This window comes from Mobula birostris, chromosome 10 (genome assembly GCF_030028105.1).
Source record: "Mobula birostris isolate sMobBir1 chromosome 10, sMobBir1.hap1, whole genome shotgun sequence".
In the NCBI taxonomy this organism is placed as follows: Eukaryota; Metazoa; Chordata; class Chondrichthyes; order Myliobatiformes; family Myliobatidae; genus Mobula; species Mobula birostris.
In genome coordinates, this window is record NC_092379.1 from 121832004 (window position 1) to 121976182 (window position 144179).

General features: G+C 42.1%; 3 protein-coding genes across 7 annotated transcripts; 2 read left to right on the forward strand and 1 right to left on the reverse strand.

Moving 5' to 3' along the window:
• Positions 1 to 489: 489 nt before the first annotated feature.
• On the reverse strand, positions 490 to 17298 carry nxt2 (nuclear transport factor 2-like export factor 2). Of its 2 annotated transcripts, none has more exons than XM_072271306.1 (4): positions 17193 to 17298; positions 4976 to 5062; positions 3212 to 3356; positions 490 to 952 (listed from the first exon to the last, which is right to left on the reverse strand). In XM_072271306.1, exons 2-4 carry the CDS (start codon positions 4991 to 4993, stop codon positions 786 to 788), a joined length of 330 nt encoding a protein of 109 aa, XP_072127407.1. In that variant the 5' UTR covers positions 4994 to 5062; positions 17193 to 17298; the 3' UTR covers positions 490 to 785. The 2 variants fall into 2 exon arrangements, with proteins under 2 accessions (XP_072127407.1, XP_072127405.1); XM_072271304.1 differs by lacking the exon at positions 17193 to 17298 and adding an exon at positions 8352 to 8469.
• Positions 17299 to 17532: 234 nt separating this feature from the next.
• Positions 17533 to 75425, forward strand: LOC140204296 (retinal guanylyl cyclase 2-like). 4 transcript variants are annotated; one of them, XM_072270894.1, is made up of 20 exons: positions 17533 to 17701; positions 33020 to 33882; positions 37313 to 37614; positions 41070 to 41424; positions 45455 to 45539; positions 47816 to 47912; positions 48050 to 48193; positions 49392 to 49472; positions 52655 to 52831; positions 55124 to 55280; positions 57699 to 57848; positions 59235 to 59383; positions 59547 to 59710; positions 61399 to 61591; positions 63582 to 63756; positions 68144 to 68242; positions 68946 to 69040; positions 69146 to 69231; positions 71666 to 71750; positions 73152 to 75425. In XM_072270894.1, the coding sequence occupies exons 2-20, from the start codon at positions 33093 to 33095 to the stop codon at positions 73152 to 73154; spliced, it is 3387 nt and encodes a 1128-aa protein (XP_072126995.1). In that variant the 5' UTR covers positions 17533 to 17701; positions 33020 to 33092; the 3' UTR covers positions 73155 to 75425. The 4 variants fall into 4 exon arrangements, with proteins under 4 accessions (XP_072126995.1, XP_072126994.1, XP_072126996.1 ...); XM_072270893.1 differs by having other exon boundaries at positions 73478 to 75425; XM_072270895.1 differs by lacking the exons at positions 68946 to 69040; positions 69146 to 69231; positions 71666 to 71750; positions 73152 to 75425 and having other exon boundaries at positions 68118 to 68185.
• A 27382-nt stretch (positions 75426 to 102807) lies between these two features.
• On the forward strand, positions 102808 to 110478 carry LOC140204297 (transforming growth factor beta activator LRRC32-like). Its single transcript, XM_072270899.1, has 2 exons — positions 102808 to 103467; positions 105429 to 110478. The coding sequence occupies exons 1-2, from the start codon at positions 103372 to 103374 to the stop codon at positions 107451 to 107453; spliced, it is 2121 nt and encodes a 706-aa protein (XP_072127000.1). The 5' UTR covers positions 102808 to 103371; the 3' UTR covers positions 107454 to 110478.
• Positions 110479 to 144179: the final 33701 nt, after the last annotated feature.

Genomic DNA, 144179 nt, shown 5'->3' on the forward strand with positions numbered 1-144179 from the left:
AGACTGGTAAAACTACATTGTTACAGAAACACCAATGAAGAATCCTTCTACATTGGAGTGCAATGGTATTCCTGAATCTCTACCTGGAACTTGCATGACTGACAGAAATGAAAACCGACCTACTTACATGATCAAGGAAGCCCAGAACACAGCCAGAGATGGACGACTTTCTTTGCTGCCCTAAACACCAGGGGTAGTAAATGGTACTTTCATAATAAATGCACTTTGAACTTCGAAGGTTTGAAGTTTAACTTTGAACTTTAATTCTGTGCTTTGAATTCAAGGGGTATCAACACTCCCTTTCTAAGCCGGCACACACACACAAAATGTCCATTGAGATTAGGAGATTGAATCATATGAAAACAAGGTTCAAGATGCTGAATGTTTTGTTCCTATCCTTCTGTCAGAGGAGATGGGGTGGGGGGAGGGGCAAGAGTGGAAATTGCTCTAACTATAAGAAAATGCAATACAGAAACCACACAAAAATGGTTTAACTAAACTGTTTATTGAAATCCATTTATAAAGCACAATATGCAATTGAAAACATGAATACAAAATGACAGATTTCAAATTAAAACCAGACCATACAGACTTCAAAGTGTCTATTATAAACCAAACTCAAACCCTGAATATCAGTATAGATGTGGAGGCATTTTACTTTCCCAAATAAAGGATCTTTGTTTCCCCTCCTATGTTGTTTACTCTTTCAACTTTTCCACTATTTGTTTCCAGAATTAAATCCAAAATAGTGAAATGCAACAGTCTCCTTCCGTTAAAGCAGCGAGTTAATTGGCCCAGTCCTGAAAGCGGAAGCAATCACTTGCGATTTTCCACACTGTATCTTGTGCAGTAAGTAAGAAGTTTTGATTGAAGTATCGCTGTTTGTTTCCATCAAATTTCACTGTGCCACAGGTGACTACAAGTACGGTGGTCTGCCCCTGAGTAGCAAGCTCTATTTGGGAATAAGAAGATCAACAACTTCATGAGAAAATGAATAAATCCCAAAATACTTTCAGTAACATATCTAATAATGGAGCAAGCAGAAGCTAACAAGACATAGTGCCCTAACATACAATTTCCCAATACTGTATATGGATGGAATATAAAGTACCAGGTAGAATTCAAAATAACGCATAATATAAATAGTGACTAGAGTTGCTACACTTTCCATTTATAGAACATTACAGCACAGTACAGGCTCTTCAGCCCATGATGTTATACCGACCTTAACCTGCTCTAACCCTTCCCTCATATATGGCTATTTTTCTATCATCCACGTGTCTATCTAAGAGTTTCTTAAATTACCCTAATTTACTTCCCAGTAAGAAATGTATCTTCTATTTTAATGTGGCATGAACATGATACGAGCAGGAGATCATTTTAGCTTGCTCTGCCACTCAGTATAATCTTGGCTGACCGGAGCCGGGGCCTATCACCCCTTTGGCACTGGATCCCATAGTCTTCAATCCCCTGACTTCTCAAAACTCTAACTACTTTCCCTATAAATATCCCCCAATGCTCCAGCCTTCCTCATTCTCAGGGGCAGAGAATTCCTGAGAACCTCCCTTTGAAAACTAGTCAATAAACTCAAGACATCAAGATAGACATGTGAACTTGAACAGAAATGGCTTCAAAACAAGTGTGATCATTTCTGTAGCATTAGACAAGCACAGTGCAAAACAAGATGAACAAAATCCACCCGCCATTCCACGCCTTACACAGCTCACACCCACTGCTGACCTATGAAAAGGGTTTGGACATTCTGGTGGGAAACTGCTGAGGCCAAGAAAATAGTTGGGGTGGGGGGGGGGGGTGTACAAGTAAGGTTAAACTCACCTCAACATTTCTTTTACAGTTAGGGTTGCCAACTTTCTCACTCCCAAATAAGGGACAAAAGTGGCAGTCAAATCCCAGGCACTTGTGTTTACCCCAGGAAAGACTACCATGACCATGAAGCCTTGCGCAGATACCTGTGTGTGCATGTGTGACGTGCGCATGCACGTACGTGCTGATTTTTTCCCCCACAAGTCGGTTTTGGCTTAATCTTCCTGACTATACGGTACATACATTATTTCTACTTTACACGGGCTGTGTATGTATCATATCATTCCTGCTTTTACTATATGTTAGTGTTATTTTAGGTTTTATGTGTTATTTGGTATGATTTGGTAGGTTATTTTTTGGGTCTGGGAACGCTTAAAACTTTTTCGCATATAAATTAATGGTAATTGCTTCTTCGCTTTATGCCATTTCGGCATGAAAAGTTTCATAGAAACGCTCTACCTTAGCGGGGGAAATATGGGACAAGGGCGGTCCCGTATGGGACAAACCAATTTAGCCCAATATACGGGATGTCAACACGGGACAGTTGGCAACCCTATGTTCAAGTTCAACAGTGCGTGACAGGGAATGAGGAAAGATGCAGCTGACTCATATCGTTTCCTTGCGGCCCGGTAGCACATGCTTTGCGGCCCGGTGGTTGGGGACCACTGCTCTAGATTCCTGGGGGTGTCCAGCATCTAGGTGTATTTGACACATGTCCAGCTTAACACAACTTGAGGCTTTCATGTTCATACCGAAATCTTGAAGTTGCTATTATTTGTTTAGGTAAATGCTGGCAGTTTTGCAAGTATGGAGAAGAAAAATTCAGATAAAGCAGAGCAGGGGTAAATATTCTTTCATTCTTTGTCACCAGCTTAAAATTTAACAAAAAATAATGTTTTGTCATTTGTAAAATTATAAAAATGAAGGTCCCAGCGAGGACAACTATTGCTCCCTTGCACAAAACATGATAGAATGACTCAGACATTTTAAATTGATTGCAATATTTCTTTAACCAAGTCCATATTTTGCCAACAATATTTTGGAAGACTGCTGCAGTCTGTAGTAGTCCTGGTATAGCAAGCAGATGTTTATAAAAGGTAAATCGTAAGCAAGCCTGAAAATAAATTAAGTAATAACAAGATTATTGATAAAATTATTTGTGCCAATGACTTGTTCGATTAAAGGGAGAAATGTTTAACAAGTGGAAACCATCTCGTTTCATAGACAATTCATGGAATCACTTTGATTTGCTGAGATTGTTCTATTTCATCAAGTTCAGATTCCTAACAAACAAGTAATCGAAGTTAGTAAAGTACTCAGACCCACTGAAAGACAAGAAACACACAGACAATTAGAAATATAAAATACAAGTATGAATGAAGCCTACCGTGAACTGGCTGACAGTCCAGCATGTTTACTTGGAAGTCACTAGAGGGCAACATTTCAAAAAATTCAGTAAGTGCTTGATGGCCTGAAATTGTGTTGCCATTCCACACTAAGGTTGCAGTATCCAGATACAATTTGGTTAACCCCTATGTAAAAGAATAAAATGAGTTTAAAATAACAAAATGGAAGAGCTGAAAACATAATGCATAGCCATTTTGCTCAATAATAATACATTCAGGTCAGACACAAGAGGGACTGCAGACACTGGAAATCTAGAGAAATACACACAACGTGCTAAAGAAGCTCAGCAGATCAGGCAGCATCTGTAGATAGGGATAAACAGTCACGGTTTGGGCCGAAGCCCTTCGAGGATCCTGATGGAGGGTCTCAGTCTGCAACACGATTGTTTATTCCCATCCAAAGATGCTGCCTGGCCTGCTGAGCTCCTCCAGCACATTGTGTGCATTGCACATTATTAAAGTGTTGCACTTCAGACTTTTATCTTAAGCGACCCCAGTTTCTCAAACTTTATTAGCAACTGAGAGCTAGTGCAAATGAATTAAAATTAAACTGAACATTTCAGTGATAGGACTCGAAAAGTGTGCAGTGTACCAAATAATAAAAAATGTCCTTTGAAGCCCATTTTCAGCCATTAAAGTATTTGATTTTAATGTACAATATGAACGATGAACACCCTGACCTGGAAGTTCTTTTGCACAATTTAGAACATATAGTTGAAAGCAGGCTTAATCTATAGCAAAGCATTCTAGCACCCACTTGTCTTTTAGTACTCTGAATAAAGTGGGGTGGAAATATACAACTACAACAGGAATTTTGTTTGTGCTAGAAACTTTATACTGGCATATATTCCCCAAAATTGCTCAATGTTGAAAATTTGCCTGAGCTAGTAAAATTATTTAATAACAAAGCAAACAGTTTTATTGACAAGTTCCCTTTTAAATGGAAAGGACTACACTCAAAATGTCTTCTTTGCCCTGGCATTGCTGCCCTCCTATAATCAGAGATGCAGTCTCACTTATCTCCCGAACTTCCTTGCCTCATGATAATTTCAGACTTCTGCCGCAATTTGGTTTGCTGGCCTTTGCTGCCTTCAAGAGGTCACCCAAGGACCATACTTGAAAGAGAAAAAGGTTTTGTAACACACACAAAATGCTGGAGGAACTCAAGTCAACAGCATCTACGGAGGGGAATAAACATTGTCGTTTCGGGCCAAGAGCCCTCACCAGGACAGAAAAGGCTTAATTGTTTTTACAGGTGAATCTCAGGGATTTGCTAATATATTTTATAATCCCAACAACATGTTTTGCTTAAGCATGTTGCTTTGACAAGGTACATATTGTGTATAGACTACTGTCCAAAGGTACATAATGGAATACATTGCTGGTGACTTGACTGGGTAACTCAGTGCAAAAGGTTCAGAATATTAAAGTAGCTGACAGCAAAGTACGTCTTTGAAATACAGACTAATATTACAGTCCTTACCAATTTAGATCAAATTTGTTATGGAAACTAGAAATTAAAATAATGGAAAATAGCTCATGATGCCAATAATAACTGGGAAAATATTAAAACTACTTATTCAACATAAATGAAGAATTCAAGCATTGGAGCCATTTGTACCCTTCACATCTATCTTTTTCCACAGGTTTTTTGGTCTCTCCCCCCTTGATCTGGGAGAATTCAACATTGCATAATCAAGAAGTGATAGTGAAGAAAACTATGTGCAGCTATGAATGACACTTACTCTTCTTCTTTTGTCCATTGTTTCATAATAAATGTTGACAAATTTGTCTGCTGCTCTGCATGCCTGGTCTGCAAGAGTCTTGAAATCCTTAAAATTAGAAATTACTGCTTAATATAATTTATAAGAAAGCAGTTGCACATTGATATAAGACTTGTAGAAGTCTCAAATTCACAACTTTACCAGTAAATTCAGTTCTGACAGCGTCTTCAACCTGATATATTGTTATCCCCCCCCCCCCCCCCGCCCGCAGATGTGGTCTGACCTGGTGTGAATTTCCAAAATATTCTGTTTCTATTTTAGCTTGGCAGCATCTGGGAGATTTCCAGTATTTAGTTTTCAATAAGTTCAATTTGTTTTTTCGATAAAGCTTTGCCCTCGAGTACCCTTTGGAGACTTAAACACAAAATCTAGGTGAAAATATCAATGTAAAACTGAGGCAGGGCTGCACTATCAGAGATGATACATTAAATTAATACCTAGGGACCCAAGGAATACTGATGCTGGAACTTGGAGCAAGAACAATCTGCTAGAAAAACTGGTGGCATGCTGGCCTTCATAGGTCAAGGTATTGAGCACAGAAGTGGGTGCGCATGGTGTGGTTGCACAGGATGTGGGTGAGGATAAACAGATGCCCCGTATTTTGCTTGCCCTGCTTACAGGAAAGATGTTATTAAACCAGAGGGAGCATAGGAAAGACTTACAAGGATGTTGCCAGGATTGGAGGGACTAGGTTAAGTGGGAGGCTGGACAGGTCAGCACTTTATTCCTTAGAGCATAGGAGGCTGGAGGTGATCTTATAGAGGTGTATAAAATCATGAGGGACATAGACAGGATGAATGTATTGAGTCTGGCCATGGTATGCATTATCTCCAGCATCCCAGACCGCCTCAACTCACTGCATTTCCTCTACTCCAAAATCAGATACCATTTCCCTGGCTCAACACTCGTCTCTAAAGCGTCTACTACCCAGGGGCTCCCAACCTGGGATCCACGTCAGTTAATGGTAGAAATCCATGGCATAAAGAAAAGTTGGGAACCCCTGATCTAGACAGTAAAGCAACTGGACACCTACGCTGAGACTGTTGCCTGTCGGCTACGATCCTGCTTTCAATACCATAATTCAAAGCAAACCATCACTAAATTCTGAGACCTGCGAGTCCACACCTTCCTCTGCAACTAGAATGTTAACTTCCTGACCACAATCAGTAAGGATAGGCAGCAACCACCATGATCATTGTAAACATTGATGCATCATCAGCCCTCTACTCCACAAATTCTGCTCTAACTCCAACAACAGGTTTGCAGATGACACCACTGCGACGTAGTGAGCCGCATCTCAAATAACGATGAATCAGAATACGCCAAGGAAGGAGGTTGAGAGCCTACCAACATGGTGTCATGACAACTCTTTCCTGAAGCTCAGCAAAGCAGGTTGGTCATTGACTTAAGTTATGGGGCAGTGCACGTGGCTCCTGTCTTCATCACTGGTGCTGTGATCGAAAGCTTCAAGTTCCTAGGAGTGAACATCACTAATATCTGTCCTGGTGAAACCACATACACCTTGGCCAAGAAAGCTCACCAACGCCGCTACTTCCTCAGGAGATTAAAGAAATCTGGTATGCTTCCATTGACCCTTATCATTTTTTTAAAATCAATGCACCATAGAAGGCATCCTATCCTGATGTATCATGACTTAGTATGGTAACTGCTCTGCATGTGAGCACACAAAAAAAAGCTACAGCTGTGAACACAGCTCAGCACATCACAGACTCCATCTACACTTCTTGCTGCCTCAATAAAGCAGGTATTCATTCCTCTCCCACCGGCGAAAGACAAAAGCCTGAAAGCATATTTCACCAGGCTCAAGGACATCTTTTATCCTGCTGTTATAAGACTATTGAATGATTCCTCAGTACAACGAAAATGCACTCTTGACCTCACAATCTACCTCATTATGATCTTGCACCTTATTGTCTATAATGCACTTTCTCAGTAGCAGTTGCACTTTAGACTACCTCCGTGCATTGTATAATGATTTATACATTTCTGCAGCGCAGTATGCAAGACAGGTTTTTCACTATACCTCGGTACATGTGACAGTAATAAACCAATTCCAAATCTATTGCAGTTTGTGGAGTACAGGTTTTACTGTACACATTAAACAAATCAGGGGAGAAAACACACCCTTGTCTAACGCCTCTCTTGATTTTCATAAATGGACTCACTTCTCCATCTATTCAGATATGCAGATGACACTGTGTTAATTGCAAGTATGGAGGAAGAACTACAAAACTTAATTGATATAATTGTTGAAAAAAGTGCAAAAATTGGTCTATCAATTGCAAAAAGCCAGAATGTACGGTGATATCCAAAAAGGAGAATCCTATCTGCAGGCTGAGAATAAACAGGGAAGACATAAAACAACTACAGAACTTTTGCTACTTAGGAAGCTGGGTGACTTCAGAGGGCAGGTGCGACATGGACATCAAAAGAAGAATAGGGATGGCAAAAGACACCTTTACGAGAATGAACAGTATACTGACCAACACTAAACTAGGGATGACAGCCCGCCTCAGAGCACTGAAATGTTATGTTTATCCAGTTATGTTATACGGCTCAGAATGTTGGACATGAGGAAATGAATTGAAGCAGAGATGTGGTTTTTGAGGAGGATGCAAGGAATATCATGGACGAAATGAATATCTAATGTGGATGTCATGAACAGAGCAAGCACAAAAAGAAATAATGTACAGTATAAGGTCATGAAAATGCAACGTGACTTCATTGGACATGTGATTAGGAAAGAGGAGTTAGAATGCACGGTAATTATGGGAAAGATTGAAGGGAAGAAAGCAAGACAAATGATGATGGAGACAGCAGCCAGAGAACTGGAAATGAATACCAATGAATTGATCCACTTGACCCGAAACAGGAGTGTGTGGGCCATGGCAGTCAAAGCTCAAACTGGGCATGGCACCTGATGATAATGGTGAAGTACAGGTTGACCAGGTGCACTCTGGATATTAAAATTAACAAACAATTCCTCATTCCCCAACTAGGTTTCCCTGCCCCACTGTCGCACTTTCTAATCGCTCACTATTTACAGTGGGGATGTGGAAACATGGACCCGGAGGAAGCCAATGTGGTCAAAGAGAGAAAATGCCCGAGGTGGTTAGAGATCGAACCCGATTCTCAGCTTTACTCGCCGCGCCACCTTGCCCACCCTCCTCCGTCCACCTGAACGATGAAACACAGCCCCGCTCGTGGGACCGAGGCAAGGGCCTCAGCAAGGCTCGCGGCCCGTCGGCACCGGGTTCACTCCCGGTGTTTAGCCCTCCCCGGGCGGAAGCCCAGCCACAACCCTCTGTGCTCTCACCAGGGAACCGGCCATCAGCCGCTCGCCCCGTCCGCACGACACTTTAACCCGCCGCCAGCAACAACACCAACACTTCCGCTGTGCAGCGCTGGTAAACCGTTCCGGAAACCCTGGCTCCGAACTCCCGTTCCGACCTGACCAGACGGTGATAGGCAATTACCTTTTTGATTTAGTTTGTGGGAGGGCTTTAGCATGCCCATTAACAGCATATGTTGATAAATTCAACATCCACAAATTACAGATTTGCCTGAAGTAATCAAATGAAGGCTTCAAATGCCTGCATACTTATGGTGCTAGTTTGAATACAGATGCAAGATAGGCCATTTGATTCCTCTTGGTTCCTTTTGACATTCATTAAGATCACAGCTGACTTCTTGGCTTTATCACCATCCTCTAACACTAATCCACTTAAAATCCATCAATCTTGATACTGACATTTAAACAAACCCTTGGGCAGGGAGACCCATAGATGCCCTATCTCTCGGCTAAAGAAATGCCGACGGTCCTGACGAAGGGTTCCGGCCCGAAACGTTGATTCATCGTTTCCACGGATGCTGCCCGACCTGCCGAGTTCCTTCAGCGTGTTGTGAGTGTTGCTTTCACTCTAGCATCTGCAGATTATTTTGTGTTAAAGATATGCCGTCTTGTTTCTGTACTTAATGGCCAACCTTTGATGTCGAGCCAGTGAAATCTCGTTCCAGATACTCGAAAAACTTCATTAAAAAAAAGGAGAACTTTTCTCACACCTCCAAACTTAAAAGACCCTGCCTGTTTAATCATCCTTGTACAACAAACTTGCTATCCAAAGAATCAGTCTGGTGAACACTCACTGCATTCCCTCAAATGCAAGTATATCTTCCTTAGATAAGCAGACCAGGCAAGTAACCATATTCCAGATGTGGTCTCACTAACGCCCTATAAAATAGGAGAAAAACATCTATTATAATCAAATCCTTTGCATTTTAATTACTTGCTGCACCTGTGTGTTATCTCTCAGGATTAATGTACAAAGACACAGGGATACTTCTGATTCCCATCCCTTTTCAGTAATTTACCATTTAAACATACACCGCACTTTCATCTTCCAAACAAAAATGAAGGATCTCAAATTTTTCCACTTCATATCTTATCTGCCATGTATCTCCTCATCCATTCAGGTGTCTGTAAACCCTTAGGTCACTTTATAGCAATGCTTGCAGCCCATGTTGCCACCCATCCTTTTAATAACAACAAAGTTGGAAATATTATCCTTAATTCTCACATTCAAATCCGAATAATCTGTGGATAGCTGGGACCCACCACAGTAGCCCCGCAATAATAGCAGCCTCCCAATCCAAAATTTACAGTACCTGTCTAATGCTACCCTTTGCTTTCTGTGTGTTAGACAACCTTCAAACTATTTCTCAAATGCCTGCAATTTCATTTTATGATATTTTGTATGTTATCATATCAAAAGCCATCTGAAGATTCAAATGTGCATAAACTTATAACTGTTAGCTTATAGCTCGTTAGGGATGGTGCTACCTGGCTGATGCGCAGTACTAGATACATACCTCTTAAAGAAAAGCATATCCTTGATCGTAAAGACTTTGCAAAGCCTCACTTAGAAGATATTGTAAAGATGCGGAAGAAGGTCTTGTGGTCGGATGAGACTAAAGTGGAACTTTTTGGCCTCAACACTAAGTGGTGTGGCGTTAATCTAATACTGCACATCAGCCAGGTAACACATCTTTACTGTAAAGTGTGCTGGAGGTAGCATCACACTATGAGGATGGTTTTCAGCAGCATGGACTGGAAATGTGGTCAGGATTGATGACCAGATGCTACTACTACTATGTCGACTCAGGCCTAGGGGGCCGGCATCGGGTATGATGACGGACTCTCCACTTCTCCCCCTCCTTCATCAGTGTGTTTAGTTCATATACATTAGCCGTGCTGCTGTCTTCTAGGAGCGTGTTGACCATAGTCTTGGGAGGGCGCCCAGGGATCATCCTTTCGTGCTTGGGCTCCCATATGATGACTAGGCTGGCAGGTAGGTCGGGGTGGCATAGACAGTGCCCTGTTAGTTGCAGTCTTCTCATCTCGATTTTAGTGGAGAGCATCGGTAGGTTGTTATAGAGCTCGACGTTCATCATGTGCTGTTGCCAACACACGTCAAGAGCCATCCGGAGCATTCATGTACAGCAACCATCTAGTGACTTTCGCATCGTCTTGGTGAGTGTCCACGTCTCACATCCGTATGTGAGAATGGACTCTATGACTGCTATGAAAATCCTCTTATTAAGCCCTGTGGTCAGGTTCGACTTCCAGATTTCTTTCATGTCGTTCATAGCCCTCCACGCCAGCGCCTTCCGTATCTTTATGTTCTTCTCTGAACTCATCATTCTTGGCCCGAGGTACTTGCAGTCAAAAACTTTCTTGATGGTATCATTCTCTACAGTCTTGAGAGTACCTTCATCGTAGTTAAACACCATGTACTCTGTCTTTTTAGCGTTTAGGTGAAGTCCAACTTTATTGCACTCAATTTCCACCTTTGTCAGTAGCTGCTGTGCTTCCTCCATCTGGTCAGAAAGCAGGACTGACCAGATGAATGCTGCTAAATACAGAGACGTCCTGGATAAAACCTGCTAGCCTCTGCCAGAAAGCTTAGACTGGGGAGGAAGTACATCAACAGGACAATGGCCCAAAACCAACTGCCAGAGCAACCACTGAGTGGCTTTAAATGAAGAAAATTTATGTTTTTAAGTGGTTCAATCGGAGTCCTGTCCTTAACCCAATTGAACATCTCTGGCAATACCTCAAGATTGCTGCTTGCTGCCTCTCCCCAACCAACGTGGCACAGCTTGAGCAAATTTGCAAGAAGGAATGAGCAAATCTTGCTCCATCATATTGTGCAAAGTTTATTGAGACTTATCCAAAAAGACTACTGACTGTAATAGCTGCGAGAGGTGGTTCAACTAAGAAGTGAGCAAAGGGGGTGAATACTTTTGAACTGCTAACATTTCTGGTTTTGAATTTTTAGTTTGTCATGCTTTACAATTTTCCCTGTTTTTTTTTGGGCTCTACTGTGAAAAAAATGGAGCACGTGTTTCCAAATAAAAGTTCTCAGTTAAATTGATCAATATCCCTGGTTGTATTGCTCATTTATGAAAGCAAAGGGTTGAGGGCTGAATTCTTTTTTAAGGCACCGTATGTCTTGATGTTGCAAAACATAACAGTGGCAACAGGTAAGTATTAAAACAAACCTGAGCTGATCACCTACCTGTTGAAGTGCAGCAAGGCATCCAAAATTTTAAAAAAGTGCAATGCTCCCTCAGCATCAACCCTTCCCTTCCTCCCTCTCCCCACCCCCCTCCAGATCAACAAGTGGGTGCACAACACGGGCTAGCACTGTCAGCATCCCCTCCTTGGCACATCCACACCTCCACAAACCAACTGCTATCGTCCTGATCTTCACCCCCCACCCCCAGACCTCACCTTCCACCAACCCCCCAGTCATCATGGACTCACTTTCACTACTGAGCAGGCGAGAAGGGCTCTGGGGAAACTCCGACACGGCAAAGCACTGGGGCCGGATGGTGTGACCCCCAAAGTCCTGAAGGAGTGTACTGAACAGCTGTGTGGAGTTCTCTCGCTCTTTCTCAGTCTGAGTCTCAGCCCGGAAAGGGTCCCAACTGGGAAAACATCGTGTGGTCACAGTACCCAAGGAAGGCCAACCAAAGTCTTGAATGACTACCATCCAGTGGCTCTGACCTCACACATCATAAAGACCCTAGAGAGGCTGGTCCTGGCTCACCTCCGACCTCTGGTCAGGTCAGGCCTCGATCCCCCGCAGTTTGCCTACCAGGAGCACACTGGAGTCGCTGATGCTGTCATCTGCCTGCTGAACAGAGCCTACTCCCATTTGGATAAGCAGGATCATGTTTTTTGATTTATCAAGTGCTTTCAATACCATACAGCCCTCATTGCTGGGGGGAAAGCTCCATTCAATGCAGGATGGCACTTCCATTGTATCCTGTATAATGGAATACCTGACTGGCAGAGCACAGTATGTGCGGCTTCAGAGCTGTGTGTCAGACATAACTATGGGCAGCACTGGGACCCCAAAGGGGACCGTATTGGCTCCCTTACTGTTTACCCTGTATACCTCGAACTTTAGGTACAACACTGATGTTACAAGAATCACTCCCTGTAATAATGATCAATGAGTTACAGAGAATCTATATTGACCAACAAGTACCTTTATTGTCTCAACAGAAGAACATGTGAACTATGTGCACACCTGCTAAGTTTTCCCGGACTTCCATGAACTGTCAAAGAACAGAAAAGATAGCAGTTAAAAAGAAGTTTCTGCTGCTGGCCACATGTTCCTCATCATCCTGTTTCAAATCTCCATGTGTCTGTGGGGCACCTCACATCCATGATACTGGTCTCCCACAGAGTTACCACCTCCAGCAGACGATGCACCTGCTTTTATATCCATCTCTTACCAATTCAAATATTGCATTCCAGTGTCATTGGCTGTAGGTCATGTGCCTGAGATGTAGCACCTTTTTATTGGCTCTGCTTCAAGCCAGCATCCATTTATTGCCCTCTTCCCAGCAAGTGGCAATCAGTAATTAATGGCTCTTTGTTCTCAGTCAGTTTGAATCACACGGACCAGACACAAACCTGTGTGTTATATCCAACCAAAGAACACCTCACAAATAACTTCTTATTTGGAAATGATCCCTAGTTCAGCAGATTACCCGAGGCATCATTGTGTCTTCTTTAAAACACTGATTGAGTCAAGCAACAAACACACGAAATGGAGGACGCAAAACAGTTCCACAAAGTGGTAGCCTCCATCTCCAAGCACATGGCAGGAACAAAGACAATTGTTTCATCTGCTTCCAATGTCCTTGATTCATTCGAATTCACTGATTTTCAAGCCGTAGTTCCTTCTGGCCAATACTGAGCCATGTCATCTGCAGAAATTTTCTGATGACTCAGCAACAGGTGGGTGTATAAAGGGAGGACAGGAGGATGAATATAGGGCCCTGGTGAAGGACCTTGTCGAATGGCACAAGCTGAATCATCTGCAGCTAGGGTTGCCAACTGTCCCATATTAGCCGGGACATCCCGCATATTGTGCTAAATTTGTTTGTCCCATATGGGACCGCCCTTGTCCCGTATTTCCCCCGCTATCCAAAGGTACAGCGTTCCTATGAAACCATTCATAAGCCGAAATGGCGTAAAGCGCAGAAGCAATTACCATTAATTTATATGGGAAAATTTTGTGAGCGTTCCCAGACCCAAAAAATAACCTGCCAAATCATACCAATAACACATAAAACCTAAAATAACACTAACATATAGTAAAAGCAGGAATGATGTGATAAATACACAGCCTATATAAAGTAGAAATAATGTATGCACAGTGTATCAGAATCAGGAAGATTAAGCCAAAACCGATTTATAGAAAAAAATATTGGCATGTACATGCATGCGCACGTCACACAGGTGCCCACGCAAGGCTTCATGGTCATGGTAGTCTTTCTCGGGGTAAACACAAGTGTCCCGTATTTGACTGCTACTTTTGTCCCTTATTTGGGAGTGAGAAAGTTGGCAACCCTATCTGCAGCTCAACATCAGTAAGATAAAGGAGATGGTGATGGACTTTAGGAAGACCAAGCCTGCACTGTGCCCTGTTACTTTTGATGGTGAGGGCATGGATGTGGTGAGGACCTACAAGTACCTGGGGATTCACCTGAATGACAGACTTGAGTGGGGCACCAACACAGAGGCTGTGTACAAGAAGGGCCAGAGTTGCTTCTACTTCTTGAAGAGACTGAGTTTCTTTGGAGTATGCAGGCCTCTCCTTCATATGTTCCACTAGTCTGTTGTCGCCAGTACAAGTTTCCATGTGGTGGTGTGCTGGGGCAATGGCATCAACACGGGTGATGCCAACAGGCTCAATAAACTGATTAGAAAGGCTGGCTCTGTTACAGGAGTCAAACTGGACTCACTGGAGGTGGTGGAGGAATAAAGGACCCTCTGGAAAATCCTGGCAATTCTGGACAATGTTTCTCACCCTCTGTATGGCACCTTGGCTGAACAGAGGAGCACTTTCAGTTATAGACTAAGACGACTGCACTATATGGCATTTTCAGTACTGTATTTCTCACCCTTTTTGATTTTGCCCCCCTTTTACATTACAAATCATCTTGTTGACTGCTGTTTTGTCCTATCATCAGCCTGTCCTTGCTAGCAGTCTCACTGAACGCTGCCTCTGTTAGTAAACCAAATACCCCATTCTCAGCCGAATTAGTTTAAACCCTCCTGAACATCTCCAGCAAACCTGCCCACGAGGATATTGGTCCCGTTGGGTTTGGGTGTAACCCACCCCTGCAGAAGGGGTCTCAATGATCCAGAAATCTGAACCACTGCCCCTTGCATCAGTTCCATAGCCATGTATTTATCTACCAAATGCCCCTAATCTTACCCTCACTGCTGCGTGAGACAGTAAGCAATCCAGAGGTTACCACAATGGAGGTCCTGGTTTACAGCTTTCCACCTGGGCCCTAAAATCTCGCTTCAGGACCTCCTCACCTTTCTTACCTACGTCATTGGTGCCAATATAGACCAGGTCTTCTGACTGCTCGCCCTCCCACTTCAGAATGCCATGGACCTGACCTGAGACGACCCTGACCCCGGCACCTGAGAAGCAACATACCATCAGGGTCTCGCTGTTCCTCTAACTATAGAATCTCCTGTCACTGCTGCAGTTCTTCCAACTTCTCTTCTCTTCTGAGCCGCAGCTCCAGACTGGGAGCCAGAGACCCGGTCACTGCAGCTCCCCGCGGTAGGTCATCCCCCTCAAGAGTATCCAGAGCATATCTATTATTGAGGGGAGCGGCCACAGGGGTACTCTGTACTGGCTGTGTATTCCCCTTTCTCTCCTGACAGCCACCCTGTTATTTGCCTTCTGAAACTCAGACTACCTCCCTGTAACTCCTATCTAGCCTCTCATATGAGCCGAAGGTCATCGAGCTGCAGCTCCAGTTCCTCACCACCTCCCTGAGGAGCTGAGTATAGTGAGGTGGTAAAGTGATTTAGGAACGCATAAGATAATGTTTCAGCCATGCAGGCAGACAATAAGGTTTCAAAGGTGTCAAAGGTACATTTAATGTCAGAGAAATGTATACAATATACATCCTGGAATGGATTTTTCTTCGCAACCATCCACGAAAACAGAGGAGTGCCCCAAAGAATGAATGTAGTTAGATGTTTAAACCCCGAAATCCCCCTCCCTCCCGTGCGTAAGCGGCAGCAAGCAACGACCCCCCCCTCCCCCCACCGGCAAAAAAAGGTATCAGCACTGCCACTGAGCAGCAAAAGCAACAACAAAGGCACAGACTTGTGGTAATCCAAAGGCTACGTGCTCACCCAGTATTCGACATACCACAGGCTCTCTCTCTCTCCCTAATAAGGGAGAAGGAGGTGTCTCCGTTTCACAGTGAGAGGGGAGACATAACAAACATCTCGCTGGTTTATGATGTTAAAAGTCCATTGCATCGCTTTTTCCGAACTCTGTGCCCAAAGATCTCGGGTCTCTGGGCACACGGCCAAAGGTCTTTCGGCAAGATGCAAGGTTCTGACAAGGTTAATTGTAAGGTCAACAATACACTTTATTGTTAAAGGGGTTCGTTTGCTGGTCTTATGACAGTGGGATAGAAGCTGCTGCTGATACAGGCCTCCAGACTTTAGTGTCTTCTGCTCAATAGAAGAGGGAAGAAATGAGAATGTCTAGGGTGGAAGGTGTCTTTGATTATTCTGGCTGCTTAATATATTAAATATTTAAACACATGCCATTTCACAAACCCTGTCGTTATTGACCATTCACCAGAGAATTTCAAAGGCCAAAATAGCCTTTCCCTTCTACCCCACTTGATCATGCCAACCAAGGTGCCTACAAAAGTTAGTCCAATCGGCCCACATTCCTTCTAAACCTTTCGTACCTATCTACCAGCTCAAATGTCTTTTACATGTTGTAAATACGTGCCTCTATCAGTTCTTCTGTCAGCTCATTCCATTGACCCACCAGCCTCTGTGTGAAAAACCTTCCCTTCAGATCCCTTTAAAAAATTTCCTTCTAATTTGAGCTTTCACTATCCTGGGAAGAAAGACTGTAGCAATGTGCATTGTCTTGACAATAATGGAGATGTTCAAGTTCTCTAAAGTACAATTTAATTTTGCTGTGGTCTATGGTGCAGTATTATATTTGAGCTTCAATAATTCCCAGCTATTAATATACAGTATATTCATGCTGTTTCCTCCAGATGTGATCCTGGGTCAGTTCTGACAAAAGAGTCTGTGACCTGAAGCGTTAGCACTGTTTACCTTATCACAGACACTTCCATACTTGCCGAGCGTTCCAGCAACTTCTGTTTCAAAATCCAAACAGCGCCGTGACTCATTCCTAGTTATGTTAGCCCGTACTGGTTCTCAGCTCTCCCAATACTTAGAAATTACATAAACTCCAGTCCCTCTGCATCTCTGTGGCTTGCAACCGTCTTATCGTAACTGTTTCCACACTCTAATTCTAGTGTTTGTTCCACGACCAACATCTGCCCCTTCAACAATCAAATGCTATATTCTAGACGTCCATCGCTTGACTCTCTTTTAACTCTCTTTTTGCTAAGCCATTCATCTTGTTTAGGGAGCCTCACAGAAGCATGCTGTTTTACCATTTTAGCCAAGCATTTGGTCACAACTGAAATTCCTTTCTTCTTATCTGAGTGTCTATCATTGACTTCAGGAAAGGAGGGGGGCAGCAGTGGTTCACACTGTCCTACTTACACCAGTGTTGCCGACGTTGAGAGAGTTGAGAATTTCAAGTTCCTACGAACGAGTGAACATCATCAATAGCTGTCCTGGTCCGACCACATAGAAGCCGCAGCCAAGAAAGCACAACAGCTCTACTTCCTGAGTGAGCTAAAGAAACTTGGCATATCGCCTTTGACCCTTCACAGTTTTTATAAATGCACCACAGAGAGACTCAGTCTGAATGCTTAACAGCTTGAAATTGCATCACCCGCCCTGCTCATGGACTATTTGTTCCAACCCCATCAGGGAGGAGGCTACATAGCATCCACGCCAGGACCACCAGGCTCAAAAACAGTTACTTTCACTAAGCAGTAAGGCTAGTGGTGAATCTTAGTGACTTCTGGCTAATGGCTAACTAAATAAGGAAAACAACTAAATACTTTGTTAGTCACATTTTTTTCTGGCAATCAATCATCACAAGTAATAGTTTGTAACTTCCCTCTGGACTTCGAGGCAATCCGGCGTGGCAGAACCAACGAAAGGTGAGGCAGCAGGCCCATCGCTGAGAGTGAGGAAGGCCTGAGTTTCAATCGATTTGAGCGCTGTGCCAAATCGGAAAGGTTAGGTGCAGGCCGAATCGAGGCCGTGGGGTCCAGGCCCCAAAGCCAATCGAGGCAACTGAACTCGATGTTTGGGCATCGATTTAGGCGCTGTACCAAATTGGAAAGGTACAGGCCAAACTAAGGTGGCAGGATCCAGACTCCAGCATGTATCCCGGTGACTGAACCTGATGCTTGGGCTTCGATTTAGGTGTCGGGTCAGATAGAAAGGTTCAGGGTGTCAGGGCCCAAGACCAGGGACAGGCCAGTTCAGCTCGCTGCTCTGCAACGTTTGCTCAGCCCTGCGCTGAACTATGGGTCCCAGACTCTCTTTGTAGACTAAGGTTCAGAAAGCTATTTGCTTGCAGTTATTGTTCGCATGATCTGTTTTTTTCTCTCTCTGCACGTTGGGTGCTCGATAGTCTTTTTTTAATGGATTCTTTTGGGCTTCCTTGTTTTGTGGCTGCCTATTAGAAGACAAATCTCAAGGTTGTATAATGTAAACATACTTCAATAATACATGTACTTTGAATTAAGGACATATAATCAACCTATGTATAGAGACTATCTTTATCTTTTTTTGTGTTCTTTATCTTAATTATGTTTTTTGTGCTGCATCAGATCCAGAGTAACAATAATTTTGTTCTCCTTTACACTTGTGTACTGGAAATGACATTAAACAATCTTGAATCTTGGATCTCGAACTGCTCTGTCCAAGACTGTAAGAAGCTGTAGAGGGTTGTGGACACAGCTCCGCGCATCCCAGGAAAGCAGACAACATAATCAAAGACGCCACCTACCCAGACTTCCTCTGTTCTCACCCCTCCCATTGAGCAAAAGCCAGAAGTAAAGAAATACAATTGAATTTCCAAAAAAACTACACATTAACAAAGATTGATAACCAATGTGCAAAGGAAGGCAAATTGTGCAAATAAAAAAAAATATTGAGAACATGAGTTGCAGAGCCCTTGAGAGTGAGTCCAGAGGTTGTGGAATCAGTTCAGAGTTGAGGTGAGTGAAGTTATCCACGCTGGTTCAGGAGCCTGATTGTTGTAGGGTGATAACTGTTCCTGAACCTGGTGGTGTGGGACCTGAGGCCTTCCAGCCATTTGTTTCTTGAACCAACTAGCGCAACCCTAATTGCTGCAGTTTAACAATACTATGAACACTTCCATTGCCTTGCACTAAAATTGACTTTTTTGTTCCAATTGTGTCTTTTATTTCTCAAATTGTGCATAGTTTATGTTTAGTTTATGTCTTTCGTATGAATGCCGCTAATCATAGTCATAATCATTGTCATAGTCATACTTTATTGATCCCAGGGGAAATTGGTTTTCGTTACAGTTGCACCATAAATAATTAAATAGTAATAAAACCATAAATAATTAAATAGTAATATGTAAATTATGCCAGGAAATAAGTCCAGAACCAGCCTATTGGCTCAGGGTGTCTGACCGTCCAAGGGAGGAGTTGTAAAGTTTGATGGCCACAGGCAGGAATGACTTCCTATGACACTCTGTGTTGCATCTCGGTGGAATGAGTCTCTGGCTGAATGTACTCCTGTGCCCAACCAGTACATTATGTAGTGGATGTGAGACATTGACCAAGATGGCATGCAACTTGGACAGCATCCTCTTTTCAGACACCACCGTCAGAGAGTCCAGTTCCATCCCCACAACATCACTGGCCTTACGAATGAGTTTGTTGATTCTGTTGGTGTCTGCTACCTTCAGCCTGCTGCCACAGCACACAACAGCAAACATGCTCGCACTGGCCACCACAGACTCGTAAAGCATCCTCAGCATCGCCTGACAGATGTTAAAGGACCTCAGTCTCCTTAGGAAATAGAGGCGGCTCTGACCCTTCTTGTAGACAGCCTCAGTGTTCTTTGACCAGTCCAGTTTATTGTCAATTCGTATTTCCAGGTATTTGTAATCCTCCACCACGTCCACACTGACCCCCTGGATGGAAACAGCCCAACCCTAGCACAACCCTAATTGCTGCAGTTTAACAATACTATGAACACTTTCATCACCTTGCACTAAAATTGACTTTTTTGTTCCAATTGTGTCTTTTATTGCTCAAATTGTGCTTAGTTTATGTTTAGTTTATGTCTTCTGTATGAATGCCGCTAATATGATACTTAAGTGCCTATTATGCTGGTGCAGGTACGTTTTTCATTGCGCCTGGGCAAGTATGAGACGGTGCACATGACAATAAACTCGACTTCGGCTTTCAACTTTGATCATACATAAATAACTTACTCAGTAGTTTAGTTTGCAATAAATCAGCTTAGATGATATGAAATTCATGAGTTTTTTTTATATTTTCAGAGTTTACTTTTTATCATAATCTCAGAATCAGAATTAAGCATAATTTGTTGTTTGTACATAATAATAATAAACTATAAGTTACAAAAAGAAAAACAAATACATATATATATAAAATTAATTTAGTAGAAAAAGAGAGCAAAAATAAAAAAAAGTTGTGAGGTAGTGCACATGGGTTCCTTGCCCATTTGGGAAACTGATGGCAGAGGGGAGGAAGCTGTCCGTAAAGTGTAGTGTGTGTGTGTATTTAGGCTTCTAGCTCCTCCTTGATAGTAGCAATGAGAAGAGGGCATGTCCTGGGTGATGGAGATCCTCAATGATGGAGGGGCCACCTTTTTGAGATATTGCCTTTTGAAGATCTCCTCGATGCTGGGGAGGCTAGTGCCGATGGTGGAGATGGCAGAGTTTGCAACTTCCTGCAGCTTTTGCCAGTCCTGTGCAGTGCCCCCCGCCCCCCGACCCCAGATGAGATGCAACCAGTTAGGATGCTCTCCATGGTATATCTGTAGAAATTTGTGAGCGTCTTTGGTGACAAACCAAGTGTCCTTAAACGCTAATGAATATAGCTGCTGTTGTGCCTTCTTTGTAATTGTATCCATATGTTGGGTCCAGGATAGATCTTCAGAGATGTTGGCACTTAGGAACTTGGAAACTGCTCACTTTTTCCACAGCTGATCTCTCGACGAGGACTGGTGTGTGTTTCCTCAACTTCCCCTTCCTGAATCCCACATTCAGTTCATTGGTCTTCCTGACTTTGAGTGCAAGGTTATCGTCATGTCGCCACTCAACAGGAGTTGAGTGTCAACAGCTATCCTGCTCCTGTACATCTCCTCATCGCCAACTGAAATTTTGCCAACAAAAGGTGTGTCATCAGCAAATGTATGGACGGTGTATGAGCCGTGCTTAGCCACACTGTTGTGGGTGTAGAGAGAGTAGAGTAGTGGACTAAGAACGCATCCTTGTGGAGCTCCGGTGTTGATTGTCAGTGAGGAGGAGATATTCTTTCCAACTGACACTGACTGTGGTCTCCCGATGAGAAGTCAAGGACCCATTTGCAGAGCGAAGTACGGAGGCCCAGATTTTGGAGGTTGCTGATTTGTATGATGGTTTTGAATGCTGAGCTGTAATCAATAAGCAGCAGTCTGACGTAGGTATTGCTGTTGTCCAGGTGATTCAAGACTAAGTGGAGAGCCAGTGAGTTTACATCTGCTGTAGACTTCATTTGGCAATAGGCAAATTGCAGAGGATTGAGGTCCTTGCTTAGGCACGAGTTGATTCTGTCCATGATCTTAAAGCACTTCACCAAGGTAGATGCGAGTACAACTAGGTGATAGTCAATGAGGCAGCTCGCCCCGCTGATCTTGGGCACTAGTATGATTGTTGCCCTTCTGAAGCAGGTGGGAACTTTTAGTTGCAGCAGTGAAAGATTGAAGATGTCCTTGAACACTTTGGCCAGTTGGTTGGCACAGTGCCCTACCAGGAACACCATCAGGGCCTGATGCTTTGAAAGGGTTTACCCTCTTGAAAGATGCTCTGACTTCGGGCTCTGAGACAGAGATCACAGGGTCACTGGATACTGCAGGGAACTCATTGGCCACTGAATATAAATTTGACTGATTGTACATTAACCCAGTGGGAAAATAGATATATTAGCATTTACTGGCAGACATTGGAACTGCAAATCTATGATTCTTGAAGAATACTGTAATATCTTCCATGGAATTGTTTGTTGAATTACCCACTCATATACTATTCTGGGAATTGTATGTTTCATTCACTGCTACGTGGCTACACCACAGCTCCTGGCCCTATATCGCACTGCCTGTTCTCGATCTCCATACTATCTAACAGAAAGCCAGTTCTTTTTCCTCCAAGAAGACCCCATGTTTAATTGTTTAAGCCTCCTTTCACCTCAAGGTACAATATTACTCAAATATTACTGGAACATTAAATACACTACATTTTTTAGCTATAAACTCCAACTCAATATAGAATGCAATTCAACTCAAACATGTAATGCGTTGGTCTCTAGTCATCTATATAGATATATATTTTAAAGTATTTTTCTCATCCCTTATGGGTGGTGTGTATGTATATTTTTCTCCTCAATCTCGGGTCCTGTATCAGAGGCCTGGGAGCTCGAGGGGTTCGGCACAGTGTCCTTGCCGTTCCTAGTAGTGCGCTCTTCAGGGCCAAGATCTCAGATGTTGTTCCTAGGATTTGTTGGAGCCACTCTACCAGTCCAGGTGTCACAGCTCCAAGTGCTCCTGTCACCACCAGGGTTACTCTGGCTTTAACCTTCTACATCCTTTCTATCTGCTCTTTCAAACCCTGGAGTTTCTCCGGCTTCTCATACTCCTTCTTCCTGATGTTACTGTCATTCGGGATTGCCACATTTATTACTATTGCTTTCTTCTGTTCCTTGTCCAGTAGTACTATTTCTGATTGGTTGGCCAGTACCTGCTTATCAATCTGTATTTGGAAGTTCCACAGGATCTTAGCTCTGTCAATCTCCACTATCTTCTCGGGTGTTTCAACCCATACTCAGCGCAGATGTTCCTGTACACAATTCCTGCAACTTGGTTTTGTCTTTCAGCGTGTGCTGTCCCTGCCTGCATCTTGCAGCCTGTTACTATGTGCTCGATGGATTCAGTGGATTCCTTGCACAGTCTGCACCTTGGGTCTTGTCCGGTGTGACAGACCCCTGCTTTTATTGTTCCTGTGCTGTCACGAGCAGTGCCTCTGTGCTGTCCCTCAGCTCTGCCATTTCCAGCCATTGGTAGGACTTTCTTACGTCAGCCACCTCTGATATCTGGCGATGGTACATCCTGTGCAGTCACTTGGCCTGCCATGGCCTCTGGTCCTCTGGCTCGGCTTCACCCACTTCCATTTCCATGTCCCCTGCCTGCTGTCTGAGGTATTCCCCTAGCAGGTCGTCCTTCGGCCCGTCTTCCTGACATACTCAGGAATGGTCCAGCAAAATCCACATGAATCCTCTGCCAGGCAATGCTGGCCATTCCCAGGGATGGAGAGTCTCTTTTCTTGGCATCTTCTGGATGTGTTGGCTTCTCAAACAGTTCATGGCAAGCTGCTCAATCTGCTAATCCATTCCAAGCTTCGAGCCAATGCTTTCATTTTGACCATGCCTAGATGACTGTCATTTAGCTACTCCAACACCTTAGCTCTCAGCTTGGATGGTACAACATCACGCAATCTGCGTATAAGGCAATCCCCTTCAAGCACAATTTCATCCTGGTGTTGGTAATGATGGGGGAGCTGGAACTTCTGCTTCACATTGCAGCCATTTTGGGTTGCCATATAAACCTGAGCCAGTGCAGGGTCTTTTCAGGTTTCCCTGAAGACATGGGAGCAGAATTTGGCCCATCGAGTCTGCTCCAACATTTCAATATGGCTGATCCAAATTTCCTCTCAGCCCCAATCTTTGCAACAAAGCTACCAATTCCATCATCTAAATCATTGACATTTAACTTAACAAGAATTGATCCCAACCTGGACCCCTGTGGAACACCGCTAGTCACCGGCAGCCAACCAGAAAAGGCTCCCTTTATTCCTACCCTTTGCCTCCCGCCAGTCAGTCACTGCTTTATCCATGCTAGCACCTTTCCTGTCATACCATGGAATTGTAGCCTGTAAAGCAGCCTCTTTTGTGGCACCCTGTCAAAAGCCTTCTGAAAATCCAAGTACACAACATCAACTGATTCTCCTTTGTTTAAACTGCTTGTTGTTTCTTCAAAGAATTCTGACAGATTTGTCAGGCAAGATTTTCCCTTGAGGCAAGCACGATGACTGCAGCCTATTTTATCGTGTGGCTTCAAGTACCCTGAGACCTCATCCTTAACAATCAAGTCCAACATCTTCCCAACTACTGAGGTCAGACTAACTGGCCTATAGTTTCCTTTCTTCCCTCTCTCTCCTTGAAGAATGGAGTGACATTTGCAATTTCCCAGTTTTCCAGAACCATTCCAGAATCTAGTGATTCTTGAAATATCATTACTAATGCCTCCACAATCTCTTCAGCTACCCCTTTCAGAAACCTGGGGTGTAGAGCATCTGGTCCAGGTGACTTATCTACCTTCAGACCTTTCAATTCCTAAGAATCTTCTTTCTAGTAATGGTAGCTTCACACACTTCATGACCCCCGACACCTGGAACTTCCATTATATCGCTCGTGTCTTCCAAAGTGAAGTCTGATGCAGAATACATTAAGTTCGTCCACCATTTCTCTTTCCCCATTACTACCTCTCCAGCATCATTTTCCAGCAGTCTGATATGCACTCTCGCTTCTCTTTTACACTTTATGCATCTGAAGGAACTTTTGCTATCCTCTTTACTATTACTTGATTTAGATTAGGGAGAATGAGTCAAGTGGAGTGTTTTTCTAATGGGACAATCCATCAGCATTTCTAAGGGTAGTCGTCCTCTTGGATTCAATCTCGTAATTGTGTCCTCCAAGAAAGAGGGCCCGTCTCTGAATTCCTGCCACTGCTGTTAGTGGAACTCCCTTCAATGGATTGAAAACGGACACCAGTGGTTGATCACCAGTAATGAGGGTAAACTCTGTCCCATACTGACTGAAACATTTTACACCCGAAACCTAACCAGACTCAAGGCCTCTCTGTCAATTTGTGCCTAATTTTTCTCTGGAGCGGTAAGGGAATGTGATGCACAGGCTATGAGCCATTCATTTCTATCACACGTACCGTGGAACATGACTGCACCTATGCCTTAAGGTGAAACATCACAGACAAGCTTCGCTGGATGCTGTGGATCATAATATATGAGTAGAGTGCTTGGTGTCACCATTTCCCTTGTGTTTTGGAAAGCCACCTCACACTGCTTTGTCCATTGGCATTTCTTCCCGATCTGTTGTAATAAGTTCAAAGGGTGGAGCACAGTAACCAGGTTTGCCAGGCTACTGAACTAAACTGTTCCCAAAATCAATAGACTCACTTTCAAGGACTCTTCTTCCATGTTCTCGATATTTATTTCTTACTTATTTATTATTATTAATATTATTAAGTATTATTATTATTAAAGGCGGGAGGAAAAGATGGCAGCGCACCGCGTGTGCGCAGCTCTCCGGTGAAAAATCATATCGTATCTGTTAAATAGGGACCGTGGACAATTTCTGATTTGATGGAGACGGACGTGAAAGCACAGAGGAACATTTGGAGAAATTTCTGAAACGCACGTCCACTGCTGTCGTTACTGTGTGGTCGGGAATCTTTCAGAGGGTAAGCCTCAAAATCCCCGGCCTTGCCTGCTTTTGGCAACCGAGAAAGAGGTCGAATCGCTCGGACAGAGATGGCGCTCAGTACTCGGAGTCGGAGAGCTGATCAGAGCTCGAAGTTTTCGGATGACTCAGAGTCGGATTGTGGTCAGCATGGCAGGGAGAGTCTTTCTTCCCTCTCCCGTCTGCGTGAGATGTGGGACATTTGAGAAACTTTGAACTTTACTGTGCTCACGGACTTTCTTCATTAAGTTATGGTATTGAGCACTGTTGTAACTATATGTATAATTATGTGGTTTTGTCAGTTTTTTCAGTCTTGGTTTGTCCTGTGTTTTTGTGATATCACACCGGCGGAAATAATGTATCATTTCCTAATGCATGCATTACTAAATGACAATAAAAGGGGACTGCGTGTCTTCATAATCTAAAGTTTTTCTAGTTTGCATTTGCAGTTTGTTGTCTTTTACACATTGGTTGTTTGTCCAGCAGTCTTTCATTAATTCTACTATGGTTCTTGGATTTACTGAGTATGCCTGCAAGAAAATGAATCCCAGGGTTGTATATGATGACATATATGTACATTAATAACAAATTTACTTTTACCTTTCAACCTGTTAAAATAATTGGTAAATCATAAAAAGGATGACAACTGTGACACGTCATTTGGCCTTGGGGCATCCACACTGCTGAGATTTTCTCTGCACACTTCTGTAAATATTTGTGCATCAATGGTGCGACCACACTAAGTGATGTTTGGTTTAAAGAATTCACATTTGTTGCATCGTGCTCTGAACCCATAAATTTCTAACCTTTATAACACTGCCTTGAGATTCTGGAGATGTTCCTTGTCATCCTCATTGGTAACAGTGATGTCATCCAGGTAAACACTGAGTGCCTGGACAGCCTTGCAGGACCTGTTCCATAGTTTTCTGCCAGAGTGCAGGTGCAGATTCTACTAAAAACAAGCCTATTATTGCGATAAATCACTTTGTCAGTGTTTATGGTGAGAAACATGCTGGAGTCTTCTTCCTTCTCTGTCTGTAGGTAGGTGTTAGCTAAGCCCACTTTGCTGCATGTTTCCCTCCAAAAAGGTTTGCAAAGGTATCTTCTATCCTGGGCAGAGGGTGTTGATCTAATTTCAGTTCTGGGTTGATGGTAACCTTAACATCACCACAGATCCTGACAGATCCATTCTTCTTGGCTATTGGGACCACTGTCGTTGCCCATGGGCTCCACTCAACCTTGGTAAGAATTCCCTCAGCCTCCATGCGATCCAGCTCATTGACCACGTTATCATGGATGGTATAAGGAACTGAACAGGCTTTGTAAAACTTGGATGTGGCATTTTCATTTAACACTGTTTTACCTTTGATATTTTTGGGTCTTCCAGTGCCATCCTTGAACACTGCTGTGACATTATCCAGTGCCTTTCATAATTCACTTTCAATGGACTCTCTTTCAGGGGATATGACATGCAAAAAATGTGGCTGCATCTCCAATCAAGTTGTAGTTGGCTCAGCCAATCATGGGCCACAATGCGGGCCCTCCTGTTTCAACCACATACAAGTCCAATGTGGCTTGTTGGTTGTTGTATTTCACCGTTATGAATGTCATTCCCACTGGAGCTTTCTTGTCTCCGGTATGAGTTCTTAGTTGGATATCAGCAGGCTTCAGTTCAGAATCTTTGAAATGCCATTCAAACTCATTTTGTGAAATAACTGAAACAGCTGAGCCAGTGTGCAATTTCATTTTAATTTCTTTACCATTCACTTCTGGTATAAGTCACATTGCTCGTCTCTCGTTAGTTTTCTCATGGTATATCTCAAGATTACTCAGTTCTGTGTCACTCTCATCATTATCAGATTTTTCATCGACAGCATGCAGATTCGTGCTCTTTTTGAAACTGCAACTTGACTTCTTATCTTTTTCTCTTCCCTGTGCAGTCCTTTTATTTTGTCTGTCTAGCGTTCTGTTTGTACGTGTCCTACTTTGTTGCATTTTCTGCAGATTTCACCTTTAAAATTGCATTGGTCTGCTGTATGTGAGCCTCTGCCACAGTGGTAACACAATTTGTTCAGCCAGGCGGTTTTCTGTTTAGATGTTGCAATTTTGTCCACGCTCACTTACATTACTGGCAGCAACCTATTTGTGTTTCTGGCTAATGCTTCCATTGATTCAGTAATTTCAACTGCTTTTTTAAAATCTGCTTCATTTAGAAGCCATTTTTGAATGACTTGCTGTAAGATTCCACGGACCAAATGATCTCTCAGTGCATCCTTAAACCCATTACTGAACTGAAAAGGCTCGGGCAATTTCTTCATTTCAGCCATGTAAGCTTATGAAACCTAAAGTATTCTGCAATCAACAATGGTTTTGATTCTATATATTTCTGCATTACTTTCATGATATTTGCAAAGCTCATTCCAGGTAGTTTAGTTGGAGAAGTCAAATATCTAAGCAAGCTTTATGCTTTTCCATCTATTACTTGCAGAAAAACAGACACTTGCTTTTCATTGGCTACTTCATTTGCTTCAAAATATTGCTCAACCAGTTATCTGTTCTGCAATCAAACGTATTTATTTTTCCAATGTAGCCAGCTATTTCTGCTTATATTCTTATTATCATTATCATCCTGGACTTATTGCTTATGAGGCTGTGAATTTCATTCATTTTCTGCCCTTTTTTAAATTCATCTTTCTCCCCGGCAAAAAAACACGTGCTGTGCTTTTTTTAAAAAACTCAAATGTCTCTCTCTCTCTCTCTCTCTCTCTCTCTCTCTCTTCCTCTCTCTCCCCCTCTCCCACTCTCCCTCTCTCCCTCTCCCCTCTCTCCCTCCCTCCCTCTATGCCTCCCTCCCTTCCTCTCTCCCTCTCTCCCTCCCTCCCTCTATGCCTCCCTCCCTCTCTCCCTCCCTCCCTTCCTCTCTCCCTCTCTCCCTCCCTCCCTCTATGCCTCCCTCCCTCTCTCCCTCCCTCCCTCCCTCCCTCTATGCCTCCCTCCCTCCCTCTCTCCCTCCCTCCCTCCCTCCCTCCCTCCCTCTCTCCCTCGCTCCCTCTCTCTGTCTGTCCCTTCCAAAGAACAAAATGTGCTGCACTTCAACATGTAGGTAGTTGTCTCAGATTCATTTCAAACCTACTTCATCACCACTATTATGTTTTATAATTTAGAAACTAATCAAAAGAAAAAACATGGAAGCCCAGAATACTTGTATAATTAGTCTTTTCTTTAGTGAGGCTCACACATATGATGTGGTGGCATAATGACGTATGCCATTCACGTACTTGTACATATAACCCATAATGAATTATGTAAACAAACAGAGAATGTTTACTCAAACAATATATTTACAATATTACTGAAATATTAAATACACTACATTATCAACATACATCTCTGGCCTTATCATGAGTAACAATTTTAACTTTATGGTCATATCAGGCCACAATTCCCTCTGCCTAGAACTTTGGCAACTTTTTCCCACTTGCACTGTATTTGGTTGAGGCAACTTATATTTCTTCAGCTCACCATGTCCATTGCCTGCCATTAGCACAACTCTGTTTAGTGAATTCCTCTCTCGAATTTCCTTTGTACTGAATTACGCCCTGCTACTCGCTCATGTAATAATATTCCATCTTTGTTGTTAAGTGTTGTTGATTGCAAAGTGCAAGGAGCATCGGTAGAGAATTCTATGTACAGAATATCCTTCGTTAAAATCAACGAACAGAGGTATCCAGTCCAACAAGGTAACAAGCCGTGCCACACAACACTTTTAGCTGCCAAGGGTACATTTGCATACACTAGTGGCACAATGGTGCAACAGTCGGTGTCTCATGGCTCCAACAACTTGGGATATTTTCTGAACTCCAGTGCGTTCTGTGTAGAGCTTGAACTTCTTCCTCCCTGTGATCCCATCCTGTTGCTCTGGTATCTACCCCTATATCTCAAGATACAATGACAAGTTTCATTAGCTTTATTAAATTACTCCTGGTATAGGTAAGGTGGTAGTAGTATCTATTTAATGGGCATGTAGAAGGAGAGTGATTGCTGGAGGAGAAATAAGGACTGATAGGATTGTTCTGCATGGACCTGGCAAGGATCCAATGCTGAATGGCATTTGGTTTTACATTTTTGGTGTCCTTAGCAATTATTCTGCAAGTTGAAAATCTGGATGGCTGTTTTATAAAACAACAGCTGTGGCATTTGACACGGTTAATAGTTATTTGGACACTCATGATGGAAATAGATTTAGGAAACTTATTTGATAGACCCATCTAGTGGACACAAGCTGCAACTGTGATCTGAGAAACACACATCAAAGTTGCTGGTGAACGCAGCAGGCCAGGCAGCATCTCTAGGAAGAGGTACAGTCGAGGTTTCGGGCCGAGACCCTTCGTCAAGGCTTTCCATCATCTGAAGAATTCCTCGTGTTTACTGTGATCTAAGAGTTGATGCAGCGCCTTTAATTACCTGGAGTAAATTCACTGATCCATCATGTTTATTAATTATATTTATCCTGTTGTCTTGCTCAGAGACTTAGCATTGCTATGCAACTGAACTTAATCTTAAGGTCATTGACTTACACAGCTTTGGTACACATTCATGTAAAGTATTTGCTAATTTATATTCAGAACAGAAACTGCCATCTGTGATAACTAATGAGGTTTCCTTTTCTCTTTGCGATTGCATTTTATGGATATATGTTTTAGATAGGTATAAGAAAGATAACACAAATGAGGAATCTATTTTAGTATTGTTGAATGGCTCAAGGTGTTAGGAAATCTAATGTAATAGAATTTAATCAGATCATCATCTGAGGTGTTAGACCTTGTTAAACTGAGAATGAGGAGAAACAGCAGACTCACTTCATCGCCTTAGAATAGGTAAGTTTGATTTTATATTCAATATTTTAAAAGCCACTGAAAACAATATTAATAAATAACAAAAAGAAATATTCAATATTTTAAAAGCCACTGAAAACAATATTAATAAATAACAAAAAGAAATATGTTGTAGATTATTGAATTGGTTGATTAATCCAGCTTTGTTATTGTTACAAGAGGCTGTGCAGTTAATTGTGGATATGGGTTTTAGTTTAGTTGGAATTACAATTAGAATATAAATAAACAGAATGACAATGTTTCAATTTGATATTTAATTTCAGCCTGCCACTTTTAAGTTTCGGCGTTTTCATTTTGCTGCAGATCGTTTCCTCTGTGTATTCAGTTATACAGTGTGCAAGGCATCTTCAGTGTACAGTGTTTTCGCAATGTCAGTTGGACAGCATAATTGGTGTATCCAGCTGCAAAATATGTGGATAATCTGGCACATGGATTTTGCACAGATCTTTACATAGATTTAGTTTTGCCATTTCCTTGTATTGGAGACTATCTTTATAACTTCATCGATTTTAACCAAATTTAAGTTTACTAATCCAATTGAATGAATAGAAATGATCAAAGGTTGCAAGAGAATCATTTGTGGTACCAATGCAATACTTTGCACTGAGCTTGAGTAATAAATTTTGGAGTGTAATCATGTGCAGGAGAAAAGTCAAAAAATGTAGGAAACAGACAGAGATAAATTGAAGAAACGGTCATTGGGTGACGCTTGAATTAGAATTTTAAGAGCCTAAATGGTTAGAAGGGGAACATAAAGAGAAGGAAGTATGGATCATATTAGTTTTGAGATGTTAAAAAATGAATTGAAAAGGTGTTTCAATGAAAGCTGGGTTCCTATTTCTACTTCCATTAAAAAGCTTAGGCATATTTATTTAGCTAGGGTGCCTAAGACTTTTGCACAGTACTGCATTTGTCAACGTGGAGTGGACAGTGGGATTGTAAATCCAGTGGGAGCAAAGGATGTTGGGAAAGGTGAGGGTGGAGCGCCACAGGAGGGATGTGGGACAGATGGCAGAGAAGAAGTGCCAGGTGTGGGGGCTGGTGTGGTTGTAGACACACCCAGCCCTAAGATACCAGGAAAGGCCACTTAATTCCAAATAATTGGTTTATCGATCATTACAGGATGTCTCTCTGATGCTTCCCGCTCTAAATAATGATTCCCTTCTCCCTGCCCCCTTCCCACTTTCAGTCCACAATAGAGACCTATTTCAGAATCACGTTTATCATGTTTCAGAAAGGCAGTGTCCATTATTAAGGACCTCCAGTGCCCAGGGCATGCCCTTTTCTCACTGTTACCATCAGGTAGGAGATACAGAAGCCTGAAGGCACACACTCAGCGATTCAGGACCAGCTTCTTCTCCTCTGCCATCTGATTCCTAAATGGACATTGAAGCTTTGGACACTACCTCACTTTTTTAAATATACAGTAGTTCTGTTTTTGTACATTTTTAAAAAATCTATCCAATATACGTAATTGATATACTTGTTTATTTATTATGTTGTATTTTATTTTTTTCTCTCTCTCTGCTAGATTATGTATTGCACTGAACTGCTGCTGCTAAGTTAACAAATTTCATGTCGCGTGCCGGTGATAAAAAACCTGATTCTGATTCCGATCCTGATTCACGTAGGTCATGAAATTTGTCTTCTTTTGCAGCGGCAGTACAGTGCAATACATTAAATTGCTATAGTCTTAGGCTCCCTAGCTATATGTATGTGCCTAAGACTTTTTGCACAGTGCTGTATAAGCCAAAAACGGCAATCACAGTACTTAAACAAAGACGTTTTCTTCATTATAAATGAGCAAAGTTGCCACAATGTACTCCCTCCAGTGTGCCTCTTCATCAGTGATTTAGCTGCCTGGATCAAGTCACTGATTTGAGCAGAGCGAAGAGGTAAGATTTAGTGAAGACATGTCGGGAAGTGTATTTAAACAGAGAAGAGCAATGACATTGTAATGTCAAAATGTATATTCAAGGATAAATGAAAATGAATGAATGTTCATGGGAAGAATAAGCTACCTCAAGTTGGTAGCCTCCAATCTGATGGCATGAACACTGTTGTGTATTTAACATTTCAGTAATATCTGAATAATCTTGTATGTATATTATTTGATTAAGCATTCTTATGCATTTAAGTAATTCATCGCAGGTTATATGTAAAAATATGTGAATTGCATATGTCATCACACTACCATGTGATTATGCACGCACCTCGCTTAAAGTAAACATGAACCTAGACCCACATTCCCATGTCTTCCTTTGAATTAGTTTAATGTTTTGTAGTTACACCATCGATTTCTCTAACTTTTGGTAACTTCTCTTCCTTCCTCTTCTCCCTTTTAACTTTCTCCATTCTGGCTGCACTCTAACTTCTTTTCTTGTCCTAACCTGTCCATCATCTTCTCTGGTGCCTCTCCTCCTTCCCTTTCTCCCATGGTCCACTGACCTCTCCTATCAGATTTCTTATTCTTCAACCTCTTTCCTTTCTCACCTATCAGCACCCAGCTTTATTTTAGTGCCCCCTCCACCTACCCCCTCACCTGGCTTCACCTATCAACTGCCAGCTCCCCTTCCCCACCTTCTTATTCTGGCTTCCTCCCCCTTTCTCTCCAGTCCTGATGAAGGGTCATGGCCCAAAATGTCGACTGTGTATTCTTCTCCATAGATGCTGTCTGACCTGCTGAGTTCCTCCAGCATTTTGTGCGTGTTGCTCTAGATTTCCAGCATTTGCAGAATCTCTTGTGTTTAGAATAAAACCTGTGTCTATTTTTCTTTTGCAGGACACTGCAAGTATTTCTAAAAGAATTTGGACTAAGTGCAAGTATTTCTGAAAGAGTTTGGACTAAGCTTTGAATGCATCTTCCTATTGGTAGTCTGGACTGCTGTAAGATAACCATGTTTCAGTGTTCCTCCTACCTCTATAGTGTCACGTTGAAGTTATCAAGCCACCCCTTTTGGATTAACAAGGAAAAGCTCCAAAAGTTTGCATCCTATACTTTGCCCCCATTTCAATTTTATTGGACCGTTCTGTTTGCACTAACCTTTCCTTGTTCTGTGCACTGTTTGACATACAAGGTGGGGGTCATTGGGCCCTGGGCATGTGACCCTATTTTTGCCAAAGCTCTTCCAGATGTTGCTGCTCAATTGGCTGTTGATCAAATCAACAAAGATTCTTCCTTAAGTCTCGGCAACCACTTAGATTATGTGATATTAAATGAAGACTGTCAAACCTCCAAAGCATTAGTTACTTTTGTTGACTATTCATATATGGCATCTGGATTCATTGGCCCAGTGAATCCAGGCTACTGTGATGCAGCTTCCCTTCTGGGGAAAAACTGGAATAGGATTATATTTTCATGGGCTTGTGTTAATTACGAATTGGATGATGCCATAAATTACCCAACGTTTGTGCGAACTTTGCCATCTCCAGCACACGTTCTCTTCAAGGTGATGAAATACTTCAGGTGGGCACATGTGGCCATCGTCTCATCAGCTGAAGACATCTGGGTGAATACCGCTGTGAACCTGGCTAGTGCTCTCAGGAAACAAGGCTTGCCTGTGCGAATTGTGTTGCCAGTGGCCAAAGAACCGGCAGCGATCAGAAAAGCTCTGGAGAAAATAAAATCTCTTGACAAACTTCGCAGTACGTATGGATTTTTGTCTGCAGTTGAACTAGTCAGTGTAGGTTTACAATGCGTACTCTACTGATTAGGACAGCGCTGATCCCTGACAGCGAAGGATTGTGCAAATTTACAGCACTGCTCAGTTCTTCAATGTACCTTTTCCTGGTTGCTGGATGAGGTGGCACAGGTCAGCGTAATGCCTTACCGTGCCAGCTGTAAGACTGGGGTTCTCTTTCCACAGCTGTCTATAAAGAGTTTGTATGCTCTCTCCGTGATTGCGAGGTTTCCTCCAGGTGCTCCAGATTCCACCCACATCCTAAAGACACACAGGTTAGGGTTAGTGGCTAGTGGGTATGGTATGTTGGCTCTGGAAGTATGGTGCCCAGCACAACCCACGCTAATTTGATTTGATGCAAATGGCGCACCTCACTCTATGTTCCGATGTACATGCGATAAATAAAGTTAAGCTCTCTCCTTGAAGAATGAAACAATTCGTATCACTTCCATTTTATTGTTCTTCCAAGCTCACATTGTGACGTTCAAAGTCTTCTCAGGGGGAAATGATAGATGGACAATCAATGCAGATCAGCCTGTGTGTGACACACACCATCAATTTAATTAATTCATTAACTTAGTGATACAGTGTGGGGCAGGCCCTTCTGGCCCTTTGAGTAGTGCTGACCGCCAACCCCGATTTAACCCGAGCCTAATCACGGGACAAATTGCAATGAACAATTAACCCGCTAACAGGTACATGTTTGGTCTGTGGAGGGACACCGGAGCACCCGGAGGAAACGAGGGAGCCCATGCATTCCATGGGGAGAACGTACAAGCTCCTTACAGAGAATGCCGGGATTGGACTCAGAACTCTGGCGCCCCAAGCTGTAATAGCATCGCGTTAACCGCTACGCTACCGTGACACCCGTATCCCATACGTAGAATGCACCAGAGTATAGAGAAAGAACTGTATGACTGAATAAGGTGGAAACCACCTCTTTCACCAGAAAAGGTTAAATCAAGAAATGTAACACAGAATCATGGAACTCAGCTCAAAGTATATATGCTGACAAAAGAAGCGTTAGCCAGTATTATCCCACTCCTTAACTCCGTACTACAGCCCCCTGGTTAAGTATTTATCTATTATGTACTTATTGATTTATTGAGGCACAGTATGAAACAGGCCATTCTGTCCCATCAAGACACACCACCCAGCAACCCCCGATATGCCTAGCCTAATCACAGGACAATTCACAATGACCAATTAACCTACTGACCAAGACTGTGGGAGGAAACCAGGGCACCAGGAGGAAACCCATGCGGTCACGTGTAGAAAGTACAAACTCCTTACAGACAGCAGTGAGAAATGAACCAGTGTCGCTGATACTACGAAGTGTTGTTCAAACCACTACGTTACCCTGCCACCCCAATGTGAATAGTTACTTTCTATCTTTTCTTTTAAACTAAATCTCACTATTCAAAGTTCAAAGTCAATTTTTATCAAAGTACATAATGTCACCAGAAGCTACCCTGAGAGTCATTTTCTTGCAGGCATTCACAGTAGAACAAAGAATAATGAAAAAATTATATACAAAGACTGACAAGCAATCAATGTGCAAAAGAAGACAAACTGTACCAACACAAAAATAAATAAATAATGATAACATAAGTTGTAGAATCATTGAGAGTGAGTACAAAGGTTATCAGTTCAGGGTCAAGGTGAGTGAAGTTACCCATGCTGGTTCAAAGGCCTGATGGTTGAAGGGTAATGACAGTTCCTGAACCTGGTGGTGTGGGACCTTCGTCCCAATGGCAGCAGCAAAAAGAGACCACAGCCAGGATGGAAATCTCCTCTCAGCCTTCAAAAGAAAAAGTGTCCAGTCTGACTAAACTTTCCCCAGACCTAAAATTCTCCAGTTGTGGCATCATCTTCATACAACTTCATAAAACTTCTTTATACTTCCTCTTGGGAATCACATCCTTCCCATATTGTGGTGAACGGAACAGTACACATAACTTCAGCTGATGCTGTTTATTTATTTTTAACTAACAGAAACTCCCTAATCTCATACTTGATACCTCAATCAATGAAAGAAAGTTCCCTCTTTGTGTTTTTGTTCCAGATCTTGTTAATATCATACACAGTGAAATGAAAGTAGAATTGAAAAAGGAAGTGAGAGATTTTAAAAAGACAGAAAAATAAAATAAAATCAGCCACTTAAAAAATTCAGTAATGATTAATCCCAAAGGTCTGAAACGTCATGCCTGCAGAGCTAATTTTTAGTGCTAGCTGGTTGTTTGGTAGTAACAACGATTGTGGCACTGGCCTATTGCAAGGCATCAACAGTTCCCTTGTAATTAAATGAACAAGTCTCATCATTTTCTACCTGAACTGGCCATCACCCAGTAAAGTAGTGATAAAGCTAAAACTTATTCTCTTTTCTTCCACTTTTTCTCTTTTTGCTTCCTATAAACCCTCCTAGAAGCTCTGATTCTTTGTGCATTTTCACTGAATTATACTTAAAAAATTCTCCCAACTTCTGCTTCAATACATTCTATCGCAGACCCCCAATGTATTTGGTTTGGTAGCAAGATGCAATAATTCATGCTTTGAAACATCCCTTTTTTATATTCATCCCAACAATGTGGGCTTCGCAGGCTGAGCCAACCTTTAATTCCTATTCCTGGTTGCCCATGGGAAGGTGGTGGTGAGCAGCCTTCTTCAATTGCTGCAGTCCTTGAGGTGTGGGTACACACTGAGGAGAGCTTCCCTAATTCTCCTTTCTCAAAAGGAAATTAAGCATTTCTATTGCCACTTTTCAATGCATCACTTTAGCACAACCAGTGAAAAGGTTATGTATTGTAGGAAATTCAGTTACTGGTTTATGGATGCAAGTAGTGTAAGATAATCACATAAACAGTTCTAGAAAATTTGATTGAGACATAAGTATCATCGAGTTATCAAAGAAACCTTCTCTACTTTTCCATAAATCAGTCCTATGGCATCCTTTGCAGCTACCTGAGAAAGCACATTTAATGGAATGCTGGTCACTTAATAGACAACTCTGCATTAATACTTTACCAGAGTACTTGCCTAGCAATTTATGCACTCATGTCTCTGAGTCAGAATTAAACTGGAACTGTTTTATTTGAAGCAAAGAGTGATCTAACTAAGCCACAGGTGACAACATATTCTTGATAGTTTTAGAAGTGTTTCTACCCTGGACATTCAGCCTTTCACAATACGAGGAAAGTTGGATGCAATTGGCTAACTATATCAGTCTTATATTGAGAGTGAACCAAGCATTGCATAGAACTGTATAAGATGATCAAATTTGAGTAATAAATATGTGGTGTTTGAAAGATAAAATACCTTTTGTGACAATAAAATAAATAACAAATCTTTAACCTATGATAATACTTTCATAATACTATTTTTCTGTGTGTTTTCAGTGATCATCATGTGCATGCATTCAGTTCTCATTGGAGGCAGGGTTCAGGAACAGATTTTGGAAGTTGCCCATGACATGCAGATGACCGATGGCAGTTATATCTTTGTACCATACGATACTCTTCTATACAGCCTCCCGTACGAAAGGACTCCCTACCCAGTGCTGGTGAATAACTCCAAGCTGCAGAAGGCTTATGACTCAGTGCTGACCATCACGATGGATTCTACAAGAATGTCATTTCATCAGGCATTTCAGGAACGTGTGAAAAAGCAGGAAATTTCAACTCACTTGAACCCTGAACAGGTACTGTTGAAATTCAAGTTTTATATTTCTTTAAATTTTATAGCCATCTCCCCTGTTTTACTGATGACCATGAAGTGTGATGGGGGTTTAACTAATTCAGGTGCCTTGCCCAAACGTTTTTTCATGGTTTAGTGGAACCACACATTTCAGAAAATTATTTAATCATTCCTACTGATTCAAAACCCTGAAGTCAATCCTGCTTTCTTACTGACAATGAAAATTAAATATTTGGAGGAATTTGCTTTGCTTCCTGAGTTGAAAGTTGAGACATCCTTTAGAACTACATCTGAAATTACTACATTTCTGGACTCAAAAACGACAATGTCTGCTTCATTTAACTGTTAAATCGTATTTCCTTTGTACAGTCGTATCATTCTGTTTGATCATCTGTGACCTGAACGTTAAAACCAAGAATGTGCAGAGAAAAAGTTATCACATTCTACCACAATTAAAAAATGACACAGTAATAGGTTGGTCAACCCAACATTAATGGTGGGTAAACTAATAGAGAAAAATATCTGAGGGAACTTTTCATTTTGAAAGACAGGGATTCATTAATGATACGCAAACAACAGGAATTCTGCAGATGCTGGAAATTCAAGCAACACACATCAAAGTTGCTGGTGAACACAGCAGGCCAAGCAGCATCTGTAGGAAGAGGTGCAGTCGACGTTTCAGGGTCTCGGCCTGAAACGTCGACTGCACCTCTTCCTACAGATGCTGCTTGGCCTGCTGTGTTCACCAGCAACTTTGATGTGTGTTGCTTCATTAATGATACTATGGGTTTATTGCAGGAAAGTTATCTTTGTGGTTTTTGAGAACGAAAGCAGTACATACAACATGGTCAAATTAGTGGAAAATCTAAACTAGGTTTGAAGAGGTGCCATACTGCACACTGACGCATCACACCCACATTGGGTCTAAGTCCGAGTCATTCGCAGGAAGCAAAGAGTATTAATGGGCACTGGTTCAAACAACTGAAAGGTTGTTTGCAGAGGGGTCCTGCAGGGCTCAGTGCTAGGTTGTTTGCTTTTTGAAGTATTTGTCAATGATTGTTCAATGTATTTATGGATGATTCTTTAGCCAGAGGGTGGTGAATCTGTAAAATTCATTGCCATGGATGGCTGTGAAGGCCAATTCATTGGGTGTATTGAAAGCATATTAGTAATAGTTTCAAAGGTTACGGGGACAAGGCAGGAGAATGGGGTTGAGGGGGATTGTAAGCCAACAGTGATGAAATGGGGAGCAGGCTGAGTGATGGGCTGAATGACCAAATTCTACTTCTGCCTTATGATCTTAATTGGAATCAGTCCTGGACCATGAAATTTGCTGATGATAAAAAAATTAAGTTATGTAGCAGATGGTGAGGAAGGGATCCAGAAAAATGGCAAATTAAATCTAGAGCAAAACACACAAAATGCTGGAGGAACTCCTGGAAGAATAAACTCTAAACTAGAGAAGAATGTGGCTATGGAAGCAGCCAAGTCAAAGGAAAAACAAACTTGGAGAATAGATGCACAGATCAGCAAATAAGATGTACTTCAAATTAAGAAGACGTACAGTGTATTTTCTTATATTGGACAAAACATATGTCGTGAGATCAATGAGTACTTATAGATCTACTTAAGTATCTATTTAGCCATTGCTAGTTTGTTTCTACAGTTCTGCTCACCACAGTCCAAGATGTGTTGGCATCAGGATATGGTTTAGAGGAACTATGAAGAAGTTGCTCAGGCTGAAAGTGGTTAACTATGAAGAGTGATTGGCTCAACTGGGTTATTTTCTTCATAACAGAGGATACTAACGGAAGATTTAATAAGGGTGCATCAAATTGGAATGCATGATAAACCAGAAATTTCCCATAGCAGAGAGTTAGGAACTAAAAGTACTAATTTAAAGCAAGTTGCATTCATTCAAGGAGCAGTTTTAGGACCACTTACCTGAAAGTACAGCGGAAATAAAAACTCTGGGCATTCTTCTTCTCCAGCCCTTTATTTTTCCAATCAACCTGGCTTCACCTATCACCTTCTAGCTATCTTCCTTTCCCTCCCCTTACCTTTTCATTCTGGTGTCTTCCCCCGTCCTTTCCAGTCCTGCTGAAGGGTCTCAACCCTAAAGGTCGACTGTTTATTCATTTCCATAGAAGCTGCCTAACCTGCTGAGTTCCTCCAGCATTTTGTGTGTGATTCATACTTAAGAGAGCCTGAGTGCATATTTTATGTGCGGTAGACTGAGAACTGAGAAGAAAGATTAGTTTGAAATTCTGAATAGCTCTTTTTGAACCTGTGGTCTTCTTCTATGTTATAAATTCCATATTTCTATATGATATAACTGCATCCTGGCATGTACATATAATTCATGAATTATTTTCAAAGTTCAGAGTTCAAAGTAAATTTATTTTCAAAGTATGTAAATGTGTCACTAATATACTACCTTGAGATTCATTTTCTTGAATGCTTTCACAGTAGAACGTAGAAATACAATATTGATGAAACCCTCCACATATACAAAGACTGACATACAGCTGTAATGCTCAGTTATATTGGCTCGTATATGTCTAGGGGAAATCCCACCCAGCACCTGCCTGAATGCTTCCCACTGAGTCGGTTGCTGCCCGAATCAATCCCAAACATCGATCATCAGCCAGCACACCCAGTACGTTTTACCAAGTACACTTTATAGATATTACTAATTCTATGACATTAATATAAATTCGATACAGAAAAGGAAGTAATGAAAAAAAGGCGCCAGACTTATCAAAGTCCAAGTTCTTCACACGCAACCGTTGGAGCTCAATCGATTCCTGACGACCACCTGGATCCTGTCGACTCACGGCTCGGGACCACCCGAAGTGATCGACCGGAGCCTCTCCGCACGTCCGCCGTCCTCCTCGTCTCTCCTCCGACTCCCCGTCTCTCCTCCGACTCCCTGCCAAAAACCCCTGTCCGCCGTCCTCCTCGTCTCTCTTCCGACTCCTCGTCTCTCCCCCGACTCCCCGTCTCTCCTCTGACTCCCCGCCAAAAACCCCGTCCCCAGTCATATGATACAGCATGGTATCCGAAAACAAAACGATACATGACCACCCATTGGTTAATAGCACCCTGCTGTCTGTATTAACCCAAGCAACTGTCTAGCTAGAGACTTTCTCAGCATTCCCCAGTATAACATAACAAAGAAGCCATTTAAAATTTAACATAAAAATAAGAAAGACCCCGTACACAGCCAAAGTTCAAAAGAAGACAATCTGTGCAAACAGAATAATAAATAAAAAGAACTCAGAATATGAGTTGTACAATGATGTGTTCAATCCATATTTCTAACCTTTATAAATCCCTGTGGCCACATTCTCAATGGAAATTGGGAATGCAAACTTATCATCATTTAATTGCATCCCACTACTAACAGAGGATTTGAAAATAGGAACGTCTTTCAAGCAGTTTATTCTTGCTCACCAGGTGTCACCTCTGTTTGGAACAATCTACAATGCAATCTACTTTCTTGCCAAAGCTATGCACAACAATAAAAAGCACGGAGCTTGGATCTCCGGCAGCAACATAGCAAAGTTTTCCAAAAACATCAGGTTTGAAGGCTTTAACCAAAGAATCTGGACCAATGAAAACGGAGAAAGCTTTGCTGATTATGTAATCCTGGACACTGATGGTGAAGGAGATGAACTGCATCACACTTACCTTGTAGATATGGAAACGGATATACTACAGTTAACAGGGAAAGTAATTCACTTTCCCAATGGAGTCCTCCCAAAAACAGATGCAGCATGCTGGTTCACCCATGGGAAAATCTGTACAGCAGGTGAGAGGACATATTCATCCGATTCTTTAATTTCAGTTCAGAATTTATCTTCCATCAACAATGACAAATCTAAAATTTCACAGATGTTTTATACATACAATATATTTCAAATTTTAATTCTAAAGCTTCCAGAGTTATCATCTGTTTTAAGGAGCAGACTAGAATTATTATGGTAGGCCTTTATTTTTTTGATGGTGTTACGTACTCCGTAACTGGGTTGCCAAACCAGCAGAAATGGAACGCTCGTTGGAGTCTGGATTACTAGGAACTAATAAAGTTTTATTAAAGAAATAAATAATACAGTACACTAATCGTAAGGATATAAATGTAACAGGTTAGCAATGATAATGCACACATATACACAGAACTAAGGTAATAGGAATCAACCAAGCTCTATCGCAGTCTGGGGGTAAAATGATCAGTCTTAAGTGACGCAGAGTTCAGTTCAGTTTAGTGCAGTTCGCAGTAATCGCTGTTGTTGTACTGTTGGGGAGAGAGAGAGAGAGAGTGGGAGATGCAATTTGGTTTCGGGCAGACCTTTTGGATGTCTTCGCAGTTGGTTTCGGGCAGACCCTTTGATGTCTTCTATCCCGCTGTGGTCATCGACTGTGACCCCTCCGTTCCGGATACGATCGTTCTTCCACGGTGAACCCGGCACCCAGGCCAGGGTGGACACACACCCCAGGTTCCCACCGATCGTACCTTTACGCCCTGTGAGCCTCTGGTCGGTTCCCGCGAACCAGAGCTCCAAACTTCCACCAACTTGTGGGGGCACACTGCTCTTCCCAGAGTCTCGTGGCATGTCCCGTGCCTTAGCAAATCTGCTCCTTTTATCCCCCCGCTGGGGTATCACCTGTCCATCAAACTTCAAACAGTTCAGGTTCAAAGCAACCGGTCTGTCAATATCTGAATTGTGTTTCTTTCTCGTTAATCTCTTCCTTCTCTCTCATCAGCATTTTGAATGTTTCTTCATTGTCTTCCATTACCTCTCTCATTAACATCATTGTCCGGTAACTCTGCTTGGCGTCACACATGATAATGGAATGAAAATAATTTTGTTTTTTGCCTATGGTTTTAAAATTCTTATAGTGTTTGAGGTCTCCAAATCTCACTCTGCACATCCTTGTAACAGTTTCCAAGTGAAGCAGACTAGAAAGATCACATCCCAACTATGTGCCCCTTTATATGAATATAATACCCATCAACATTTAGATTATGGTTTTGGACAAGCACAAGTGAATGTTAAAGCATCAAATACAATTAAGATCTTCCAAAATTCATCTTAAGGTTTGTTGCTTTTAGGTTCTATAAAACCTTGAGATCATAAGAAATAGGAACAAGAGTACACCATTTGGTCCTTCGAACCTGCTCTGTCATTCAGTATCTCGGCCGGACGAACTTTCCTTAATCCACTCTCTGCCTCTCCTTACGATCTTTGATTCCTGATATGCATCTATCTCAGTATTTATTGCTTAAAGATTCAGCTGCCATGGCTTCTTAGGGTATCCTTGCCCCAGAAAGGGTGGCGAGGTAGTCAAGTGATTAGTATAACAGCTTACCGCAGCAGCTGGGAGATCAGCATTCAATTCCTGCCACTGTCTGGAAAGAGTTTGTTCGTTCTTCTTGTGACCACATGGGTTCCTCCGGATGCTCCAGTTTTCCTGCACATTCCAAATATGGATGGGGTGGTAAGTGTTAATTAAGTTGTGGGCATGCTACCAATGACACTTGAAGGCTCAACCCTCGACTGTGTTGGTTGTTGATGCAAACGATGCATTTCACTGTATGTTTCGATGTTTCAATGTACATGTGACAAATAAGGCTAATCTGAAAAACCTCCAAAGACATCCTTGTGACAAGAAGTTCTTTCTTGTCTGAGTATTTATCAATGCCTCCCTATTCTCACATTGTATCTTCTGATCCTAAGCTTTCTCATGAGGTAAACATCCTCCAGCATTTACATCTTTAAATCTTCTAAGTATTTTATTTGTTTCAAAAGGTTGCCTCTCATTCTTCTAAACTCCAGTAGTACAAATCCAACCTGTTCAACCTTTCTCCATTAAGATATTCCCTCCACACCCAGGATTATCATTGTGAACTTTCTCTGAACTGCCTCTAAATGTACCTTCCTTAAGTAAGGCAACAAAAACCAAAACAGTACATTAAATATGGTCTCAATTGTGCTTATAAATTAATAGTAAGACTGTCCTATCTTTATACACCAGCCTCCTTCAAATGAAAACCAGCCTTTCATTAGTCCTCCTGATTACCTTTAACATCACTATGCTAGCTTTGTGTTTCATGTTTACAACTCCCAAATCCATTCGTGCTGCAACCCTCCAGTTAAATAATAATCTGTCGCCTTCCAAGGTCAGCAACTTCACATTTTACATTATTCCATTTGTCAAATTTTCATCCACTCACTTAACCTATGAAAACATCTCTGTAAACTGTTCACATCCTCCATATAGCTTGCCTCCCATCTGTTTCTACATACTATGCACTTTTGGTTACAATTCAAAAGAACGTAAGAAATAGGACAGGAATAGGCCATCTTGCCCATCGAACCTGCTCCGCCATTCGACAAGGTCTTGGTAGATCTGGCCATGGACTAACCGCCATCTCCCTACCTTTTCCCCGTAACCCTTAATTCCCCTGCTATGCAAAAATCTATTTAACTGTGTCTTAAATATATTTAGTGAACTATCCTCTACTACTTCCCTATACAGTAGGTTCCACAAATTCACTATTTTCTGAGAAAAACAGTTCCGCCTCATCTCCATCCTAAATCTATTCCCTGAATCTTGAGGCTATGTCCCCTAGTTCTAGTTTCACCTATCAGTAGAAACAACTTCCCTGTCTATCTTATCTACTTCTTTCATAATCTTATATGTTTCTAAATCTGTTCCCCTTTCATTCTTCTGAATTCCAGTGACTCAGTCTCTCCTCATAGGCTATCGCAGGAATTGGCCTGCCAAATCTCCGCACCATCTCCAAAGCCGGTATATCCTTTCTTAAGTAAGCAGACCAAATGCAGAATTCCAAATGCAGCCTCACAAGTACTCTGTGCAGTTGCAGCATAACTTCCTTGCTCTTAAGTCCTATCCCTCGAACAATGAAGCCCTACATTCCAATTGCCTCATGATAACTTGTTGCTCCCGCAAACCAACTTTTTATGATTTATGCACAAGCACTCCCAAGTCCCTCTGCACAGCGGCATGCTACAATCTTTTTACATTTAAATAATAACGTGACTTTTCAAACTTTAAGTACTGGTCACTGTGGTGCCAACTAGTTACAGATTAGCATCTTGAAAATGTCCCTCTTATAACCCATTATCTCTATCCTTTAGTCATGCAAATATATTATTTCCAACTCTATGAGCTCTTGTGAAATTTTGTGTGACGTGTTGCTTAATTCCTTTTGAAAATCCACATATTATTTTTGGGGGTTCTCCCCAATCTGTTTTGGCTGACAAGGAACTTGAATAAATTTGCTAGGCATAGTTAGGCTTCCATTGCCTCTGTTGCAATATAAGACCTAGTGCACATATGCATTTCATTAGTGTTTCTGTAGATCAAGGGTTTCCCAACCTTTTTTAAAGCCATGGACCAATACGATTAAGCAAGGGGGTCCGTGGACACCAGACTGGGAACCCCTGCTGTAGATGATTAAAACCTAGATGGATTGGAGGGTTGGGGACCAAGCTCATCTCCTGTCAGGGGCTTCTGATCATCTCTGTCCCAAAGTCTACCTATTTGATAAAGACAAATCTGATGGGGAAATAGACAATGATCACCTTTACTTTGGAACTTCGATTCACACAGATTATAATGAATTGAGAAAAGCTATTTTATCCAATCACAGGTTAGAAACAGTGTTTTAAGCCATCCACTTGTAGGATAATGGAATAAGATTATGTTAAAATAAATCAACATATATTTCCAGTATTCATCACCAGAAAACTTTTATATCACTTTAATTTTATTGTTATATCATTTGATTTACATTTCCATATTTTTATTTTTAGGAATTGATCCATTCTTTGCTATCACGGTGCCACTGTTGATTACGTTCGCCGTGCTTTTTGGTGCAGGTCTTGTTTGTTTTATAAGGTACAGTTATTGGCAAATTATCCTTAATATGAAAGTTTAATGAAATTTATGGTCCACTGGTTAAAAATTATTCACTAGTCCTCACTCAAATGTGCTGTTGCCATCATATGAATGTAAATTAACAAGATTGAGAGATTTGAACCCTACCTGTCAGGCAGAAACTTGTTAAAATTAGAACATAGAACATTAGAGCATGGTATAGGCCCTTTCAGACCACGATGCTGTGCCAACATTTTAACCTAGTCTAAGATCAATCTAACCCTTCCTTCCCACATGACCTTCATCTATCTAAGAGTTTCTTAATTGTCCTTAATGTATCTGCCTCTAACACCACCTCTGGCAGGGCATTCCATACGCTCACCACTCTTGGTGTGTAATAAAAACTTTCTTCTGACATCTCACCTGTATTTTCCTCCAATAACCTTCATATTGGTCAATTAATGGCTCCGTCTGTCTAAGTCGACAATGGATGTGCCCAGTTTTCCGGAGCACAGACCTGGGCGATGAATATCGAGATCCTGGGCTGCCCAGACATCAAGATCCCCCTCTTGGCCTCGCGGATGTGGTCCAAAGGAATGCGAAGCAGTACATTTGGCACCAGCTTGGCTGCAGGAGCTGCCGGGAGGTGACGTGATACGTCATCCAACCGCCTTAGGGGCTCCACTCCGGATTTGTGTAGGGTTTACTCCTAAGCCTTCTCCTCTCCCGAAGATACCCACAAGGCAGTTGGATCCGTAACCTGGATAGGGGCCCATACCAGGTACTGTCAGCCGGAGCCAGCTGAGCCCGGGACTCGTGTAAGGCAGGGTCGTCACGCCCTGTAGTAGTGACATATGGAGCAACTACCCATTACCCACTAATATTGGTCAATATTAGCCAATTCTTTCAGCCCTATCATCTGCCAATCCCTCCTCACAGACATGCTGTCTACCTGTACACCAACCGCCCCATCCTCTGATCCAACACTCTGGTCCCCAGAATGAATTCTGGAGTTCCCACTTAAGTAGGTTGTAGTCTGTGTCGATCCCAATACTAATCTGCAGGTGTGAGGAGCAGGATGGATCTTTGTAAGCTTATTTGAATTTGTGTCTTTTTAAACCACAGGACTCAGCTGCTGCTTCAGTAAAGAAAGAGACTGCTGCAGCACTGTCATTGGAATCAATGTCCCATGTGAAGGGCTGACTGCCTATTTGGCTCAGTCTTGGGGGCAAGTTATTTTGTACAGAAGACACAGGACGTGGTCCAAACATTCAAATCAAACTCCAAATCAGCGCCAGCTTTATCTGGATGTAGTGTGCTGCTCCAACAGCACTTTTTGGAAATTGACTTTATAACCCAACCCTGTGCAATGCTGCGCCAACTCTGAAACATGTCCTGACTTCTCTATTCTAATATCTTATGTCCTTACATAGAATAACCAACAATAAACCGGTGATGTTGAAAATGCAACAGAATGAAACCAATAATGAAATACAACAATGTTAATGAAATGAAAAAAGTGTCACAAGTTTGGAATTAACAATGAAACATAATTGAAAAATGTAAAATATGTAGAGTTATGACTAACCATTGGTTTTAATGGTAATTGAGAAATAAGTACTGGGCAAATTGTCAGGATACAACTCTTTGTTGAAAAAGACCATCGGAATATTCGTATGTACTTGCGAGGACAACCCAGACCTCGGCCCAACGTCCAAATGACAGCACGTCTGATTGTGTAGCACTGTGTCTGCTCTGTGCCAAAATACCAGCCTGAATTGTGTGCTTGTGTCTCTGGACTGGAACTCGATCCAGCAAAATATTGACATAGAGGCAATGTGGGCAGAGTTGGCACCGAGCGATGCTGGCACCACGACAGCAGGTTACAACAAGAAGCAGAACGCTGGAAGAGCTACGTGTGTGAAGCAGCATTTACGGAGGCAAGAAGTTTCAGTCAATGTTGCAGGTCAGGACTCTGATTAGGTCTGAGAGGAAATAGGAAAGATAACCAGTGTATAGCAGTATGAAGCAGTAGGATAGATGCTATTATACAGAAGCACTCACTCACACCATAGATGCTGCCTGACCTGCTCAATTCTTCCAGCATTCTGTTCTTTTCTCTATTATTCCAGATACTGGAGTCTTCAGTCTATTTTGTCTTCAGTTTACAACAGGGTTGTGTACAATTAAAAACTGAGACAGCATGGAGGTGTCAGAGCTGAAGGGTATGACTGTTTTGCTGGTTGTAACTTTACACTCATTTTGGATCTGATTTCTGTTTTTCTTTGTATTTTCAGGCGGCAAATAATTCAAATAAAATTATTGAAAGGACCCGATAAGATTCTACTGACACTTGATGACGTGACATTTATAAATCCGCAGTTCAGTAAAAAGGTTTGTGGTTGGAATGCCAATCAGTTCGATTACTGATTATATTTCTTTATATTATAGCTTACCAATTTGTAAATTGTATCTCGAATAAAATCAGTATCCTCCCTGATCGTCCATTCTGTCTCATGCCTCATTTTAAGAAAGTCAGCACTGAAGACAGTCAACTCAGCGAAGGAGCACAAAGTTGTTATGAGTCACGGAGCAGAAGGTCTCTCATACGATCTTACTCAATCAGAAGCCTGACACCTGCCACCTATGAAAACTCAAATGTAGCAGTTTATGAGGTAATCTGTATATAATTTCTACATGTGTGGCATTCCAATTATAATATACACAGTTTTAATACTCTATAATAAAAAATTACTGGTATCTGCAAAATTGCTATTGAAGCTCCATCTCCACAAAATTTCTACAAGAAACTTTTAACTATGCATCTGCATTCATTATTGACTTTGGCTATTAATCGATGTTGGCTCAGCTTGTTTGTTTTTTTTCTCCCTTTTTTTAACCTCTGACCAACTTGGCATGTCCTCCTGCCCTGCATTTCACAACTCCTACGATCTTTTGTCTGGGCTCCTTTTGTCTACATTCACCCTTTCTAACTGTTCCCATTCATTCCTTTGCAAAATAATCTTCTTTACGGCTTATCCCCATGGTCAACTGAGTTTTATCCTCTCAGAGACATTTCTTCTCCCCCACTCTCCCTGTAATGTAACAAACTTCTTTGATAAACATGAAAAATTGTACAGATGCTGGAAATCCAGAACAGCACACACAAAATGCTGGGGGAACTCAGCAGGTCAGGCACCATCTATGGAAATGAATAAGCAGTCGACGTTTTGGGCTGAGACCCTACTTCAGCACTTTGGCTCCTCACAGTTCCAACAAAGGTACTTTGACCTGAAAAATTACTTTGTTTTCTGTTCTCATACTGACTAGCTGAGTATTTCCAGCATTTTCTGTTTTTATTATGATTATTGAGACTGTGGCCCCATCTCAGAGAGGCACATGGAGAATGCTTTAGGCAGCACTGTTTGAGGATTAGAAGCAGGAGTGTGCACAGCTATACACTGTACCATTAATCTAGAGCAGCAAACATACACACATAACATTAATGTCCACTGAAGAGGGATTGCTGATGAAATTACTTAGCTTTGTAAATGTCAACATGTAAAAGCCATTACGTTCACAATGTAAAAGGTATACAAGAGCTACATAGTTTTAAGTTCCCATGAAAAAAAAAACATCAAGTGAGAATCAGCAGGTACATAAATGCAGAAATCTGCCAAGCCCTGTCAGATCTGCCAACATGAAAACAACATATGTCGGGTTATCACATTACAAGTAAATGGACATGAAAGGTTTTCTCAATTATAATATCATTTTAGCGTATCTTTTTTGCTAAATGCAATTATTGTTCTAAATACACCCACCCTGAATGGAAAAGCATGCATCCTAACCCAGGCAGTTTAATCTTTCCAGGGTGACTGGGTTTGGCTGAAGAAGTTCCCTTGCGAAGAATTTGGTGATATAAAATCAAGCACAAAAGCTGTGTTTGAAATGGTAAGTTTAAGACCGGAAGTTATTTTAAGTTGTGCAATTATTTGCAAAGTCAAATCTCAAATTTATTATCAAAATACATATGCAGTACATCACCATATCTTACCCTGAGATTCATTCACTTCCAGGCATTTACGGGAAAATAAAGAAATTCAATAGAATTTGAGAAAATCTATACACAAACAAAGACTGTCAAGAGGAAAATAAATTGAGCAAATAAATAAATAGACAGATAATTAGAGAAATAAATAATCCTGAGAATATTAGTTTTATAGTTCTTTGATAGTCCTTTACATTGTCAACAACTCCACTAATCTTGCTGTCTTCTGCAAACCTGTTAATCTACAGTAAATTTTCATTCTAATCATTGACATAAATCATAAGCAACAGCACCAATCCTACAGAATACCACTAGTCACAGACCTCTAGCCAGAATAACAAACTTCCGCCCCTATTCTTTATCTTCCATGAGCAAGCCAGTTCCAAACCAAATTTGCAATTCATCCTAGATACCATGCATCTTTATTTTCTGAATCAACCTACCGTAAGAAACCATATTAAATGCCTTGCTAAAGACCATGTAGTTGCCAATCACTGCCTTACTCTCATCAAGCTCCTTTCAAGTTCAAGCTGTTATGTCATCAGCAACAATGAATTTAGAATTGAGTCAGGTTTTATAAACAAACATAAACATTTATTAAACCCTGCTCAACACTAGTGAAAAGTAAACAAACGACTAACTTAACCAGAAATTAACTGCTATATGGCAACTTAACAAACAGCCAAACTCAGAAACAGTTCTTAAAGTGGTAAATTCGAACACAGTCTTAAAGTGGTAAATTCAAAAGTCCAAGTGATTTACACAGTCAGTAGGGAGAGACTTCCCTGAAAACTGATTTCTTCAAAGATGTGACGTTACTGCTGATCCCAGCTGAGAGATGCCTTGTCCAAAGAATTTATGACAAAGGGATTAAAACGGCTTAAAGGAACTGACCTTTTTCCTGGAGGGTGAACACTGCACAAACCTTCCTGATCTTGCAGGGGTTATCTCTGATGCAGGCCACTATTCCTGAATGAAGATTCAATAAGGTCGATCCTTTATAAAACCGCCAAAGGACACCAACTTTTCTCAATCCTTCGGGTTCCCGTACTTTAGTAACGTGTGCACTCTCCAATACTTGACTGTAAAGGTAAATCAAAGATGCAACAAACAAAAACTGGCAACAATTGGCGAAACTGCCTGCACAACATTTTTGTACTTTACAATAGAAAGTAAAAACTCCACTTTAAAACGAAACTGCGTCATGAGACAAATACGCAGCATAACAAAGTAACTAAGGAATTAACTGACGAATGAACTCTGTGACAACAGGGGTTTCCCTTTATATACCTGTTGGGAACATGCCATCACATGACCTCACACTGGCGGGGAAATTACATCATATGCCCTCACACTGGCAAGAAAATTAAGTCACCCCACCATCACAAGACAGTTACATCATGCTCACAAGATACTCAATTACATCTTGGTGATAAGACAGTCACAAGATACCCACGAGGTATGTAACAAAGCTCATTGTCATTCAACCGTATACATGTATATCGTCAAATGAAACAAAGTTCCTCCAGACCAACATACAAACACAGTACCTGTATCTCACAGACATAATACAAGACGTAATATCACCACAAAATAAACTAACAACTAATAAAGTGCATTCACAGCACAAGTTAAAAAAAACAGTATAATGCTACTGGTGCTTCATACGTGAGGAGGCCTGGGTGGTGGCAGGGAGATCAGTGGTCAGATGGCCTGAGGAAGAAGCTGTTTTTGTCCTAATGCTATGGTACCTTCTGCCCGATGGTAGAGGATCAGAGAGATTGTTTGTTTATTTTGTTCAGTGACACAGCTCAGAGGAGGCCCTTCCAGCCATTTGGGCCACAACCCCCCACAAACCCACCACCCCGATTCACCCTAACCTACTTATGGGACAATTTTAAATGACCAGTATGTCATTGGACTGTGGGAGGAAACCGGAACACCTGGGGGAAACCCACGGGGAGGATTACAGAGACTCCTTAAAGAGCCGTACCGGAATTGAACTCCAAACTCTGGAATGCCCTGAGCTGTAATACTGTCGCACTTACCGCTACACTACCGTGGTGCTGGACGGATGGGAGGGATCTTTTACAATGCTAAAGGCCCCTCCTCAAAAAACCCAATCAAGTTTACAAGGCATGAGCTGCCTCACACAAAGCCATGCTGACTAAGCAGGACATGCATTTCCAACTGTATATACAGCAAATCCTACCCTTCCGTTTTCTCTCCAGTACCACTGAGGTGGGGCTCACTGGTCTATGGTTACCTGGATTATCCCTTTTGGCCTTCTTAACCACCTGCTCGGGCACTTTCCTGCCAAGGGCCACAAGGAGCCTGTCTGAGTATAGCTTCCTTATTCCATTTGTTTCCTTTTTCTTCCTGACTAAATTTAGGAGTCCTGTTATTGAAAAATATTTGGCATACTTTGTTTAAATAGAAATGAAATCCCATTCATAGCAGGACAATTTATGTCACTCGATCAAGAGGTTCTAAATGACAGACTTGACAAATGTTTACAGGAAGATAGTTGAGAACTCATTATGATACCTTAACTAAATTACTTGACTCAAATTAATAGCAAAGTTAAGTAGACAACATTGAATGCAATCAACAAAAAACACTTTGACCTATATGACATATGCCAGTCCAGCAATTTCCAGAACTGATAATTCCCCACCTTGTTTCAGCTCACTGATGTGGAAGTGAGGGTCATCCATACACGGAAGAAAGACAACACGAAAGTCAGCTGATGAGACCATTGTACAATAGAAAATCCTTAGAAAGCACCGTCAATAGCTGCATTACATTTCAATCTGTTGAGAGTTGATGGGCAGATCAGGAATAGGGTTTCAATAAGCACAGCCAACAACGATGGACTAAAGAATATGCTTGTTTCTCTTTTTTTTTTGTGGTGAAACTAGTTTTCATGAGCTACAGCGACGATTCATACATATCCAGCCAGCATTCTCATTTGGCAAGTTTATGTTTAACAGCATACACTGCAAAGACTATTTCATTTAAATTTTATTTCTTGTAATCTATCTTTGCTGTTGATATACTGACAGAGAGATTTTTATTGCCTTAGATGAAAGATTTACGACATGAAAACATAAACCTTTTCCTTGGCTTCTTCCATGACTGTGGGTTGCTTGCTATCGTGACAGAGTTCTGCACTCGTGGGAGCCTGCTCGACCTACTGAGAAACGAAGATGTCAAATTGGACTGGATGTTCAAATCGTCACTCCTGCTGGATCTGATCAAGGTGGATGATAAATGAATAGTCTCTTTCTTCTTGGTGTAGAGGAGATACAGAGCCAGTAACAACAGCTGGACTTTGAAAGAGATTTACAGTCAATAAAATATTGTAATGTAAGAAGTATTGTTATCAATTTGCATACAGCAAGCTCCCCACAAACTAATTTATACATTATAATGACAAGATAAACAATTTTTGTAATATTGACTGATGGATAAATAAATGTTAGATTAAATTAGGAACAAGAGAAAATCTTCAGATGTTGGAAATCCAAGCAACACACACAAATTATACTGGAGGAACTCAGCAGACCGGGCAGCATCTATGGAAGAAAGTACAGTTGATGTATCGGGCTGGGTCCCTTCAGCAGGACTGGAGAAAAAAAAGATGAGGAGTAGATTTAAAAGGTGGGGGAGGGGAGAGAGAAACACAAGGTGATAGGTGAAACCTGGAGGGGGAGGAATGAAGTAAAGAGCTGGGAAGTTGGTTAATGGAAGAGATATAGGGCTGGAGAAAGGGGAGTCTGAAAGGTGAGGATAGAAGGCCATGACAGAAAAGGGGGCAGAAGCACCAGAGAAAGGCTATGGGCAGGCAAGGATTTCAGGTGAGAGAGCGAAAAGGGATGGGGACTGGTGAAGGAGAGAGTGGAGGTTTACCAGAAGTTGGAGAAATTGATGTTCATACCATCAGGTTGGAGCTACCCAGATGGAATATAACGTGTTGTTCCTCCAGCCTGAGTGTGGCCTCATCATGACAGTAGGGGAGGCCATGGATAGACATATCGGAATGGGAATGGGAATGGGAAGTGGAATTAAAATGTGTGGCGGCAAGGAGATCCCACTTCTGGTGTTCAGCATTCAACTTCCCAGCTCTTTACCTCATCCCTCCTCCTCATCTCAGCTCTTTACCTCATCTACTCCTCATCTTCTTTTTCTCCAATCCTGCCAAAGGGTCTCGGCCCGAAATATCAACTATACTTTTTTCCATAGATGCTGCCTGGCCTGCTGAGTTCCTCCAGCATATTGTGTGTGTGTTGCTTGGATTAAATTGGATTAGCTTCATACAAGGACATCCCTTTAGAACAGAGATGAGGTCAAATTTCTTTTGCCAGAGGGTGGTAAATCTGTGGAATTAATTGCCACAGACAACTTTGGAGGCCAAGTTGTTGGGTATGTTTAAAGTGGAGATTGATAGGTTCTTGATTAGTCAGGGTGTCGGAGGTTAAAGGGAGAAGGGAGGAGAATGGGGTTGAGAGGGAAAATAAGTCAGTCATAATGGAATGGCAAAGCGGACTCAATGGGTCAAATGGTCTAATTCTGCTCATATGTCTTATGGTCTAAATGCTTCGCTGGTGTCAATGACCAACACAGCCTGAAGGTGTGCTAAGGGCAGCCCGCAAGTGGTGCCATGCATCAACATAGTATGTCCTCAACTTACTAACACTAACCCATGTCTTTTAGAATTTGGGAGAAAACCGGGGCATGCATAGGAGAACAATATGGTCACAGGGAGATCATTCAAACTCCTTACTACAGTGGTGGACTTTGAGCCCTGATCTCCCGATCACTGGTGCTGTAAAGTGCTGCACTAACTGCTACATCATCGTGCCACACTAAATGCATATTAAAAGTAAAAATTACTCATGGAAAGTGATAATTCTTACTTTGTCCAAGAGTATTATGACATTACCACATATGAAAACTAAAATAATTCAGTATAATTCATGAATTCTCTTTGAAATTTCCCAATGTCCAGCTTCAATTTTACATGGTCAGAAATCTACCACACAACTTCAATATAAACTGAACAAATGTGAGATGTGTAGGTTGGGAATTTAAAATTTCCCTTCTGTTTTGAGGTGAGTGTGCTGTCAACCATATTAGTTAAAATGAAAGTTGTTGAATAGTCAGTATGAAGTAAACTTGAGGGAAGAGAGAAGAGGAGTTAGGACTAATAGTAGAGATGAGCTCAGAGGTCACGAGGGGGGGATAGGAAACAAACTAGAGATCAGTGCAAGTTGGTATTTGTGGTTTGTAAAATGACTTTATATACACGATACAAATTAGTACCAAAACAAAGTTTTTAGAAGTTGAATGTCTTGGGCAATGTCATCACATTCAGATACAGTTCAACATAACAACCATTGCTCACCAAACAAACTTAACAAAGCACTCATTTGTATGATGCCATACACTTTAGAACACAACATGCTGAGGAGCAAGAAAGCTCTAATTCTTACTCAGTTTGCAAAATGGTTAAACTTGCAGTTAAACAGTGTTATCATTTTTCATACCATAGGGTATGAGGTACTTGCACCATCGAGATTACATACATGGAAACTTAAAGTCACGCAACTGTGTGGTGGATGGCCGCTTTGTGCTTAAAGTGACGGACTATGGCTATGTTGAAGTGGCAGTAACCCAGAACATTCCATTGATGGAGCCTCCAGCAGAAGGTAAAGCAGGCAAATATTTCTCACAGCATGCTTCCCAGTTTTTCACCTTGGTAGGCTTTCCTCCGTAAGCAACCTATCCAATGAGTTATGCCTCTAGGAATTTGGACGTGTAGTGTTTCTGTGCTATATCCACCAATGACTCCATGTTATACACATTCTATCTTTCACTATTTTAGCACTCATCTTAAATAGGTTAATACCTCTGTTGAATAAAGGCCGTTAGGCAAATGCACTGGACTGGATTGTGCTAACTAATGGTTGGCAGTTTTGAAGACAACCACTGTCCTTCTCATTCTCATGGGTAAGCCAAGGTTTGGCATTGGTGAAACTGGCCTCCTACCTTACCTGTAGATTTGTAACTAGCATACTAGGCTGAATGGTTGGCTGCTCTTCAAACACAGCTCATCAACTTTGTACCAACCATGAATGGGTCACTGACCTTGAGTATGAAGTTCAGTGCAGAATAGTGTTGTATTTTTCTGTTTTCGATTTGACATGCATTATTACGTAATCAATTGATTTCCTTCGATTTGATTTCTGAAATAACTGTAAAGATGCTTTGTATATTCTGGGAATGATTCAATGGCTTAACCAAGGAGCTATTATTCATATATGAGAATCCCTATTTTAGGAAGTCAAGATGATGAGAGAATTGCCATCACTATTCTTGTCCAAATTCTGTATGCTCCCACATTGCTCCATTTACCACAACTGTTGCTCTCTCCAATGTACCTCTTACAACAGTATTGTCTTCATTTTAAACTTGTACTGTTGGTAAAATCATTGATTTCACTCTAATAAAGCTCAAAGTAAATTTATTATGAATGTACATATGTCAACATGTACAACCATGAGATTCATTTTCTTGCAGGCATACTCAATAAATCCAATAACCATAACATGAAAAACTGCACCAACAGGGTGAGCAACCAGTGTACAAAAGTCAAGAAACTGTAAATACAAAAGAATTAAAAATAAATAAATAAATAAATAAATATTGAGAATATGAGATGAAGAATCCTTGAAAGTGAGTCCATAACGCTCTGGGAACAGTTCAGTGATGGGGCAAGTGAAGCTGAGTGAAGTTATCCCCTCTGGTTCAGGGGCCTGATGGCTGAGGGGTAACAACTATCACTGAACCTGAGGTCCTGAGGCTCCCGTATCTTCTTCCTGATGGCAGCAGTAAGAAGGGAGCATGTCCTGGATGGTGGGGGTCCCTGATGATGGATTCTGCTTTTCTGTAACAACGCTCCATGTATATGTGCTCAGTGATGGGTAGGGCTTTACTCGTGATGGACTGGGCTGTATCCACTACTTTTTCAAAAGTTTAAAGGTTCAAAGGTACACTTTTTATCAAAGTATGAATGTAGTATACAACTCTGAGATTCGTCTTCTCCAGACACCCATGAAACAAAGAAAAACCATGAAAGCCGCTCAAAGAAAAACATCAAACCACCACCCCCCACCACACACAAAAAAATCACGCAAATGACAAAACAAAGATCAACCGTTCCCACACGAAAAAAAAAACAAGTTGAGCAAATGGCAACAAAAGAGAATGGGCGAAAACACAGAATATAAAAACATAAAACCTGACAGACTCCAATTTATCCACAGTCCGCTGTTCGATCCATAAATCACAGAACTTCGGTAACATCCTCCAACAGCATTGAGGGGGAGAGAGACCGTATGAATACAGAGGCCTTCCCAGAGACTGACACACGCAGACACCTTCTCCGGCAGAAGTGAGTGAGATGCAGGCAGTCAGCGCTGAACAGTTGCTCGCCTTCCGCATTCGCCTTGATGTTTCAATCTTCATCGACGCTTTCATCATTGAGAAATGGAGTCGATCATGGGCTCACACCCCATCTCTAAGCTTCATCTCCTCCAGGATGCTCACCTCCTGGAATTTTCTCAGTGACAGCAAAGCACCTGATCACTCAATCGATCTTCAATCTGTAAATTGCAAAACTCTAACAGTACCTGAAACATATTTAAAATAAAATAAAGACGTAGAAGAAGTGAAATAAACAGTGCTGCGGACCATCTGGAAGATTTCGCCCGACGAAGTGTTATTTGTTGGCACCATCTTGACCAGAAATAGGATAAATTGAAGAAGATAAGTAACACTGCAAAATATGAACTCGGTGAAAGAAATGAATGATAGCATAATCATAAATAATAATAGACCGTACCTAATTCTTCTTCACAATGTTATTTGGTTTCACCTAGTTCTCCTGCCTTTATATTTTCAGTAGAAATCACAGTCTTCTTTTATCCAAGAAGAAAAAGCCTTGTAACTTAGATGATCAGAGCAGTATCGACTAACATTTAAGCCTCTTTTGATTTGTTTAAATCTACAGTACACTTGATGTCTTGATTGTACTTCCCGAATAATAGACTTTTGTCTTGTTTCAGAATATTTTTGGACTGCTCCTGAGATATTACGAAAACCCAACCCTTTAATGAATGGCACCTTTAAAGGTGATATTTATAGTTTCTCTATAATAATGCAGGAGGTGGTTGTACGAGGCCCACCATTTTGCATGTTTGAAATGTCTGCAGAGGGTAAGTATTTCCTATGTGTGATTTGATGCAAAGATCACCACCTGCAAACCCAACCCCCAGGGCTTAAATATTAAGTGCATTGTCTAGAATAGAAATGTGATTTGCAAGGGCTTGTCTCAATCCTTGGTCCCTTTTGAGTTACATGCTCGTAATCTTTTATCAGTTATATTTAACAGGCCTTGATAACTTTGGGTAAGGGAGGATTAAAACAGAAAATGCTGGAAATATGCAACTGGTCAGGCAGCATCTGCAGACAGAGAGGTGACACTTCAGACATTCAAGGTAATGGACCTGAGGAACCTGAATGCTAGGCAAATTTATCTTTGGTTGAATTATAAAATCAGAATCAATACCATAAGATATAAAATACAACACAGAAGGTGACCTTTCAGCCCATCATGACTCTGATGGCTCTTGGAAGACCATCATTCCTACTGCCCCAATCTTTCACCATAGCCCTCCAAGCTGATTTCTCTCAATGAGTTATTCATTTCCCATTTTTATTACTGATTGTTTTCACAAACTCAATGAAGCATTGGACTGCTCCTTAAAATGATTTTCCTCATTTGTTCCCTAATCCATGAACAGATGTAAAATATTACAAGAATATTGGGAATACTGAGAATATTTTCACTGACTACACTCCAGTAATGGTATGTAGGAGAAAAGCACAAAGAGTCTGTGAATTCCCCACCACAGTCAGTGGGGGGAGTATTTAAACAATCCCCATTCCCCGCTCAGACTGCCAGTCATCTCTGGTCCCTATCTCATCATTCACCACCTCTCCTCTTCATCCTGGCTGTCTCCCCACCCCCCGCCCTGATGTTGGCTTTTGACTCAAAAGGTTATCAATTCCTTTCCCTCCTCAGATGCTCCTCAACCCATCGTGTTCCACCAGCAGAATGTCTGTTGCTCCAGATTTCAGCATCTCCTGTGACTTTAAACAGGGGCTGTGAGTGATTGCATTGCTAGTATTTTTGTAATTTAAAATTTTATCATTGTGATCTTTGTAGCTTCCTACAATATTTGAAAAGGGGCTTAATTAACCGCACATTGGACAATTTGGAAATCTGCAATGTGTTATTTAAAAATGTACGATTTGGAATTACCCAATTAACATTTTAGACCAAGAAGAAGCTATATTTCCTATTTTCCAAATTACCTTATTATCTTGCAGTTCTGACTGAAATATACCTGAATTTTAACCTGGTCTTTTCCCTTTGTAGATGTTAAAGGATCTGTTTGGGGTCTCCTGTTCTTTTAACATGGTCTCAATATTTGTATTTTTTTGCTTTTCTTTGTCTGGCAGTCAACGACTTGAGAAGAAAACACAAACAAAAAAAAATCAATAAAACTTAGTTAAATTACATTAATTCCATTCTACAGGAATTATCCAGAATATAAAAAAGCCTCCTCCTTTGCTCAGGCCCATTATTACCTCGGATCAGGCTCCCATGGAATGCATTCAGCTAATGAAACAGTGTTGGAATGAATTACCGGAAAAAAGACCATCCGTTGATGAAATCTTTGATATCGTAAGATTGTAATAATTTCCCTTGCCGCGAGATCTGGCTTAGACTGCCTTCAGTTGCAGAAACCCTGTCCCCTTCTCTTCCTCGGCTTTTAGATGCTGATCTCTTTGGGTGACTTCTGAGTGAATAATCTATCGGTATGCATCTCATTCTTTTGCTTCTGCAGTTCAATAACATTAACAAAGGTAGAAAGACCAACATCATTGACTCTATGCTGAGAATGCTTGAACAGTATTCCAGTAATTTGGAAGATTTGATAACAGAGCGAACTGAGGAACTAGAAATAGAGAAGCAGAAGACAGAGAAGCTTCTGACGCAGATGTTGCCTCCGTGAGTATCGCCTTTCGCCATGCTTCCTTTCAAACCGCTAAGCGTTCGTTGAAAATATTGATGGAACTTATTTCATCCTTCCCATTTTCCTTTTAAAACTTCTAGAAATAGTTCAGGATTTCACTACAGAAAATGATGCCCGATTTTCATTTACCAAACCCGCCTTAGATTGGGCGCCATACATCATTTTTAGTATACCTAACTAAGGTGGGGGGGTGGGGGGGAAAAATTATCCAAGGTTCTCGCTTTGTAAATCCTGCTGAAGGTTGCTGGCTAAATCCCAGAATAGTAGTGGGTGCTTTGCCCGTCATGATTGATTAACTGGGTTAATTTTCACTGCCGTGACACCCACAAACCCACACAGCAGGTAGGACATACCAGGATACACACTGGAGTAGTGCAGGATGCCCCTGACTGTGGAACTTATGGGCACAGCTGGGAGAAAATTCCTGGGATGTCCGGACTGTCTTACGCAGAGAGGTTAGAGAGACTGGGCTTGTACACGCTGGAATTAAGGAGATTGAGGGGGGATCTGATTGAGACATATAAGATTATTAAGGGATTGGACAAGATAGAGACAGGAAATATGTTCCAGATGCTGGGAGAGTCCAGTACCAGAGGGCATGGTTTAAGAATAAGGGATAGCTCATTTAGGACAGAGTTGAGGAGGAACTTCTTCTCCCAGAGAGTTGTGGAGGTGTGGAACGCGCTGCCTCAGAAGGCAGTGGAGGCCAATTCTCTGGATGCTTTTAAGAAGGAGCTAGATAGGTATCTTATGGATAGGGGAATCAAGGGTTATGGGGACAAGGCAGGAACCGGGTATTGATAGTAGATGATCAGCCATGATCTCAGAATGGTGGTGAAGGCTCGAAGGGCCGAATGATCTACTTCTGCACCTATTATCTATTGTCTATTGTCTATAAAATATAGGAAGTGTCACTCTGCAGATCACTATATTCTGGGGAAGGTTGGTACTATTATTTGGTGCCTAAATTTGGGTCGTATTGCATTGGTGAACATCAAAGTTCACCCAGATAAGCATAAGTTAGTATACAAACTCCTGCTTTTGTATTCACCTTTTCTATGTGTATTTTTAAAAGCCCATCAATATAATGCTGTATCCGCTGACATAAGGTTATTTATGGTGCTACAGGGAGCCAAGATGTGCTTTGTTTTATTCCCCCACTGGGGCCTTGTTGTTTGCTTATAATGCTGTTATGAAATTTGTCAGAGGAAGCCAATAATCTTCAAATGCACTATCTTAAATTATTAAGGGCTTTTTTTTTTTGCAAGCATAAGAAATCCATAGCATGACCAATCCTAGTAAATCCAGAGTAACACAAGCAAAATGCTGGAGGAACTGAGCAGTCAGGCAGCATCTGTGGAAAGGAACAGAAAGTGGATGCTTTGGGCTGAGACGCTTCATGGAGACTGGAGACTGGTGACTATTGAATCCTCAGCTGAAAACGTCCACTCTTTACTTCTCTCCATAGATGCTGCTTTACCTGCCCAGTTTCTCCAGCATTTTTTGTATGCTGCTGTTGATTTCCAGTAGAACCTCTTGTGTTTCTCACATCCGGGTTCCCAGTGTGGTAAGTCAGTAACATACCAACGATCAAGAGTGTTCAAAATTTGTCACTGCTTTGTATTTTTGGAAGATTTATGACAAGATGGTACTTCAATTTTAGGTCAGTTTCGGAGTCCCTGAAGACTGGCTGTACTGTTGAGCCTGAGTACTTTGACCAGGTGACTCTCTATTTCAGCGACATCGTAGGTTTTACTACAATATCAGCGATGAGTGAGCCCATCGAAGTGGTCGACCTATTAAATGACCTCTATACCCTTTTTGATGCAGTGTTAGAAAATCACGACGTCTACAAGGCAAGTAAATGGAAACGGCCATTATCAATTAATATGATTGTTTCGTTGGCAGTGGACAAGCCTTCAGTGGTTGCATTCATACTGTCAATTTCTCTGTTGTTACCAGCATTATTCAATGTGCTGTGCAGTTTTGCACCAGGTGACAGGAATGGAGGGGTTCTCAAGATTATGAATTTATAAATTAATGGGAAGAAAAGTTTTATGAATCTCTAACAAGAATACAATAGGGTCTTTTAAGAGACTGTGAGATGGGTACATGGAGCTTAGTAAAATAGAGGGCTATGCGGTAGGGAAATTCTAGGCAGTTTCTAGAGTAGGTTACATGGTCGGCACAACATTGTGGGCCGAAGGGCCTGTAATGTGCAGCAGATTTCTATGTTTCTATGTTTCTAATAGGTGTTGTCACACCAGAAGTGAAGACTCCCTAATGTAGATTTGCTTAGAGCCACGAGCTGTAAAGGTTTACTTAATTTACCAGTTTTCTCTGCCTGACTATGAAAGTACATCTTGGATTGATTCATGTCTGCCACCTTCCTTAAGGATGGTGTGTTACAGATGCCCATGACAAAGCTATGTCATATTTAATATTCTAACCTGTGTACTAAATCTTAATAAAAAACAGACTATGCTCAATTCTATTGCATAAATCTAGTCCTCTGCAAGGAGGTCAGGCAAATTTAATGTGTTGTGCACACATAAATAAGAGAAATATAAAGTAAGAAGATATTGAGAGTGTGATGCACACTTATTGTTACATACCATCATAAAGGCACAACAATGAAGTGAACTCATTGCCAAAAGATATAGTATTAGTGTTCAGCTGAAAGACACAACTGCCTCTGATTTTATCTCTTTTACCAAAATATACCTTGATCTCTACTGTTAACAACCATAACAATACAATTAACAACCATAAACTTGAACTACTCTGTTCCAATCTACTCCTAACCTTAATGTACAAACGTTTGTAGATGAAAAGACCCTTCAATTCTGTGACATTTCCTTAAACTAATACTCCAAATTCTTGGTTTATCTTAGGGAGTCTACGTAATGAATCAATTTTACATTCTCCCTTTGGCCTTGACACTTACAACGATCAAAGCAATAGTGATCTTTTGCCTTCTTTAAATGTATCACCATTGTGTTTAGCAAACCCACAACAAAGGGTTAAGCTCCAGTATATTCACTGGAGCACTACAGTTAACATTCCTCTGTCGGAGAGGTTTTTTACATAAACACATTTAAACCAGTTTCCATTGCTACCAAAGGCTTTGCTTTATTATTATAATGTATGGCTCTCCACTTTATAAATGATGAAGTGCGACCCTTCTCTATTTGAAATCTGGCTATTTCAGATTAATATACAATAGAAGTAAATTCCTATTTTCTCTGAACGCATCTCTCCCAATCAAAGGAAGTTATATAAGATAGAAAGTATTAACAATTTTTAAAGAAAGGTGAATAACTCCAGATAACATTGGTTACATCACAAATAGAGAGTTTAAACTTACGTGTAATCTCATCTCTCTGCATTATTAAGTTTTATTTTTTTTCCTATGCTTCATCTAATCAATAATAGAATAACTCCTCCCAGATAGAAGGGATAAAGGTAACCCCATTCTCAGAAGCAGATGAATTCAACAAGCAGATTTTCTATCCAAGACATTTATTGCCCTCTTCCAAAGAGCCAACAGTGGTAGACTGAATTTTTTGTTATATATTAGCCAGGCATCAACCAAAATATTCCAAAGGGAAGGAAAATCACCCATGCTTTGACTGACGGCCTTTTTTGGAGAAGTTTCAGCAAAGTTAGGGATCAGGAAACAGGCTTCCATCAACATGGGAAATTAAGCGAAGTTGGATGAAGGTGTTGGGAGACTAACCAAACACCTGTTCAATGTTGATAATGCTTCCAGATTGTAAAGGACAAGTTAGGAAGATTTCAGCAACGAATATGGAAAATGCTAAAATCTTTGTGTTTTCTCCGCAGGTGGAAACAATTGGGGATGCTTACATGGTTGCCTCTGGCCTTCCAAAGCGGAACGGGAACAGACATGCAGCTGAGATTGCAAATATGTCTCTGGATATCCTGAGCTCAGTGGGCACCTTTAAAATGAGGCATATGCCAGATGTGCCAGTCAGAATAAGGATAGGGCTGCACTCCGGTAAGCCTCCACTGTAGGGTCACATCGTGACTGGGGAAGGACCTGATGCAAATACTGCATAGTGTTAATGTAGATGCTGCACATCCATTTTTGCATGCAGTGGGAATCAGTTCATATCAGTTGGAAGATCAAGATTGCTTATTATCATTCCTCAGGGCACAAGTGTAAAGGAGAAGAAAGTGATTGTTACTCTGGATCTGATGCAGTGTAACAAAAACAAAGTATAAAGAACACAGTAATATAAATATAAAAGCATTTCTGTAAACCTCAATGTACGATAAACCAGTTGGCTGTATTATGTAAGATTAACTTAGATACATAGACCAACTGTATGTACATGAAGTCGGAATCAGGTTTATTATCACTGGCATATGTCACAAAATTTGTTGTTTTGCAGCAGCAGTCCAATGCCATACATAATATAAACTATAAATTACAATAAGAAGTATATATAAAAAAGAAAATTAAATTAAATAAGTGGTGCAAAAAGATAGAAATAAGATACTCAGGTAGCGTTAGTGAGTTCATTGTTCATTCAGAGACCTGATGGCAGAGGGAAAGAAGCTGTTCCTGAGATATTGAGTGTGTGTCTTCAGGATCCTGTACCTCCTCCTTGATGGTAGCAATGAGAAGAGGGCATGTCCTGGGTGATGGGGCTCCTTAATGATGGATGCTGCCTTTTTGAGGCATTGGCTTTTGAAGGTGTCCTGGATGCTCAGGAGGCTAGTGCCCATGATGGAGCTGGCAGGCTTTCAACTTCCTGCAGCTTTTTTCCGATACCAGATGGTGATGCAACCAGTCGGAACACTCTCCACAGTACGTCTGCAGAAATCTGTGTGTCTTTGGTGACATAGCAGTTCTCCTCAAAATCCTAATGAAATATAGCTGCTGTCATGTCTTCGTTGTAATTGCATCAATATGTTGGGCCCAGGATAGATCCCTAAAGATGTTGACACCCAGGAACTTGAAACTGCTCATCCTTTCTACTGCTGATCCCTTGATGAGGACTGATGTGTGTTACCTTGACTTCCCCTTCCTGAAGTCCACAATCAATTTGTTGGTCTTACTGACATTGAGTGCAAGGTTGCTGCTACGACACCACTGAACCAACTGATCTATCTCACTTCTGTACGCCTCCTTGTCACCATTTGCAATTCTGCCAACAATGGTTGTGTCATCGGCAAATGTATAGATACCGTTTGGGTTGTGCCTAGCCACGTAATCATGGGTGTAGAGAGAGTAGAGCAGTGGACTAAATAGACATCCTTAATGTGCACCAGTGCTGATTGTCAGTAAGGTTATTTCCGATCTGCACAGACAGTGTGTTCTGGGTGAGGAAGTCACGGATCTAGTTGCCGAGGGTGGTACGGAGACTCAGGTTTTGGAGCTTGCTGGTTATAACTGAGAGTATGATTGTGCTGAATGCTGAGCTATAGTCAATGAACAGCAGTCTGATATAGGTATTGCTGCTGTCCAGGTGAGGCAAGGCCAAGTGGAAAGCCACTGAGATTGCATTTGCTGTAGGCCGATTGTGGCGATAGACAAATTGCAGAGGGTTCAGTTCCTTGCTTAGGCAGCTGTTGATTCTGGTCATGACCAATCTCACAAAGCACTTCATCACATTAGATCTGAGTGCCACTGGGTGATAGTTGTTGAGGCAGCTCACCCTTTTCCTCTTGGGCTCTAGCACAGGAGTATCTAAACATAAAGTGACTAGCAGGAAACGACGAAGTGACAGACTGACTCTTGGCAAGGGGAATTCTTTTAGGTAGCTGCAGGGCAAATGAAAACAGGGTAGGTCAGTGACTGTGTCAGTGTAGGTATAGTAGTCATAGTAGTCATAGTCATACTTTATTGATCCCAGGGGAAATTGGTTTTCGTTACAGTTGCACTATAAATAATAAATAGTAATAGAACCATAAATAGTTAAATAGTAATATGTAAATTATGCCAGTAAATTATGAAATAAGTCCAGGACCAGCCTATTGGCTCAGAGTGTCTGACCGTCCAAGGGAGGAGTTGTAAAGTTTGATGGCCACAGGCAGGAATGACTCCCTATGACTCTCTGTGTTGCATCTCGGTGGGATGAGTCTCTGGCTGAATGTACTCCTGTGCCCAACCAGTACATTATGTAGTGGATGGGAGACATTGACCAAGATGGCATGCAGCTTGGACAGCATCCTCTTTTCAGACACCACCGTGAGAGAGTCCAGTTCCATCCCCACAACATCACTGGCCTTACGAATGAGTTTGTTGATTCTGTTGGTGTCTGCTACCCTCAGCCTGCTGCCCCAGCACACAACAGCAAACATGATAGCATTGGCCACCACAGACTCGTAGAACATCCTCAGCATCGTCCGGCAGATGTTAAAGGACCTCAGTCTCCTCAGGAAATAGAGACGGCTCTGTCCCTTCTTGTAGACAGCCTCAGTAATCTTTGACCAGTCCAGTTTATTGTCAATTCATATCCCCAGGTATTTGTAATCCTCCACCATGGCCACACTGACCCCCTGGATGGAAACAGGGGTCACCGGTACCTTAGCTCTCCTCAGGTCTACCACCAGCTCCTTAGTCTTTTTCATATTAAGCTGCAGATAATTCTGCTCGCACCATGTGACAAAGTTTCCGACCGTAGCCCTGTACTCAGCCTCATGTAGGTAAGGTGGTAGTGCATGGGGGGAGATGAAGGGTGCTGAGGGAGGAGAGGAGAGGAGTGGCTGATGTATATATAGTGGTGGTGGGGGGGGTTAATAGGTGGAGGCGTTTGATTAGCCCGATGTCTTGCGGGAAGTAACTATTTTTGAAACTAGTGATTTTGGTGTGGATGCTGCATAGTCTCTTCCCTGATGAGAATGGGACAAACAGCAAAATAGCAAAAAAATAATAAAAATATGGCAAGAATGACTGGTCAAGAGGAAGGCTTATAGTTTTGGGATGAAATGCTGGGGATAACCTTGCCAGACTCGAGACATACAGATGGAGATACAGAACCCTAATATCATTGCTCTGATGTCCCAGCCTATGTCGTCTGCTAGTGAGGCCCTACGCCTTGTCAAATTGTCCCTGATATGCAGCATAATCAAAAGTGACAACGTAAAATTGAAATTTTTTTTAAACTATCTCGTAATTTTATATCAGGCTTCATGTCCCTTATATGGTGAATAACTCCAGCAGCCAATCTGAGAACAGTTAACTGGCAAATGTGACAGTGACCAGATGGGTAATGAAGGGTAAACATCGGTCAGGACACCAACAATAAATTCCCTGCATGATGAGCATGTGATAGCATTTTGCATGTGAGTGAGTGACAGAGAATGGGTTACAGGAAAATGAGTGGAAAATGGGTTTATTTTCCACCACCATTGACATTGCCCTCATTCTCATCTCCTCCATATCCTAGACATCCATATTTACCCCAGGGACAGAGTTCCTCTTGTCCTCACCTACCATTCCACAGAGATTGCTCCCCCTGTGATTCCTTTGTCCATTCGTCTCTCCCCACCAATCTCCCTCCTAGCCATATACCCCTGCAAGCAACTGAAGTACTACACCTGCCCAGTCACCTCCTCCCTCGCCTCCATTCAGAACCCCAAACAGTCCTTCTAGATTAGGTAACACTTCACCTGTGAATCTGTTGGGGCCATCTATTGTATCCGGTGCTCCCAACGCCGCTTGTTCCACATTGGTGAGACTTGATGTAAATCGGGTGACTGCTTTGCCGGGCACTGCCACTCCATCCGCCAGAAGCGGAATTTCCCGGAGGCCAATGATTTTAATTTCTATCCCATTCCCATTCTAGTGTATCACTCCATGGCCTACTATTCTGCCTTGATGAGGCCACTCTCAGGATAAACTTCTCATATTGTGTCTAGATAGCCTCCAACCTAATGGCATGACCATTGATTTTTCCTTCTTTTTGGTTCTTCCCTCTTCTTCCATTCTCATCTTTAGCCTCTCACCTCCTCACTTGCCTATCACTTCCCCCTGGAGCCCCTCCTTCTTCCCTTTCTCCAATGATCCACTCTGCTTTTCTATCAAATTCCTTCTTCTCCATCCCTTTACCTTTCCCACCTACCTGGCTTCACCTATCACATTTTTTTTTGATATAGGAGCAGAATTAGGCCATTTGGCCCATCACGTCTGCTCCGCCATTTCATCATGGCTGATCCAATTTTCTTCACCCCAATCTCCTATCTTCTCCATGTAATCCTTCCTGACCTGCTCAATCAAAAATCTACCAACCTCTGTCTTAAATATACCAGATACAGAACATTGGGAGAAGTCGCAGTGTAGTCTCAAGATCTTGCTATTGCCTATTCACTTTCAAAGAAGAAATTTCACCTTCACTGTTTCTGCTGCAGATATGAAAATATGTTGACTTTTGTAGGACCATCAGTTGCCGGAGTTGTGGGTCTGACTATGCCACGCTATTGTCTTTTTGGAGATACTGTCACTACAGCCTCTCGTATGGAATCTACAGGGCAACGTGAGTGACCCACTTCAGTTGACTAATTAGTATGACAAGAAGTCTCTGATTTCTTGTGTAGTTTATATCGTATCACTTGTTTGAGAATGGGCATTTATAGAATACTAGAATGTAGAACCTGCTTTGGCTTCTAGGTTGGCAATTACTTTTCAGGTTTCAGAAAGTGCCGATGAGGGGAGAATCTTGAGATTGTCAGAAGGTCACATCTGCCTTCAGTAATGATAACTTGTTTGAACAGCATGTAGACTCATCTTTGACTCAGTGAGAGCCAGTACATGACTAAGCTGTAAGAACCCTCTAGGCTCACACTCCAGTACACCCTGTTTCAGTGGTCAGTCTTTTGATTCTGTCATGTGGTTTAATTCAGTTAATGTTGGGAATTATCATCAACTGCTATCCAATGCCTTCCGCTGGAGAGAGGATACTTGGTGAGGATTGCTGGTGATGCCTTAACTATTTGTCTACCCTTATAACAGTAAATAGTTCACCCATGAACAACAGAAAACAAGCCATCAGGCACAATACGGTCTTCATGAGAGAGAAAATAAAAAAATTAAACAAGACATGGTCTTGCTTTCTGTTTGCTGATTGAATGTAGTTCCACTAGAGGGGTACTGAGGGGAATGGGGTGGTCATGGTGATGTAAGTTAATTGAAATGAAATGACATCAAAAAAGGTTACACACCTTTCAATTATTTTGTAGCCTATCGCATACATGTCAATCACACAACTGTTAAAATTCTTATAAGCCTGGATGAAGGTTATAACGTGGAGCCAAGAGACAATGCTGAACTGAAGGTATGCACCAGCTCATTTCTGCTGTTTCCTGATAAGATTCCCTCACTTTGGATTCAATGGTGCTGAAAATGTAACTGATACTGTGTCAATGTCCTTTGCTGAAAGGGTACAGACTTTGATGAGACCTACTGGCTGGTGGGGAAAGTTGGTTTTACCAAGCCTTTGCCAAAGCCTCCAGAACTGAAGCCCGGGTAAGTAAAGTAACAATGTCAAGTCTACATGGCGGTACCTTAACAAGAGTAATGTAAGGAATATTGTAGGTTCCGATCACCATTTTTTAGCTCCTCTTTAAATACCATCATGTTGTCAAAGGGGGGGAAGGTTAATGATGTGGCCCCATTATTTAAAAAGTGAAAAGGGAATAGACTGATTAATTAAAGATCTAGTAGCAGGTGAATAACTGGAAAAAATCTGAAATGCCCTTTAAGTGATTGTTTAAAGATGCATGGTCAAGGACTTATATAGGAAAATTGTGTCTGGCAACAACGAGAGTTGATGAAGGTAGCCTATTTGATATTTTAGGATCAGTTTCTTCTCCTCCGCCATACGATTTCTGAATGGACAATAAACCCATGTATGCTACCTCACTTTTTTTTCCAGGAACAAGAGAAAATCTGCAGACGCTGGAAATCCAAGCAATACCCACAAAATGCTGGAGGAACGCAGCAGGCCAGGCAGCATCTATTGAGAAGAGTAAACAGTCAACATTTTGGAATGGGACCCTTCACCACGAAGGGTTTCAGCCCGAAACGTCAACTGTTTACTCTTTTCCATAGATGCTGCCTGGCCTGCTGAGTTCCTCCAGCTTTTTGTGTGTGTCACTATTTTCTCTTTCCTTTGCCCTCTTTTTGCACTACATATTTATAGTTTTTTTATTATGTACTGTAACGTACTGTTGCCACAAAACAACATATTTCACAACATATCGCGTGATTTTAAACCTGATTCTGATGCACTTTATAAATATTTTAACAAAGTCATGTGTGACAGGCTAATTAAGGAAATAAAATCATAAAATTATAGTCAGGATGGCTTTGTCAAAGGCAGGTCATGCCTTATGAGCCTGATTGAATTTTTTGAGGATGTGACTAAACACATTGATGAAGATAGAGCAGTAGATGTAGTGTATATGGATTTCAGCAAGGCATTTGATAAGGTACCCCATGCAAGGCTTATTGAGAAAGTAAGGAGGCATGGGATCCAAGGGGACATTGCTTTGTGGATCCAGAACTGGCTTGCTCACAGAAGGTAAAGAGTGGTTGTAGATAGGTCATATTCTGCATGGAGGTCGGTAACCAGTGGTGTGCCTCAGGGATCTGTTCTGGGACCCCTACTCTTTGTGATTTTTATAAATGACCTGGATGAGGAAGTGGAGGGTTAGTAAATTTGCTGATGACACAATGGTTGGGGGTGTTGTGGATAGCGTGGAGGGCTGTCAGAGGTTACAGTGGGACATTGATAGGATGCAAAACTGGGTTGAGAAGTGGCAGATGGAGTTCAACCTGGATGAGTGTAAGATGGTTCATTTTGGTAGGTCAAATATGATAGCATAATATACTATTGATGGTGGTGTGGAGGATCAGAGGGATCTTGGGGTCCGAGTCCATAGGACGCTCAAAGCTGCTGCGCAGGTTGACTCTATGGTTAAGAAGGCACGGTGCATTGGCCTTCATCAACCATGGGATTCAGTTTAGGAGCTGAGAGGTAATGTTACAGCCATACAGGACCCTGGTCAGACCCTACTTGGAGTACTGTGCTCAGTTCTGGTCAACTCACTACAGGAAGGATGTGGAAACTATAGAAAGGGTGCAGAGGAGATTTACAAGGATGTTGCCTGGATTGGGGAGCATGCCTTATGAGAATAGATTGAGTGAACTCGGCCTTTTCTTCTTGGAGCAATAGAGGATGAGAGGTGGCCTAATAGAGATGTACAAACGTATAAGACGATGTGAGGCATTGATTGTGTGGATAGTCAGAGGCTTTTTCCCAGGGCTGAAATGGCTAACACGAGAGGGCACAGTTCCAAGGTGCTGGGGAGTAGGTATAGAGGAGATGTCAGGGGCAAGTTTTTTACTCAGAGAGTGGTGAGCATGTGGAATGGGCTGCTGGCGAGTGGTGGAGGCGGATACGATAGGGTTTTTTTAAGAGACTCCCAGATAGGTGCATGGAGCTTAGAAAAATAGAGGGCTATGGGTAACCCTAGGTAATTTCTAAAGTAAGTACATGTTCGGTACAGCATTGTGGGCCGAAGGGCCTGTGTTGTGCTTCTATAGTTTTTCTGTGTATCTATGATGCAAAGAAGAGTAGTGAGTTGAATCCCTAGTTGGCTCCGAGTTGGTGTTTCTGTTGACTGGTAGGCTGTTTGAATGGGGGTTCCTCAGAATTCATGCTGTCCCACTTGCGTTTTGTGATGTATATCAAAGATTTGAACTTAATTATGTGAACATTACAGAGTTACTTTCAGATGATATTAAGATATAACTGAGTGGATGACAGTGAAGAAGGAAGGAACTGTTCTGTTCCAAGTGGACATGGTGGGCCACTTGGCGTCCACCTGTACTAGAAATTGCACAATAACTTCAGGACCAGCAACAACTCACCTCGACTAAACATGCTTTTATTTAGGCAAAGTACTCACGGTCTGCAGATGGAAGAAATGGCAAGATACAAAAAAATGAAAGCATTAAAACTGCAAAAAAAGACTGCCCAGGTAATTTATTTCTACAAATGCATAAGCTTCTACGTTTTGTGTATTTTCCCGTATAAATCTTCTGACAGAAGAGCTATCCCATCCATTTTCATTGCTTACATTTGGTTGAGATTGTTAGGTGGATTTAAACAGGTAAATTGTTTTAGGGTTGAAGAGTTCAGATTCCCTTATCAATGGCTTATGTTCGTATGCAGTTTTGGAATGCTGAAATCAGAGCCAATTATAGCATTTATTGTCCATCCCTATTTGAGCCTAGTCAGGATCAATTCAAGAATCCTGAGCAGAGAAACCCAGCCTTGGTTCTATTATAACAATGTCTGTATGACAGAGGGTGAAGCAGGCGTTGTGTGTAAAGGAAATTATAAAATCTGTGGATGTTAGAAAACTGAAGCAAAATCGGAAAATATTGGAAACATTCAGCAGGTCAGACAGCATCTGTGAGGAAGGAGAAACAGAGTTAACATAGCAGGATGAAGGCACTGATAAAATCTGTCAACCAGATGACTACGTCTATGCCTTACCTCCCTAGCAACCCTGGCTTCACAATATCAACAATCTTCCCCGTACCTTATCTATCCCTCTCTCTCACTCTCTCTCCAATTTGCTTTCTTCTTGTCCTGTTCTGCTGAAGGGCCTTTGATGTAAAATGGTAAATCCCATTCTCTTTCCTTAGATACTGCCTGAGTATGCCAAAAAAATTCTGGTTTTATTATGTGTGAGGGGTCCACTGACAACTTCAGGGAAGATTCAGCTTCAATGGAACATTTATTTTTAGATCAGACAGAGTCATTGGTTGTATAATATCTGTCCACAAAGCTAATCCTCAATATTAGACATAAGACCATAAGACACAGGAGCAGAATTAGGCTATTCAGCCCATTGAGTCTGCCCTGCGTCTCATGATGATTTATTATGCTTCTCAACCCCATTGTAATGCCATCTCCCCATGAAACAGAAAGGTCCATTTTCAATCTCAATACTTGCTTATCCTTTGGTTCCACTAAGTTTTGCTTTGGTTATGAATGTTTCAGACCCCACTTGAAAACATAATCCCAGCTGGTACTGTGGAGCAGTGTTGCCTAGTCACTGGTATCATCTTCCTGATCAAATATTCACTCGATTTGTTTGGATCTTTCCCAGGTGGATGTAAGTGATCCGTTGAATCATTCCAAGAATATTGTCTTGCCCAGTGTTTAACCTCTCTCCAAAATGCTTGAACAGATGTCCTTGTTAATAATGTTACCGTTAATCTTGCTGTACTCAACTCTCTTACTTTGTTCTCCATATGTTGACAGTGAATGTTGACAGCGATTTGGAGCCTCCTGTGGTTATTTTAAAAAACTGTCATCTATTTTCTCCTATTGCTATTAATTATGTGAATGCTGGCAAACTGGAAGACAGTAATCAATCTGGAGGATATTCTGAGGATGAAAACTTAGAACACGACAGATTCAGGAGGAACTCCACAGGCCTTTATGGAGGGAGGCAGACAGTTGATGTTTCTGGTTGAGACCCTTCAACTAAACGTCCAGGTGAAGGATCTGGAGCTGAAACTTTGCCGGTCTGTTTCCTTGCATTGATGTTGCTGCACCCACTGAGTTCCTCTAGCATCTCGTATGTTGTTCCAGATTCCAGAATCTACAAGCTCTTATAATGCTTAAAATTAAGCGCTTGATTGAACTAATGGTAATAGACTATAGTTTAACTCTTCTTGTCCTTTCTTGCAGTTATGAAATAGATAAACACACCAACGTAGAGCAGCACCGCTCCCAAAGGAGAACAGAGAAAGCTTCACAGATGCTAACCCTAATCCTCATCCTCTTACTGTGAGCCCATCAGCTGATTAAAAAGGACATTGGAGAAGGTTATTCTTAATTGTGTTAGCGTCATTGCTGTGGATAAACCATTAAGGACTAGATCATTAAAAGTAATCTTGGAGGAAAGTTAAAAACACATTTCCATAGAAACAATAACCATAAAAAATTACCTGCTACATATTGCTAGAATAATACATTTGATCTCACTGATTAAGGAAAGGCATCCAGTATTATAAGAGAGACATCTTCAGTCTGAATATGTAATCTTCAGAAGACCTAAGGCTTCCAACAGTCTGCAGGACCAAGTTTTACTTGTTAGAAAGTTTTCTAAACATCAACTAGTATGACTCAAATGGTGTGTTGTTTTACTAAGACCTTTGCATTGTACCCTGAGCTGTCAGTAACACTGGAAAATAGAATTATAATCCTTGTTGAGCACCAGTCCCTAAAGTACATTGAATGATACACACACAATGGAAAATTGTTTAAGTTTGCCTGTAATCTTCTTTTATACTGAAGGACAACTTCCTCCGATTGCTATTGTTGTGTGTTATTAAGAGGAAAGCTAACTGTTATTTACATTGAAAAGTAGTTATAGGTAGCATTGTAGGTTATACCCAGTAAGACTTAATATTAAATGTTGTAAAGAATATTACTCAGGCATCTAAAACCAGATAATTGTACAGGAGTAATGAAGATGCTTAATGTAGTACCAAGCAGTTCTCCTTGCTTTATCCAGCAAAGTATAAGGAAAAGGATCACAGTCAAGCAGCAAAGATCATTCCCAAAACCTTAGTTCTTCAACATGTTTTGATGTTAACTGCATAGAATTTCTGGAAGTAATATTTCTTAAATGTGAATTATAAATAACATGAATTAATTTTAAAAATCACTTCCTAACTTCCTAAAATCACTTTCAATCATGAGGAAATTTGCAAAGTCACGTAGTGACTGTTTGACTTAAGCAAAAAGTAATATATATCGTTGAGGCATCATTTAAGGGGGTAGAATATAATATGGTTGGAATGTAGTTCAAAAGTCTGGGGAGAGTGGAATTATCAATGTCAGTGATAGTGAAGAGCAAGTTTGATTCAGGATTGCATGTCAAAGTGATAGAGTGTAGAGTCATTGAGTAATACAGCACGAAATGGGCTCTTGGCTCAATTTATCCATGCTGACCAAGATGTCCATCTAAGCTGGTCCCATTTTCCCGCATTTGACCCAGTTCCTCTAAACTAGGGGTTCCCAACCTGGAGCCCTCAGACCCCTTGATTAATGGTATTGGTCCATGGCATAAAAAAAAGTCTGGGAACCCCTGCTCTAAACTTTTCCCAGTCATGTTCCAATGAAATTAATCACACTACTTTTGGGGCTAAAGTTCGAAAATAATTTCATTCTCTTTTCGGAATGTTTCTTTTCCTTTCCTGTCAAATGTATATTGAACAATGTACTGTCACATCCTGTGTGTCTGCACTGAAAATGCTGTAAGAAAATGTGAATAATAATATTGTAAATTAATGTGTGAACTTCTTAAACATCATCTCACTGATTTTAAACAATGTATTCCAATAAAGTTTAAAACCAAAGTTTTTTTTCTGACTGCTAACTTCATACTCTTCATATCACTTATGTGAGAAATGTTCTTGAATTGTTGTGTTCAAGAATTGCCACACAGCAGTAAAAGGAGGCAGTTGTATTATTTAAGAAATTTGTCATTTTGCTTTTTCAATGATAGTTGTTAGTTTTTTCAGTCTTGGTCTGTCCTGTGTTTTCCGATATCACACTGGAGGAAATATTGTATCATTTCTTAATGTATGCATTACTAAATGACAATAAAAGAGGACTGCGTGTCTTTATAATCTAGATAAATAACAATGGTTATTCCTCTCCTAAATTTCTTTTGAAGATTTGCTGATAGTTTTAGTTATGTTTGTGATACTGCTAACTTGGTTTATTGTTGTCATGTGTACCAAGGTACAGTTAAAAGCTTGTCTTGCATACTGTTCATATACATCAATTCAGCACTTTATTGAAGTAGTACAAAAGTAACAGAGCGCAGAGTTAAGTGTTAAGAGTTACAAAGAAAATGCACTGCAGATTGTCAATAAGGTGCAAGGTCCTAGTCAGGAAAACTGACTTCAAGAGACCATCTTAGTGTACGAGGGTGTCATTCAATAGTCTTGTAACAGTAGGACAGAAGCTGTTCTTGAGCCTGGTGATACATGCTTTCAGACTTTTGTATCTTCTTCCCCATGGGAGGAGGGAGAGCAGAGCACGACCAGGGTGGGTGGGGTCTTTGATTATGCTCTCTGCTTTACTGGGGTGGCAAGAGCTGTACATAGAGCACATGGAGAAGAGGCTGGTCTCAGTGATATGCTGAACTGTGCCCACAACTCTCTGCAGATCCTTGTGATTATGGGCAGAGTAGCTGCCATAACAATCCGTGATGCATCCAGACAGGATGCTTCCTATGGTGCATCAATAAAAATGGAAAGGGTCAAAGAGGACTTGCCAAATTTCTTTAGCTTCCTGAGGAATAGGAGGCACTTAGCCGTCTATACAGTTGGACTAAGACAAGCTATCGGTGATCTTCACCCCTAGGAAGTTGAAGCTCTCAACCTTCTCAACATCCGCACCTTTGATATAATCAAGAGCTGTAGGGCCCATCCAATGAATTGAGGAGCCTTCAGGTTGTATAACGCAGTCGGGTGGAGTGAGCGTGAGCCACGTTTCGACAAGACTTAGCACTCAGCAGTCCCTCAGTTCTCTTTGGTAGATCAGTCTCGCTCTTAGTACGTCAACGTTGTTCCCCACGCCCAGGATGTTAGTTGATAGTATGCTGGGGAAGAGGGACTTGAACCCACACTGTTTCAGCCTTACCTGCAGTGCTTACCATGCTTCTGACAGAAGTATCTACATCTAGTTGGTTCGGTGTGGCGTCACCTGGACTGGAAGATAAGTGGGTGCCGAAGGACCAACATAAAAGACCTGGGGTGTCATAGAACACTACAGACAGGAACAGGCCCTTCAGCCCATCTAGTCCATGCCAGACTATTAATCTGCTTAGTTCCATCAACCTGCACCTGGGCTATAGCCTACCATACTGCTCCCATCCACGTCCCTATCCACCTTCTCTTAAATATTGAAATGGAACCCGAATACAAAACTTCGGCTGGCAGCTCGTTCCACATTCTCACCATCCTCTGATTGAAGAAGATTCCCCCCCCCCACTATGTTCCCCTTAAACATTTCACCTTTGACGCTTAATCAATGACCTCTAATTCTAGCCTTACCCAACATCAGTGGAAAAAGCCTGCTTGCATTTATTGTATCTATACCCCTCATAATTTTGGATACCTCAATCAAATCTCCCCTCATTCTCCTACACTCTAGAGAAAAAGGTCCTAACCAATTCAACCTTTCACTATAACTCAGGTCCTCTGGTGTTGGTAAAATCCTTGTAAGTTTTCTCTGCATTCTTTCAATCTTATTGATATCTTTCCTGTAGGTAGATGACCAGAACTGCACATAATACTCCAAATTACAGGACCTTGTCAAATACCTTGCTAAGGTCCATGAAGACAACATCCACTGTCTGACCCTCATCAACTTTCCTGATAAATTTCTCAAAAAACTCTATAAGATTGGTTAGACATGATCTAGCAAGCAAAACGCCATGTTGACTATCTCTAATCAGTCCTTGTCTATACAAATACTTATATATTCAGTCCCTTGGAACACTTTCCAATAATTTACCCATTACTAAAATCAGGCTCACCAGCCTATAATTTCCTGGTTTATTTTTAGAGCTTTTCTGAAAACAACAGAATAACATTAGCTTTTTTCCAATCCTCTGGCACCTCACCTGTTGCTAAGGACATTTTAAGTACCTCTGCTAGGGCCCCTGCAATTTCTGCACTAGCCTCTCACAGTGTCCAAGAGGACACCTTGCCAGGCCCTGGGGATTTCTCCAGCCTAGCTTACCTCAGGACAGTGAACACCTCCTCCTCTGTAATCTGTATACTGTCCGTGACCTCACCGCTGTGTGGAGTCACCTGGACTAGAAAGTAAGGGATTTGTTTTTTTTTCTAGCCAGGTCTGCCCAGTGTTTAAATAGATGTGACAACACTGCATAGTACTGGATATTTGATCATGTGTGTACAATGGTGCACAGGTGCACAGTCTGAGTAGGACCAGATGGTATTTTCGTAGATCTCTCTGTCTTTCCTACTTACTGTTCTGCATCTTAGTTCACTGTGGACCAAGAACACATTGGGGAAGATTGAGCAAGCTCTGATTATCACCGTTACCTGCCTCAGCATACTGACTCCAACTTCCGATATCCAGCAGCTCCTCTGTGTGCTTTGTTTATGTGACACCTTCTCTTGGAGGGCAGTTGAGAGGTTGGTGAAGTAGTCCGTGAGCCAGGACCCCAGATTTGGACCACCGGTACTATCTGCGGGGAATAATTCTTATAGTGATTTTTGGCAAGGTATACCCTAGTGCTAGAAAATATGTGATAGCATCGCAGTGGTGGTAGCTCTGACATGTGGTCAACATAAATCACCAAAGCACCTTCTGCTTCCTTATGCAGTAAAAACACGGACGGGTAACACTGAGCTCATCCAAACACTGAACAGGCTTGGGCATGGGGTGTCTTACTCCCAACTTTAAGAGAATGACACTGCTCTGTGTCTCCAAAAGCTAGCAACAGCCTCCAACCAGAGAGCTGTACTTCCAGCCTCCATCAAGCCTCATGTCTTCCCCAATCTTGCATGGGACAATATCAACAGACTTGAGGAAACTCCCACTGGAAAGAGTATATCACATAGAGTCAATGGCATAGTGGTATAGGCCGATGTCTATGGACCACGTCTGCCGAGAGCTGAGCTTCCACACATTGAGAAACTGAAGCAGAGATCAGTCACCATTGAGGACCAAGAACTGGAAGTATATGTAGCAGGTGTACGTGTGGGCCCGCAGCCTCTCCCAACCAGGGAACTCAGCTGACTGGGACATTGCGCGACAATGGAGCCAGACCCACCCTTTGCAACACTGGGGATAAATAGAACCTTGGCACTTGGTGCACACGTATTTGAGCATAGAACATAGAATAGCACAGCACAGTACAGGCCCTTCGGCCCCCCAATGTTGTGCCGTCCCTTAAACCCTGCCTCCCATATAACCCCCCACCTTAAATTCCACCATATACCTGTCTAGTAGTCTCTTAAACTTCACTAGTGTATCTGACTCAGGCAGTGCATTCCACGCACCAACCACTCTCTGAGTAAAAAACCTTCCTCTAATATCCTCCTTGAACTTCCCACCCCTTACCTTAAAGCCATGTCCTCTTGTATTGAGCAGTGGTGCCCTGGGGAAGAGGTGCTGTCTATTCTTATCTACTCCTCTTAATATCTTGTGTAGCCCCCTGGTAAGCCTCAGGCTTGCTCAGCTCGCTTTCGTCTAGGGCGAGCAGCCTTTGGCCCCGCCAAACTGGGTAATCAAGTTTGTGTGGATGCTGTGTGATGTACCCCACCCCGTCAAATAACAGACAATACAACATATGCGATTAAATGATTACACTTTATAGATCTTACTGGAACTATGTAATTAATAGAGATACAATATAAAAGGCACCAAACTTATCAAGGTTCAACCACTTCGTGCACAACAGTTGGAGCTCAATTAACGGAGTCTTCTTTCCACCATTCGATCCGCTCTGACCTCCTCGACCCGCCGCCTGGGACCAATCACGGTGGTCGACCAGATGCTCCACATGAGTTTGTATTCATCTCCTCTCCTCACCGAAGACCCTGGGCCTCGGACTCCTGCTCAGGGTCACAGCATCACATCTCCTCTCTCTGTCCCCACTGCGCCTTCTGCGTCAAAGCCCGCGAAACACAATAGCTTACAGACACACAAGAAAGAATAACATCTATCCCAATTGGTTCGTTCCCTCCCTTATCAATAATATAACCCAAACAAGCAGAGAGAGAGAGAGAGAGAACTCCTTACATCGCAGTTATTATTACAGAAAAGCCATTTTAGTACTAACATAACAAAGAAGCCATTTTGTTAGCCTTCGCAGTAACATAAAAGAAGAAACCCCTTACACTTGTACACCTCTGTCATGTCTCCTCTCATCCTCCTTCTCTCCAGAGAGTAAAGCCCTAGCTCCCTTAATCTCTGATCATAATGCATACTCTCTAAACCAGGCAGCATCCTGGTAAATCTCCTCTGTACGCTTTCCAATGCTTCCACATCCTTCCTATAGTGAGGCGACCAGAACTGGACACAGTACTCCAAGTGTGGCCTAACCAGAGTTTTACAGAGCTGCATCATTACCCCGCGACTCTTAAACTCTATCCCTCGACTTATGAAAGCTAACACTCCATAAGCTTTCTTAACTACCCTATCTGCCTGTGAGGCAACTTTCAGGGATCTGTGGACATGTAGCCCCAGATCCTTCTACTCCTCCACACTACCAAGTATCCTGCCATTTACTTTGTACTCTGCCTTGGAGTTTGTCATTCCAAAGTATACCACCTCACACTTCCGGGTTGAACTCCATCTGCCACTTCTCAGCCCACTTCTGCATCCTATCAATGTCTCTCCGCAATCTTTGACAATCCTCTACACTATCCACAACACCACCAACCTTTGGGTCGTCTGAAAACTTGCCAACCCACTCTTCTACCCCGCCACCCAGATCGTTAATAAAAATCATGAAAAGTGGAGGTCCCAGAACTGATCCTTGTGGGACACCACTAGTCACAACCCTCCAATCCGAATGTACTCCCTCCACCACGACCCTCTGCTTTTTGCAGGCAAGCCAATTCTGAATCCATCTGGCCAAACTTCCCTGGATCCCATGCCTCTGACTCTCTGAATAAGCCTACCATGTGGAACCTTGTCAAATGCCTTACTAAAATCCATATAGATCACATCCACTGCACTACCCTCATCTATATGCCTGGTCACCTCCTCAAGGAACTCTATCAGGCTTGGTAGACACGATCTGCCTTTCACAAAGCCATGCTGACTGTCCCTGATCAGACCATGATTCTCTAAATGCCCACAGGTCCTATCTCTAAGAATCTTTTCCAACAGCTTTCCCACCACAGACGTAAGGCTCACTGGTCTATAATTACCCAGACTATTCCTGCTACCTTTTTTGAACAAGGGGACAACATTTACCTCCCTCCAATCCTCCAGTACCATTCCCATGGACAACGAGGACATAAAGATCCTAGCCAGAGGCTCAGCAATCTCCTCCCTCACCTCATGGAGCAGCCTGGGGAATATTCCGTCAGGCCCCGGGGACTTATCGGTCCTAATATATTTTAACAACTCCAACACCTCCTCTCCCTTAATATCAACATGCTCCAGAACATCAACCTGACTCATGTTGTCCTCACTGTCATCAAGTTCCCTCTCATTGGTGAATACCGAAGAGAAGTATTCATTGAGGACCTCGCTCACTTCCACAGCCTCCAGGCACATCTTCCCACCTTTATCTCTAATCGGTCCTATCTTCACTCCTGTCATCCTTTTGTTCTTCACATAATTGAAGAATGCCTTGGGGTTTTCCTTTACCCTACTCGCCAAGGCCTTCTCATGCCCCCTTCTTGCTCTCCTCAGCCCCTTCTTAAGCTCCCTTCTTGCTACCCTATATTCCTCAATAGACCCGTCTGATCCTTGCTTCCTAAACCTCATGTATGCTGCCTTCTTCCAACTGACTAGATTTTCCACCTCACTTGTCAGCCATGGTTCCTTCACCCTACCATTTTTTATCTTCCTCACCGGGACAACTTTATCCCTAGCATCCTGCAAGAGATCCCTAAACATCGACCACATGTCCATAGTACATTTCCCTGCAAAAACATCATCCCAATTCATACCCGCAAGTTCTAGCCTTATAGCCTCATAATTTGCCCTTCCCCAATGAAAAATTTTCCTGTCCTCTCTGATTCTACCCTTTTCTATGATAATGTTAAAGGCCAGGGAGCAGTGGTCACTGTCCCCCAGATGCTCACCCACTGAGAGATCTGTAACCTGACCCGGTTCATTACCTAGTACTAGATCTAGTATGGCATTCCCCTAGTCAACATACTGTGACAGGAGTCCGTCCTGGACACACTTAACAAACTCTGTCCCGTCTAAACCATTGGAACTAATCAGGTGCCAATCAATATTAGGGAAGTTAAAAGTCACCCATGATAACAACCCTGTTATTTTTGCATCTTTCCAAAATCTGCCTCCCAATCTGCTCCTCAGTATCTCTGCTGCTACCAGGGGGCCTATAGAATACCCCCAGTAGAGTAACTGCTCCCTTCCTGTTCCTGACTTCTACCCATATTGACTCAAAAGAGGATCCTACTACATTACCCACCCTTTCTGTAGCTGTAATGGTATCCCTGACCAGTAATGCCACCCCTCCTCCCCTCTTCCCCCATTCCATTTAAAGCACTGAAATCCAGGAATATTGAGAATCCATTCCTGCCCTGGTGCCAGCCAAGACTCTTTGGGTTCCACACAGTGCCTGATGCAGCCACACACCAAGGTGGTCATCTGGGGGAGGGTGACATTGGGTATGTTTTTGTCCTTGTTGTCCAGGGATTTGTGTATTGCGATCTACTGAAGAAAGAGAAAAAGAAAGCTTATTACCTGGAGCCTTATCAAATCATGGTTTGAGCAATTAGTAAATCACCCTATTTCACTCATGACTACTTTGCAATCAAGTTTTAAATTAATTTAAACTCTGGAATTTACAGGAAAGTTTACATTAGTTTCTAAATAGATTGAGTGTGATGTATTCTAAATAAAGCTAATATAAACATTGATTTTGGAACAAATTCTCAATTTAAGGATTTTGTTTGGATTAACCAATCTTTAACACAATGTAGAATTTATGCTACTTATAACAACCACTTTGAAATCTTATGCAGACATCCCACCCTGCAAAAACTCATTTCAGGGAGGTACCATCATCAATTTGCGAGAAACACCCAGAACTTCTGGGGGAGGTGGGATGGCTGCAATAGAGTAGCTCCTTAGTAGCTAGCCAGCTAGTTTAAATAACATTAGCTATGCTAATGAATGAATGACACCTGTTAAACTCACTTCAACACATCTTTTACAGTCTTAACCCAACATGGGCAATAGAAAAGTCACTGTTGCAAACAGTGCAGTGAGCAACACTGTCATTATTTTTGACCCTTATTAGGCAGGGGTACACTTTAGTGTAGTCTGGGGTGACGTACGTTTTATATTTTCTTTTTTTTGCAACACTCTGCCATGGCACGCTCTCGCTCTCTCTCTCTCGCCTCTTGCACTCTCTCGCTCGCTTGCTCTCAAAAAAATTGATTTCCGGGACATTGTATATAATTTGTGGGTATCAGGGAGCCTCCCGGAACTTCCGGGAGAGGTGGGATGGCTACTTACGTTGCATTGGGCCAGAACTCACTCTCTCTGCTGCTTATGGCTCCAAAGCGAGCTGCTGGCATTTAGTTGTTTAAATGAAAATGAGTCCCAAATGTCCATTTACGTTGCCAATTACAGAAGGCCTGTCTGTATCTGTCACCGTATTCTGCCACTGGACTCCCCATTGAATCTAGCAGAAAAGCCCAGTCTCCGGAGGATTCCCGAGCATTAAACTGGGATTCCTTTTCTCTCAGATCCCTGTAGGCCTGATCTCACAATCAGCAACAGTTGTAAGTTATTAGGTAGAATGAAAAATTATTTAAGTGGTTTTAGGTGTTTAAGGTTGGCTTTATTTTTGTTATTTTTGTCCACTACCTATTAACTTTAACTAGCTCAATTTTAGTAATTTAAGTGTCAAAGACATCTAAAACCTGTTAACAATTCACCTACAACTTTCATAACCTGTGGAGCTGATGGCAGTGCTTAGCTGGACCTTAAAGTGTGCCAGGGATATTTCAACAACAGAGCTTCCTCAGTGTCCTGCTAGAAGCCCTGGGTACCAATGACCAGTGAGATTGGCACTCTGGAGCAGCTATATATGAACATGAAGGACCGGGTCAGGCAAACTTCATAAAGCATTTTATTTATTAAATCCAGTGCAGAATAGGCCCTTCTGGCCCTTCAAGCCCAGCAATACCCCACTTTAATCCTGGCCTAGTCATGGGACCAACTAACAGTAGGGCTTTGGGCTGTGTGGGAAAACTGGAGCACCTGGAGGAAGCTCACACAGTCACGGCAAGAGCGGCGGGAATTGAACCTGGGTCGCCTGTACCGTAAAGTGTTGTGCTAGCCCCTTTGCTACCGTGCCGCCTCTGTAACAATTTGTGACAGTCTTGTGACAAAACCTGACATTAAAAAAAGCTTCACTCTTGAACTTGACCATGCAGAGAAGAATCCATCTGTATTACTCATTAATGGCCTTATCGAGGCTCACATAAGGAGCAAACTTATTTATTTATTCCAGAGCTCATCCATTCCATTTCTGAAGGAAAAGGTTGTTGGAGCAGGATCAATCACAGTCGACTCAGCTGCTATTATTTTTCTATTCTCATTTACTTGGTACTTACCTACTTAATGTTTACATTAGTGAGGAGTTGAATTCTACTTGTTTTTGTACTCTCCTAATTATAGACTCGTGTCATACCTGAATCTTAGACCATGAGACCATAAGGTATAGGAGCAGAATTAGGCCATTTGGCCCATCAAGTCTACTCCACCAATTCATCATGGCTGATCCAATTTTCCTCTCAGCTCCAATCTCCTGCCTTCTCCCTGTATCCTTTCATGCACTGACCAATCAAGAATCTATCAACCTCTGCTTTAAATATGCATAAAGACTTGGTCTCCACAGCTGCCTGTAGCAACGAATTCCACAGACTGGCTCACTGGCTAAAGAAATTCCTCCTCATTTCTGTACCGAAAAGACGTCCCTCTACTCTGAGGCTGCGTCCTCTGGTCCGAGACTAGCCCACCATAGGAAACATCCTCCCCACATCCACACTATCGAGGCCTTTCACCAGCAGATAGGTTTCAATGAGATCACCCCTCATTCTTCTGAATTCCAGTAAACAGAGGCACAGAGCCATCAGACGTTCTTCATACAACAAGCCATTCAATCCTGAAATCATTTCCAGTGTCAGCAGATCTTTTCTAAGATAAGGGGCATCAAACTGTCACAACATTCCAAGTGAGGCCTCACCAGTGCTTGATAGTCTCAATATTACATCCTTGCTTATATTTTGCCTGCCACTTTTGGCCCTAAATTTTGTGACAAGGAATTCCCTCAATAGACTTTTCTGTTACCTTACCTATTTTTCTCTTATAAGGTATTACTCTTTAACCACACATTTGGTCCTTTGTCCTTATAACTTTGTAGCGGACTTGTGGTGAAGTTTTGCTTCATTATGTCAAGTATTTTAGGATGTTATGTAACTTAAGCTGCTGCAGCTATCACCGGTGGCAGGTCTGTATCATCGATAGGACAGAGCATAGGCATTAAGATGTTTGTGACTGGGATACTGGTTGAAAGATTATGGCTGTTGTTCATTTCGCCACCTTCGCTAACAGTCTCCACCTAGTGGTGTGAATAAAGATGACGAGTCAAGCTGCAGTAAGCCTCAACATTGTAGGGCAAAGTCACTGACCCTGCACTCCCATTAACCAGTGCTGCTCAAAGGGTCAGGCAAGCAACAATTCTCCTACCTCCTCTCCTCCATCACCAGGACGTACCAGATCCAGACAGAATTCCGCAGGGTACAAGTGGGTAAAGGATTAGCACAGTTCGAAGTAACATTGATTCTAATTACTGAATCAGAATCAGAATCAGGTTTACTGTCACTGGCATATGTCATGAAATTTGTTAATTTAGCAGCAGTTCAACGCAATACATAATATAGAAGAAAATAAATAAATAAATCTTATACAGTATATGTATATTGAATAGATTAAAAATTGTGCAAAACCAGAAATATTATATATTTAAGAAGTGAGGTATTGTTCACGGGTTCAATGTTCATTTAGGAATTGGATGACAGAGGGGAGAAAGCTGTTCCTGAATCGCTGAGTGTGTGCCTTCAGGCTTCTGTACCTCCTACCTGATGGTAACAGTGAGAAAAGGGCATGCCCTGGGTGCTGGAGGTCCTTATAATGGACGCTGCCTTTCTGAGACACTGCTCCTTGAAGATGTCCTGGGTACTTTGTACGCTAGTACCCAAGATGGAGCCAACTAAATTTATGACCCTCTGCAGTTATTGCCTGTAAAAGGTAACTTTGTTCAATGTGATGCGGGGGTAAAGAGAAGGTAAGTTTAAGAGGGGCACTCGATGTTCAAGCTGCCATGTTAAATTGAAATAGCTAAGCTAATTCTCCCAAGGTTATCAATTAATTTAGATTTGGATCAGTTCTTGCCATATCTACCATGATGCAATGAAATTCCTAACTCATGTGAAGCTCACGTAGCAAGTGGTGATCATAAACACAAAAATAAATATAGTGATGTGTGCAAAGCAACAGAATGGTGGAAGGTTTAGGAGTGCAAATTACAGTCGTCTCACAAAGAAATGCTAAAGTGCCAATAGCAGAAGGGGTAGAATTAAGGGTGCAAGAAGGAGGCAGCACCACCAGGAAGGGAATGTCAAAGAGCAGGCAGGCTCGGAAGTCTGACTGCTGTGGGTTCTTCAGTCTGGTTGTCAGGTTTTCAATCTTCTGTATCTTCTCCTAGAAGGTAGAAGAGAGAAAAGGGAACGGCCAGGATTGCAGGCATCCTTGTTAGCCTTCCTGAAGCAACATACTGTAAAGGTGGTTTGGATGGAAGGAAGTGATGAGCCTGTGACGGTCTGGGCAGTGTTTAACACTCTCATAAAGATGCTGGAGGAAAACCACAGGTCAGGCAACACCTATGGTGAGGAGTAAGCAGTCGACGTTTCGGGCTGAGACCCTTCATGAGCCTTGATGAAGGGTCACAGCCTGAAATGCCAACTGTTTATTCCTCTCCAAAGTCTACCACTATCTGCAGGTTCTGTCGGTCCAGAGCACAAAAGTTGCCATGCCAGGCTGAGTTACATTAATTAATACATTAATGAATAGCAAGAAATGTTATAACCCCAATTCCTGGCTCACATAACTGCAAGCGTTTGGGCTGATAAATGTTCACTTCGATATTTTAATTAATGGGATACACATCAGCCTCAATATTTTTTGCAGAATATTAGAGTTTCGCAGCCGTGAAGAAACTCAGTCACTTCTGGACAACGAAATTACTCTATGTACCGTGAACCTTCATCGCCTCCCTCTTTCTGATCCTATCCATATATAAAGAAACAACTGATTATCATCAGGAGAGAAGTGGCGACCTCCTCTACCACTGGAAAATCAAAACCACCCACGCAAGAGAAAGTGGACGAGAAAACCAGACGCGGAACCACACTGCAAACCATTGCTCACCACTGCAAACTATTTGCCAAAAGTTTCCTAAACATCTCCGGGCCTCACGTGAAACAATATCTTGGCTTCAAAGCATGAGATTACTACTCTAATTCTGAGAATCTAATTACCAAAGGACAGGGAGAAATGGAAAAAAAATGCTAGCCAAGTTTCTAGGCAGAATTTTACGCTTCTGTATAACAAAGCTGTGAACAGAATTGCTCAGTGCTGGAATTTTTTCTTAAAAGGCCTTTTTACAGATACTGCCCGACTCAACGGACATTGCTCACCTCTTCTGATCTTATTCGAGATGGCAGGGAGGATGACGGTGGCTCTGTTGAGGGGAGTAGAAATCATGTGGGTTAGTAACCCTTGAAATCAGGAGAGATCTGTCAACGAGAATCCCCACCACACAGGACATGCCCTCTTCTCATTGTTACCGCCTGAAGGCACACACTCAGCAGTTCAGGAACAGCTTCTTTCCCTCTGTCATCCGACTCCTGAATGGACATTGAACCCATGGACACTACCTCACTACTTTTTTTATTTCTGTTTTGTTTTTGCATTACTTATTTTAACTTAACCATTATATATAATTTATATTTAATATAACTCAGTTTTTTCTCTATGTTTATTTATCATGTATTTCATTGTACTGCTGCTGTAAAGTTAACACATTTCACGACATGTGCCGGTGATATTAAACCAGATTCTGATTCTGAAATGTGGTCTAGAACAGCAGCCTGAGGTTTAAAAGGACAGAAAGGATGTTGGTCTCTGAGGAGATACAAGGGCATAAAGACATAGGGGGCAGAATTAGGCCATTTGGCCCATCGAGTCTGCTCCACCTTTCAATCACGGCTGATTTATTTTCCTTCTCAACCCCATTCTCCTGCCCTCTCCGTTACCTTTGACACCCTTGCTTATCAACCTATCAATGTGTTTAAAAAAACGCAATATGGAAGATTTGGGAATGGGGAATAATCGGGATGGGTCAATTTAAAAGCAATGTGATATGCACAAGTACGGTGAGGTACTGGAAAAATCTGATAGCAGCATGGCCACAGATAATTAGATTTGGACCACACATATAAAAGACAATAAATGCAAAACAAATTATATCACTCAGTGAAGAAGTAACCCTGCAAGACAAAATCTTAGTGCGGAAAAAAAACTCACCAAGAGAGAAGTATTTTCTCTTTGGAGTGAAGGAGGATGCGACGTGACGACAGAAGTGTAAAAGATGATAGGAGACATTGAAAGAGTAGACAGCCAACACCTTTTCCCCTGCCCATCTGGTGGGGGGGGGGGGGGTAGTCATGTGGCAATGCATGTGACAGTCCCAGAGGAAAGGGAAAATTAGTGGAATGTCCCAGAAGTTGGTTTGGGTAAGAAAATATATAGAAATCTTAAGAAAGAAATGTGGCTGCAGCAAAGTCTTCCCGCCAAGAAAATGTTCTATGTATGTTAAATTTCCAGCACAATGACTCACACGTAGTGTAAACATTGAACAAGTTCTAATATTGTGGCTCACCAACAAGTGGAGGGAAAAGGAGAAACCTTCCCTAATCTACCCCATAAGGAACTGAAGGAAGAAGTAGGATATTTCTGTATCAGTAAGTTACAACTTATTTATGTTCTTTTTCCAGGGCCACAATAAAAGTCAAGAGTCAAACATGTGAACCCATGCAGTGACAATGATTAATAATAATCTGTTTTAGATCTAGAATCTCCCCCTTCAGTTTTCAGTTCATACAATGAGCAAATATAGGGGAAACTGGACACCCACGTACTGTTGGCTGCACTGCAAGATATTGATTGACACTCTGTGGCCACTTTATTAGGTACACCTGATTGTTTATGCAAGTATCTAATCAGCTAATCGGAAGCAAAAGAAAAAGCAACATCAGAAGATGGAGTCAGCTCTCTCAAACGGGAATAACAACTTCCCACCTCTCACCCTAGAAGAATTAAAGGATGAAGTATCACAGCTAAAATCCAACAAAGCTGCAGGCATAGATAGGATTCTTAATGAATTCCTTAAACATCTTGGACCTAAAGCACTCCGCTGGCTTCTGTCCCTTTTTAACTGTTGCCTAAGATCATTAAAAATACCTAAAAAGTGGAGAAGAGCCAAGGTTTTTGCTCTCCTAAAACCCAATAAAGACCCCATTCCTAAAAATTACAGACCGATTTCCTTGCTCTGCGCCCTCTATAAACTCTACGAGAGACTCATACTGAAAAGAATATCCCCCTTAGTCAAAGATCTTCTAACACCAGACCAAACTGGGTTCAGGCCAGGCAGCTCTTGCTGTGGTCAAGTCCTGAACTTAACCCAGTATATTGAGGATGGCTTTGAAATGCGACAAATTACTGGGGCAGTATTTGTTGACTTAACAGCAGCTTATGACACGATGAATCACAGAGGCCTTCTACTGAAATGATCTAAAATGTTAAAAAATGAAACCACAGTCAAAGTAATAAGAAGCCTCCTAGAAAATCGCAGATTTTATGTAGAAATGAATGGAATTAAGGTAGGTGGCATCCACAAAAGAACGAACTACCACAGGGATCAGTCCTGGCACCTCTACTATTTAATGTCTACACAAACGACCAACCAGCATTTTCTAATACACGCAGGTTTATCTATGCAGACCACCTATGCATAGCAACACAAGCTAACTCCTTCCAAGAAGTTGAAGTGCGACTTACAGCAGTCCTCGAAGCAATCAAGCAGTATTATGAAAAATGGTCTCTGAACCCAAATCCATCAAAAACTCAATTGTGTGCATTCCACCTGAGGAATTGAGAAGCAGCTTGGAAACTCAAGATCTTCTGGTGTGGGAAGGAGCTCGAACACCATCCGACTCCAACTTACCTGGGTGTGACACTGGATAGAACGCTCTCATTTGCCACCCACATCCAAAAACTCCAAGGGAAAGTTGGCTCTCGCAATTCTCTCTTGAAAAAATTAGCAGGCACGAAATGGGGAGCTAATGCTCACACACTTAGATCAACTGCCCTAGCACTCTGCTATGCACCTGCAGAATACTGTGCACCTGTGTGGGGCAGATCAGCCCACGTGAAGAAAATAGACCCGTTGCTTAACGAAACCTGCCGAATAATCACGGGCACACTGTGCCCCACACCCACTAACATCACTTACAGACTTGCAGGCATTGCTCCCCCAGAGATCCGAAGACACAATACAACAAAAATTGCAAAAGGTAAACAGAACTCGGATCCACGGTACCCACTATATCATCATGTGCCAGTTTCCAATTGCCTAAAATCGAGGAAAAGCTTTTCTACAGTGGAGGAACTACCGCACGGAACATCCCCCCAAACATACAGGATTGACCTCTGGCAACAAACAGAAGCCAGAACCCCACCAAACAATACAGTGCAAGACCCCACAGAAATGTTACCAGACGGGGCACTGCTTGACAGACGGAAGTGGTGCACTCGCAACAGAGTGAGAGTGGGTGTTTGTAGGACGGGAGACAATATGGTGAAGTGGGGTTAAAGACCAGCGAATCCTGCGAGTGTGGCGAAAGGGTGCAGAACATTGAACACGTTCCGTGGAACTGCCCACCCTCACCTGATTTAGCTGACACTGACCTGCTCAACATCAACCAAACAACACTAGAGTGGCTGCCTGTCTGGTGTGACAAGCTATGATGATGATCATGTGGCAGCAACTCAATGCATAAAAGCATGCAGGCATGGTCAAGAGGTTCAGTTGTTGTTCAGACCAAACATTAGAATGGGGAAGAAATGTGACCTACGTGAATCCAGGCAGGAAGTATGTGTGTGAGACTGGTGTTCTGTACTGGGTGTCAGATGTGGCATGTCCAGGAGACTCCCAGCCTTCCAGGTGGCCACATCTGTGCCAGGTGCGTCGAGCTGCAGCTCCTTAGGGACCGGGTTAGGGAACTGGAGATGCAGCTCAATGACCTTTGTCTGGTCAGGGAGAATGAGGAGGTGATAGAGAGGAACTATAGGCAAGTGGTCACACGGGAGACTCAGGAGACGGTTAAGTGGGTAACAGTCAGGAGAGGGAAGGGCAAGAGTCAGATACTAGAGAGTACCCCTGTGGCTGTCCCCCTTAACAATAAGTACTCCTGTTTGAGTACTGTTGGTGGGGGACGGCCCATCTGGGGGAAGCAACAGTGGCCGTGCCTCTGGCACAGAGTCCGGCCCTGTGGCTCAGAAGGGTAGGGAAAGGCAGAGGATGGCAGTAGTGATAGGGGACTCTATAGTTAGGGGTCAGACAGGCGATTCTATTGATGCAGGAAAGAAACACGGATGGTAGTTTGCCTCCCCGGTGCCAGGGGTCTGGGATGTTCCTGACTGAGTCCATGATATCCTGAAGTGGGAAGGTGAACAGCCAGAGGTCGCGGTACATATTGGTACCAATGATATAGGTAGGAAAAGGGAGGAGGTCCTGAAAACAGACTACAGGGAGTTAGGAAGGAAGTTGAGAAGCAGGACCTCAAAGGTAGTAATCTCGGGATTACTGCCAGTGCCACGCGACAGTGAGTATAGAAATAGAGTGAGGTGGAGGATAAATGCATGGCTGACGTATTGGAGCAGGGGGCAGGTATTCAGATTTCTGGATCATTGGGACCTCTTTTGTGGCAGGCGTGACTTGTACAAAAAGAACAGGTTGCACTTGAATCCCAGGGGGACTAGTATCCTGGCAGGGAGGTTTGCTAAGGATATTGCAGAGAATTTCAACTAGAACTGCTGGGGGGTGGGAACTGAACTGCAGAGATGGAGGAAGGGGCTGCTGGCTCACAAATAGAGAAAGTTTGGAGACAGTGCGAGAGGGAGGATAGACAGGTGATAGAGAAGGGATATGCTCAGTCCAATGGTTTCAGATGTGTCTATTTTAACGCAAGAAGAATCATGAGCAAAGCAGATAAGCTTAGAGCGTGGAACAGCACTTGGAGCTAAGATGTTGTGGCCATTACAGAGACTTGGATGGCTCAGGTGCAGGAATAGTTACTTAGAGTGCCAGGCTTTAGATGTTTCAGAAAGGTCAGGGAGGGAGGCAAAAGAGGTGGGGGCATGGCACTGCTGATCAGAGATAGTGTCACAGCTGCAGAAAATGAGGAAGTCATAGAGGGGTTGTTTACTGAGTTTCTGTGGGTGAAAGTTAGAAACAGGAAGGGGTCAATAACTCTACTGGGTGTATAGACCACCCAATAGTAAAAGGACATCGAGGAGCAGATAGGGAGACAGATTCTGGAAAGGTGTAATAATAACAGGGTTGTCTTGGTGGGAGGTTTTAATTTCCCAAATATTAATTGGCATCTCCCTAGAGCAAGGGGTTTAGATGGGGTGGAGTTTGTTAGGTGTGTTCAGGAAGGTTTCCTGACACAATATGTGAGTAAGACTCCAAGAGGAGAGACTGTACTTGATGTGGTATTGGGAAATGAACCTGGTCAGGAGTCAGATCTCTCAATGGGAGAGCATTTTGGAGATAGTGATCATAATTCTATCTCTTTTACAATAGCATTGGAGAGAGATAGGAACAGACAAGTTAGAAAAGCGTTTAATTGGAGTAAGGGGAAATATGAAGCTATCAGGCAGGAACTTGGAGGCATAAATTGGGAACAGGTGTTCTCAGGGAAATGCACAGCAGAAATGTGGCAAATGTTCAGGGGATATTTGTATGGTGTTCTGAAGAGGAACGTTCCAATGAGACAGTGAAAGGATGGTAGGGTACAGGAACCGTGGTGTACAAAGGCTGTTGTAAATCTAGTCAAGAAGAAAAGCTTATAAAAGGTTCAAAAAACTAGGTAATGATAGAGATCTAGAAGATTATAAGGCTAGCAGGAAGGTGCTTAAGAATGAAATTAGGAGCGCCAGAACAGGCCAGGAGATGGCCTTGGCGAGCAGGATTAAAGACAGCCCCAAGGCATTCTACAAGTATGTGAAGAGCAAGAGGATAAGATGTGAGAGAATAGGACCAATCAAGTGTGACAGTGGAAAAGTGTGTATGGAACTGGAGGAGATAGCAGAGGTACTTAATGAATACTTTGCTTCAGTATTCACTACGGAAAAGGATCTTGGCAGTTGTAGGGATGACTTGCAGCAGATTGAAAAGCTTGAGCATATAGGCATTAAGAGGATGTGCTGGAGCTTTTGGAAAGCATCAAGTTGGATAAGACTCCGGGACCGGACGAGATGTACCCCAGGCTACTGTGGGAGGCGGGGGAGGAGATTGCTGAGCCATTATTCAAGAAAGGGAGTAGAGATAGCCCAGGAAGTTATAGATCAGTGAGTCTTACTTCAGTGGTTGGTAAGTTGATGGAAAAGCTCCTGAGGGGCAGGATTATTGAACATTTCGAGAGGCATAATATGATTAGGAACAGTCAGCAGGTCAAAGGCAGGTTGTGCCTTATGAGCCTGATTGAATTTTTTGAGGATGTGACTAAAGACATTGATGAAGGTAGAGCAGTAGATGTAGTGTATATGAATTTCAGCAAGGCATTTGATAAGGTACCATGCAAGGATTATTGAGAAAGTAAGGAGGCATGGGATCCAAGGGGACCTTGCTTTGTGGATCCAGAACTGGCTTGCTCACTGAAGGCAAAGAGTGGTTGTAGATGGGTCATATTCTGCTGGAGGTTGGTGACCAGTGGTGTGCCTCAGGGATCTGTTCTGGGACCCCTTCTCTTTGTGATTTTTATAAAAGACCTGGATGAAGAAGTGGAGAGATGGGTTAGTAAGTTTGCTGATGACACAAAGGTTGGGGGTGTTGGGGGCTGTCAGAGTTTACAGCGGGACATTGATAGGATGCAAAACTGGACTGAGAAGTGGCAGATGGAGTTCAACCCAGATCAGTGTGAGGTCAAATATAATGGCAGAATATTGTATTAATGGTGTGACTCTTGGCAGTGTGGAGGATCAGAGGGATCTTGGGGTCCGAGTCCATAGGACACTCAAAGCTGCTGCGCAAGTGGACCCTGTGGTTAAGAAGGCATAGGGTGCATTGGCCCTCATCGATCGTGGGACTGAGTTTAAGAGCTGAGAGGTAATGTTACAGCCATACAGGACCCTAGTCAGACCCCACTTGGAGTACTGTGCTCAGTTCTGTTCACCTCATTACAGGAAAGATGTGGAAACTATAGAAAGGGTGCAAAGGAGATTTACAAGGTTGTTGCCTGGATTGGGAAGCATGCCTTATGAAAATAGGTTGAGTGAACTCGGTCTTTTCTCCTTGGAGTGACGGAGGATAAGAGGTGACCTGATAGAGGTGTATAAGATGATGGGAGGCATTGATCGTGTGGATAGTCAGAGGATTTTTCCCATAGCTGAAATGACTAACACGAGAGGGCACAGTTTTAAGGTGCTTGGAAGTAGGTACAGAGGAGATGTCAGGAGTAAATTTTTTATGCAGAGAGTGGTGAGTGCTGGAATGGGCTGCCAGCGACGGTGGTGGAGGCGGATACGATAGGGTCTTTTAAGAGACTCATGGAGCTTAGAAAAATAGAGGGCTATGGGTAACCCTAGGTAATTTCTAAAATAAGTACATGTTTGGCACAGCATTGTGGGCCAAAGGGCCTGTATTGTGCTGTAGGTTTTCTATGTGTTTCTATGATTTTGACTGTGGACTGATTGGTGCCAGACGAGGAGATCTGGATCTCAGAAACTGCTGATTTCCTCGGATTTTGGCACACAATAATCTCTAGAGTTTACAGAGAATGGTGCGAATAACAACAAAAAAAACATCCAGTAGGTGGCAGTTCTGTGGGCAAGAACGCCTTGTTAAGGACAGAGGTCAGAGGAGAATGGCCAGACTGGTGTAAGCTGAGAGGAAGGCAACTCAAAAAACCATGCATTACAACAGTTCAAAATACACTTCAAACCTTAAAGTGGATGGGCTACAGCAGCAGAAGACCACAAACATACACCTTATTAAGCAAAGGAGGTACCTAATAAAGTGGTCACTGAGTGTACACTCACAGTGTTCAGTAAGTCCATTGAAGAAAACCCTGGCCAAGGTGCATTTTGGAACTTAGACAGTTTTGTAGCGAGGTAATTCAAAAGCATAAAATCGGAGTTACAAACAACTGTCCTTTTGTAATATTACCCTTTGAAAGTCTTGGTTAGAGTGGATGTGGAGAGGATATTTCCAATAGTGGGAGAGCATTGAAATGGAGGGCACAGCCTCAGAATACAAGGACGTCCCTTTAGAATAGAAATGAGGAGGAACTTCTTTAGCCAGAGGGTGATGAAGCTGAGAAAGTTATTGCAACAGATGGCTGTGGAGGCCAAGTCATTGGGTATATTTAAAGCAGAGGGTGATAGCTTTTTGATTAGGAAGGGTGTCAAAAGTTACAGGGAGAAAGCAGGAGAATGGGCTTTAGGGATAAAATAAATCAGCCATGATCAAATAGCAGAACAGATTCAATGGGCTGAATGGCCTAATTCTGCTCCTATGTCTTATGGGCTTATAATTTTCTGGATGGTTGCACCCACTATATAATGAAGATTGGTTTTGACAGAGTCTCTAGCCTAGCCCAGTCATATAGTCATTGAGCACTACAGCACAGAAGCAGGTCTTTCAGCCCATCTAGTCTGTACTGACTGGTTTTCAGCCGAGTCCCATCTACGTGTACTCCGACTCCCAAGTCCTTTTGCACCTTCAACTCCTGAATCTGCTCTCCTTTTAGAACGTGGTCTACGCCTTTATTCCTTCCACCCAAGTACACTTCCTTACGCTGCTGTGGCCGGACAGAACCTGCAAGGAGAAGGAACCATTGCCCAACTTCTCACAGGATCGTCACTTCCTTCCATCCAGTCCATCATCATGGAACATTGTGTCAGGAAGGCTAATAGTGTTATCAACGATGTTCTCTCCCCCCCCCCCCCCCACCACCCCATACACCCCTGTCATTCCCTTTGCTCTTATTTATCTTCTGGGAGAAGATGTAGAATGAGAATGAGAATCAGGTTTAATATCACTGGCATATATCCTGAAACTTCTTGTCTGGCAGCAGCAGTATATTGCAGTACATAAATAACAAAAACTATAAATTACAGTAAGAACCATATATACACACATACGAAATTGTATATCTTTAAAAATCTTGGAACCAGACTCGAGAACAGCTTCTTCCCACTGCTCACAACCTATCGATGCGACCACCTCTTTCACCTACCCTTCCCGGTGGTGCTGCCACGTTCTCAGAATCGGACTCTTAATTCAACCCCTCTTGGTTATTCCTGCTATTGTCACTTTAACATTTCTTTTTGCACCCCTGTCTTTGCACCCTTTTGTTGTTTTGTATTTTTTCCCTGTGTTTATTGTTGTTTTTATTACTGCCCAGTATACAATTTACTTTGTGATTTTCATGTGTCCTGGTGCAAATGACAAGAAACTAATATGAATACGAGAACATGGAACCTAACAAGATTTTTGGAGAACAGCAGAAACCAAAGGACCTTCTGAAGTGAATCTGAAAGGCAAGGAATTTCCTGTTTTACACTGAAATCAGTTAGGGAACAGTTTGATATTATATTAAAGATCACATTTTTTTCCTTCTCATTTAACTGGGAAGGTTGACCAAATTTTCCTTGAGTTTGGTCTAGACTATTTTGAATAATTTTCTCACATCAAAGCATATGTAGTGTTTCTTTTGATAGTACTGATATTACTGGTGTATGTCGCAAATGAATAATCGTCTCACATAGAAGCATATGCAGTGTTTTTGATAGCATTGATATTGTCTGATAGTGTTTTTTCCCCTTTTTACCAATGAAGCTTTAATTTCATACCCTATTTAATATGCAAATAAATTACTGGAATTATTTTGGTGAGCAGAAAATATCTCCGTACATTAAACCAGATGTTTGATGAGCAATTCAGCATTTGCTGATCCTTCAAGAATTAAAGATTAATCTCCCAGGTTTTTCTGCAGCAAATTTAAAAGAAAAATCTGGGAAAATTCCAAAATATTTCTGCCTTTCATTTTATTGGTTGTAAAAACATTGAAAATTGGGGAAAAGAACATTGACTGTCTGGATGGTTGGAGATGGGAGCTCATATAGTGGGACTTTCAGAAAAATATTCCGCCAATGTTGGCTACTTGGATTGTGTTGCACATTGAACGATCTAAAACGAATTTTTTAAAGATTAGTAAATATAAATATTTACAAACCACTGCTGGGTTAAGAAGTGCAGTTTATGGACATTTATGGACATTCTCCTTTGCTCCAAGAAGAATGGATTTGTCTCTGGTTGTGCTTTTATTTGCACTAATATTCATATGCTCATTCAAACTTTCCCTTCAAGCCAAGTTAGCATTCATTTTGAGAGAACTAGAATATAAAAGCAAAAGATAATGTACTGAGGTTTATAAGGCATTGGTCAGATCACACTTGGAGTACTGTGAGCAGTTTTGGACCTCTTACCTGAGAAAGAATGTGTTAGCATTGGAGAGGGTCTAGAGGTGGTTTATGAGAATGACCCTGGGAGTGAAAGAGTTAATGTATGAGGAGGGTTTGATGGCTCTGGGCTTGTAGTTGCTGGATGAATGTAGTTGCAGCTTAGAAGAATGAGGGGAATCTAAATGAAACCTATCAAATATTGAACGGCCTTGATAGAGCAGGCATGAAGATAGAGGTTCCAATAGTGGGAGAGCCTAGGACCAGAGTGCACTGCCTCAGAACACAAGGACATGATTTTGAACATGATTTGGTTTCATGTTTCAGCAATACCTTTGGCTTGCATTTCACAACTCTAAAATGTTCACTTGTTTGTTTTCTCTCTCTCCAGCTGTCCTTGACAATCTAGTAACAAATACTGAGATCATCTGGGGAAGCTTGACCTCAGTCATGTCTCTTTTGTATTTACATCCTAACCCCACTTCTCTGAAACTAAAACTAATGAATTTTCTCATCTTCCCAGGTCTGATGAAGAGTTTTCAACTGGATGTATTGAATGTTTTTATTTCACAATTGCTACCTAACTAAGTGGTTTTGTTTTTACCAGTGCCTAATACTTGTCATGGCGTGAGGAAGGTAGACATTCCTGTAGTCTTTCTCTGAAATAGTGCCAATGCCATTTACTGTTATGCTTATTTAAGATTTATGATCAACTTTATTTTCTATATACATTTACTTGTATTACGAATTTGCTGTGGTGTTGGTCAGGTGTGACATGCAACCAAAAACAACAACATTCAACAAAGATAAAGAATAAAGAATTATATATAGTACAGTGCAAAAGTCTTAGGCACATATATATAGCTAGGGTGCCTAAGACTTTGGCACAGTACTGTAGTAATTTTATATATTGCACTGTACTGCTGCTGCAAAAACAAAAACAAATTTCATGACAAATGTGAGTGACGATAAACCTGATTCTGATATTGCTCTCCATTGTGGACTGAGATTAGCAAAGGGCCAGGAAGAGGGAAATCATGGTTGGGAAATGGGGAAGAGAGAGGAGAAGGAACGGGAAGCACCAGAGAGACATTCTGTGATGATCAATAAACCAACTGTTTGGAATCAAATGACCTTACCTGGTGTCTCAGGGCTGGGTGTGTCTGCACCTGCGCTACAGCTGCCCCAGTACCCATTTTCCGCTACCAGTCTCACAGCCCTCCCGCGGCACTGCACCCTCGCCATTCCCAACATCCTGTGCTCCTTCCAGATTTACAAACTCCCTCTCTGCTTCCCATAAATTAGAGGTTAAAGGATGGATATGGAATAATATGTGAATAATTGATTACAAGTACCTGGGGGAGCATCTGGATGACAGACTTGAGTGGAGCACCAACACAGAAGGGTCAGAAGTGTACAAGAAGGGTCAGAGTCACATCTGCTTCCTGAGGAGACTCAGGTCCTTTGGAGTATGCAGGCATCTCTTTCACGTGTTCTACCAGTCCGTTGTCGCCAGTACAGTCTTCTATGCAGTGGTGTGCTGGGGCAATGGCATCAACATGGGTGATGCCAACAAGTTCAATAAACCAATTAGAAAGGCTGGCTCTGTTATAGAAGTCAAACTGGACACACTGGAGGCTGTGGTAGAACAAAGGACCCTACAGAAAATCCTGGCAAATCTGGACAATGTTTCTCACCCTCTGCATGCCATCTTGGCTGAACAGGGGAGCACTTTCAGTAATAGACTAAGACAACTGTGCTGCTCCAAAGAGTGCTAAATGAGGTCATTCTTACCCTCAGCCATTAGGCGCTATAGCCAAGAAACTGATGACCCCCTCCCTTTAGAATGTTTGAGGTAACTTATTTTTTATTCTTACTTCTCTTCTAATATTTGTATATTTGTGTATCTGTGCACTTGTAATGCTACTGTGACACTGTAATTTCCTTTGGGATCAACATCTATCTATCTGAATAAATACCAGCATGCATTCACAACGTAATCAGCAATCAGTGGGTTAGAGTGGCTAACGTGGAATGCAGTGTTGGGGACAATAGTTAGGTTGGGGGGGGGCTGACTAGAATGGTAGATCAGATTAACAGCCTGGAGGAAGAAAGTTTAAGTAGATGTGAAGTTTTTTTTTGACTATAGTGAATTCAAAACGGGAGATTTTGGAAAACGCAGTTTGTGCAAGTTGGATAATGGCCCATACCACTGATCTCGCTCCCAATGAAGCAAAATATTGGTTACAACAGGTGTCACCCATCTGTTTACCAGAGAAATTCACATGTTGTCAGTGGATTGCATCTTTTCTAATCCATTGAAGTCATCCATGAGGGTTCCCAGGGTCAGATTAGAGGTCTGCAATGGTAACATCTTTAGTTTTCAGGGTTAGGACATATGTGCTGGGATTCTATACCCACAGGAGAGTTGCAGAAATTTGTGTGCTCATCCTTGCTGGCAAAACATTCCTCAGAATGGTACTCCAATTGTTGCTTCAGAAGGAGATGCACTTGTTCTCTGAGTTGGCCATCTCCTGCTCATTGGGTCACACAGGAGATGTTAGTGTTAGAGGGCCACACCTTTCGAGTTGGTGAGTCCTTGCGATAGATAGAGGTGAATTCATCTTCACTAGATAACTGCTTCACTTGTAAAGCCAATAGTACCTGCACAGTCCTTCCAGGTAAAGCAAAACTTCACTTGCGTGTCTGTCGTGGTTGTCTGCGGTATCTGGTGCAGCCTCCGATGTGTCAGTGAGACCCGACAGAGTTGAGCACCTTTGCCCCATTCACCACAGAAGGCAGGTTTTCCCGGTGACCACATATTTTAATTCCACTTCCCATTCCCATTCTGATGTGACAGTCAGTCCATGGCCTCCCCTACTTCCATGATGAGGCCACTCTCAGGTTGGAGGAGCAACACCTCAAATTCTGTCTGGGTATAGCTTCCAATCTGATGATATGAGCATCAATTTTTCTATCTTCTGGTAGTTTCTCCTCCTCCCCCCCCCCCCCCACTTTTCCATTCCACATTCTGGCTCTTCTCTTCTCACCTGCCTACCACCTCCCACTTGGTTCTATTCCTCCCTCCCTTTCTCCCATGGTCCACCTTCCTCTCCTATCAGATCCCTTCTTCTTCAGCTGTTTTCATCTTCCGTCTATCACCTCACTTCATCGCTTCTCACTTCATCCCCTACACCACCTTCTTCTTCCGGCTTTCGCCCCTTCCTTTCCAGTCCCGATGACAGGAGTCCGCCGGAAACTCCTCTCCAGAATTAGGGGTCCACGGACACCTTGTCCATAGTCCATGTCATAATAAAAAGTCGGGAACCCCTACTCTAGACGCTGCCTGACCTGCTGAGTTCTTCCAACAGTTTATGCCGGTAGCTGCGCAATTCTTTTGCGGCAAGCCTGCAGTTCCACATAAGCCCGACAGATGGCTCTCACTTCGTAAACCATATATAGTGTTTAAAAAACTGGCGTACCCACTAAAATCCTTTGGAAAAATCCATAAAAATGGGCAAAAATCAATTAGAGACCGTATTGTGATTATTTGTCCTCAAGGTGCAGTTCTGGTTCACATTGGCAGCTCCACGAAAAGAGCTCCTTCACAAGTAACGCCCTCCCCACCACTGAGTGCATCTGTGAGGAGCGCCGCCGCAGGGAAGCTCCCTCCCACCATCTAGGCCACGCTCTCCTCTCGCTGCTGCCATCAGGAAGGAGGCTCACCAGGTGCAGGGACAGTTATTACCCCTCAAACATCAGGTTCTTGAACCAGAGGGGAAAACTCCACTCACCCCAACACGACCGATTTCACATCCTATGGACTCACTTTCAAGGACACGACAATTCATGGACTCAGTAGTTATTTATTTAAATTTGTATTCACACAATTTGTTGTCTTTTGCACATTGGTTCTCCGTTCACTGATTCGATGGTGTCTCTTTGCGCTGACTGTGAGCGCCTGCTGACGAATCTCAGGGGAGTATACAATGACATACTCTGAGCTTGTGACGAGCTCTGTCATTATCACGTTGATCCTTACCATGACAACATGATAGCAACCACAGGCCAGCAGGAAGTGATTCACGGATAGCGGCAGGGGTGACGGATTATGCCAGGGCGGGGGAACCTGCGCTGTTCCCAGGTTACCAGCCTGAACCTGAGCGGCCTCAAGCCGCCTGGAGGCGAGAGCTGATCGGGGGGCCAGTAAACTCATAAAACATGCGCAAGTAGATCCGATTCCAAGCCACACTTCCTGAAGTAAAACAAGATATGTTGGTAAGGTGAAGAAGAGGAAGTAAATAGCTGTGAAACAATTCGTCACTAACTGCTTCTCTGTGAGTGGGCGGTGTATTAGCTCATGTTGCGCCACCGGGTCAATGAAACGTGGTTGGTCAGCTTGAATAACACTCAATTCCTCTTACTCCGAAGATTCTCTATGGCTTAAATTTTATGTGATGGAAAAATTAATCAGTCACGGAAAAAAAACTGCAATTTCCAACGGCCCAGACTGAGCTGAATTGAACATAAATTGGATTTTTGTGTAATATCATCCGGACTCAGTCCGAAACGCCGACTCCATAAATGCAGGCTGACCTGGTGGGTTCGACCAGCTCTTTTTGTGTTTATCTGGATTTCCAGCATCTGCAGAATCTCTTGTTAATATGAACGCCTCTGAGGGGCAAACAGACAATCTTACTGAAATGCATGCACGCAAAACATTTAATTGTACACAGAGCACACACTCAACATGCACACATAGATATGAACTATTGTAAACCCACATGCAAAACTTAAAACACCCAGATGTGAATACACACACACTCAGAGAACCAAGTGACAGATTCAGATAGCACGTACAAACAATAATACAAATATGCACGCTAGTATGCAAATAAAAGACGTATTCATCTTGCACAGAAACGCATGTGCATTCATACAAAAACACAGAAAGATGTGCACGGAAATGCATTAGACACAGATGTACAACTAAAAAAAAGTCTTGTATACGATGAACAAAATATACAGCAGCAAATGGCCAAGTTTCCTGCAAGTCACCCTCTAAACGCCCGACTATCGCCACCAAACAGATTGTACATGGAAACACTATCCTTTCTGATTTCTACGCCGTCCTCACTTACATGTTGTTGCATCAATCGTATTGGGTCGCAATCCTCGAACCCCTTCTTCAACAGCGCTGCAGATAAACTCCACGGTTCAAAACAATCGGCCGGCACCGCACCTCAAAGCTAATTAAGGGTTATCGGATCTTGACTACAATACCCACCGTTTAGAAACATAAGCACACTAATAGAACACGTATAAAAACGCACAGACGTATGTACAAACGTATCAACACACAAACACGCCGACACATACTTCCGCACGCACACACATACAAAAGCGCGTATATTAAGAAGTCTCAAACATGCAGACAAAAGCATAGATCATTATTCAGGTGCCATCCGTTGGTGACAGTACTGGTGAATACAGGCACACACATACACAACATGCACAATTATCAACTGCAAGACCCATACATACGCACTAATGCAAAACAGCCACACGATCTTGTATACTCACGCTCAAACGTGTAAATATAGGTAAAAATCAATATATATCCAAAAATAACGGGTTACATGCTTCGAATAATAGATAGGAATTTGAATACTAGACTTTCCAACGATCGCCCATAATTTCCTGTTGATATTTAGTGGATTAGTTTCTTCTGGGTTCAAAATCGTCCCTTTGATCTGTTCTGTGTCTTGCAGTTGCTTTAATTGTTTGGAAATTAACATCCAAATTAGGTCTGTGATCTGTGAAGGCTTGTTGGAACCATTCTATTCTGAGATACTTTCGCTCACGTTTGGTCAGGCGTTAACGTTGTACGTCAACAACTTCCATCAGACAAGTTTCCGCGATTACGATACACTTGGATCTAGGGATAAGTTGAACTCACTGTGCAGATATGTCATTCTTTTGTTGTCCGGGGCGGAGACATGAACCTTTGGCTGTTCCTGTGGTTTATGGCAGCGTCCTGCCTTCTAACAACTGGCATCAATGAGACCTACGCCGTGTCCAGCGTCTGTCTGATGGTATGGCTCGAAGTCACCTTTTCTCTTTGTCAAATGTATTTTGCTTTCGTAATTTTAATGGGCTGTAATAAGGGGAAAATAATTTCCAAAATTCAAATGCTTAATTAAAACAAATTTTCCATAATCTAAACTGGGTGTTTTAATGTATTGTGAATATATTTCATTACCTCCTTTTTTGATGGAATTATTCACTGAATCAATAGTGGGAGGAATGCAAATTTGCTAATTATTAGTACATTATCCAGAAAATTTGGTCATTTTATGGCATGTCATATAGTCAGTGATGCAAAATGCCTTAGGAGATTAATATTTCTGAGGCTCTGGTTTTGTGGCAGAAATTTCTGTTTTAGCAGGTGTAACTTCTGATCTACCTTCTCTGTGTAGATAAAAGATGTTGGGAAGAGTTAACTCATAAAAGTACCTTCCTGCATGAAAATTGCAGGTAGACATCCAGTTTGGGTAAACTATATGAGCCACCATTTATTGCATGGATTCTTGGGTTAGTAGTATTATTAATATTTTACTTCTATCTTGAGTAATTGTTTTCTGTTCATAACCTGCCTAATTTCCATAAAATGGAATTCAATTTGAAATCTCACGGCATGAAAACATTCACTTCAACAAAGTGACCTGTCTAAGATACAGATCTTTCTATTTCATAGTTTTTTATTGCAGAATGGTATGAAAAGGCAGATTTGTTTGTAGTTTAAAAGACCACAGTACAATCATATCTTTTATGGCCATAAGCACCTTCATACCAACTAACAGAACATGGCATAGCATAGCACAGGAATGATGACTGTGTCAACCATTGTCACGATGTGCGCTGGCAATATCAGAACCCTAGTGCAGAGGAAAGACAGACTCTGATGTAGAGAAGGTGACGAGGGTTTATTAATAATAATTCCAAAAGAACATTGGTGGCTTGCCCGAGTGACACCACGAGAAGTAACATTCTCAAAACTAGGACCCCGCAATTAGCACAAATTGGGCATCCGCTTAAATAATACAAGTAACACAAAATCCCCGAGCCTATCAAAACAAACTTAACAAGCTTAAGCAGAAAGCACCAAGACAGCACATTACTAAGAGTGAGTCGCTGGAGAAATACACAAGGAATGCTAAACAATTAACGACTCTCATTAAACAACAATTATCTAATTCAGGTGCTGTAAAATCCTCAGAGCCCAACGCTCACAGGGCTGAAGAGCTCATTAAAACCATGATGCCAAATTAAACTAATCCCATCTGCCTGAGCATAGCTGGCAGTATATCTTCCATTCCCTGCCACTTTGTGCGGTTGTCTAAATGACTCTCAATACAGGGTAGAACTTAACAGTTTCTCACAACCCATACAATAAGTAGGAATACCTTGATCCTAGACATAAGAATTTATTGTGGCTCTGGAATCTATCAGTTGGTGACCAAGAGCTTTGCTCTCCTTTCCCTGGGATGGTCTGGTTTGAAGTTTAATGGCACATAACTCAAGGATCTTAAAGCTGATATCCTCTCCAAAAAAAGATAGTTCATGGCATTGACACAATAGTAGAGAAAATAATTCTGTATTCATGATCTCTGTGTTTAATTTTGAACTGCCTTTCCTTTTCTATATTGGCGAACCCTTTAAGAAGTAATAAAAACTTTTGTTCTAATCACTTAAGCATTTTGTTTCTGAAGAAGGATAGCACTTGAATTTCAAAATTTTAATTAAAGAAATTATTGCTGTTCAATTCCTGTGGGGTGAAATTAAAGCTTGGGGAAAAGATGACTGTAACTCATTCATTCCCTCTTTAAAATTTATGAAGCAGCAGAACATGTATTAACTTCCATCAATTAGCATAACCTCTGAAGAATATCAGCTGCTTTCATTATGTCAGTGTTAAATAAAAACTGTTGTCTTAATCAGCTGTTTCAAAAAAGCATAGAAGAAATTATTTATTACTTAAAATCTTATTTGGCAGAAAAACCATGATGTGTCCTGTCAATATCGAAACCTGACCAAAGTGCCTGATCTCTCACTGCTGACAATTAAAAAGCTCGATTTATCTTACAACTCAATCACAGCATTGACAGAGGAATCACTGCTAAACCTCAGTTCATTGCAATACCTGGATGTCTGTTGTAACCAGCTGAAAACCATTGCATCAGGTTCTTTGGGACATTTGCATAAACTGAGAGTACTTATTTTGTCAAATAACCTGCTGAACAGAAACTTTTCATCAAGGAATGGAGCATTCCGCCTGTTAAAGAAACTAAAAGTATTACATCTATCAAACAATTATTGGGACAGTGACACCATTGCTGAACAGCTGAAAAACCTATCTTCACTGGAAGAATTAAATTTGTCTGGTAATGTACTGGTGAAGCTGACAGCTGATATGCTTTGTGGGATGCAGTCTTTAAAATATATCTCTCTTGAAGGAAATTATATTACTGAAATATCAACAGGGACCTTTGAATGTTTAGCAGACTTGGTTGAACTGAATTTAGCCATGAATTCTCTTGCCTGCATTTCCGATTTTCATCTTTCTAAACTTAAAGTGTTGAACATGAGCAGAAATGGTATTGAGTTCTTCATAACAAATAGAACTGATGAAGAATATCAGATTCAAGTGCTCGATCTGAGTCACAACAGGTTGTTTCATTTTCCACTTCTTCCAAAATTTCATCAGATTAAATATCTGAACTTGTCTGGCAATTTATTGATCAGTGTAACACCCGAATCATTGAATGACTCAATTGAATGGGATATAAAAAACAGATATGAAGAAATTAATGGAATAAGTAAACTACTCAACAACAATGCAAACTCAACTTTGTCTGAAGTAAGATTTTTGGATTTAAGCAACAATGCATTAATAGATATATCACATGGCTTTCTGAATAAATTCAGCTCTCTTCAACAACTGAATCTAAGTGGGAACTGTCTTCAGAATTTTAATATTGAAGATGGAGATGAATTAAACTTGCTGTTATCTCTGGATCTGAGTGACAATGAACTTACGAATATATCGCTCAAAGTGGATAGCCTCAACCTTCTCCAGTCCTTAAAGTACTTGTACCTTCAAAACAATTCCATTCAGTTATTACCCTCCCAACTTTTTAAAGTCTTGCCAAGAATAGAAAAAATAAATCTTGCCAACAACAATCTAAGAATTTGTAATTTGAAGAACATAACCACGGGGACACACAGGATCAAAACCAGCTGCGTGTCTTTTTCTGAAATCCCTTCCCTTAAGTACCTCAAGCTGGATGGAAATAACATTACCCACCTGGCACCGTACACATTCTATAAAACTCCTTTGGTATACCTGGACCTTTCAAGAAATGAAAACCTTGAAGTGCCTGATCAGGCTCTGATAGGTTTAGAACACTCTTTGAAATATCTTTCTTTAAGGTGGAATTTGATCCAAACCTCCAAGGTAACTTTGACATGTTTGAATCATCTCAGAGATCTGGATCTGTCAAATAATCAGTTAGACATTTTACCTTATGGTACTGGATGCGCCCCATTGAAAAGCCTCGATATTCGAGGGAACAATTTTCAGCTTCTTCAGGATAAGGTCATTAGAAATCTGTCTCAAACTCTTGAAACTCTGTACTTGAGTGGAAATGATTTCGACTGTTGTGCATTGACTTGGTTGGAGTTACTGAATGGTACTAAGGTTGAAATACCTGATGTGGGAAATACTCATTGCTTTTACCCAAGTGGCAATGATTCTTCAATGGTCATTTCATTTCGCAATCGCAAAGGGGAATGTCCGATTAATAGCATCAAGAAACCCAGTCCATTTCTAGTTATAATATCTGCACTGGCTTGCCTACTACTGATTGGATCGGTGATATCATTAATAACGGGAGAATGCTGCCGGCTATGTCTGCCTGCTGAGGGGGAGAGTTCTGAGGCAGATACAGCTCCGGTAAAAATCAACGGTGAATGCCAGAAAGAAGGGCTAACTCTAAGTGTCATTAAAATAGAAACTTGAAATGGAGCGATGGACTGTTGAACCAGGCCAAGAACAGTACATAAAATCCAACAGCACCTCTAATGAAGACTTCATCTTTAACTGGGAAGTAAACCAACTGGAGGATACAATGTCAAATAAAGATTAGTTGTGGGTCTTGCCGCAGAACTGTATTCAGTGTCAAAAAGCATGATGCTTTGATAATGTTAAGACTTTATTCCCAACCACTCTGCATTGGTTTCCTCGACCTTTTTGAATTGATTTTAAAGTTCTCTTACTTGTTTCTAAGCTCCCAATGGTCTGGGACCAGAGTACTTCACAGAATTGCTTTGGTTTTATAATCCTGCTCGAGCTTTCAGGTCTTCCCTGCTGATCTCTTAAATTTGAACAATGGCCCTCAAAAGATTATTGTCAGGTCAGCTTTTTTGAGCTACGCTCCTAAACTGTGGAATTGAATACTAAAATTATAGGGGATGCAGGCTCAGTTAACACTTTTAAGCACCAGCTCAAAACTTGCTTTTAACTAACATCTTTTTGTCTTTTCATGTATGCACTTTACCTCATTGTAAAGCACTTTGAACTACATCATCTGTATGAAAAGTGCTCAAAAATAAGTTATTATTATTATTATTATCTATTATTTATTACTGGGAGTTGCACCAGGCCTTCAGTTTTATTTCTGGGAACTCCATCCATCTGTCACCTCGACAACTGGAGATGTTTTGATTTGATGTGTACAAGGACATCCCATCTGTAGCCCATTCAGGCAGAAATAGTCTTTTAATGCTTGTGAGGTCTTCTTTGTGACTATGTTAAAGAGACCTGCCTAGGCAGTGTACACTGGAAACTGATCTCAGGTGGGTCCCTTAAGTAACCTGACAACCTTCTTTCATAAGTACTTCACTGTCCTGTTGTCAGTAGTGATCCCACTACTCCCCCACTACCCGATCAGATGCTACTCACTAATCCGAAGAACAGACTGCTGACCTGTCCTCATAGATCAAACACCATCCCCAGCAGACAACTCTAACTTCAAAACTCCTCCTTATCTTCATTCTGACCCAGCTACCTCCTGATTGGGATTGCTCCTCTACCTACAGATCTGGCACTAATTCCTCTAAGAACTGATATCAGTGTAGTGCTCTCATCTTCAGGTCTTTGTGTTACTAAATGCTTCCTGATTCTCCTTCTATAGACTGAGTTCCAATGCTAACATGGTTGAGGTAAGCTGTCTGAGAGAAGTACTTAAGTACTTTCATATAACAAAATCAAACATACCCTGATGAACAGGGGGCACAAGGAAATATTTGGTGCAAGTTTAAATGGAATATTCAAAGTGTTCATGTTAATGTTTAAGTAACTATTGTTAATGCCTGGATTATTATTAACTTGGGACTCTTGAAGTTCACTATTAAATTCTCACTAATGGTTTTTCAGCATTTCCTATTGAGTTTCCTTTGCCACAATGGAAACCTCAGGAAAAACTCAACTATATTTTTATCTGAAAGGGAAACACTATCCACAGCACTACTGAATGAAATAATATGTGTTTATTCATGCAAATAATTGTGCAGAAATATTAACTTTCAGGAGTCTACATTTTCACAGATTAACAGAATTAAATTATTGCAAAATATTTTTCCACTTAAAATATATTTTCTTAACATAATGAGAAAAAGCAAATGGTTCAAGTGGAAGTGACTTGGAACCATTTCTTATCCAGTGCTTTAAGGATTTATATACTTGTGTATATAAGATTTCAAGGAACCTTAATGGTTTTCAATATTTGAAAGCTCTTTAAATGTATTGTTTAGGAGATGAATATGTCATATGTTGTTCAGTACTATTCGATTTTAAAGTTGGAAACTTGTTTCATATTTCCAAAATATTTCCAGAACTACTTTGTTTCATTGATTGAAAAATGAGGAATTGTGATATTTTATAGTATTTGCACACTCTTAAGGTTGATGATCTGCCTCAGCCTCTAAATAGGTTATATAGACTATCTAAATCTAGCTGTTTAATATGCAGATTCTTAACAATGAAGAAGTAGAAAGCCTGCTTATTTTAAGTTTTGGAAAACAATTAGCTTCACTGTTGTATTAATACTTGACAATTCCTTTTGGATGTAACCAACAACATAAACATAAAACAAAGCAAATTCACTAATCACAAAGTATTGGTTTATTCAGAAATTTTCAGAAATTCAGTGGTTGTGACACATCATATTATGACTTTCTGATAAAAATAATTAGCGTGCTTACTACTTATGGATAGGGAAAGCATACATATTGAGATTTCCACAATAAAAGATCATTTGGCACAATATCACAAAGGCAATTTTGGCTCTCTGTCATTCGAATTTGCTTCAGAATTGCGAAAGTGTTAAAATGAGCATTTCTTTAATCCAATTGCCTATCAGTAGGTATTTCTCGAAAGTAGACAGTTATGAACCTTGGGTGAAATCAGGATTGGCTTCCACAATAACTATATGTGCTGATGAATTGGCTTCTTAACAAGCTGCAGATATAAATTAATGGTGTACCAAAGTACCATGCCAGCAATGAACTAAAACTTAGTCTAGTGCCATCTTCAGAGAAGAAGGAAATAAATATATAAAAATTGTTGGCGTGAAATTTAAGGATGTAGCATCAGTCTTTAAGAATCCTTCTAACAAATTATTTTAACAGCCATTTAAAAATAAATTCCACCCGCATCAACTGCTTTTATTTACCATTTTATGCACTGTATTTGAATTACTTGTACTCTTAATTTATTTGATAAGGAAATAGCATATTACTGTGATAAATTCAAACAAAATATCATAGTGTTGATAGTAAATGTTGTATTTCAGGTTTTGTGTCTCTTATCACATAGCTTGAAATGGGTTAAAAATGACAACCATATCTTTCATTGAGAGTCCTATTTTTATGTGTATATATCAAAATGTTTGTATATAAATTAATAAAAATTTTATTAGGTATTTTGATAGAAAATGCAATTATATTTAACTGAACAACTTAGTTTGAGCCGCACAGGTGTTAATAAGCACATTTATATTCTATTTGTTCTTTCTACAAAAATAAAAATTAATGATGGATCATTATTGGCTTATCACTGTTTTCATCGGTCAAAATTATTTCTTATGAACTTGCATTGCTGTTATCACCAACAATACAAATAAAAGTTAAAACATTAGTGCTCTGGACACCAGGAGAAGCTCACAACTAGAGCAGTCATTCTACCAATGAAGACAATGAAAAATATTCCACTTTTTCAAAGGACAAATTAAATAACAGGAGCAAGAAAGAGCACATTCTTTCTTGCTCCTTTTTCCAATTCTCATACAGTACTGGTGCAAAGGTCTTAGGCAGCCTAGATATATAGTAGGGTAACGTAATCGGTGAAAATGTACATAATTCACAACCACCGACAATGAGTTGGGGTTTCACTTTAAGAGTCTGGTCTGACACGATGAGGTAGCTACATAAAGGATTTTTAGCGCACTTTGGTGTTCAGGTTTTGGAAGTCAATAAAATGTGTTATGGCTTTTCTTAAATATAAAACGCTTCACTTAGTTTTGTTTGTGAAAACTTACAATATATATGTGCCTAAGACTTTTGCTCAGTACTCGCCCATAATCTATGTACTTTATGGCCACTGGTGTAATTGATAGTAGCTTGTGATGGCACAATCTCCAGAAGGCAATATTCAATGAAACGTGGAACTGAGCTGGACAAACCAGGTTTAATAAGTTTGTCACAGCAGAGCATACATGGTCAATTAGCCTACTGAGATTCACTGCTTGTGTATGGACATGCTCATTTGGGTGCACTGACAGACGTTGAACGATAGACTAGTCTATGCTTTCTTCATTCCCGTGTATATTATAATGTAAGGCCTGGTGGCTCTGTTTCCCATGAGTGCAACAGCTTATTTCCACATACCAAAGACGTGTGAATTGGTAGGTTAATTGGCTAATTATGTAGATAAATGGTAGATTCTGGAAATGAAGTTGGGGATAAGGGGGAGATAATGGAAAGGGGAAGGTGGAAAGAAAAAAGGAGTTAAGGTAGGACTAGGTGTTTGATGGTTATCATGGACTTGGTGAGCCAAAGGACCTATTTCCATGAGATTATGATCACATTATATTCTGTTGTGGTATATTATCAGCATCATATCTGACCCTACTCACCCTACACTCTCCCACATCTAACAGCATGCTTCATAGCAGAAATCAGGAACTCCGTTAATGTTATCTCAAGTAGTAGGACTATTTGCATGCTAAAAACCAAGACTACAGCATTCCAGAGTAAATGTCTTTTGGCTACATTGACAAAACTCGGTTCACTGGGTCACCTCTGCACTCGAAATTCTTAATACAGTTCACTTAATTTGAAGTCCCTTCATTTTTAATCCAGCATTCACCAAAAATTATCTTGAGGTTATGCTATTTTCTGAATTCCTCACCAGGCCCACCATGTCGGTATGCTTCTTCATGGCAGCTGTCATTTTGTCATCAATACTCAGTTCACAGCACTCTCCACTCCCATTACAGAGCCAAGTTACATATCTGAGGCAAATAAAGGTCATCTTATTGAAAAGATCCTGACCTAAATCAAAGCGTGAACTTCAGAAAAAAATTGTGACTAATCTGCAGGCACAATAAACAAAATTGCAGAAAGGTATCATTCACTTTTGTCGACTCTGATCTGTCAAGGACCGTTTAGAAAGTATACTTCTATCTGCAGGAAAGAACAACTGGAATTACTATACATTAGCACTTACATCTAGAAAAAAATATTTAAATCATGACACTAAATTATGTCTGTAGACTGTTTTACCTCTGTTTTATTTCTCAAAGAATAAATAAAAATGATTAATGTACTGCAGGTAACACAGTAATTCTGCAGATGCTGGAAATTCAAGCAACACACATCAAAGTTGCTGGTAAACGCAGCAGGCCAGGCAGCATCTATTGGAAGAGTTTCAGTCAACTAACTCTTCCTTCAGTTAGTCCTGACGAAGGGTCTCGGCCTGATACGTCGACTAAAACTCTTCCAGTAGTTGCTGCCTGGCCTGCTGCGTTTACCAGCAACTTTGATGTGTGTTGAATGTACTGCAGGTCATTGCTTCAAAACAGGACTGTGAATGGTTTGGTTTGCAGGGTACGCTGTAGAGAGGGCGATCAGCCACTAATGGAGCAGGAACAGGTCAGAACAATCTGCTCCACTGTATTGGAGGACTGATATCATGGCACCTACCATTTTTGGAGTAGCACAATTTACCGAAGGCCGTGCTGATACTCGGGTGTTTGGGATGCAAGTAGGTTGGTAAGTTTTTACACCCCATCCCAGCACACATTACAGCAACGTGCTTCACTCATCTCTCCTTCTTTTGTCCCTTGCACACATCACTACTGCCCTATTTCTTGAACCCAATGATTAATTGCTATTTTATGTGTGTGTGTAAGCTCTGACATAAATTAGCTTTCTTTCTTGTCTCAGACCACAGTTAGCACTGTGCCTCAAAGCACTTCAGCCATTTGATAAGATTTTGCCTGTTTTTAATGTAACCTGAATTCGATGCTTTCATTTGCATGTGGTAACCTTTCATCAACTTGCTTACCTGTGGTAACCTTTCTTCCACTTGATTATCAAAAGTCCATTTACTCTGTCTTAAAAATTTTGTAGCTTTTGTACCCACCACCACCCTTTGAGAAAAATAAGTCTCAGTCCTGTTTTGAATGTCCAATGTGTTAAATTTAAGGATTGACCCCTGCTCTAGGTTCTCTTAGGAGGAAACTCTTCATATCCATCGAGTGAAGATCGTATGTGTCTCACTCTACAAAACACTACCATGTGCAATTCTAATCTATCCAACCATTCTTCATGAGAATAATCTCATTATGGTTATTCTTCATAATAACCAGCCCCATTCCAGCTATCAGTGTGGTAAGCCTTCACGGAACTGCTCTGACTCAGTAACAACCTTTGTTAAATAAGGTGACCAATATACTCCAAATATGGGCTCACCAATGCCTTTAAGATCTGTCACATTGGATGTGGAGAGGATATTTCCTATAGTGGGGGAGTCTAGGACCTGACAGGACAGTCTCAGAATAGAAAGATGTCCCTTTAGAACAGAGATGAGGAGGAACTTCTTTAGGTGAATCTGTGGAATTGTGGTGATGGCCATGGAGGCCAATATTGGGTATAGTTAAAGTGGAGGTTGATAGGTTCTTGATTAGTGAGGGCATCAAAGGTTATGGGGAGAAGGCAGGAGAATGGAATAGTGGAGCAGACTTAATGGGATGAATGGTCTAATTTTGATCCTATGACTTATAGTCTTATGGTCTGATTTTGCATTCGGTCTAATATACACCAACAGTCTGTTAACTTTCCTAGTTATGTGCAGAAGCTGGCTTTCAGATGTACCGGCTTATGCATGCTGCCTTTCCCAGAAGATTTTGAAGATCCTATAGCCACAATCAATTCCTTGGTCTTGCTGATGCTGAGTGTTATTGTGATACTACTTAACCAGCCCATCTGCCTCACTCGTGCATGCTTCCTCATTGCCGCCTGATATTCCACCAACAACAGGGGTGGTCATCTGTGAATTTATAAGTAGCACTTGAGCTGTGCTTAGCCACATGGTCATGAGCGTAGAGAGAGTAGAGTATTGGACTAAGCACTCGCCCTTGAAGTGCGGCAGTGTTGACAATCAGCGAGGAGGAAATGTTATCACCAATCTGCACTGCTTATGGTCTGCTGGTGAGGAACTCAATGATCCAGTTGCAGAGCGAGATACAGAGACCCAGAATTAGTAGCTTGGTGATTAACACCGAGAGGATGATGATATTGAATGCTGCTGTAATTGATAAACAGCAGCCTGATGAATATTTTGCTGTTGTCTAGGTGCTCTAAAGCAGAATGAAAAGCCAGTGAGGTTGCATCTGCTTCAACCACGTGAAGCACTTCATTACAGTAGACATAGTTGCCGCTGAGCGATAGGCACTGAGGCAGTTCACTCTGCTCCTCTTGGGTACCAGTATGATTGCTGCCCCTTTGCAGCACATGGGGACCGCACTCTAACCAGTTGGCCAACACAGATTTTCAGCACCTGGCGAGGTACATAGTTGGGGCTGATGCCTTGCGTAGGTTCGCCCGTTTGACATTGGCCTCCCAGATAGAGATCAGAGGGTTGCCAGACGCTGCGGAGTTTCGTGTAGGTGCAGCATCAATCTCCATTTCAAAGCGTGCATAAAAAGCATTGAGCGGACTGAGGAGAGAAGCACCCCTGCCATTTACGCTGTTAGGTTTCACCTTGTAGGAAACCGTGCCAAAGCTGTCGCGCATCCAATTGTATCTCTAACTTCATACAGAAGTGCCATTTCACGCTCCAGTGACCGTCTATAAGTTGTACTTCTGGTTTGCTGGTCTCAGCATAGATCTCAGTCGACTGTAAATCTGCTGGTTCATCTAGTCCTTCTGGTGTGGGAAAACTTGGTATCTTCTCAAAGGCGCACACTCATCCATGCAAGTTTGATCAAGTCATTGACAGCTGTAGCATATTCATTCCGATCTGAAGATGAATCCCTGAATATAGTCCAGTCTGCCAAGTCAAAGCAGTCTTGTAACCACCCCTTTGCCATCGACTACACTGAAGTAGAATCAAAATCAGATTCAGTTTTATTATAAGACCATAAGACCACAATTCATAGGAGCAGAATTAGGCCATTCAGTCCATCAAATCCTCTCTGCCATTTCATCATGACTGATCCTGGATCCCACTCAACCCCATATACCTGCCTCCTCACCATATCCTTTGGTGCCCTGACTGATCAGGAAACGATCAACTTTGGCTTTGACTATACCCATGGACTTGGCCTCCCCCACAGTCTGTGACAGATTCACCACTCTTTGGCTAAAAAAATTCCTCCTTACTTCTGTTCTAAAAGGTCACCCCTCAATTTTGAGGTTGTATCCTCTAGTTCTGGATACCCCCACCAGAGGAAACATCCTCTCCACATCCACTCCATCTAGTCCTTTCAACATTCGGTAGGTTTCAATGAGATCCCCACGGATTCTTCTAAATTCCAGTGAGTACAGGCCCAAAGCTGCCAAATGCTCCTCATATGTTAACCCCATAATTCCCGGAATCATCCTTGTGAACCTCCTGTGGACTCTCTCCAATGACAATACATCCTTTCTGAGATAAGGGCCAAAACTGTTCACAGTACTCCAAGTGTGATCTGATTAGTGTTTTATAAAGCTTCAGCATTACCTCTTTGTTTTTATATTCTATTCCCCTTGAAATAAATGCTAACAGTGCATTTGCCTTCTTTACCATAGACTCAACCTGTGAATAAACCTTCTGGGAGTTGTGCACGAGGACTCTTAAACCCCTTTGCACCTGATCATGAGATCATTACTGGCAAATATCATGAAAATTGTTGTTTTGTGGCAGTGGTGCAGTGCAATACAAAAAATATACTGTAAATTATCTCTGCCCCTATGCCCGGAGTAAAGGCACAGCAGGATGACTGGACTCACCAAAGTGTGGGTGCATTCTTGATGGTGGTGTGACAGTGATCGAGTGTGCTATCTCAGATGACATGTTGTGGGTAATTTGTGAAGGTTTCTTCTAGCTAACCTGGTTGAAATCCCCTCTAATGATCGGGAAGGCATTAGGGTGTGTGGCTTGTGACTGTTGATCGTTGTGTTCAGTTTGATGATAAGCAAAAAAAACCCATAAGGCCATATAATCCGACTCAGCTTTATTTATCACATGATCATCAAAACACACAGTGAAATGTGTCACTGGTGTTAACACACCGAGGATGTGCTGTAGGCAGCTCACAAGTGTTGCCACACATTGCAGTGCACACAGTGCTTAGCAGAACAACACAGAACCTACCAAAACAGATCGCAGAACAACAACAAAGCAAGCCCTGTTCCTCCCTCCCACCCATTCACCCACACACATACAGAGTCCTCCAACCCCAGGACAGGCCGCCTTTGACCTCCAGCCTCCACTGGAACCAGACTTGCGGAACCTTGGCCATTCGACTTCCCCTGCGGAATCAGAGAGATTTTGCAGGGTCAGGTCTCCCACCATCAGGCACTGACTTCTGGACTTCCAATTGACCTTTGGGCTTCGATTTTCAGTATCGACCCCAGGACTTGCAGCTGATGATGAATGAGGTCCCTGAACACTAGGCCTCGAAGTCCAGACTCACCGATGACAGGACCCCGAAAACTAGGCCTCGAGTACTGGACTCACCGATGACAGGACCCTGAACACTAGGCCTCAGACACCAGACTCACCGATGACAGGACCCTGAACATTAGGGCTCGAACTCTAGACTCTCTGAGGACAGGACCCCGAACGCTAGGCATTGAACCCCGGCTCACTGATGACAGGACCCTGAACACTACATCTCAAACTCCGGACTCACCGATGACAGGACCCTGGCACCAGGCCCCGAACTCCAGTTTTGCCGATTCATGCACTTAGAGAGTCATTGGCCCTTGTTTCTCCTGCCCACACAGAAAGCTAATCTCAGAACCTGCCAACAACTGGCTGACCATTTGGAGGGGGAAGGGTGGGGACAGGAGCATCAGCCCTCATCCTTGCTGCTCTGCCAGCCCCGACGCCTGACAAGAACTTACCACATCTGTGTTACTGACTTTCAGAGCAGATGATTAGATTTCGACCTGACCCCTAATTCTCCCACGTCCCTGTTCCTAACCTGACCCATAACTTTCCTCTCTGTCCCTAAAACCATACCTACCAACCTTAAAAATAACCAGGTCTGAGCCACGACCTTGACAGAGACTGCATTTCGGCTCCATCTTGATTGGACTGTATCATAAGACTAAAAGCAGAGTTAGGACATTCAGCTTATCAAGTCTGCTGTGCCATTTGATCATGGCTGACCTATTTTCCCTCTCAACCCCATTCTCTTGCCTTCACGCCATAACCTTTAACACCCTTACTAATCAAGAACATATCAAACTCCGTTTTAAATAGAATGAATGACTTGGCCTCCACAGCAGTGGCAATGGATTCCACTGTTTCACCAACCTCTGGTGAAAGAGATTCCTCCTCATCTCATTTCTGAGGGGTCATCCTGTTCTGAGGCTGTGCTCTCCAGTCCTAAACTCTCCCACTATTGAAAACATCCTCCCTATGTCTATGCCCAGGCCTTTCAGAATTCAGTAGGTTTCAGTGAGAACACTCTCCCTTCATTCTTCTAATCTCTAGTGAGTACAGGCCCAGGACTATCAAACTCTCCTGATACGTTAACTCTTTCATTCTCGGGATTCCCAGTTAGTGCCCATGATTGATGTTCCATCTAATTTATAACGACCAATGTGCTTCAAAGTCTTGGGCTATTTTGCCCAGTGACAACATGTGCGCTCCGAATAATTCCTTCAATAAAAAAACAGTATAAATAAGCTAGTTCCAAAACCTGCAGGCAAATCATCACAAACTCCACGTTGTCAGCACCGTCCGCATCAGAATTTGGAAAAGGAAATGTGATTGTGTAGGATCGTGAAATGTACTTAATATGCCGACGAGGTAGAGGGTGACAACCTTTTGTGCGCAGTTTAAATTCCTTTGGGCGCTAGTAGAAAAAGATGTGTGCGTACACACACACAAGCCTTAGAGGGAGCATTGCCCACGATGCAGGTGGCTGAGTTTGCAAACCCCTGAAACCTCTTTCGATCTTGTGCGTTGGCCCTTTCGTAGCAGACGGTGAGACAACCAGATAGAATGCTCTCCACAGTACATCCACAGGATTTGCTGCAGTCTGTGGTGGCATACCAAATGTTTTCAGGCTCTTAATGAAAGCTGCTGGCATGCCTTCTTTGTCAGTGCATGCATATATTGGGGCTAGGATCGATCTTCAGAGATGTTGATATGCAGGAAATTGAAACTAGCCGCCCTTTCAAGTTGAAGTTTAATTGTCATTTAACCATACATGAATACAGCCAAAGGAAACAGTGTTACTCTGGGACCAAAGTCCAACAGTCACACATAGCACATATAAGTTTTCGGATGACTCTGCCATAGTTGGATGCATCAGCAAGGGAGATGAGGCTGAGTACAGGGCTACGGTAGGAAACTTCGTCACATGGTGTGAGCAGAATTATCTGCAGCTTAATGTGAAAAAGACTAAAGAGCTGGTGGTAGACCTGAGGAGAGCTAAGGTACTGGTGACCCCTGTTTCCATCCAGGGGGTCAGTGTGGACATGGTGGAGGATTACAAATACCTGGGGATACGAATTGACAACAAACTGCACTGGTCAAAGAACACTGAGGCTGTCTACAAGAAGGGTCAGAGCCGTCTCTATTTCCTGAGGAGACTGAGGTCCTTTAACACCTGCCGGATGATGCTGAGGATGTTCTATGAGTCTGTGGTGGCCAGTGCTATCATGTTTGCTGTTGTGTGCTGGGGCAGCAGGCTGAGGGTAGCAGACACCAACAGAATCAACAAACTCATTCGTAAGGCCAGTGATGTTGTGGGGATGGAACTGGACTCTCTGATGGTGGCGTCTGAAAAGAGGATGCTGTCCAAGTTGCATGCCATCTTGGTCAATGTCTCCCATCCACCACATAATGTACTGGTTGGGCACAGGAGTACATTCAGCCAGAGACTCATTCCACCGAGATGCAACACAGAGCATCATAGGAAGTCATTCCTGCCTGTGGCCATCAAACTTTACAACTCCTCCCTTGGAGGGTCAGACAACCTGAGCCAGTAGGCTGGTCCTGGACTTATTTCCTGGCATAATTTACATATTACTATTTAACTATTTATGGTTTTATTACAATTTATTATTTATGGTGCAACTGTAATGAAAACCAATTTCCTCCGTGATCAATAAAGTATGATTATGACTATGACTATAAGACAGCAAGCACATACAAGATGTGTATCAGTAAAATACAGTCACACAAATAACTCTGACTCCATGACTGTTGCAGTGTCTTCTACTGAGTGAACACTGAGGGGGCAGAACCAGCTTCAGCACAGATGTCACACCACACCATCCCCAGCACTCCACTCCAGTCCCTCCCTCCTGGATGGCTGTAAACAGATGGCACCATGACTTGAGACCTACCCCTTGCTACGACCAAGGACATGCAACTCCCCCTCCGTCCGCCCCTGCTGTTCGCCAATAAGTCAGTGAATCGGACTTGCAGCATTCCACGTTAACAATTTCCAACATGGCCTTGCGCCTTGCGACCACAAGGAAAGCAACTAAGATGATCACTTGCTGCTGAACTGCTCCAATGTCTCTATGCCACAGGTGGCAGCAGCACCATCTGCACCAAGTACAGCTCCTTCAGTTTCCACCAACGAGCAACTTGCTGATGGGGTAGACTGGCAGTACTTTAAGTTCTTAATGTCCAGTAGGGTCCAGCCATCCGAAAAAATTGTATTTAAAACAGACACAATACCCTTTAGTTGACCTTGTAGAAGCTGTTGCAACCAAACGTGCCGATGTCTTTCCACTGCTGGCCCAAAACTGCAAAGGTGGTCTGGCCAACACCTTATAACAATGTGGTCTGACCAATACCTTAACATGAGAAAGCAACTTTTTAAGCAGCAAGTCTTCCTTATCTGGAATTTACTACCTAAAAAGGTGGGGAACAAAGATGGTCATTGATTTGAAACAGAACGAGGGGGACAGAATTGTGGCTCACTTGCTGTTTCTGGCCATGCTTTCTTCTCACTACAACCATTGGGCAGAAGGAACAGGCTCCTTAGGTCCTACACCACCAGGTTCGGAACAGCTGTAACCCAACAACCATCAGGTTCCTAATACAGCGTGGATAACTTCACTCACCTCAACACTAAACTGATTCCACAACCTACTATTTCACTTTCAAGGGCTCTACAACTCATGTTCTCAATATTATTTACATATTTATTTGCACAATTCGTTTTCTTTTGCACATTAGTTGTTTGTCAGTCTTTGTTTATGTCTCATTTTAAATAAATGCTTTATTTTCCTGTAAATGCCTAGAAGAAAATGAATCTCAAGGTTGTATATGGTGACATATATGTACTCTGATAATAAATTTACTTGGACTTTGACTTGATTTTGACCTTGTTGCATCAAGTCAGTGCTGCAATGATTCTATTATTTAATATGTATGATGACTTGGTTCTTTAGATGGATAGATACTTCAAGCATCATTCGACATAACGGCATACAGGTTGATATTTTCACATGCTCTTCAACATTTCTCTAGATAGAACAGAGTGGCCATCAGAGTCCAAAAATTCTAAAAGAAGATTTTTTCACCTAAATTTAACTGACTTAACCAATGTTAAATGACAGTTTACTTGCAAAAGTAAAATCTAGGGGAAACAGTGAAGCACTCCTATTTCCTCTTGCTTTTTGACCAGCGTTGTGAAGTGCATTGCGTTGGTGGGGTCATTTTGCCACAGTTTGTTATCATTTGTCCACATGTCGCAATGAGTCAAAAAAAATTCCTCTTGGTAATTTTAAACAACAACAGTAAGGAAATTGTGGTTATCTATTTCCTCCAGTGTACGTACTTCCAAACATTATATAACAATATCTTACAAAGAGTGATGCGGCACATCCATAATCTTGAAAAGAAGATATGTTCTAATTCTAGAAAGTAAGAAGAAGTATGTTTTGGTGATTGGCAGTAATCGTTTCCTAAATTGGTAGTAGCGACTTGCTCTTCAGCCAAGAGGGAATGAAATATGTCATAAGCTCCCCATGACTAATGATGGAGTATCACTGTGACTCAGGAGCAAGCATGCAAATTATCAGATTCAGATTAGTTTATTGTTATATATACTAGGTAGCAAAGAAATTTCTTGATCACATGAAGCTAACAGGGTACATAGAGAATCTTGAGCAAATCACACAAAATGCTGGATGAACTCAGTAAGTCAGAATTGGAGGGGAATAAACAGTTGATATTCCAGACCAAGACCCTTCATCGGGACTGGGTAAGCACCATGTTGTATGGCGTAGGTGATCATGGTTTTTGGAGGATCATAATTGTTCGTGGTAAGCCTTTTCTACAGAAGTGGTTTTCAATACCCTCTTCTGGGCAGTGTCTTTACAAGACGGGTGACTCCAGCCATTATCAATACTCTTCAGAGATTGTCTGCCTGGCATCAGTGCTCAAATAACCAGGACTTGTGATATGCACCAGATGCTCAAACAACCATCCGCCACCTGCTCCCATGGCTTCACGTGACCCTGATCAGGGGTGGGGAGTGCTACACCTTGCCTAAGGGTTACCTGCTGGCTAGTGGAGGGAAGTAACACCATACACCTCCATCGGTAGAGACGAGGGTAAAGAGTATACATGGCAAATAATAATGCAGCTACAGATACAGTGACAATTACTAAACAGCAAGTAATTTACAAAACAGACAGTAAGACCATCTGAAATGGAGCAAAAAGAAATGCTAAAGTGATGATAACAGGAATAACCAAGAGAGAGTTTCAATTAAGAGTCTGAGAACGTGGCAGCACCACTGGGAAGAGTATGTGAAAGAGGTGGTTGCTTCGATAGTCTGAGAGCAGTGGAGAAGAAGCTCTTCTTGAATCAGGTCATCCAGGCTTTCAAGTTCTTTTATCTTCTCCCAGGAGGTAGAAGAGATGAAAGGGAATGGCCAGAGTTGCAGGCATCCTTGATGATACTATTAATCTTCCTGAAGCAACACACCGTGAAGGTGGACTGGATGGAACACAGTGATGAGCCTGTGATGGACTGGGTAGTTTCTGTTGGTCCAGAGCACTACAGTTGCTGTACCAATCTGAGGTGAGTTTCTATCAGTCGCAGGACTCTGCAGAGAGTGGTGCGGACAGCCCAGCGCATCTGTAGATGTGAACTTCCCACTATTCAGGACATTTACAGAGACAGGTGCGTAAAAAGGGCCTGAAGGATCTTTGCGGTTCCGAATCACCCCAACCACAAACCATTCCAGCTGCTACCATCTGGGAAATGATACCACAGCATAAAAGACAGGACCAACAGGCTCTGGAACAGCTTCTTCCACCAGGCCAACAGATTGATTAATTCATGCAAATACAGTTGTATTTCTATGTTATATTGACTGTCTTGTTGTACATACTATTTATTACAAATTGCTATAAATTGCACATTGCACATTTAGACAGAGATGTAACATAAAGATGTTTACTCCTCATGTATGTGAAGGATGTAAGAAATAAAGTCAATTCAATTCAATACAGCACTCTAGATTTTTGAGAGAATCCTCACAGACAGCCAAATCTTCTCAAGACACCTAAGGAAGTACGTTCACTAATGCACACAAAATGCTGGAGGAACTCAGCAGGTCAGGCATCATCTGTAGAAAGGAATAAAAAGTCGACACTTCAGGCTGAGACCCTTCATCAGAGCCCTGACCTACTGAATTCCTCCAGCATTTTACTCTGGATTTCTGCAGGATCTCATGTGTTTAACATGTTCTAATGCACTTTCTGGATTACTGCTTCAGTATGGTGGGACCAGATGAGGTTGTTTGTGATATGGATGGAGAAGGACTTAAAGCTGTTGACCATCTCTAAGCAGTTCCATTAATGAGGTCAGTCTTATGTTCACCACACTCACCCCTCCCCCGCCCCCAAGTTTCTTTGTTTAATAACCAGCTCGTTTGTCTTGGTGACGTTATGGCTAGGTTGTAGTTGTGACACCTTGACACGAAGTTTGTGATCTCTTTCCTTCTCTCCAATCTCATCATTGTTGATGAATAAGAGTTAGAAAAGCACATTTGTTATTTTCCACATAAAGCAACTTTAGTGCATCTGTCAATGGGAGTCTGTGACTAAAAAGAAAACTACAACTATGAGGAAGAATTAGAAGAGTGGAATTTATGTCAAGGTTAGCTGAGTCATAGGAAGATGAAGTATTTGATGGTCATTTGGCTTGCCCTTGCTCCTATTTCTTATGAAAGCATATCATCATATTTGCCTCAGGAGATACATTTATTTCAGTATCAATTGATCCAATTGGCAATGACCTTTTGAATTTTAGGTATTCCTGCCTGGTAATTAGTTTCATTTTTACAGACCATTTCACAGGCTTTGTACAGGTACTTATGTGTCCAAAATTTCAGGTAACCTATTTACGTCATTTCTAGTTTGGAAAGGCAACACATGCCATTATGTGTCAATAATTGCAAAATAAGCAAAACTCATTAGTATTGGTAAAACGTTGTCCTAATATTGTTCTGCTGTAATGATAGACCTGTAGGGTACTGAAACAGGACTTTCAGCCCATCAAGTTTGTGTTAACCACCAAGCATCAATTACAGTAATCCTACTTTATTCTCATCAACTTGCCCCAGATTCCAACACACTAGAAGCAATTTACAACAGTCGATTAACCGATGAACCTGCACATCTTTGAGATGTGGGAGAATGATAATGTCAAGGAATTTAACGTTATTGACCCTCTCTCTACATCCAATCCCCTAATGTGGACAGGCTTATGACTTCTTCAAGATTTATTTGGAGCAGCTATTTACTGTTAATTGCCTTATTTATATTTTAAGATTGATTTTATTCAATACGCTTTAATGGGAAGAAATTGATCCCTATCTAAACATGTTAACTGCCTTTGACATTGACAATTCTCAATCAGATTGCTCCTTTACTTGGATAACATGAACGACATGTCGACAAGTTCCACGTAATAGAATATTTCAGTCAATGTACAATATCTTGAAAATATATTCAGCCCCCACAACTATTTTCACATTTTGCTGTCTCATTTTCTAATTTTCTGGCAATACCAGTAACCCAGGTTCGATTGGGCACGTGGCCAAGTGGTTAAGGCGTTCATCTAGTGATCTGAAGGTCACTAGTTCGAGCCTCAGCGGTGGCAGATTGTTTGTGTCCTTGAGGAAGGCATTTAACCACACATTGCTCTAGTGTCTGTGCGAGGAGTGGCGCCCCACACAGACTTCCAATCTGCGCCTTGTAAGGCATGAAAATGCCCGATGCAGGCCTCTCATGGTCTGGGTCGACGTTCCCCCCCTCCCCTCCCCTCAGGTTCGATTCCGCCAATGCCTTTAAGGAGTTTGTATATTCTCCCCTGTGACTGCGCGGCAGTGCCCCGGTTTCCTCCCACAGTCCAAAGCTATACTAGTCAGTAGGTTAATTGGCCATTGTAAATTGTCCCACGATTAGACTAGGATTAAATCAGAGGATTGCTAGGCAGCATGGCTCAAAGGGCCAGAAGGGCCTATTCTGTGCTGTATTTCAATAAATAAATAATAATTTAAAGAATTTGTGCATCATGTTAAATCAGAAGAAAAATTCCAAACCCCCTGCCAACAAGTTACTAAAAATTAAATCGAAAATTGCGAGACAGAAAAAGTATTCACCCCCTTTGTAATCACCACACTAACTTTCCTTAGGTGAAATACTGTGTAACACCTTACCGATTCACCCAATTTGTTTACGTAGAAAACTGGAGGATCACCTGAATGAATACTCTTTTTCATGTGAAGTCAAACAGCTATAGTAGGTTAACAGACCAAACCAAAATGAAGAGTAAAGAGCACTCAAGGCAAGTCAGGGGAATGATAATAGAGAAGCACAGATCTGGGGAAGGATACAAGACCATCTCAAAGGCACCGAACATACCTTGGAGATAAGCGAATGGTGAGAAAAAATATGAAACCACTGCCGCACTGCCTAGGTCAAGCTGTCCCTCTAAACCTAGTCACTTATAAGAGAATCTACTGCGATGCCAGTAGTCATTCTGAGTGAGCTGCAGAAGTCAGTGACTGCAACTGGAGATGATGTTCATGGCTCCACAATCTCTGAGGCCTTGCACAAAAAGAGATTTTATGAAAGAGTGGCAAGGAGGAAGCCCCTGATAAAAAAACAAGCAAGTCCTTGCCCATCAAGACTTTGCAAAGCGTCATGTACTGTAGAAGATACTGTAAGGATGTGGAAGATGGTTTTGTGGACAGATGAGACTAAAGTGGAACTTTTTGGCCTCAATACTAAGCCATATGTGTGGTGTAAATCTAATATTGAACATCAGCCATGTAACAACGTCTCTACTGTAAAGTATGGTGGAGGGAGCTTCGTGCTATGGGGATGCTTTTCAGCAGCAGGAACTGGAAATCTGGTCAGGATTGATGGGAAGATGAATACTGCTAAATACAGAGAGATCCTGGGGGAAAAATCCTTGCTAGCCTCTGCCGGAAAGCTTAAACTAGGAAGAAAGTTTAAGCTGTTTAGGAAACAAAAAGAAGGTGCATAGCAGGTATACGGAGGTAGGAACAAAAAAGGTGGTTATGGAGTATAAGGAAATCTGGAGGGCTAAAGGAAGGCATGAGGTTGCCCAAACAGACAAGGTGAAGGAGAATCCTAAGGGATTCTACAGATACATTAAAAACAAAAGGAATGCAGGGGACAAGATTGCTGCACTGGAATATCAGAAGAGATGAGGGAGATCTTAACTGAATTTTTTGCATCTGTATTTACTCAGTAGAGAGACACAGAATCTATAGAAGTGAGACAAAGCAGTAGTGAGGTCACGGACCCTGTACACTATAGAGGAGGATATCTAGTGTTCCGCTGTTTAAGAAAGGCTCTAAAAATAGACCAGGAAATTACAGGCCGGTGAATATGACATCAGTAGTGGTGAAGTTATTGCAAAGTATTCTAAGGGGCTGGATATATGAGTATTCGGATAGGCAGGGAATGATTACGGATAGTCAGCATGGCTTTGTGCATGATAGGTCATGTCTAACCAATCTTAAAAACTTTTTCGAGGAAGTTCCCAGGAAGGTAGATGAAGGCAAGGCAGTGGATGTTGTCTAGATGGATTTTAGCAAGGCATTTGACAAAGTCCCGCACAGGAGGTTGGTCAAGAAAGTTCAGTCACTTGGTGTTCAAGATGAGGTAGTAAATTGGATTAGACATTGGCTTTGTGGGAGAAAGTCAGAGAGTGGTAGTAGATGATTGAGATCCCTGGTTGTAATATTCACTTATGTGAAAAAAGGGTTCAGAGCTGAAAATTTTTCCTACAAGAATATTTTAAGCTGAGCCTCTTTGTTTAAAAGTATTCAGGAAGCAAAATCTTTGTTGTCCAGTGTAACAAGTTATTTGGTAACACTGGACAACAAATGTTTTGCTTCCTGAATACTTTTAGGTGTATCTTATGGATTTTGGGCTGCTGATTATGAAAATCACCATGAAATTTCCCTTTCAAGCAGCATGTTTTTGAAATCACCTATAGTTGTTATTGCAATTCATAATTCAAGTCCATTTAAATGTTGCCCATAATGTTATCTGAAACGACTTCTGTCTTGTCCAGGCATGCCAAATTTTAGAAAGGTCTATAAAAGCATCACTCACACAATGTTCTACGCATTGCGTTTACATGTGTATCGGTTTATGATCACATTGATGTGCATGCTCTATGTGCTCATTATAATAAAGTCATCGTATTTTCAGGAGTATTTGTGATAGCAAAATGTCTCGTCAATGTTGCAATAGCCATGATACTTTCTGTTATATTTGTGGCGAGGATACGTTTAAATCCCCTAGACAGAGCATGACTCCTCTTATTAAGAAAGCTTAAGAACTCTACTTTGGATGTAAAATTGGCGACCAAGATAAATTCCGGGCTCCTCACATTTGTTGCGCAACATGCACCATCCATCTTAGAGCTTGGCTCAGAGGTACTTGGAAGTCGATGCCGTTCGCTGTCCCGATGATCTGGCAAGAGCAGAAGGATCATGTGACAGACTGCTAATTCTCTCTGTCCAGTGTGTCTGGTTTCTCTACTAAAAACAAGAAATCCATTGAATACCCCAAGCTCCCTTCAACCATGAGACCTGTGCCGCATAACGATAGTCTTCCAGTACCAAAGCCAGCAGAGACACGGAGTCTAGAGGAGGCAGACAAAGGTGCCATGAAGCACGAGCCAGAAATGGAAAATGACATTGATACTGATACAGATTTTGACCCCTTTATGTCGAGTGAGCTTCATCTGATAATTCATTCTGAGGTAAATGGACTGGTCAGAGGTTTGGGTTTGTCAAAGGCAAAAGCAAAATTACTGGGTTCAAGACTGTAAGGATGGAATCTGTTGTCACCAGGCACAAAATTTTCCGTGAAGGATTTCGATATTTGAAACAGATGGTTCCCAGAATAACTGATGCCAAGATTTAGAAAGGTATTTTTGTTGGCCCACAAATCAAACAGGTAATCAGTGATGGGCAATTCAAAGAACCTCTAGTGGGACTGGAGAAAATCACATGGAAGGCATTCAAGGATGTTGTTGAAATTTTTTTCGCAACTATAGAGCACAAAACTACGTACAGCTGGTTGACGACATGCTTCAAGCATACAAAACCATGAAGTACAACACGTCACTAAAGATTCAATTTCTGCATTCCCATTTAGACTTCTTCCCTGCAAATCCTGGTGCTGTCAGTGATGCGCATGGTGAAAGGTTTCACCAGGACATTGCGGTCATGGAGAAATGGTATCAGGGCAACAGGAATCCGTCAATGCTGGCTGATTATTGTTGGATACTTAAGTGAAAAGGCCTCAGACACTAAGTACAAATGAAAATTGTCAACAAAACATTTTTAGCTTAGTTGAACTATTGCAAAGCATCAGCACTGTTGTGCAATTAAATGCATTATATTCAATATAATTTTTTGTTATTTCAAATTCCGACGTTAAACAAGTAGACTGAAATTATACTTGTGTTCAGCTTCAAGTGGCTATTATAGACCAAAAAAAATTCTGACGAAGCAACACTTCTGGAAAAACTTGCGCTCTCGTGTAATTGCTTCTTGCTTAGTGAAGCATGATGATACAGCTCAGTCCATCACAGGTAAAATCCTCATCACCATCGAACACAATTACAAGGAACTCTGCCACTAAAAAGCAATATCCTTCATCAAGGACCCCCACCATCCAGGTGATGCTCTCTTCTCACTACTACCATTGGGAGGAAGAGACAGGAGCCTTAGGTCCAACAACACCGGTTTCAGGAATATTTGTTACCCTACAACCATCAGGCTTCTGAACCAGCATGGATAACGTCACTCACCTCAACTCAGAACTGATTCCTCAACCTACATGTTCACTTTCAAGGACTCTACAAACTCACGTTCTCAGTATTATTTATTTTTCTGTTTGCACAATTTGTCTTCTTTTGCACATTGTTTTTTTTTGTCAGTCTTTACGTATGGTTTTCATGGATCCTATTGTGTTTCTTTGTTTTCCTGTGAATGCCTGCAAAAAAAGAATCTCAAGGTAGTATATGGTGATAAATACACTCACTGGTCACATTATTTAGTACACCTTAGGAACGCTGTGTGGTCTTCTGCCTCTGTAGCCCATCCGTTTCAGGGTTCAACATATATGTTCAGAGAAGATCTTCTGCACACCATTGTTTGAGTTACTGTCACCTTCCTGCCAGCTTACACCAGTCTGGTCATCCTCCTTCGACATCTGTCATTAACAAGGTGCTTTCAGCCACAGAACTGTCACTCATAGGGGGTCTCTTGTTTATCACACCATACTCAGGAAATCAGCAGTTTCTGCGATACGCATTTCATGGTCAAAGTTAATTTCCTGTTCTTCCCTATTCTGATAATTTGGCTGAACAGCAACTGAACCGCTTGACCATGTCGACATGCTTTTATGCGCTGAATTGCTGCCACTTGATTGGCTGATTGGATATTTGCATTAACGAGCAGGTGTACAGTTGTACCTGATAAAGTGGTCATGGAGTGTACGCACTTTGAAAATAAACTTACCTTGACTTTGACAGTACAGTTTGTATGACCTCAGCAAAGCAAATCCTTTATCAGTTCAAGCATGGTGATGGCCGCATGTGCCAGTCCAATCAACCTCCACTTCCTGTCCATTGCCATGTCATGAGGGATGCAAACCGAGGTGACCCAGGGAAAATCCAATCAAGCTTCCTTCTCCTTCAAGGGTACTTTTCCCAGAACCCCTGATGCGATTGCAGTTTTTCTCTATTCCTATGTTGTAGTCTGCCTTCTCATTTTTCTCTTTTTGTACATTTATCCTTCTACTTTGATTTTTACAACATGTATATTCACCCCCTAAGTTTCTATTATTAGTCCTCCCATTGGCTTTCTGTGGGGAGCATTGGATAACCATTGGAGGAGGTTAGTGTTGCTTTTCTTTCTCTGCTCCTCATTCCCCCATTCTCACCGCCAGCTAAAAGTGAATACTGTAACTCATGGAGCTGTATAGCACAGAGAAAGGCCATTTGGTCCATCATACTGGCTCTCTGTAGAGCAAGCTTTATGGCAGGTCTACAAAAAAGCTGGGACCGGTGCTCATAACTTGTAGATTTCGTGGCTCCAGACAGAGTAGAGTGACAATCGATGGTTTGTTTAAAAGGTGTTGAGCACACTTGAAAATGTCCTTGAGGCAAGACATATGATCAAGGGAGATTTACTGGGTTCCTCTTTCTGAAGAATGCTCCCCAATTGCGGTGCATTACCTTATACTGTGGTAATCTGTCACAGCGGTTAGTGCTGCTGCCTCCTACCTCCAGGGACCAAAGATCCTGGCTTTGTACTGTGTGCTTGGAGATTGTACATTCACCCTCTGACTGCAAGGCTTTCTGTCAGATGCCTTAGTTTCCTGCCACCTTCCAAAGAATATATTGGTTGTTTAATTAGCTACCCCTTAGTGTAGGTAATGGGGAAAAGAAATTAAAGATGGATTTGATTGGCACGAAAAAGAATTTGTTAAAAGACCACAGATAAATAAGGGGAGGGGGATTGACTTAAGGAATGCTCTGCTGAAAATGGCCATGAACTCAATTAACTAAATAATATCCCACTTTTGAGTGTGTTGATATAATTAATTAACCGTAATATTATTCACCTGCTTCATTTATGTTGCATGAATTAGAATGGATTTTTATCCAATAACTTACAAGATCTTCTACATCATTCATGAAGCTTGCACGGGATCAGTCCTGATGCAGGGTTTCAACCTGGAATTTTGACAGTTCCTTTCCCCTTGATAATTGCTGCTTGACCTGCTGAATTCAGCAGCATATTGTTTTTGATCTCTTGAATGTTGTTAATGTACCTATGGCAGCCACTTCCTCTGGAAGTTCATTTGATATACATATGAAGAAGTTGTCCCTCAGGTTCCTTTTAAATCATTCCTCTCCCACCTTAACCCTATGTTCTCTTTCGATTCCCTTTCTCTGGGAAAAAGACTGTGACCATTTACTCTATGTACACCCCTGAAGATTTCATACACCTCTATAAGGTCATACCTCAGTCTCCTATGCTCAAAGGAATAAAATCCTAGCCTGTCCAACATCTCACTACAACTCGGGCCCTAATGTGCTGGCAACATTCGCAACGATCTTCTTTGTTCCCTTTCCAGTTTAAAGACATCTTTCCTGTAACTGGTTCATCAAAACTGTGCATAATACTTCAGGTCCAGCCTCACCAACGTCTTGTTCAATTGTATAAGACCCCAACTCCTATAACCAATATCCTGACTGATGAAGACCAGTGTGTCGAATGCATTCTTCACCATCCTCTCTACTTGAGGCACCACTTTCAGAGAACTACGTTCTTGCACTCTTGGGTTCCTTTGTTCCATGACACTCCTCAGAGCCCTACCGATCACTGTGAAAGTCTTATCCTAGTTTGTTTTCCCAAAATGCAATACCCTGGACTTACCTGAATTGAACATCATTTGTCATTCCTTTGCCTGCTTACCTATCAACCTAAAATATCTCCCTGTAATTTTTTTGATAACCTTCTTCTCTCGCTACAATGACACCTATCTTAGTAAACTTACTAACCATGCCGTGTACATTCTCATCCAAGTTATTTAGTAAATAAAGAACAACAATGGACAGAGCACCAGTCCCTGTGACACACCAGTAGCCGTGGTCCTGCAGTGAGAAAAACAACCATCACACTCTGCTTCCTACACCAAGCTAATTGTGTATCCATGTAGCTAACCCTCGCTAGGTCCCAAGCAATTTAGCCACAGCATTCCCAGCTTCTGAATTGCTTGTCTTGTGGTTGTCTCGTAGATATCACTGGTCCAGCTGAATTTTTGGTCAGTGAAGATCTCAAGGTGTTGAAGACTCAACAATGGTAAATCCCTTAACTGTTGAGGGCAGTTAGACTCTCTTTATTTGGAGATGTTTGCATGCCACAAACGTTCCCTCTTACTTTAAGCCATGTCTGGATGTTGTGTACATTAAGCTATATGCTAATATGGACTGCCTAATTTCCTAGGAAGTTGCATATGGAATTGGAGCAATCAGCAGCAAAATGCCTACTTTTGACATTCACATGTTCATCTATCATTATAAGTCCATTCAGCCCATTATGTCTCTGCTAGATCTTAGAATGTTGCCATTAGTCCTATTGCCCCCAATTACTTTCCTGCAGTCTATTCTCTCTCATCTGGACCAATAATTACCTCCAATTCTCCTGCCACCCACCTACATAAGAGCTAACTTACCATCCCAGTTAAACTTATTGTCATTTCATTGGGTTGTGGGAGGAGACAGGAGCACCGGGGTTGGGGGGGGGGGCATGTTGTCACCCCAAGAATATGGCATTTCCAAAGAGGCAGCACCTAAGATCAGGATTGGAATGGAGTCACTGGATCTGTGCTGGAGAACATGATGAAAGAGTTAAAGTTAGTGCACAGCCCTGAGGAACTGCCAGAGCAATGTTCTGCATTAGAGATGACATCATAACCACAGCCACCTTCCTTGGTGCAGGTTATGACTCCAGTCACTGGGAGCTCAAATTTCAAGGGCAGTGAAAGTTCTCGCCTTACCTCCTTCGTCCGCATTCAGATCAAGTTTCTTATAGAGTCATGGAGTCATGGAGGACCGCAGCAGAGAAAAATGCCCTTCAGCCCATCTAGTGCATGCAGAACTATTATGCTGTCTAACCCCATTGACCCGCACCTGGACCACAGCTCTCCATAACCCTCCCATCCAAACTTCTTTAAATGCTGCAATCAAACCCACATTCACCACTTCCATTGACAGGTCATGTCCACGCTCATACCACTCACCTAATGAAGAAGTTCTCCCTCAGGTTGTCCTTAAATATTTCACCTTTCTCCCTTAACCTATGACCTCTAGTTCTAGTCTCACCCAACCTCAGTGGAAAAACCTGCTTGTACTTACCCTATCTATACCCCTCATAGTTTTGCATACCTCTATCAAATCTGACCTCAGTCTCCTATGCTCCAGGTAAAAAAGTCCTTGCCTATTCAACCTTTCCTTATAACTCATGTCCTCAAGTCCCAGTGACATCCCAGTTAAGAAATGAGGGGCTGAGTGTTCCTGGGAAAAGACACATCACTGGGCATTTACTGCTTAACGTTACCATGGATAAGTCTGTCATCATTTTACTGATAATTGCGATTAGACTGCCTGAGTATTAATTAGCTGGATTGCATGTATCCTGCTTTTAAGGGCAGAACATGCCTGGATGGTTTTCCATATTGTGGGCTACATGCTGGTATTGTAAGTGTATTGAAGTGGCTTAGCTAGAGGCATCATACGCGGAATGCTGGAGGAAATCAGCAGGTCAGGCAGCGCCTGCAGAGGGGAATAAACTGTCAACGTTTCCGTCCTAAAACATCGACTGTTTATTCCTCTCCCTAGGTGCTGCCTGACATGCTGAGTTCCTCCAGTATTTTGTGTGTGTTGCTCTAGATTTCCAGCATTTGCAGAATCTCTTGTGTTTATGATTTGCTGCAATGGAAACTTTCAGTCCAACTGAATATCTTGTTAGGCCCCTTCAGACACACTGAAGGGATGTCACCAAGGACTCTGGTAAATTTCTGCAGATGTACAGTGGAGAGTGTTCTGTCTGGTTGCATCACAGCCTGGTGTGGAGGTTCCAGTGCACAGGGTCACAAAAACTGCAGAGAGTTCTCGACGTAACCATCACAAACACACGCCTCTCCATCACTGAGGACATCTTCAAAAGATGATGTCTTAAGAAGGAGGCATCCATCCATAAAGACTCTCACTATCTGGGACGTGCCCTCTTCTCATTACTGCCATCAGGGAGGAGATACAGGAGCCTGCAGACACACATTCAAAGTTTTAGCAACTTCCTCCCCCCTGCCATCAGCTTTCCAAACAGCCCATGAAACATGAACACTATCTTCACTATTTTTTCTCTCTATTTGCACTATTTGTTTATTTTTTATGGATTTTTTTTATTGTAACCTATTGTAATTTTTATGTATTGTACTGTGCTACAGCTGCAAAGCAACTATTTTTATAATGGGTTTGTGATAACGATTATGAATCTGACATTAAGAATTAATAACAGTCCAATCTGTCTGGAGTCATATATTGGTTTCAAAGATTTCAAAGGTACGTTTAATGTCAGACAAATGTATACAATATACATCCTGACATTCTTTTTCTTTGCAACCATCCAGAAAACAGAAGAGTGCCCCAAAGAATGAATCAGAGTTAAATGTTAGAACCTGAAAGCCCCCACCCCCCAGCTTTCCCCACCCAAGCATAAGCAGCAGCAAAGGAGAGGGAAGATCTCCTTACCTGGAAGTTATTTGTGACCAGGTGTATTTTTCATTAGTTACTATTATTGAGATTGTTTTTGTAATCTAGATTATTTAGCTAGACTAATTAATTTAAAACTATAGCTGGTGTGTAATTCACACCTCATGATTATTAACTTTGCAATTTAAGCAATCACCATTGTCCGCTTCGATGCAAGAGGTTGGGGGAGAACCGCCAAAGCTCATTTTAACAATAGTTGGGGATTCTTTTGAAACTGAATTGCAATGTAGTAAAGTGGAGGGTGAGAGAAAGGGAATTCCTGGCAGTCAGCACAACTAATGAAAGCTCCGCCAGTGTGGAGCTCGAGAAGGAAGTTAGTTACCATCAGCCACAGAGAGGTCACAAGCAGGAGAAAGCCACAGAGATTTGATAGGTAAAGAACATAGAACACAGAACACAGAACAGTACAACACAGGAACAGGCCCTTCGGCCCACAATGCTGTGCCAAACCAAATAAATTAGGTATCAAATGGCCAACTAATCTAATTCCTTCTGCCTTACAATGTCCATATCCTTCCATTTTCCTCACATTCCGGTGCCTATCTGAACATCCCTTAAAGGTTCCTAATGTATGTCCCCTACCAGCACCCCAGGCAGTGCATTTCAGGCACCCGCAACTCTCTTTGTAAAAAACTTACCCCCCACATCTCCTTTGAACTTATTCCCTCTCACCTTCAATGCTTGTCCCTTGCTAGTAGACATTTCAACCCTGAGAAAAAAATACTGTCTGTCCACACTATCTATGCCTTTCATAGTCTTATAAACCTCTATCAGATCTCCCCCCAGCTTCTGCCACTCTGGAGAAAAACAAACAAGGTTGTCCAATCTCCTGTTATAGCACATGCCCTTTAATCCGGGCAGCATCCTAGTAAACCTTTTCCGCGTCCTCCCCAAAGCTCCAAAAGCCTTCAATTGATGGGGTGGCCAGACTGCGTGCAGCACTCCAGATGCGGTCTAACGAGAGTTTTATAAAGCTCAGAATCAGAATCAGAACTAGAGTCAGGTTTAATATCACTGGCATATGTTGTGAAATGTGCTATTTGGCGGAAGCAGAACAGCGCAATACATAATAATCAAAAAGCTATAAATTACACTAAGTATATTAAAAATTTAATTCAATAAGTGGTGCAAAAAGAGAGCAATAAAAAGTGAGGTAGTGTAAATGGGTCCATTGCCCATTCAGAAACCTGATGATCGAGAGGAAGAAGCTATTCCTGAAGCTTTGAGTGTGTGCCTTCGGGCTGCTATATCTCCTCCTGAATGGGAGCGATGAGAAGAAGGTATGTCCTGGGTTTTGGGGGTCCTTAATGTTGGATGCAGCCTTTTTAAGGTATTGCCTTTTGAAGAAATCCTCAATGCTGGGGAGGCTAGTGCCCATGGTGAAGATGCGGAGTCTACAGCCCTTTGAGGTCTCGTTTGATCCCGTATATTGAAGTTTCCATACCAGACAGTGAAGCAACCAGTCAGAGTGCTCTCTACGGTACATCTGGAGAAATTCTCTAGACTCTTGATGACATTCCAATTCTCCTCAAACTCCTAATGAAATATATCTGCTGTCGTGCCTTCTTTGTTATTGCATCCCATATGTTGGGCCCAGGATAGATCCCCAGAGATGTTGACATGCAGGAATTTGAAACTACTCACCTTTTCCACTGCTGATCCCTCGATGAGGGGTCGTGTGTGTTAGCTCAATTTCCCCTTCATGAAATCCATAATCAACTCCTTGGTGTTACTGATGTTGAGGGTGAGGTTAAGTGCAAACTGCAACATAACATCCTGACTTTTGAACTCAGTGCTTTGACTAACAAAGGCAAGTATGCCAAATGCCTTATTAGTCACCCTATCGACCAGTGTAGCCAGCTTCCAGGAGCTACGAACTTGGACCCAAGATTCCTCCAATCATCAACACTGTTAAGCGTCCTGCTCTGAACAGTGTACTGTCGCTTTACATTTGACCAAGCAAGGTGCAACGCTTAATATTGGGCTGGGTTTATCCCCATCTGCCATTTCTTCACCCATATCTGCAGCTGATCTGTATCCCACTGAATTCTTGGCCAATTGTCTATGCTGTCCACAACACCACCAATTTTCATATTATCTGCAAACTCACTGACTCACCCAACTTCATTCTCATCCAGGTTATTTATATACATCACAAACATCAGAGGTCCCAGTACAAATCCCTGTGGAATCACAGACTTCCAGCTAGAATAAGTCCCCTCAACCACTACCCTTTGTCTTCTACAGGCAAGCCACTGAATGCAAATGGCCAATTCACCATAGATCCCATGCATCTTGAATTGAGTTGACTTTATTTACTTACATCCTTCAAATATATGAGGAATAAAAATCTTTATGTTACATCTCCTTTCAGATGTGCAATGTGCAATTATAGTAACTTATAATAACTATTATGTACAACAGGATAGTCAACATAACATAGAAATACAATTGCATCAGCATGAATTAATCAGTCTGATGCCCTGGTGGAAGAAGCTGTCCCGGAGCCTGTTGGTCCTGGCTTTTATGCTGCGATACCATTTCCCGGATGGTAGCAGCTGGAACAGTTTGTGGTTGGGGTGACTCGGGTCTCCAGTAATCCTCCGGGCCATTTTTACACACCTATCTTTGTAAATGTCCTGAATAGTGGGAAGTTCAAATCGTACAGATGCACTGGGCTGTCCGCACCTGTTACACTGAGCGGCTGAGGAGAACCCAAGTGCAGTTCACAGGCACAGAGAGCTGGTTAGGATTCCTACACTGACTTGAATGTTGACTTGGACTCGGAGCCTGGACTTGGATGTGACTGGAACATGAAGTTTGGACTTGGAATTGGATGCCGAGCAACAAAACCAAACAACGACAGACAATTCGTATCGCGGCTCGGAGCAACGGCAAACAGCCAGCGATACTCAGCCGGACACAAGATGACAAAAACAAACAACGGTCCATTTGTATCTCGACTCCGGGTAGCACGTGAAGCAGCAAATGACCGGCAAAACTCAGCTGGATGGCAGGCTTTCAACTCGACCCAGGAACTGCGGACGACAGGCTCTCGACTCGACCCAGGATCTGCAGACAACAGGCTCTCGACTCGACCCAGGAACTGCGGACGACAGGCTCTCGACTCAACCCAGGATCTGCAGACAACAGGCTCTCGACTCGACCCAGGAACTGTGAACGACAGGCTCTCGACTCGACCCAGGAACTGTGAACGACAGGCTCTCGACTCAACCCAGGCACTGCAGCCAACAGGCTCTCAACTCAACTCATTCTTGGCGGCCCGAAACGAGCACAGTCACACTGCTGAGGTGATGAACCAGCAGCGAGTAGATGAAAGCCAGAGTTTTTATGCTGCCGGATCAAATGAGGATCAGGTGCCCTAACCAAAGAGCCCAGTGGAACAGGGGGAAAAGGAAATTAACTGAAATGAGGAGTCAACGGACCAGACCATGACAGTACCCCGCCCTCCCCCCCCCCCCCCATGGGAGCTTCCAGGTGATCTAACAGGCTTGCCCGGATTACTGACAGCCCGGATATGTGGGAAGGGTTTGGCAGGAGGGGACTCTGGTTAGCAAGAGTTTGTAAGACAGTGTCTGTCCGCTGGGTCCGTGTTTGGCTGGTCCATTCTGTTACAGTGGAGCATTGGGGAGCGGACCCAAGTGCAGGACATAGGCACAGAGAGCGAGTTAGGATTCCTACATGGACTTGAACGTTGACGTGGACTCGGAGCCAGGACTTGGACTTTACTGGAACACAGAACCTGGACTTGGACTTGGACACCGAGCGACCAAACCAAATAACGACAGACAATTCGTATCGCGGCTCGGAGCAGCAGCAAACGGCCAGCAATACTCAGCCGGACACAAGACAACAAAAACAAACAACAATGCATTTGTATCTTGACCCCGGGTAGCACGTGAAGCGGCAAATGGCCGGCAAAACTCAGTTGGACGACAGGCTCTCAACTCGACCCAGGAACAGTGGATGACAGGCTCTCGACTCGAGTCATTCTTGTAGGCCCGAAATGAGCATAGCTGCACTGCTGAGGTGATGAATCAGCACCGAGTAGATGTAAGCTGGAGGTTTTATGCTGCTGGTTCGAATGAGGATCAGGTGCCCTAATCAAGGAGCCCAGTGGAGCACGGGGAAAAGGAAATTAACTGAAATGAGGAGTCAACGGACCGGACCGTGACAGCACCACTCTCTGCAGAGTCCTGCAATTGAGGGAAGTACAGTTCCCATACCAGGCAGTGATGCAGCCAGTCAGGATGCTCTCAGGTGTGTCTCTATAGAAGGAATTTGGGGGGCCATACCAAACTTCTTCAACTGTCTGTGAAAAAGGTGCTGTTGTGCCTTTTTCACCACGTAGCCGGTATGTACAGACCACGTGAGATCCTCAGTGATGTTTATACCGAGGAACTTAAAGCTGCTCACCTTCTCAAACCCAGATCCATTTATGTCTATGGCGGTTGGCCTGTCTCCATTCCTCCTGTAGTCCACAACCAGCTCCTTTGTTTTTGCGACCTTGAGAGAATGCCTGTTTTCTTGACACCACTGTGTCAGGGTGTTGACTTACTCTCTGTAGGCTGCCTCATTATTATTTGAAATTAGGCCAATCAGTGTAGTGTCGTCAGCAAATTTAATTAGCAGGTTGGAGCTGTGGGTGGTGACACAGTCGTGGATATACAGAGAATAAAGAAGGGGGCTTAGTACACAGCCCTGAGGGGCACCTTACTGTTCTGGATGAGCATCCTATGAGTGACCATGTCAAATGCCTTACTAAAATCCACGTGGACAACATCCACAGCTTTACCTCCATCAATCACCCTCATCACCTTGTCAAAACACTTTATTCAAGTTAGTGAGACATGATCTGCACTGCACAAACCAATGCCGACTCTCCCTAATTAGGCCATAGTTTCCAAAATGCTCATAAATCTTATCCCTAAGAATTACCTCCCGTAACTTTCCTGAGACTCACCAGTCTATAGATTTCAGGATTATCCCTGATTCCCTTCTTCAATAATGGAATGACAGTAGCTACTCACCAGTCCTCTGAGACCTCACCTGTGGCTAAAGAGGACAGAAAGATATTGGTCAAGGCCTCAGCAATTTCATCTCTTACTTCTCTCAATAACTTGTGGCATACACCATCAAGCCCCGGTGACCTATCCACGCAATGCTCTTTAAGGGATGCAACACCACCCCCTCCTTTATTTTGAAATGCCCTAAAATATTAATATGCCTGACACCAATCTCCCTCTCTTCCATATCCTTCTCCTTCATAAATACTGTTGTAAAGTATTAATTAAGGAACACACCAACATAATCCATGTCCAAGCAAATGTTCCCCATTTATCCTTGAGTGGCTCTACCCTCTCCCTAGTTATCCTTTTGCCCTTGATGTATGTATAGAATGTCTTGGGATTCTCTTTAATCCTCCTTGCCAAGGAGTTTTCGTGGCCTCTTCTGGCTTTCTTAATTCCCTTCTTGAGTTCTTTTCTGGGTTCTTTATAATGCTCAATAGCTCTGATTGATTCTAGCCTCTTTTATCTTTCCTTTATCTTCTTGACTAAATTCATCACCTCTCTCAACATGCCTTGCCATCCTAGTCCTTTCTTCTTAGAGGAACACACCTGTCCTGTACTCTGTGCAACTTGTCTTGAAACATCCTCCACATGTCAGGTGTGGACTTGCCCTAAAAACAATTGTTCCCAATTAACTCTCAGTAGTTCCTGTCTTCTTCTCACATAATTTGCCCCGTTCCAATTTAAAATTCCTTATCTATAGCTATCTTGAAACTTAAGGAGCAACACACACAAAATGCTGGAAGAACCCAGCAGGTCAGGCAGCATTCTGTGGAAAATTGATGCTGCCTGGCCTGCTAAGTTCCTCCATCATTTTGTGTGTGTTGCTCGGATTTCCAGCATCTGCAGATTTTCTCCTGTTTGTGATTGAAACTGAAGGAGTTGTGGTCACTTTGACCTAACTGCTCACCTACATAAAAGTTAGTGACATGACCAGGCTCATTACTCAACTCCAGATCCAGTACAGCCCGTCTTCTTGTTGGACTATGTATATATTGTTTTAAGAAACCCACTTGGAAGCACTTAAGAAATTCTGCCCCATCTAATCCCCATTCACTAAGAAAGTCCAAGTTTATATTGGAAGTTGAAGTCTCCCATGGCAACAACCTTTTTATACCTCTTCTTAATCTGCCTGCATATCTGTTCCTCAATGTCTCAGACACTATTGAGGAGTTAGAAACATAGAAACATAGAAAATAGGTGCAGGAGTAGGCCATTCGGCCCTTCAAGCCTGCACCGCCATTTATTATGATCATGGCTGATCATCCAACTCAGAACACCGCCCCAGCCTTCCCTCCATACCCCCTGACCCACGTAGCCACAAGGGCCATATCTAACTCCCTCTTAAATATAGCCAATGAACTGGCCTCAACTGTTTCCTGTGGCAGAGAATTCCACAGATTCACCACTCTCTGTGTGAAGAAGTTTTTCCTCATCTCGGTCCTAAAAGGCTTCCCCTCTATCCTCAAACTGTGACCCCTCGTTCTGGACTTCCCCAACATCGGGAACAATCTTCCTGCATCTAGCCTGTCCAATCCCTTTAGGATCTTATACGTTTCAATCAGATCCCCCCTCAATCTTCTAAATTCCGACGAGTACAAGCCCAGTTTATCCAGTCTTTCTTCATATGGAAGTCCTGCCATCCCAGGAATCAATCTGGTAAACCTTCTTTGTACTCCCTCTATGGCAAGGATGTCTTTCCTCAGATTAGGGGACCAAAACTGCACACAATACTCCAGGTGTGGTCTCACCAAGGCCTTGTACAACTGCAGTAGTACCTCCCTGCTCCTGTACTCGAATCCTCTCGCTATAAATGCCAGCATACCATTCGCCTTTTTCACCGCCTGCTGTACCTGCATGCCCACTTTCAATGACTGGTGTATAATGACACCCAGGTCACGTTGCACCTCCCCTTTTCCTAATCGGCCACCATTCAGATAATAATCTGTTTTCCTATTTTTGCCACCAAAGTGGATAACTTCACATTTATCCACATTAAATTGCATCTGCCATGAATTTGCCTACTCACCCAACCTATCCAAGTCACCCTGCATCCTCTTAGCATCCTCCTCACAGCTAACACTGCCACCCAGCTTCGTGTCATCCGCAAACTTGGAGATGCTGCATTTAATTCCCTCATCCAAGTCATTAATATCTATTGTAAACAACTGGGGTCCCAGCACTGAGCCTTGCGGTACCCCACTAGTCATCGCCTGCCATTCTGAAAAGGTCCCGTTTATTCCCACTCTTTGCTTCCTGTCTGCTAACCAACTCTCCACCCACACCAATACCTTACCCCCAATACCGTGTGCTTTAAGTTTGCATACTAATCTCCTGTGTGGGACCTTGTCAAAAGCCTTCTGAAAATCCAAATATACCACATCCACTGGTTCTCCCCTATCCACTCTACTAGTTACATCCTCAAAAAATTCTATGAGATTCGTCAGACATGATTTTCCTTTCACAAATCCATGCTGACTTTGTCCGATCATTTCACCGCTTTCCAAATGTGCTGTTATCACATCCTTGATAACTGACTCCAGCAGTTTCCCCACCACCGACGTTAGGCTAACCGGTCTATAATTCCCCGGTTTCTCTCTCCCTCCTTTTTTAAAAAGTGGAGTTACATTAGCCACCCTCCAATCCTCAGGAACTAGTCCAGAATCTAACGAGTTTTGAAAAATTATCACTAATGCATCCACTATTTCTTGGGCTACTTCCTTAAGCACCCTGGGATGCAGACCATCTGGCCCTGGGGATTTATCTGCCTTCAATCCCTTCAATTTACTTAACACCACTTCCCTACTAACATGTATTTCGCTCAGTTCCTCCATCTCACTGGACCCTCTGTCCCCTACTATTTCTGGAAGATTATTTATGTCCTCCTTAGTGAAGACAGAACCAAAGTAATTATTCAATTGGTCTGCCATGTCCTTGTTCCCCATAATCAATTCACCTGTTTCTGTCTGCAGGGGACCTACATTTGTCTTTACCAGTCTTTTCCTTTTTACATATCTATAAAAGCTTTTACAGTCCATTTTTATGTTGCCTGCCAGTTTTCTCTCATAATCTTTTTTCCCCTTCCTAATTAAGCCCTTTGTCCTCCTCTGCTGAACTCTGAATTTCTCCCAGTCCTCAGGTGAGCCACTTTCTCTGGCTAATTTGTATGCTGCTTCTTTGGAATTGATACTATCCCTAATTTCTCTTGTCAGCCACGGGTGCACTACCTTCCTTGATTTATTCTTTTGCCAAACTGGGATGAACATTTGTTGCAGTTCATCCATGCAACCTTTAAATGCTTGCCATTGCATATCCACCGTCAATCCTTTAAGTGTCATTTGCCAGTCTATCTTAGCTAATTCACGTCTCATACCTTCAAAGTTACCCCTCTTTAAGTTCAGAACCTTTGTTTCTGAATTAACTATGTCACTCTCCATCTTAATGAAGAATTCCACCATATTATGGTCACTCTTGCCCAAGGGGCCTCTCACGACAAGATTGCTAATTAACCCTTCCTCATTGCTCAAAACCCAGTCCAGAATAGCCTGCTCTCTAGTCGGTTCCTCGACATGTTGGTTCAAAAAACCATCCCGCATACATTCCAAGAAATCCTCTTCCTCAGCACCTTTACCAATTTGGTTCACCCAATCTACATGTAGATTGAAGTCACCCATTATAACTGCTGTTCCTTTATTGCACACATTTCTAATTTCCTGTTTAATACCATCTCCGACCTCACTACTACTGTTAGGTGGCCTGTACACAACTCCCACCAGCGTCTTCTGCCCCTTAGTGTTACGCAGCTCTACCCATATCGATTCCACATCTTCCCGGCTTATGTCCTTCCTTTCTATTGCGTTAATCTCTTCTTTAACCAGCAACGCCACCCCACCTCCCCTTCCTTCATGTCTATCCCTCCTGCATATTGAATATCCCTGAACGTTGAGCTCCCATCCCTGGTCACCCTGGAGCCATGTCTCTGTGATCCCAACTATATCATAATCATTAATAACAATCTGCACTTTCAATTCATCCACCTTATTACGAATGCTCCTTGCATTGACACACAAAGCCTTCAGGCGCTCTTTTACAACTCTCTTAGCCCTTATACAATTATGCTGAAAAGTGGCCCTTTTTAATGCTTGCCCTGGATTTGTCGGCCTGCCACTTTTACTTTTCTCCATAGTACTTTTTGTTTCTACCCTCACTTTACACCCCTCTGCCTCTCTGCACTGGTTCCCATCCCCCTGTAGTGAACTAACCTCCTCACGCCTAGCCTCTTTAATTTGATTCCCACCCCCCAACCATTCTAGTTTAAAGTCACCTCAGCAGCCCCCGCTAATCTCCCTGCCAGGATATTGGTCCCCCTAGGATTCAAGTGCAATCCGTCCTTTTTGTACAGGTCACGCCTGCGCCAAAAGAGGTCCCAATGATCCAAAAACTTGAATCCCTGCCCCCTGCTCCAATCCCTCAGCCACGCATTTATCCTCCACCTCATTGCATTCCTACTCTCACTGTCGCGCGGCACAGGCAGTAATCCCGAGATTACTACCTTTGCGGTCCTTTTTCTCAACTCCCTTCCTAGCTCCCTATATTCTCCTTTCAGTTGACTATAATACAATCCCATCAGAGTGATTGCATCCTTCCTAGTTTTGAGTCCTACCCATATCAACATAGTGGATAAGCCCTCCATTATGTTCTTAAAAGATCTTAAAAGAACTGAGAACTCTAATTAGGAAACAATAAAATGGGATGTTCCCTGTTAGGCTAAAAAAATCATTACCGGGTGAGAAGTGTTTTAATTTGGCCATGATTAGATATCATTCAGGAGGTTAGTGCATGATAAGGATCAGGAGAAAAAATGAAAACAAAATGGAATTTAATCTTCAACAAAGTACAGATAATTCAAGTTCTGAATGAAATGGTGTTGGGGCAGGATGGAAGTTGTGAGTTAAAAAAAAAGGGTAGCACAGAGTTAGCGTAACTTTATTACAGTGTC

Coding starts and splice junctions, on each gene's coding strand:
- nxt2 (XM_072271304.1), bottom strand. Junction 3,357..4,975: donor CAATGGACAAAAGAAGAAGA/GTAAGTGTCATT, acceptor TCTTTTACATAG/GGGTTAACCAAATTGTATCT. Junction 953..3,211: donor GGACTGTCAGCCAGTTCACG/GTAGGCTTCATT, acceptor ATTCCCAAATAG/AGCTTGCTACTCAGGGGCAG.
- LOC140204296 (XM_072270893.1), top strand. CDS start 33,093: ATGCATCTTCCTATTGGTAGTCTGGACTGCTGTAAGATAACCATGTTT. Junction 37,615..41,069: donor CTCACTTGAACCCTGAACAG/GTACTGTTGAAA, acceptor CTTGCTCACCAG/GTGTCACCTCTGTTTGGAAC. Junction 61,592..63,581: donor AAAATCACGACGTCTACAAG/GCAAGTAAATGG, acceptor TTTTCTCCGCAG/GTGGAAACAATTGGGGATGC.
- LOC140204297 (XM_072270899.1), top strand. CDS start 103,372: ATGAACCTTTGGCTGTTCCTGTGGTTTATGGCAGCGTCCTGCCTTCTA. Junction 103,468..105,428: donor TGTCCAGCGTCTGTCTGATG/GTATGGCTCGAA, acceptor CTTATTTGGCAG/AAAAACCATGATGTGTCCTG.